We start from the raw sequence: 144179 nt of genomic DNA, 5'->3' as shown, positions 1-144179 counted from the left end.
AGGGTACTTTAACACCCCACTTTAACCAATGGACAGATCATCCAACATGAAAATAAGGAAACACAAACTTTAAATGATACATTAAACAAGATGGACTTAATTGATATTTATATGACATTCCATCCAAAAACAACAGAATACACTTTCTTCTCAAGTGCTCATGGAACATTTTCCAGGATAGATCATATCTTGGGTAACAAATCAAGCCTTGGTAAATTTAAAATTGGAATTGTATCAGGTATCATTTCTGACCACAATACTATAAGACTAGATACCAATTACAGGAAAAAAAATCTGTAAAAAATACAAACACATGGAGGCTAAACAATACATTACTAAATAACCAAGAGGTTACTGAAAAATCAAAGAGGGTATCAAAAAATACCTAGAAAAAAATGACAATCAAAACATGACAACTGAAAACCTACGGGATACAGCAAAAGCAGTTCTAAGAAGGAAGTTTATAACAATACAATCCTACCTCAAGAAACATCTCTAAAAAACAACCTAACCATACACCCAAAGCAATTAGAGAAAGAAGAACAAAGAAATCCCAAAGTTAGCAAAAGGAAAGAAACCATAAAGATCAGATGAGAAATAAATGAAAAAGAAATGAAACAAACAATAACAAAGATCAATAAAACTAAGAGCTGGTTCTTTGAGAATATAAACAAAATTGATAAACCATTAGCCAGACTCATCAAGAAAAATAGGGAGAAGACTCAAATCAATAGAATTAAAAATGAAAAAGGAGAAGTAACAGCTGACACTGCAGAAACACAAAGGATCATGAGAAATTACTACAAGCAACTATAAGCCAATAAAATGGACAACCTGGAAGGAATGGACAAATTCTTAGAAAAGCACAATGTTCTGAGACTGAAACAGGAAGAAATAGAAAATATAAACAGACCAATCACAAGCACTGAAATTGAGGCTGTGATGAAAAATCTTCCAACAAACAAAAGCCAAGAAACAGATGGCTTCACAGGCGGATTCTATCAAACATTTAGAGAAAAGATAACCCCTATCCTTCTCAAACTCTCCCAAAATGTGACAGAGGGAGGAACACTCACAAACTCATTCTAGGAGGCCAACATCACCCTGATAGCAAAACCAGACAAAGATTTCCCAAAGAAAGAAAACTACAGGTGAATATCACTGATGGACATAGATGCAAAAATTCTGAACAAAATACTAGCAAACAGAATCCAACAGAACATTAAAAGGATCATACACCATGATCAAGTGGGGTTTATCCCAGGAATGCAAGGATTCTTCAATATACACAAATCAATCAATGTGATACACCATATTAACAGGTTGAAGGAGAAAAATCATATAATCAACTCAGTAGATGTAGAAAAAGTTTGCAACAAAATTCAACAGCCATTTAATATGACACACAGTCAACATGTTTCTCAGTGGTGAAAAACTGAAACCATTTCCTCTAAGATCAGGAACAAGACTAGGTTGGCCAGTCTCACCACTAGTATTCAACATAGTTTGGAAGTTTTAGCCACAGCAATCAGAGTAGAAAAAGAATAAGAGGAATCCAAATCAGAAAAGAAGTAAAGCTGTCACTCTTTGCAGATGACATGATACTATACATAAAGAATCCTAAATATGTCAGCAGAAAATTACTGGAACTAATCAACGAATTTGGTAAAGTAACAGGATACAAAATTAATGCACAGAAATCTCTTGCATTCCTATAAACGAATGATGAAATATATGTAATAGAAATTAAGGAAACACTCCCATTTACCACTGCAACAAATGGAATAAAATACCTAGGAATAAACCTAAATAAGGAGACAAAAACATGTTTGCTTAAAACTGTAAGACACTGATGAAAGAAATTAAAGATGATACCAAGAGATGGAGAGATACACCATGTTCTTGGATTGGAAGAATCAACATTGTGAAAATGACTCTACCACCCAAAGCAATCTACAGATTCAATGCAATCCCTAACAAAGTACCAAGGGCATTTTTCACAGAACTAGAACAAAAAAGTTCACAGTTTGTATGAAAACACAAAAGACCCTGAATATCCAAAGCAATATTGAGAAAGAAAAACGGAGCTGGAGGAATCAGGCTCCCAGGTTTTAGACTATACTACAAAACTACAGTAATCAAGGCAGTATGATACTGGCACAAAAACAGAAATATAGATCAATGTAACAGGATAGAAAGCCCAGAGGTAAACCCACACACATATGATCACCTGATTTTTGATACAGGAGGCAAGAATATATAGTGGAGAAAAGACAGCCTCTTCAATAAGTGGTGCTGGGAAAACTGGACAGGTAAAAGAATGAACTTAGAACACTCCCTAACACCATACATAAAAATAAACTCAAAATGGATTAAAGACCTACATGTAAGGCCAGACACTATCAAACTCTTAGAGGAAAACATAGGCAGAACACCTTACGACATAAATCACAGCAAGATCCTTTTTGACCCAACTCCTAAAGAAATGGAAATAAAAACAAAAATAAACAAATGGGACCTAATGAAACTTAAAAGTTTTTGTACAACAAAGGAAACCATAAACAAGATGAAAAAGCAACCCTCAGAATGGGAGAAAATATTTGCAAATGAAGAAATTGACAAAGCATTAATCTCCAAAATATACAAGCATCTCATGCATCTCAATATTTTTTTAAAAAATCCAATGCAATCCCCAAATGGGCAGAAGACCTAAGTAGACATTTCTTCAAAGAAGATACACAGATTTCCAGCAAGCACTCGAAAGGATGTTCAACATCACTAATCATTAAAGAAATACAAATCAAAACTACAAATAGGTATCACCTTACACCAGTCAGAATGGCCGTCATCAAAAAAATCTATGAACAATAAATGGTGGAGAGGGTGTGGAGAAAAGGAAACCCTCTTTAATTGTTGGTTGGAATGAAAATTGATAAAGCCACTATAGAGAACAGTATGGAGGTTCCTTAAAAAATTAACAACACAACTACCATATGACCCAGCAATCCCACTACTGGGCATATACCCTGAGAAAACCATAATTCCTAAAGAGACATGTACCAAAATGTTCATTGCAGCTCAGGATATGGAAGCAACCTAAGTGTCCATCAACAGATGAATGGATAAAGAAGATGTGACACATATATATAATTGAATATTACTCAGCCATAAAAAGAAATGAAATTGAGTTATTTGCAGTGAGGTGGATGGACCTAGAGTGTGTCATACAGAGTGAAGTAGTCAGAAAGAGAAAAACAAATACCGTATGCTAACACACATATATATGGAATCTAAAAAAAAAAAAAAGCTTCTGAAGGACCTACGGGCAGGACAGGAGTAAAGGTGCACAGGTAGAGAATGGACTTGCTGACATGGGAGGGGGAAGGTTAAGCTGGGACGAAATGAGAGTGACATGGACATATATACGCTACCAAATGTAAAATAGATAGCTAGTGGGAAGCAGCCACATAGCACAGGAAAATCAGCTCCGTGCTTTGTGACCACCTAGAGATGTGCGAGAGGGAAAGTGGGAGGGAGATGCAAGAGAGAGGGGATATTGGGATATATGTATATGTATAGGTGATTCAGTTTGTTATAAACAGAAACTAACACACCATTGTAAAGAAATTATACTCTATAAGGATGTTAAAATAAATAAATAAATAAATAAAAAAGATAAATGCCCATGAACTTCCTGCATGCTTCTCTATAATCATCTGCCCTCCTTGTATTTATTTCTAGCACCTTTATTATCAACTGTCTGTTAAACTAAGAATAATAATTTTAAATTAAATTACACAAATATCACGAAGGGGATAGAACCAAAAAGATATAAATGTTCTAAAGAGAACTCACTTCTGGACTGCTGGGAGACTGCAGTAAAATAGATGTAGATGACAACAACACTTTCATGCATAGACAAAGCTGACTTCAAAACTTGTATTCTTCAAGAACAGTACTCATTCAATACTTTTACATACCAAACATCAGGTTTTCACTGTAGTTTTAGATATACTAGGGTTTAGCTTGCTACTCTGCAGGCAGAGAGAGTGTAGTTCTCCCGGCTACAACTGTCCCACACCTTGCCATTCAGCAGACATCTGGAGGCTCTGGTTGCTCAGGCCAACAGAGATCAATGCTTACATCTCCTGCCTCCAGTCCCACTTTATATATAGCATCTCCCCTCGCTTGCTTTACACACTGGACTTTGTCCACAGATGCCATTTAAAGCAAGAGTCCTGCTGCTAACAAAACAGAATGGAAATCACTGCCCAACCAAGTCTGACAGGGAACTGAGAAATATGAGGAGACTAGAGAGAGTTTTTTTTCTATCTAACTGTACTTTCTCTTCACAATCATCTTCTCTCTGTAGACAATCATTGCATCCACTTCCCATTTGTGAGCATGTATCAAAACTGAGGCTTTGAGAAGTTAGGTAATCTGCTCTAGGTCATGGAGCCTTAAGTGGCAAAACTGGATGCATCACTACTCCCAAAGCCCATGCTTTAAACCCTATGCATCTTTTACTCAGAGCCCTCTCTTGTCTGAGCCAAATTACATGTGTCAATCTACTTTTTTACTTATTTAATGATTAGAAATCTTAACATCTAATCAAACTTGACATGTCTACAAATGAATTAATCATCTTCCCCCAAAAGGTAAACATCCTTCCTCAACTCACTACTTCTATCAGTGGCATATCATTTTAACAATCACCCAACTCAAACTCAATAGACTCAAATGCTCAAAGCAAATACTATCAACTCTTACCTTGAAATAGATACATGTTCCTTTTTATATCACCACCACCACTTTTATTTAGACTTTATCACTTCATGCCTAGTCTGTGTGGGATCCTCTTCATCTGCGTCTCCACACCAGATGCTCTCAACCGTGGAAAGCATGCTTGAAATTCAGATTCCTGAGCCCACCTCCAGAGGTGCTGATTTAATAACTCTGAAAAAGTACCCCGGGAATACCCTTTGAGAAATACTCCTCTAGATTTTGCTCACAATGATCTAACTTATATGAGACTGCCAAAATTATTCATCATCACTCTAAACACAATTTGGGGAATGCATTTGTTGATGGGGGTGAAGATAAGGGCTGAGAAATTTTAAAATGACTCAAATTCATTTGGGAAAATAAAAGATAAATTGGAACAGCTAGTTATTTTCTAATCCAGGCATAGGGCCAGATACTGCAGATACCCCCAGAACAAACTAAGCAATGACAAAGCATAATAAAACATAATTGGTACTGTATAAAAAAGTCTCTGTGTGTGAATTATTTACATTAATGTTGATATAAAAATTATTCAATAAATGGAATTAGTAAAATGGCTGTTTATAAAATAACTAACTAGATAAATCCTCATATCATATTTCAAATTTTCTAAATTTTCTAACTTGAAATTAGAAGGAAAAAGAAGAAACCACATAAAACCTGGAAGAAGTATAGGCAACTTTTCCCTTGGATGATGAGAGCATTTTCTCCAAATAAAACTTATGAAAGAAATCACAAAGGAAAAATCAAATTTAACGACATAGTATTTTAAAAATTTAAGATGTCAAAACATCACAAGCAACCTTTAAGCCAAATGACAAAATGAAAGAATTTACCTTAAATATGGTATTGTTTAACTCTAAAGAGCTCCTGCTCCAGAGGCTGCAATGATGGGACTGTGTCTGTGCTTGTTAAGGAGTAAAAGTTTTCAAACATATTTTATCAGTAGAATTTATCTTTCAAATAAAAATGTAGGTATAACTCTAATTTAGCAAACATTTAAAGGAGGAGTTGCAGTGGTTAAAAAGGGACAGCAGGTTCTCACTGTCCCTACCTCTTATTTGCAGTAGTCCATGATATAGCTCAGGAGCCCAACAATTCTAAGAACACACTCATGAAAAACATGACTGTAGAGCATTCACAGGAGCACACAACTTCAAGCCACATGGGTAGTTTACTTATGAACCCATGTCCTGCCAACACCAGAGTTTAGCCCCCACACCTTGGTGCAACAGCAAGAGACACTTCTCTGGGCAGGATACAGACTTGATTATAACGTTGATGTATTCCATTTCAAACTGTTTGTAGAAAATGATCCCCATTTATAAGACACCTCCATGGAAATAAGACTGGGACGAAGAAGAGCAAAATATTAATGGAGAACAAACAATTTTAATGAAAACAAAATAATTGTTTTCCATGAGATACTATCTCAAACATTTTGGGTCATCATGGGATAAATTTCAAACTTCTTAGCTGGGCATTTGTGTTACCCACTTCTGGTGTCCCAACAAGTATATCTTCAAACACTTCTCTAACTGAGCACTGTCCCCAAAGAAGTCTGCCCCAGCCACATTAGTCTCCTCATTGTTTTCTAAAGACACATTGTGAGTTCCTGCTTCTCAACTTGGTTCATATTCTTCCCCTTATTTTCTCCCTGTTTAAATTCTATTCTTATTTCAACATCCTGTCCAAGCTTTCTAATCCTATGAAGCACTTTCTGAACTTTTCAGGACACAGCAAATTCTTCCTCTTTGAAATTGTTGCGCTGACCTACTGTACTGATTATCTGGCAAATTGGCCTTGAAATGCCTCCAGTGTTGTTATGTACCTTATACTGCCTCCTTAAGAGCAAAGAGTATATGCTACCTTCAATCTATTGTCCTTAACTTAGTTCTATGTTCATAATGTGGGTATAGAATGTGTTTGTTCAAAGACATACAACAAAAAGGTCAGATCCTGATGTAGGCTGATCTGGGTGGGGTTAGTCCTATCTCTGTAATTCAGGTTTCTCATTTGCAAAATGGTGATAATAATACATATTTCCTAGGATTAAATGAAATGTGAAATACTATGTGTAAGTTGATGGTGCAGTCCCTGGCACAAAGAAGGAATTCTATAAATCATAACTATTATTTATTATCAACATCATCATCAACACCATGTCATTATAAGGTCCTTCAGATCAGAGATGATGTATGGATCTATTATGTACCCTCACATCATTATTTTTTCCAACAAACATTTATTATGGTGCTTGTTGCATGTCAGGCACTGGAGACACTGTAGTAACATGGTAAATTAAAACTAATTTACCATGATAAATTAGTTTCCATGGTAAACATGGCAAATTAATTCTCACCCTCCTTGTGCTTACAGTCTAGTGAGAGTTGTATCTCATCATAAGAACCATATCTTAAACCATCAGGACAAGAAACTATCTATAATAACTTTTCAATAATGTATATTATATTGTTTCATCAATTCATCTGTCTACATAGAAGTAAAAACCTCTTCCCCTCTTAACCTAACCACTGATCATTGTTGAATTTTTTACTTTGCATCTGATATGTATGGTTCAATGTTGTTTTGGTTATGCCCTTGATGTTCATTACCTAAGGATGAAAATACTGTGCTGGAGTAGCAAAGGGGAAGATAGTTGAAGCACCTAAATACTCCCCTTATGCACATATACACACACATTCTCTCTCTCTCTCTCTCTCTCTCTCTCTGTCTCTCTCTGTCTCTCTCTGTGTGTCTCTCTCTCCCTTTCTCTCTCTCTCTCTCTCTCTCTCTCTCTCTCTCTCTCTCTCTCTCTCTCTCTTTCTCTCTCTCTGTCATTTCTGGCTTTATGGACTGTGCAAAATATTGTAATAGTGCCTGGGATATCAGGTCACCTGGCCCAACCATGAAACTAGATGGCTTCTTTTCCTCTTGTATCTCAAAACACTACTCACTACCACTTTCTCCAAAGCAGCTTCCTTGCCCCAGTTTACAGCTGTTGCTGAAGTATCTCCTCACCATCAACCAATTTAAAATGTAATAATTTAATTTAAAATAATATATTTTTAAAGACTGGCATATGCACACATCATCTCTTAGTTAAACAATTTCCTAGAACTCTGACCTGTAAATTTAGGGTCTCAGTTTTTCACAGCACCTGTTAAAAATGCTTCTTCTGTAAATGACTCAGCTGGTGGCTTAATATTTTCCCACATAAAAAGAAATGTTGCAAATGGACTAGTATGTGACCTTCTGCATGAAGAGTGAAATGAGTATCACTAGGAAAGAAGAGTGAAATGAGTATCACTAGGAAAGAAATAGAAGTTACAACACAGGACTAGGATAAAGAAGGGAAAAGCTTCACTTTGTTCTTACATTTGAAAAAGAAACTTTCAGCTATATTATTATTTATAAATTATATGATACGATAAAATGAGCTTCCATATGACATGTTTAGAGTGATAACAAATGTCTATGGATTTGGCTTGGTCCTGTTTTGTTGTGTTTTTGTCTAGCTAATTCTGCTATGCAAGCATATTTTGAACTTTGTACAGTAAAGAAAGGGAAGTAAGTGGCAGGAAACTTACTGGCAAAGCCAAAAAGATTTTTCTAGAAGAGAGAAAAGAAATACATTATATCTTCCATAAAGAGTGAAATAATGGGAAAAGAAAGAGACATTAAAAGAAGATTTTTAAAAGAAGGTTTGTGGGCTTCCCTGCTGGCGCAGTGTTTGAGAATCCGCCTGCCGATGCAGGGGACACAGGTTCGTGCCCTGGTCTGGGAAGATCTCACATGCCGCAGAGTGGCTGGGCCCGTGAGCCATGGCCACTGAGTCTGTTCTCCACAACGGGAGAGGCCACAACAGTGAGAGGCCTGCGTACCACACACACACACACACACACACACACACACACACACACACACACACACACACAAAGAAGCTTTGCTATCTGCTATATTATTGAACTCTCCCCTCTATCAGAGTTCCTCACTGACAATTTCAGAGTTGTATTTGTATGTGTGTGGGAGAAGAAGGATATAAGATGAGCGCTGAGTGAGAGAGGACCTTGAGGATTATATTGCTGAAAACAGGAATCATGTCATTCTTCCATTTAATTTTTCAATACAATTTCTCTTTAGTGTAAAGAATAGCTGAGTCCTTAATAGAAAATCATAGAGTACCTTATGGTGTTCAAAGTAATTCCTTAAACAGTCATTCAATATTTACATAGGTCAGATAAGCCACATTAATTAAAGGACATATTATCAAGCAAATGGCTCAGTGTTCATTGTATTCTATTACTGTATTATTTTTCCCTACATAATGCATGTCCATTGTCAAAATTTCAAACGTTAGAGAAGTGTATACAGTTAAAAGTCCCCCAAGAGGTGGGTAACCTATGTTAGAAATTTAATCTTTTTAGTCACTGCTACCTCCATATTTGCAACAGTGACTTAATAATTATCCCCTAACATGGCACAATTTTAACCTTTGTCATTTTACATCCTCATGTTCCTAATTTATTTTCTGGAGTCAAAGTTACCCAGTAAAATTTATATTTGGAAAATAACTATTAGTGGGATAGGGCTCCTAAATATTTTAAAAATTATTTTACATTTATATTATCATTTGGAACTTAATTCTTAAGTTTATTTTTCAGAAAAAGTTTAAAATCTCCACTTGATATTGTAACTGAGCAGGACTTTATAAGGGCATCCTAGGACAGACCCCTGCCTCCACGTCCTCTGCCTGCCTCTTGTTTGTAGAAAAGCTGTTGTCTCCCAGGCCTCCTCTGAGTCACAAAAGCCTGGCTCAAGAATGAATGACTGTATCAATTTACATTCCCACCAGCAGTGCAAGAGTGTTCCCTTTTCTCCATACCCTCTCCAACATTTATTGTTTCTAGATATTTTGATGATGGCCATTCTGACCGGTGTGAGATGATATCTTATTGTAGTTTTGATTTGCATTTCTCTAATGATTAATGATGTTTAGCATTCTTTCATGTGTTTGTTGGCAGTCTAAATATCTTCTTTGGAGAAATGTCTATTTAGGTCTTCTGCTCATTTTCGGATTGGGTTATTTGTTTTTTTGTTATTGAGCTACATGAGCTGCTTGTAAATTTTGGAGATTAATCCGAGGTCAGTTGCTTCATTTGCAAATATTTTCTCCCATTCTGAGGGTTGTCTTTTGGTCTTGTTTATGGTTTCCTTTGCTGTGCAAAAGCTTTTAAGTTTCATTAGGTTCCATTTTTTTATTTTTGTTTTTATTTCCATTTCTCTAGGAGGTGGGTCAAAAAGGATCTTGCTGTGATTTATGTCATAGAGTGTTCTGCCTATGTTTTCTTCTAAGAGTTTGATAGTTTCTGGCCTTACATTTAGATCTTTATCCATTTTGAGCTTATTTTTGTGTATGGTGTTAGGGAGTGTTCTAATCTCATACTTTTACATGTACCTGTCCAGTTTTCCCAGCACCACTTATTGAAGAGGCTGTCTTTTCTCCAATGTATATTCTTGCCTCCTTTATCAAAGATAAGGTGACCATATGTGTGTGGGTTTATCTCTGGGCTTTCTATCCTGTTCCATTGATCTATATTTCTGTTTTTGTGCCAGTACCATACTGTCTTGATTACTGTGGCCTTGTAGTATAGTCTGAAGTCAGGGAGCCTGATTCCTCCAGCTCCATTTTTTGTACTCAACATTGCTTTGGCTATTCAGGGTCATTTGTGTTTCCATATAAATTGTGAAATTTTTTGTTCTAGTTCTGTGAAAAATGCCAGTGGTAGTTTGATAGGGATTGCATTGAATCTGTAGATTACTTTGGGTAGTAGAGTCATTTTCACAATGTTGATTCTTCCAATCCAAGAACATGGTATATCTCTCCATCTATTTGTATCATCTTTAATTTCTCTCATCAGAGTATTATAATTTTCTGCATACAGGTCTTTTGTCTCCTTAGGTAGGTTTATTCCTAGATTTTTTATTCTTTTTGTTGCAAAGGTAAATGGGAGTGTTTTCTTACTTTCACTCTCAGATTTTTCATCATTAATGTATAGGAATGCCAGAGATTTCTGTTCATTAATTTTGTATCCTGCTACTTTACCAAATTCATTGATTAGCTCTAGTAGTTTTCTGGTAGCATCTTTGGGATTCTCTATGTATAGTATCATGTCATCTGCAAAGAGTGACAGCTTTACTTCTTCTTTTCCGATTTGGATTCCCCTTCTTTCTTTTTCTTCTCTGATGGCTGTGGCTAAAACTTCCAAAATTATGTTGAATAAGAGTGGTGAGAGTGGGCAACCTTGTTTTTTTCCTGATCTTAGTGGAAATGGTTTCAGTTTTTCACTATTGAGGAGCCAGTATGGAGAACAGTATGGAGGTTCCTTAAAAAACTACAAATAGAACTACCATATGACCCTGCAATCTCACTACTGAGCATGTACCCTGAGAAAACCATAATTCAAAAAGAGTCATGTACCAAAATGTTCATTGCAGCTCTATTTACAATAGCCAGGAGATGGAAACAACATAAGTGTCCATCATCGAATGAATGGATAAAGAAGATGTGGCACATATATACAATGGAATATTACTCAGCCATAAAAAGGAACAAAACTGAGTTATTTTAGTAAGGTGGATAGAACTAGAGTCTGTCATACAGAGTGAAGTAAGTCAGAAAGAGAAAAACAAATTCTGTATGCTAACATATATATATGGAATCTAAGAAAAAAAGAAAAAAGGTTATGAAGAACCTAGGGATAAGATGGGAATAAAGACATAGACCTACTGGAGAATAGACTTGAGAATATGGACAGGGGGAAGTGTAAGCTGTGACAAAGTGAGAGAGTGGCATGGACATGTATATACTACCAAATCTAAAATAGATAGCTAGGGAGAAGCAGCCGCATAGCACAGGGAGATCAGCTTGGTGCTTTGTGACCACCTAGAGGGGTGGGATAGGGAGGGTGGGAGGGAGGGAGATGCATGAGGGAAGAGATATGGGAACATACGTATATGTATAACTGATTCACTTTGTTATAAAGCAGAAATTAACACACCATTGTAAAGCAATTATACTCCAATAATGATGTTTAAAAAAAAAGTATGAATGATTGAAAGGTTGTGAACATGCAGTGACAAAAATAGCAGTTGGGCCTGGAGAACTGGTAAGAATTTAAACAGTAAATCAGCCATATGGCAGCCACAGAAACTTTAGTTTCTCCTAGATTCACATTTCATGAGGTGTTTTACAGATACTAAAACCCCGACTGAGGTATGAGATAGATGGGCCCCAGGTTAGACATTTACAACTGGCCTCTCATTTACATTTCATGAGGCAGAAAGAAGTGATCTTCAGGATGGGCACTTAACAACTAGCCTCCCGTTTGCATTTCCTGAGACAGGAGATAGGTGGGCTCTCAGTTAGGCATTTACAATCAGCCTCCTGTTTGCTCTCTGAAATGGAAGTAACAACAGAAACAGAGTAAATAGCCAAGCTTTGTCCCTTATGGATGCCTTAAGATAACAGTCATGGTGAGAACAGAGCGGCAAAACCTTGTTTGAAAAATGGATCAAGGGATCTCTGCTTCCCCCCTCCTTGGGGCAAGGGAGAATCTACACATGCGCAGAAAGATGCCTTGAGGGTCAAAAGTCAGGGGACAACTCCAGGCCATGGTTACTTTTGCTTCTCCCAGACACCTTCACATCGGGATCCATCTTGGCTGAGAGGTGCATGTGCACCTAAGAGGAGGCTTCTGAGACATATTAGCCAGGGGCAGACAAAATGAGATGATTGGCCAGAAGGAAGGCAAAGACCCTGAAAACTGCCCCCTTAAAAAGAATTTAAACTTCTCAAAGGCATGACTCTCCCTCTGAGTTCCCCCACACGTCTTTCCACGTGTATTTTGCTTTTCCAATAAACTTTTAACCTTTCTCTTTATCTTCTGCCTCCTCACCTGAAGTCATTCTCGACAAGGCAGGCAAGAACTAGGGATCTAGGCCCTAGCTGCTGGTCCCTGTGGTCTAGTGGTTAGGACCCCCAGTCGGGGAACTAAAGTCTTGCTTCCAGATATTGCTTGATGCTGCTTACTGCAAGCTGCCATTTACTGCTGTGAGCATCCAAAATCACCACCAAATGGAAGAAGTTAACTACTTGGTGACCATAAGCACATAGCAGATCTACTGGAGCCTGAAGATTGATAGTGTTAACCCCTGTGATACCACCCTGTTACCTTACCATCAACCAATCAGAGAGCACACACTCTGTGACTCCTCTCCTTCACCTTGCCTTTAAAAATGTTTCTCTGAAACCCACTGAGGAGTTTGGGTCTTTTGAGCGTGAGCTGCCCCATTCTCCCTGCAGGGCCCTTACAGTAAACCTTTCTCTGCTCCAAACTCTGATGCTTTGGTTTTTTCGGCCTCAATGAATTGGGCTCAAGAACAGTATTCCCCTGAAAACACAATATTTCTGAAACTCCTTCTTAGACTATTTCTTCATTGCCTGTTTTGTGTTTTGTAAGAATGTAAAACTACTTCACTATCAATCCTAGCAAAATGAAATTAGAATGATCTGTCCTTGTATACTCCAAAACACTAAATGCAATATTGAAGTTTTTTAAAAAAAGCATGGGGGCTTCCCTGGTGGCACAGTGGTTGAGAGTCCGCCTGCTGATGCAGGGGACACGGGTTCATGCCCCGGTCTGGGAAGATCCCACATGCCGCGGAGCGGCTAGGCCCATGAGCCATGACCACTGAGCCTGTATGTCCAGAGCCTGTGGTCTGCAACAGGATAGGCCACAACAGTGAGAGGCCCGCATACCACAATAAATAAATAAATAAATAAATTAATTAAATTAAATAAATTTTAAAAAGCATGGTTTTAGACTTTCTGTATTACTGTTTCTTAGATGGCATAAATAATTTAGACTTAACAGTATTCACATTTTAAAAAGTTTTAAGCTCATATTCACTGGGAAAATTAATATAAAATTCTGACTTACAATTAAAGAAAGAAAAGAAAAAAGGAGTATCTTAGAAGTCAGGAAGAGAAAAATTATGCTGCTATTCCTTTCATATTCAAAATGATTTTCTGTTGAGGAAGATGTCTCCTCCCTCTGGAATAGCTCCTCAAATGTTTCCTTTGGCATTGTGTCTATGGTCATTTATCTAAGCTGCCAATGAATGAAGCCTCCTCTGTTCCCCATTTCCTGCCTTCGGTCTCTCTATACATCCTGATCAATACAAAAGACTGTAGCCAAACAATAAAAAACATTCAACAATGACTGAATTCAGATGATTCCGTATTGCTTTTTGCACACATTCAAATAACTTATACCGACAAAAGGTCTTTAATGTTTTCCATTCCTATGTGGAACTTTCAATTCAATCAAAGGAATGTTTAGCTCTATTTTTCCTTCTCTCTATTTTCTTCACTATGACTTTTTCATGTTGTCCTTTATATACAGACTAATTTACTCTTATACATTTTAAGTCAGTCTTCCTATTCAAAACTCAAAATTGCACAAAAATATTCTCGTATATCTTCAGGAAGTCTGTCCTGAATAACTTAGCTAAGGTAAACATCAGGATAAACTAAATAATCCCTAAACTAAACCCAAAGAAGACATGCCTCACTCAGGGATGCACTACCAAAATATTTTATTCATTATTTGTTCACTCACTCATTTATAAAATATTTATCAACTTTACTGTACCCCCAAAACTAGGGGAATATTTTATGACTAAAACCACAGGGTTGGGTTTGGATCCTAATTCTGCCAGTCATTAAATATGTGACTGACTCTGGCTAGTTATTGAACCATCTATGCCTCCATTTCCTCATCTGTAAAATGAATATAATAATAGTAGTTCCCAAGGGTTGTTGAGAGGATTAAATAAAATAATCTGTGTAAAATGCTTTAGTGATGGGCCCATGACAGCTATTTTTAATGATCTAGAGATAACATTGCAATTCTCAGCATAAACTGGACATAATGTTACCAAATCCATGCTCGGTCTGCTTGCCGCATGACAGGCCAATAATCAGGAGATGAAGTGTGGAGGCAAGGAATAATAACTTTATTTGGAAAGCCAGGTGTTCAAGAAGATGGCAGACTAGCATCCCAGAATACCATCTTATCAGGATCTGGATGTCAGTTTCTTTTATAGAACAAAAGGGGAGGATGTGAGGAAGTAAAGTAAAAAGGCCATAAGTCTTGCAAAACATTGCCTGGTTTGGCCAAGAGGGCATGTGTTACTTTCTTCTCTCTTACAGCCATTCACAGGTGGGCAGGGTCAGAATGTTTCCCTGTGAGCTGAACAAAGGCACTTTAGTTTAACATTTAGGCAGAGGGGCAGGGTTCCCTGAGGGAGGCCATTATGTATGCCAATAGCTATAGACAACATCATTTTAGTGATTAGAGTAACAAAAAGCAACAGAGAGCAAAGGTTAAAGTAAAAGAAATAGATCCAACATGGAGTCAGATTTTATTCTTCCCTGCTACAATAATACTGTTTTAATTTTTATGCTCAGGATTAATTTTGGCTTTCAGAGTAAAGGAAACCAAATGGGCCCCATTTGCTTCTTTTATTGAATTTTAGGATCAATTAAGCCAATGGGAAATAAGCCCATACTTCTGATGTAAGAGAAGCATATAATTCTAAGAAGTAGGCCACACTGTGACAGAATAAACCCCATGCCTAAGGACTGAGGTCAGGATGAGATAAGGGAGATCTATAATACTTGAGAAGATGTGCCACAGTAGTCAAAATGCTCTCATGTTTGCAGAGCTTGCTTTCATCAGTAATGTGTTAAGATCCATCTCAACCCCTCAGGCAGATAGTGGAAATTAAAAGAACTTACCAGTATTTAAAAGCTGTCATTACTATGGGTACCATTGCCCCTCACAGTGTCCCAGCAGAAAATGCTCATCTGTTGAAATGCCCTACATTGGGACCAGAGGAAGAAGAAAAGTGAGATTGAAGAATTGAACTTTCCTCTTTTATTTTTTATCTACAAGACCCCTGCATAGACATAGTGTGATAAGTTAGAAAGGATTTTTGATAACCTTTTTTCCCCTAGGTCTTCTAGGGCTAATTCAGAGCATCCATTTGTATTAGTATGAATTGATTTTTAAAAGTCAATTTTCCATATAATTAAAATACCTATTGTAAAAAGAAAGCTAAACAATGGTTCAAACAAATACTCTAAAAGGAAGGAAATATGAATAATGTATGGACTTTAGTTAACAATAATATATCATCATTGGTTCATTAGTTGTGACTGCCATACTAATATAAGATGTTAACAAAAGGGGAAACTGGATGTAGGGTATAAGGGAATTCTCTGTACAATTTTCACAACTTTTCTGTAAATCTAATAGTATTCTAAAACTAAAAGTTTGTTTAAAAAGGACAAAAAATATGTTGGTGCAGCTCTATTCTCAAATTTCATTCTTTTTTGTTTAATTATTGGCTAAAGAGAATTCTGTTGCTGTCAAAATGGAGAATCAAAGTTTTATCTCCTTTTTTAAAAGTTAATTGTTATTATAGTCAATTGAATGTTGGGAATGGAAGCAAGCCAACCACCTACAACCCCAGTCAGTTCAAAGAAAAATAAACTTAAAGGAAAAAATTAAATAGAAGTTGTGGACTAAAAAAACTATTCACAACCTAGAAGTTGAGAGTTATATTTTATTTGATGGGAAATTTTAGGACTTCAATCCAAGGAGGCAGCATCTCAAGTAACCCTGAGAGAACTGCTCTGAGGTGGTGGGGAAGCCAGGTTATATAGAAGTTTTCCAACAAAGGGCAGGTAGTCTGAACGTCAAAATATTATTGTTAATTAAAGGAGAACCAGGTATCTCAAGTTAAGGAATTTAGAGCTTTTCTATGTATGGGATGATGCAGAGTCTGGGTTCACTGAAATCATTCCTTTGATATGCATCTCAGCTATCTGGGGCCAGTATCCTATATTTTCACATCCTGAGTTTCATCCGGGCTCACCTTAGGGAGTGGCTGCAGTCTGATGGCTGCTAGATGGCATGTATTCTTTCCTTCCCGAGTTCCCTCAGGGCTCACCAGCTCACATTGGAAGGCTGCAAGCACTGATGACTGTAACATCCTTTGTTTACTGATATAGCAGGAAATATTCCATTTCTCAAAGCAAAAGATTATATATACTAGTTCTACACTGGATTCCACCCCTACTCCCAGTAAGAAAGAAAAACAATATGAATGTCTTCATTAGGTAATGTTTCTAACAAATTTTGGCACATAAACATAATAGAATATTATTTCCTTTTGAAATAAAAGGAGGATTGTAGGAATATTGAGAATTCTTAATTATGTAGTGGTTGGTGGAAATAGCAAAGATCAGAGAGTTTACAGTCAATAATTGCAAAATGTAAAAAAAAAGACATACACATTGTAGGCATATTGGAAGAGTAAGATATGTTGTTTACATATTCATTGAAATATCAATATTGTCTTTAATAAAAAATGATGTTATTATGCAGCCATTAATATTTTTGTCTTAAAACTCTCAGTGTATTTGTTAACTTAAAAAAGAAACAAATAAGCATGTGGGCAGCTTTCTGTAGTTGTGGCGAGTGGGGCCTACTCTTCGTTGTGGTGTGCGGGCTTCTCTTGTTGCAGAACATGGGCTCTAGGTGAGCAAGCTTCTGTAGTTGTGGCTCATGGGCTCTAGAGAGCAGGTTCAGTAGTTGTGGCGCAAGGGTTTAGTTGCTCCTTGGTATGTGAGATCTTCCTGAACCAGGGCTCAAACCCTTGTCCCCTGCATTGGCAGGTGGATTTTTAACCACTGTACCACCGGGGAAGCCCCATAGGCATGTCATTCTTTTCCATACCTTCTGTGAATGAAAAGTGTTGCCTGCCATATCAGTAAACAGGGGATGTGGCAACCATCAAACCATTGCAGCCACCCCCAAAAGTGCACCCTGAGGTTATGTCAGGATGTGAAAGAACAGGATACTGGCTCTAGATGGTTAAGGTGAATATCAAAGGAATGATTTCAATGATCCCAGACTCTTGCATCTTTCCACACACAGAAAAATGCTAAATTCATTAACCTGAAATGTCGGGTTTTCTTTAATTAATGGTAATCTTTTGATGTTCTGACTCCCTGGTTTTTGTTGCAAAACTCCTATGTATCCTGGCTCCTCCATTACCTCTTCAGAGCAGTCTTTCAGAGCTATCTGAGAGGCTGCCTCCCGGGCCTGAAGTCCTCAGAAAGTCCATTGAATAAACGTAATTCTCAACTTTTAGGTCATGTATTTTTTTAGTCACCACTTCCCAATCCAAGTGTGTTGACCTAACAGCCTCTATTCCTGGAGTAGCAAGACCTCACCCTGTCTTCCTCTTTTCAAAGTTCCTGTCGGTCTAGTGCAGGCGACTTGGAAGTGAGGTTTAGGGAAACCAGGGAGAGAGTTGTTTGTGCCTCTATATGCACCTACTGTGTAATTTAGTTCCAGAGTTATTTTTGCTTTCTACTCCATTTACTTTGCTGTTAGTTTTGGAATTACTGTCCTTCACTAAACTAAGTGACCTCTAGTGGAGGCGGAGGCCATACTGTCCTTTATCATTTTGATCTATGCAGGTCAAAATTTAGTCACTGACATTCTTTTGTAGAAATATACCTTTTAAAAATTTTGGTCTATACCTGAACTTCATGTAAGTCCTTCCATTTCTGCACAGTTGTAAACTTATAATCTTACAATTAATCTACTTTCACTAAACACACACTCATACACCCCCCACACACACACACAGAAAATTTCATGTTCTAAATTCAAAAATGTAAGTGTCTTTGTCTTGAAATTGAAAATCAGGCTTTCAAGCTACCATTTATATTGTTATTTTAAAATCCATTTATAAATGAAGCCAAGCAAAACCCTGCCCCCACCCAAGTGCAAAGGACCCTTCATGTCTCCTGCTTCTTATTTATAGGAAAGCTGAAGTCTCCCAGGTCTCCCTGAGTCACAAAAGAACAGGCTCAGGCAGCTAATGATTAGGACAGTAGAGTCACAGACAATGTCTGATGCACATTCCTGAGTTGTTTTACAGATACTGTTACTACCACCAAAGGGAAAAAGCTAACTGCCTGATGACCAGACTGCAGCCATGACATAAATTGCTCCATCTTGAGCAATACTGAATCTATGGTTAGCACACTACTGCTCATAATAATCTATATATTTGTGGGTATCAAAATAATGGCAGCTTGTTCTGCCCGTATATGTAAACAATTACAACTGTCAGCAAAGAGATGCTACAAGTCATCAACTTCCACTCTAAGAATACAGTGCCCTATGTCAGCATGAAGTAGTTACAGAAGACCAACCTTAGCCCATAATCCCATAGAAATGGAATAATGTTCTGAAAAGTGGTGATTTATAAGCAGCTTTTGACAGGAAAGAGCTCTTGGCAGAAAGAGCTCTCTACAGGGGACCCCCTTTTGGCACTAACCTTAAATCAGGCACACCCATGCTCTACTCACCTCTAGTCCTAGCATGCCTTTCAAATCTTTTGTTGGTTCTTTCCATAGATCAAAGTAGCATAAATGAAGAATAAGTAATTAACAGATGATCAAATTGTTAGTGCAAGTTCCTGTGCCCAACACACAATGAAGCCAAACAAACCAAAACGTCAGAGTTTGAAGCAGAGAAAGGTTTATTGCAGGGCCCTGCAAGAAGACAGGTGTCTCAAGCCCTAAAAACTGTTAACCTCCCCAAAGGGTTTCAACAAAGTATTTTTAGAAGCCAGGTGAGGGAGAGGGGGTCACAGGGTTATGTGATCAGCTTGTGCACAAGTCTCTGATTGGCTGATGGTGAGGGAAGAGGGTGGTGTCACAGGAGTTAATATTATCAGTCCTTAGGCTCCAGGAGACCTGGGGCTATGTGTTCATCAAGTAGTTAACATCTTCCATTTGGTGGGGGTTTTTCACATCTGTAAAGCAACTCAGGAAATGAGCATCAAATACTGTTATCTAGGTAATTCAGAGAGGAGCTAAAGCAGAGGATATGGGGGAAAGACCTGTCTTGGGAAGACCTCACAGGGTCCTGCTCAGTTACAAGTTTTCTTCCCTAGCTTCCCCCTCAGTAATCTTGTGAACAAACTGTGTGAACAAGATAGCATCTAAAGAAAAATCACAAGAAGTCAACAAGCCTACAAAAAAGCCTACACACTATGGGTGAGATGGCGATGACTCTGACCACCATCTCAATGATTAACTGGGATTACTTCTCTTTTTCCCTTTAAAAACTTTCATGGCCAAGCAGAATCATCTGAATTGTAAGGTCCAGAGTTACATTATTCTAATAAGGTTACATGCACTATTCTAAAAAATATTTCCTTACTACTGAATATATCGTATTTCAACTGATGATGATAATACTAATTCATAATTTATATTGTGTCAGGGTCTGTGGTGTATGTTGCCTGACACATTATAGGTGCTTAACATAAGGTTATTAAGAAAGAAATGAATCAACTAATGTGATTCACATATTATTCCCAAGTTCAGAAATTATCTATGAATGAGTCCATAATAATTTTCAAACCATCCAACTTTTGTTAACAATATTGCATATTTCCATCCCATGATAAGATGGCACTTTTGAGTAATGGTCAAGCATGGGGTTTCCATGCTTAAGAGGGGTTCTGCCAGGGTTCTGCCCAGTTATGAATCTCAGTTCTGTCACTCAGTTTATGTGACTCTGTGCAAGGTATGTAAAACCCACACATTGAGTTGTGAAGAGCAAATGAGGGAATGTCTGTAAAAGCCTCAAAAGTCACTGCCAAATGGTAAGCTTTCAGTAAACGTTGGCATGGTGGTATGGACTGAATGTTTGTGTTCCCCCAAAATTCATATGTTGAAACCATAAACCAACAAATTCATAGATTGTAATACATAACCATGATGGTATTAGGAGCTGGGGCCTTTGGGAAGTAATTAAGTCACCTCATGAATGTGATTAGTACCCTTATAAAAGATACTTCACACAGCTCTCTAGATCCTCTTCTGCCACATGAGAACATACATAGCAAGTGGGCCCTCACCAGACACTGAATCAGCTGGCACCTTGATCTTGGACTCCCCAGCCTTCAGAACAGTGAGAAATAAATTTCTGTTGTTTATAAGCTACCCTATCTATTGTATTCTGTTATAGAAGCCTGAACTAACTAAGACACCTAGGGTGGTGGTGGTAGGATATCAACTTTCTGATTATTCAACTAACAAAGGGGAGAAAAAACACCCTTTTAGAGGTTAGACTCTGGATAATGTTGTTTGACTAAATGAAGATGTATCCTAAACAAAGGACTACTATTATTCTTTGACCTTGCTCTGTCTTGCTCTCACTTTACTCACTCTTTGGTTTCATGAATTCCTTGAGAGAAATCACATTATACCTGCTGTTCCCTGATTTCACTTCTATCCCAGTCCAGCCTGTGTTGCCTTCTTCATTGTTCCAACACATGGTCACCAGTCAACTTGAACTCTGGTCTTTCTGCTCCACTCTCCTGGAAAACCTTCACCCATGTTCTGTAAAACCACATGCTTTTTCTTCCCTTATTGCAAGAGTGCAGTGCTGTTTAATAAAAACCATATAATTGTGCAGCTATGTCTCGATGTTTTTGTTTTCTCTCACTGTTGCCAAAATCTGGCTCCCTATGCTCCAATGCTGAATAAAAATACAGAGACATAGATTTGGAAGATAAGAAATAGAGAGTCTTTTTATTTTCTTTGTCAGGCAAAGGGAAGACACAGTAGGCTAGTGCCTCAAGAACCATGACCCCCTTCCTGGGGAATTAAAGGGATTCTTATAGGGGATTTCACAGTCCAAAGTGAGTGATAAGGATCAAAATGGTGAAAGTCTTGCATTCTTCTTCTTGCATTATTTCGAAACAGTCACCAATGAAGTCAGGCCACCTGGTAATGGGGTCTGGCAGCTCAGTAATTGGGCCTGTTAGTCTCTGGGTTATCAGTCTGCAACCTCCTTTCTGAAATGCAAACAGCTACAAGGGGTGATTTGTTACAGGAGATTATAGGGAGAGTAAAGAGTAAATACCATGTGCAGGATGTAAACTACCTAAATTACACAGGATTAGGGGTGACATATTAGCTTTGTGAAGGACATATCTAACTACAGACATTACTTATTAGTAACAGTTAAAATAAAACTAAGATTGATTAACTCAGACCAGTTTATGTTTCTTCTCTAACCTCTTCACTGTTCCCTTTATTTTCCTGGTTATCAGGAGAGGAACAAACCTCATTTCTATTTTTGTTGCAACATCACTTCACCTGGGCCCTCATGGCCTCTTCACAATTCTTTAGTGTCTCAGTCAGCTCTGTCTCCAACTCTTTATAGCAGCTTTTCCAACCACCTACTCAAGCTACTACTGTTTTCAAAGTCCCTTTTATTTTTTAGCACCCTCATTCTCAACAGATAATTTTGCTTTCAGTCACACACACACACACACACACACACACACACACACACACAAAATGGGATCACCAAATTGAAGCTCTTAGTTGAAGAAGATGTACAGGGTTTGTCACTTGAGAGAATGCCTGCACACAAAAACAGTTTTTCCTTGGACTGAGGTTATCTAGGTTGGGATGGTGGTGGTGGGTGGTATCTGTTTCAGAATTATGAGACAATGATCTCCAGTTTGCTCCCTACTCTATCTCTGGTGTTACCTGATGACCCACCATAAGAAGGACTCTTGTATCTAAAGGAGTCAGTCTAGCTTGCACCAGATATAAAGATTAAAGGGCGTGGGGATTAGCTCTTCAAGGAAAAAGAAACAATCTACTACTCATTTTAGGATGCTCTTTTAGGTCATATACATCTGTTCCAATTCCCTGGTACCTCATATCTGTGCCAATAAGAAGGTACCCATCTCTTGCCAATTTTTAAAATTTTCTTTCTTCCAGCACATTGGTTCAGCTAAAATCAAAAGCTCTCCCATCTGTGAGCTGTCTATAGCTTTAAGACTCACCAGGACCAAGCAGCTGCAGAAGACTTTTTTGACAGTTCACAATATTGACTGGACTTAGCAGCAACTTACTTTAGAAGCTGGGCATCTATTTCCAATTAAAAGTGGAAGAGTATGGGGACCACTAGCAGTCTGCCATGGCCATGTAGTCAATACTATACTTGATGAGTCAACAATTAATTGGCATACAAGATAACACTCTTCTCTCCCACCCAATACTGATCTAATTGAGAAACACAAGAAAGGAATAAGAGAGTAAAATATCATCTTTATTACATATAGAGGCCAGGTTAGAGGATATGGCTTTATATCTGTTAGCCACAGGAGTTTTATAATTCTGAACCTCTGCATGAGTCAGATGTAACCAAGTTCAAGGCACTAAAACAAGGCAAGTACTCCTGTGTGGTGGGGAAGAGCTTGCCTTTGGAGGACCAGGAGAACATATGCTCTCTGGAAGTAGATTGTTCCCAAAGGGAAGGATGGTTAGAGTTCAACCAAGGATCCTAATGCTCAGTTATTCTAATCAAATTTATTAAATATATCATTACTTCCACCTCTCTTAAGGTGGTGTGGGTGAAGGAGTGGAGACAGCCTGGCATTCATTCCCTCTTAAGAGTAAGAATAAGGGAATCACACATGTGTCTGCAATCAAACCTAACCAGATATTTCTAAAATCCCCAATTCTCCACCATCCCTTACCCTTCAGTCTAATGCTAATCCCTTCACCAATCCTCAAAGCTCTGCTCATACTAATTTCTGCAGTGTTAATTTTGCACTCTTGCTTTAAGATTTTTTTTTCTCCACTGACTTCTCCTCCACAAATAAATATATTTATCTTTCCCATTTTAAAGAAAAACTTCCTTTGGCCCTGAACTCTCTTCTAGCAATAGTATAATCTCTGCTCTGACCTTCATAAACACACACCTCTTGAAAGAACAATCTGAATTCACTTATTAATTCTCTGTTCTTTCCTCAAGCCACTGAAATCTGACATCTGCTGTCACCATTAACTGAAACCGTTCTTAACTAATTTCCAAATTCAATGAATTTTAGTCAGTCCTTATGTCACGTGAACACTCACAGTGAATAATAGTCTTCACCACTCTATATTTTTGAAAGTCTTTCCTCCCGAGGTTTCCATGAGAATCATTTGTTTCTTTTTACTTCCTTAAAAAGTGTCTTCATCTCCTCTACTCTATAAATATTGGTATTCCCCTAGAATTCATCCTTGATCCTTTCTTTCCCAATTGTACATAATCTCCTTGGATACACATCTAAACCTAAATCACCAATATACTAAATCATCAGCACACAATGATTCCCAAATCTAACCTAGATTTTTATCCTAACCACCGTATCCAAATATCCAACTATCTACTTGATGTCTTCCCATGGATGCCTCTGAAATTCAGCATGTCCAAAACTAAATTCATCAACTTCCTCCTCAAACCTGGATATTAATATCTCCCATTCACCCTGGTCAGGAACCTGAAATTATCTCCTATTTTTCCCACATCTTCAAACCTCCCATTCAATTCTCTATAAAAATTATACTCAAATCAATCCCTTCTTCATCTCTGCCATCATTATCTTAGCAGTCCAGACTTCATACATGTTTACCTGCTTTGGACTCTAGTCTTTTTACTCTGGCAGGAATAAGGATCTTTCTTACCACTCAACTATTATTTAAATCCTAAATATTATACATATAAATATAAACAAAAAAACATAAGATAACTGCCCTTTCCAATGCCTTTTGTCTCTGATACCTCAGCTGCATTTTGTAACAAACCTAACCTTTTGAGAATTTGCTTTCTCTGCTCCTATGTTTCTGAGGTCTCCTGGAGAAAAATCATGCACTATGGATTGACTTTCTTACAAATTCATGACCTCATTTCAGTAATTGTTCTCTGTTCTCTCCTCACCTTTTACCCACAACATCCACTGGGAATCTTTAATACTTTCCTCAGAATCCTGACATAATCACCTTGCACCTCATCCTTGGCAGGTAATACAGCCTCCCTCAGAGGAAGGGAGATGATGTTGGCCCAAAATGAGATTTTTCTTTTGGAGTAATTAATACTAATGTATACTTAATGATATTAATTAGGCAGCAAGACCCTGTCTAAATCTTTACTAGATGGTGAAATATCATCAGGACAGAGAATACTTTGTCTTCACAATAAAATCTAAGCTCTTTCACATGACATAGAAGGTCATTCAAAATTTTGCACCTGCATCTGTCTCTGATTTTCCCTGGGTATTCCCCAACTGTAAACTACCAAACTGTATCCTCTGTGAGAAACTACTTGGAGTAGCCTTGGCACAGACTCTTTGCTCAGTGAAATTTAGATAATGAAATGAGACCTCTGAAGAACCCAGACTTTTACCTAACTTTAGATCAAAGTGATCATCATGATCAATCACATAAATAAAAGTACAAAAATGGTGTTCAGTGTTACATATGGTTTCCTTCAGCAATACTGCTCCATCTCCGATAGAACCACATACATACTCAACACTACAGATGCAAAGCTGGTGGAAACTTCAATGGAGTTACTATTTAACTATATTCTAACTATAACTATACTCTAAAGCAAAATATTAGATGCTAAATTCATTGCTTCCCAGTTTTCTTCTGCATTTACTCTGAGATGTCAGGTATGAAGCAGTCTGATCACATTTAGTTCTGGGAGAAGAAAAAAGTTTTACACTAACTTGAAATAAAATCTGACTAAAACAGTATTAATTTTATTATATGGGGAGATATAAAAATAATTTTAAGTATCATTGCCATAGAATGCATATTTTATTATAAGTGCAACTAACACCAGTTTAAAAAAATGGATCTGAGTGCCATTTTAGGATCTGACATATAAAAACCTGAAAAAGAGTTTTTGGACCATTTTCCTAGCATGTTTTTGCCAGAAAAAAATATAGCATTTCCAGTATTTTAGTATATATTAAACTATATTAGCATCCTTTAATTACTTGTCTGTGTCCTCTAATTTGTTACATATTCCTTGAAGGCAAAGAGTCATTCCTATAACTCCAGATACTGAAGAGTCTGAGCTCCATTAATGAATAATAGAAAAGCTCATGGAACTTCTAGGGTCAAGGTTAAGAGTACTTAATCATGTAATTAGTACTTCAAAAAGCATGGGAAATTGTGTCACATGCTGGATATTACAGCTCAGGTGACTAACAAGATATGACGAGTATTTTACTCAAATCTCAGTTATTCACCCTCTGCTCCTTTTCTTGTCTGTAAAATTCACTATTTTTGCTTGGTACCTTCCTATTTTCCTGTCTTTTGCTTATAATTTCTCCTCCATACAGCTGTTCCTATTATGGAAATAAATTCTGCTTAAATTTTTATTGAATAAAGTTGAGTTTTCCTGGACTAAATATTAACAACATGTCTACATTAACAACTTTTTCTCAGAAGAAAAATCTGTCTGTATTGCTTTGACTTCTGAGGGCTTTATTAATTTGACAGTGTTAATTAAAACATATTTAACATGAAATACAGTAAGTAAATTTTTTTAAGAAAGCACATAGTTTATAAATATGATTTTACCACCATCTTCTGCTCTCTCCATTTTCCAAGTTAAAGAAATAGAAAAATTTTTGTGAGGCAGCAATTGGCTTTATAATTGACTTTTCAAGTTCTATTATCATTTTTGATTAAACATAAGGTATAATCTTCTGGAAATTCAATGATTCAAGAAATTAATAGCCATTTTGGGTATCTATGTTTAGATTAAATACTGAAAAGTGTTGTTGATAAAGATATAAGTTACCTTAAATAAGTGGAACTGTGAGGATTATCTAAAATAGAAATACCATTTTGAGCCAAGAGTTATTTGTGGCCACATGTAAATACAAAACTGGGTTTTATCTATCGTTAAAAATTTAGTTATATGTAAATATATATATATAGATTTTTATTCAGTAAAATCTATAATATACTGCCAGAATTATATGGATCTGTGCACCAATTTATAATGTTAAGAATTAGAGATATAGGGCTTCCCTGGTGGCGCAGTGGTTGAGAGTCCGCCTGCTGATGTAGGGGACACGGGTTCGTGCCCCGGTCCGGGAAGATCCCACATGCCACGGAGCGGCTAGGCCCATGAGCCATGGCCGCTGAGCATGCGCGTCCGGAGCCTGTGCTCCGCAACGGGAGAGGCCACAACAGTGAGAGACCGGCGTACCGAAAGAATTAGAGGTATATGTTTTAGAGTTTAGTTTCAGAGCTCTTCTAAAATTTATTTCAGCTATAGTAGACAGAACACTCCTTATTCCTTTACCTTTCTAATGAAATATAAGAATTGCTGAAGCATAAGACTAAAACTGTCTTGAACATGGATGTCTGCAGTAACTCCAATAGGTAGCATATACATTAGTCTTCCAATGGACTAAAAACATGGAAGTGATCAAATGAGCAAACTGACTTTACACTTAATGATCCGTACCTACAAAAGAAATTACTAAATGTTCCATTCATTCAACAAATGCAATTGAACACCTAATGTATACTATCCCAAGTGATTGGCACTAGGGATCCAGCAGTGAACAAATTAGACACAGTCTCCTTTACTCCTGTAGTTTACAGCTTAAGTGAAATGCAGATCTTATGAAGAAACTGCAAGTGAGTGTATGAAAGGAGGATGCCCATGGGAATATAGCATATAAAACCTAACCTGAGGGGTTGGCAATTTTTAAAAAAAGTATGAGATTTAATTTTCTTAAAATCACCAATTATTCAAATAATAACACTTCTAGAGCTAATGTTGGCTAAACAGTCTATGCCTGGGGGGAGATGAAGAAGCTGTTCCCCAAAATACCTTCCCCAATGGTGTTCTGAAAATAGGTTATAGTCAGGGGCACAATTAAATGTCATTCAACCATAAAAAAAAATCTATTGAGTGCCTGCTAAGTGCTAGAGAATAAGAAGACAAACATGTCTCAGCCCTTGAGAAGATTCCAGTCTAGGAAAAAGATGGCTGTTAGAGAATAATGAAATGTGATAAATGTCTCAAGAGGAGGAGTTAAGGGAAATACAATGAAGAAGTAATGCCAGTCCACCACTGGCTGAATGTTTCCAAGAGATTTGTAGGTAAGTAAACAACTTTGACTTTGGCATCTTTAAGGTTCTGTGAGGATCTCAATTTTGCTTCTCTTTGTCTCATACTCAGTGTGTTCTTTCATGTGATTTTTGTATTAAAAGGCTCCCCAACACACACACCCTCCAGTGTTCAGTGCCCTAGGACTTCGTAACTCAGGTAAGATCAGTTTTAAGTTCTAAGCATAAAGTAGAAAAACTCTTTTACCTTTCCTGCTACTTTTCTTAAAATTGTCTTTTCTCCCTTCTTATTATTGAAGTAGAAAGTCTGAAAGCAAAAATTCAGGTATAGGCCTAGGAAAGAGGAGTCAAAGAGGTCTCTGTGCTTTCTTTTCATTTAGGCTTTTAGGTCAACAGCACAAAAGGAGTCCTTGTAGAACTCCATGACTCGGCTTGCTCATTAGGGCTCTGGGTTAAAGACATAGACTTATTGTAAAGAATGCGTGTGTATGCTTAGACTTTTCTGCTGGTCCCCAAGGAATAAGAAGATGGTTGATTTTTCAGGGAATTGAGGGTCCCTCCAAAACCTATTTGTATCAAAGATCTAACAGAAAACAGGAAGACAACAATATGTTGCTTTCTTCAGGAAATGTATTCAAATACTTGAAATAATTTTGTTGCTCCTTTGGTGTAGAACTGCATTCCACATTCATACTCTTTTTGTCCCTTTAAGGAGGAGAGCAATATCATAGGATATTGATTAAGCTGCTTTTTTCAAGAGTCAAAAGTTTTCCAAGGAACTACACATCACCACAGGGCTCTCTCCTCTTTTGCAGGACAGGGCAAAGTGGTGTGGGGGAGCACGCTGTGGCTGTCTTCTCCCCCTTCTCCCTCTCCCTAAGTTTGGAGCACAGTAAGTTAACTTCAGCAATACCTAGGAGAGCTACAGTATTCTCTTGTTTGGTATTCTTTCCATTTCCCCTAGTGCTCACTGGAGTATTAGGACTGCCTTTGTAGGATTAAAAGTGAGAGAGCAATCCTTGGAGCCTGCTTTAGCCTGAGGCTATTTAGGCCTAACAAGCTCAAGAAATAGAAGCCTTTCATGTGTTCAGCCCAATAGAGCTTTGTACCCTGGCTCTAAGCCAAATTCGCAACTAATAATTTTTTTTACTATTGTTGTTTGGTTATTTTTGCCCTTGAATTTGTTTATGAGAATATACCTCTCAGAGAGGGAAGGAGTTAATTGGATGAGCTAAGTTCAGAGGTACCCCTGATACTCTGACAAAACACCATTAAATAGTACCCCAATCTCACTCAAATTTCTAAACAATGTAAGCATGAAAATTGGATTTAAAAGTAAAAATGCTCGAGACTTCCCCAGCGATCCAGTGGTTAAGACTTCGCCTTCCAATACATAGGGTGAGGGTTCAATCCCTGGTCAGGGAGCTAAGATCTCAAGTGCCTCACAGCCAAAAAAATTGTTCTACTTCTTTTCCGTAGATGATTCTATCCACTGCCATGGCTTCACTAAGCATTAAAGTATCAATGTCTTCTTCTTCTTTTTTTTCTTTTTAAACATCTTTATTGGAGTATAACTCTTTTACAATAGTGTGTTAGTTTTTCCTTTACAACAAAGTGAATCAGTTATACATATACATATGTTCCCATATCTCTTCCCTCTTGCATCACCCTCTCTCCCACCCTCCCTATCCTACCCCTCTAGGTGGTCAGAAAGCACAGAGGTGATCACCCTGTGCTATGTGGCAGCTTCCCACTAGCTATCTAATTTACATTTGGTAGTGTATATATGTCCCTGCCACTCTCCCACTTCATCACAGCCCACCCTTCCCCCTCCCCATATCCTCAAGTCCATGCTCTAGTAAGTCTGTGTTTTATTCCTGTCCTACGACTAATCTCTTCATGACATTTTTTTCCCTTAGAGTCCATATATATGTGTTAGCATATGGTATTTGTTTTTCTCCTGACTTACTTCACTCTGTATGACAGACTCCAGGTCCATCCACCTCATTATAAATAACTCAGTTTCATTTCTTTTTATGGCTGAGTAATATTCCATTGTATATATGTGCCACATCTTCTTTATCCATTCATCTGTTGATGGACACTTAGGTTGCTTCCATGTCCTGGCTATTGTAAATAGAGCTGCAATGAACATTTTGGTACATGAGTCTTTTTGAATTATGGTTTTCTCAGGGTATATGCCCAGTAGTGGGATTGCTGGGTCGTATGGTAGTTCTATTTGTAGTTTTTTAAGGAACCTCCATACTGTTCTCCATAGTGGCTGTATCAACTTACATTCCCACCAGCAGTGCAAGAGGGTTCCCTTTTCTCCACACCCTCTCCAGCATTTATTGTTTCTAGAGTTTTTGATGATGGCCAATCTGACCGGTGTGAGATGATATCTCATTGTAGTTTTGATTTGCATTTCTCTAATGATTAATGAGGTTGAGCATTCTTTCATGTGTTTGTTAGCAATCTGTATATCTTCTTTGGAGAAATGTCTATTTAGTTCTTCTGCCCATTTTTGGATTGGGTTGTTCATTTTTTTGTTATTGAGCTGCATGAGTTGCTTATAAATTTTGGATATTAATCCTTTGTCAGTTGCTTCATTTGCAAATATTTTCTCCCATTCTGAGGGTTGTCTTTTGGTCTTGTTTATAGTATCTTTTGCTGTGCAAAAGCTTTTAAGTTTTATTAGGTCCCATTTGTTTATTTTTGTTTTGATTTCCATTTCTCTAGGAGATGGGTCAAAAAGGATCTTGCTGTGATTTATGTCATAGAGTGTTCTGCCTATGTTTTCCTCTAAGAGTTTGATAGTGTCTGGCCTTACATTTAGGTCTTTAACCCATTTTGAGTTTATTTTTGTGTGTGGTGTTAGGGAGTGTTCTAATTTCATACTTTTACATGTAGCTGTCCAGTTTTCCCAGCACCACTTATTGAAGAGGCTGTCTTTTCTCCACTGTATATCCTTCCCTCCTTTATCAAAGATAAGGTGACCATATGTGTGTGGGTTTATCTCTGGGCTTTCTATCCTGTTCCATTGATGTATATTTCTGTTTTTGTGCCAGTACCATACTGTCTTGATTACTGTAGTCTTGTAGTAGAGTCTGAAGTCAGGGAGCCTAATTCCTCCAGCTCCATTTTTCGTTCTCAAGATTGCTTTGGCTATTTGGGGTCTTTTGTGTTTCCATACAAATTGTGAAATGTTTTGTTCTAGCTCTGTAAAAAATGCCAGTGGTAATTTGATAGGGATAGCATTGAATCTGTAGATTGCTTTGGGTAGTAGAGTCATTTTCACAATGTTGATTCTTCCAATCCAAGAACATGGTATATCTCTCCACCTATTTGTATCATCTTTAATTTCTTTCATCAGTGTCTTATAGTTTTCTGCATACAAGTCTTTTGTCTCCTTAGGTAGGTTTATTCCTAGATATTTTACTCTTTTTGTTGCAATGGTAAATGGGAGTGTTTTCTTAATTTCACTCTCAGATTTTTCATCATTAGTGTATAAGAATGCCAGAGATTTCTGTGCATTCATTTTGTATCCTGCAACTTTACCAAATTCATTGATTAGCTCTAGTAGTTTTCTGGTTGCATCCTTAGGATTCTCTATGTATAGTATCATGTCATCTGCAAAGAGTGACAGCTTTACTTCTTCTTTTCCTATTTGGATTCCTTTTATTTCTTTTTCTTCTCTGATTGCTGTGGCTAGAACTTCCAAAACTATGTTGAATAAGAGTGGTGAGAGTGGGCAACCATGTCTTGTTCCTGATCTTAGTGGAAATGTTTTCAGTTTTTCACCATTGAGAACAATGCTAGCTGTGGGTTTGTCATATATGGCCTTTATTATGTTGAGGAAAGTTCCCTGTATGCCTACTTTCTGCAGGGTTTTTATCATAAATGAGTGTTGAATTTTGTCAAAAGATTTCTCTGCATCTATTGAGATGATCATATGGTTTTTCTCTTTCAGTTTGTTGATATGGTGTATCACGTTGATTGATTTGCGTATATTGAAGAATCCTTGCATTCCTGGAATAAACCCCACTTGATCATGGTATATGATCCTTTTAATGTGCTGTTGGATTCTGTTTGCTAATATTTTGTTGAGGATTTTTGCATCTATGTACATCAGTGATATTGGCCTGTAGTTTTCTTTCTTTGTGACGTCTTTGTCTGGCTTTGGTATCAGGGTGATGGTGGCCTCATAGAATGAGTTTGGGAGTGTTCCTACCTCTGCTATCTTTGGAAGAGTTTGAGAAGGATAGGTGTTAGCTCTTCTCTAAATGTTTGATAGAATTCGCCTGTGAAACCATCTGGTCCTGGGCTTTTGTTTGTTGGAAGATTTTTAATCACAGTTTCAATTTCAGTGCTTGTGATTGGTCTGTTCATATTTTCTATTTCTTCCTGGTTCAGTCTCGGCAGGTTGTGCATTTCTAATAATTTGTCCATTTCTTCCAGGTTATCCATTTTATTGGCATACAGTTGCTTGTAGTAATCTCTAATAATCTTTTGTATTTCTGCAGTGTCTGTTGTTACTTCTCCTTTTTCATTTCTAATTCTATTGATTTGAGTCTTCTCCCTTTTATTCTTGATGAGTCTGGCTAATAGTTTATCAATTTTATTTATCTTCTCAAACAACCAGCTTTTAGTTTTATTGATCTTTGCTATTGTTTCCTTCACTTCTTATTCATTTATTTCTGATCTGATCTTTATGATTTCTTTCCTTCTGCTAAATTTGGGGTTTTTTTGTTCTTCTTTCTCTAATTGCTTTAAGTGCAAAGTTAGGTTGTTTATTCGAGATGTTTCCTGTGTCTTAAGGTATGATTGTATTGCTATAAACTTCCCTCTTAGAACTGCTTTTGCTGTATCCCATAGGTTTTGGGTCATCGTGTCTCCATTGTCATTTGTTTCTAAGTATTTTTTGATTTCCTCTTTGATTTCTTCAGTGATCACTCCGTTATTAAGTAGTGTATTGTTTAGCCTCCATGTGTTTGTATTTTTTACAGATCTTTTCCTGTAATTGATATCTAGTCTCATAGCATTGTGGTCGGAAAAGATACTTGATACGATTTCAATTTTCTTAAATTTGCCAAGGCTAAATTTGTGACCCAAGATATGATCGATCCTGGAGAATGTTGCATGAGCACTTGAAAAAAATGTGTATTCTGTTGATTTTGGATGGAATGTCCTATAAATATCAATTAAGTCCATCTTGTGTAATGTATCATTTAAAGCTTGTGTTTCCTAATTTATATTCATTTTGGATGACCTGTCCATTGGTGAAAGTGGGGTGTTAAAGTCCCCTACTATAGTTGTGTTACTGTCGATTTCCCCTTTTAAGGCTGTTAGTATTTGCCTTATGTATTGAGGTGCTCCTATGTTGGGTGCATAAATATTTACAATTGTTATATTTTCTTCATGGATCGATCCCTTCATCATTATGTAGTGTCCTTCTTTGTCTCTTGTAATAGACTTTATTTTAAAGTCTATTTTGTCTGATATGAGAATTGCTACTCCAGCTTTCTTCTGATTTCCATTTGCATCGAATATCTTTTTCCATCCCCTTACTTTCAGTCTGTATGTGTCCCTAGGTTTGAAATGGGTCTCTTGTAGACAGCATATATATGGGTCTTGTTTTTGTATCCATTCAGCCAGTCTGTGTCTTTTGGTGGGAGCATTTAATCCATTTACATTTAAGGTAATTATCGATATGTATGTTCCTATTACCATTTACTTAATTGTTTCGGGTTGTTCTTGTAGGTCTTTTCCTTCTCTTGTGTTTCTTGCCTAGAGAAGTTCCTTTAGGATTTGTTGTAGAGCTGGTTTGGTGGTGCTGAACTCTCTCAGCTTTTGCTTGTCTGTAAAGGTTTTAATTTCTCCATCAAATCTGAATGAGATCCTTGCTGGGTAGAGTAATCTTGGTTGTAGGTTAGTTTCCTTCATCACTTTAAATATATCCTGCCACTCCCTTCTGGCTTTTAGAGTTTCTGCTGAAAGATCAGATGTTAACCTTATGGGGATTCCCTTGTGTGTTATTTGTTGTTTTTCCCTTCCTGCTTTTAATATGTTTTCTTTGTATTTAATTTTTGACAGTTTGATTATTATGTGTCTTGGCATGTTTCTCTTTGGTTTTATCCTGTATGGGAGTCTCTGTGCTTCCTGGACTTGATTGACTATTTCCTTTCCTATATTAGGGAAGTTTTCAACTATAATCTCTTCAAATATTTTCTCAGTCCCTTTCTTTTTCTCTTCTTCTTCTGGGACCCCTATAATTCGAATGTTGGTGCGTTTAATGTTGTCCCAGAGGTCTCTGAGACTGTCCTCAGTTCTTTTCATTCTTTTTTCTTTATTCTGCTCTGCAGTAGTTATTTCCACTATTTTATCTTCCAGGTCACTTATCTGTCCTTCTGCCTCCGTTATTCTGCTATTGATCCCATCTTGAGTATTTTTCATTTCATTTATTGTGTTGCTCATCGTTCCTTGATTCCTCTTTATTTCTTCTAGGTCCTTGTTAACTGTTTCTTGCAATTTGTCTATTCTATTTCCAACATTTTGAATCATCTTTACTATCATTATTCTGAATTCTTTTTCAGGTAGACTGCCTATTTCCTCTTCATTTGTTAGGTCTGGTGTCTTTTCATCTTGCTCCTTCATCTGTTGTGTGTTTTTCTGTCTTCTCATTTTGCTTATCTTACTGTGTTTGGGGTCTCCTTTTTGCACGCTGCAGGTTCATAGTTCCTGTTGTTTTTGGTGGCTGTCCCCAGTGGCTAAGGTTGGTTCAGTGGGTTGAGTAGGTTCCCTGGTTGGGGGTCTAGTGCCTCTGTTCTGGTGGATGAGGCTGGATCTTGTCTTTCTGGTGGGCAGGTCCACGTCTTGTGGTGTGTTTGGGCATGTTGGTAGCCTTATTATGATTTTAGGCAGCCTCTCTGCTAATGGATGGGGCTGTAGACCTGTCTTGCTCTTTGTTGGGAATAGGGTATCCAGCACTGTTCATTGCTGGTCCTTGAGTGAAGCTGGGTCTTGGTGTTGAGATGGAGATCTCTGGGAGATTTTCGCCATCTGATATTACGTGGAGCTGGGAGGTCTCTTGTGGACTAGTGTCTTGAGGTTGGTTCTCCCACCTCAGAGACACAGGCCTGGTGCCTGGCTGGGGTGCCAAGAGCCTTTAATCCACACGGCTCAAAATAAAAGGGAGAAAAAATAGAAAGGAAAGAAAACGGAGGAAGGAAGGAAGGAGGGAGGGAGGGAAGGAAGGAAGAAAGGAAGGAAGAAATGAAGGAAGGATGAAAGCAAGAAAGGAAGGAAGGAAGGTGGAGAGAATGAAAGGGAGGAAGGGAGGAAGGAAGGGAGGAAAGAAGGGGGGAAGGAAGGAAGAAGGGAGGGAAGGAGGGAAGAAAGGAAGGAAGAAAGGAAGGAAGAAAGGAAGAAAGAAAGGGAGAAGACAAAGTAGAATAAAGTATAGTTATTAAAATAAAAAATAATTATTAAGAAGAAAAATTTATATTAAAAAAAAAAAAAGAAAAACGGGTCGGTCTAACCCTAGGACAAATGGTGAAAGCAAAGCTATACAGACAAAATCTCACACAGCAGCACACACATACACACTCACAAAAAGAAAAAAAGGGCAAATTAATAGTATATCTTGCTCCCAAAGTCCACCTCCTCAACTTGGGATGATTAGTTGTCTATTCAGGTTTTCCACAGATGCAGGGCACTTCAAGTTGATTGTGGAGCTTTAATCCGCCGCTTCTGAGGCTGCTGGGAGAGACCTCCCCCTCTCCTCTCTGTTCTCACAGCTCCTGGGGTTCAGCTTTGGACTTGGTCCCGCCTCTGTGTGTAGGTCGTCTGAGGGCCTCTGCCCTTTGCTCAGACAGGACGGGGTTAAAGGAGCAGCTGATTGGGGGGCTCCGGCTCACTCAGGCTGGGGGGAGGGAGTGGCACGGGGGCCGGGCGAGTCCGCGGCGGCAGAGACCAGCGTGACGCTGCACCGGCCTGAGGCGCACCACGCGTTCTCCCGGGAAAGCTGTCCCTGGATCCCGGGACCCCGGCAGTGGCGGGCTGCACGGGCTCCTGGGAGGGCCGGTGTGGAGAGTGACCTGTGCTCACACACAGGCCTCTTGGTGGTGGCAGCAGCAACCTTAGCGTCCCACAACCATCTCTACTGTCTGTGACGACAGCCGCGGCTCACGCCTGTTTCTGGAGCTCCTTTACGAGGTGCTCTTAATCCCCTCTCCTCGCGCCCGAGGAAGCAAAGAGACAAGAAAAAGTCTCTTATCTCTTCGGCAGCTCCACTCCCGTTTCTGGGGCTCCTTTAAGAGGCGCGCTTAATCCCCTCTCCTCGAGCCCAGGAATCAAAGAGGGAAGAAAAGGTCACTTGCCTCTTTGGCAGCTTCAGACTTCTCCGGAACTCCCTCCCGGCCAACCACGGCACACTAACACCTTCAGGCTGTTTTCACTCTGCCAACTCCGGACCTTTCCCTGGGATCCGCCCGAGGCTCAGTTCCCAGCCCCGCCCGCCGCGGCGGGTGAGCAGACAAGCCTCTCGGGCTGGTGAGTGCTGATCTGCACTGATCCTCTGCAGGAATCTCTCCGCTTTGCCCTCCGCACCCTGTGGCCGAGCTGTCCTCCGCGGCTCCGGAGCTTCCCCCTCCGCCACCCACAGTCTCCACCCGCGAAGGGGCTTCTAGTGTGTGGGAATCTTTCCTCAATGTCTTCTAAAGTATGCATCTCCAGGCTGGATTTCTCCCTCATCTTCTGACTTGTATTTTTATTTGCTTGATGAACAACTCTTTGGGAAAAAAACTACCAGCTTGATTCATATTATCTTCAGGCATGCATGGGGCTGGTCTGGAAGGCTGAGGTTCTTTGGCAGCATCTGAAGATAAGTAAGCTAAAGAAGGCAGTTTATACCAGCAGTAAAGTAGAGGGCTTATATCAAGTCTGATATGCTAAAACTACTTTATTTTATTCTTTATAACACATTTTCTCTATTTGTGACAAGTATTATGAATTGTTTTTAATTCCAAGTTATTTTGTTCTTTAACAACCCCCAAAAGTCAGTTAGGTAAATCATGAGGTTAAAAACAGAAGACTTCAAATAAGCACAATTTACTAGCTGATTGATCCATGACAGACAATAGCCCTCCCACAGATGATATATCTATATAGACATTACCAAAACATGACATGAGGCTATATGGTATTACCCTAACATGTAAATATATTTTTTTTTAATTGCAAAACAGATTTGCAAAAACAAAGAGGGTAACTTATATTTTACAACTGAAATAATGCCATCCCCTCATTTTTAGGAAACTTGTGTTTCCAAATTAATTAGCAAAAAACTGAATGTGGAAACAGGAACTCCTGCTTAAAATAATTAATATAAGAAATGATAATGACCTTTCTATGAGGCTTTAACAATCATTGAAAAACCTTATTTTAGCCAGAAATGTATGAATGTATAACTCCTGTTGGCTTCAATAGAAAATACCTTTGTGTAAACAGCTGAAATATTTAGTCAGGGAGGTACATTTTCCAAGATTATTTCTAAGAATATATGTATTTGCACAATGAAATTTTTCTTTAGTATTTGTCCATGCTTGCCCTTATTCTCATTTAACTATATATCATGTAATGGCAAACATTATTTCACCAGGTGGAACATTTTTCAATTTGAGAATATGAGTGTTTTTATAAGTGAATGTTTTAAGTCTTAAAAACAAAAACTCTATTCTTTGTCTCATTTGAATTTTTCTTTTTTTGTGTTTTGAGGTTGAAACTTAACATTTGAAAAGCAATATTACTAGTTTCATATTTCTCTAGTTATATATGTTATTTGAAAACATCCATATGAAAACTTGGCTGAAAAAATGTGAAAAAGATTCACTCCAAGAAGCAAAATGGCATCTACCCCAACAAAAATCTTAGAGTGAATAAACAGCAATACCAAAACAAAACTGAGTTTGTTGTTTCCCATTACCTGAATAGTGTTAAAAATAAAAGTGTTCCTGGCTGCTTTAATTTCATAGAACTATGGGTTTCGTGTTAACTTTCCAAAGAGGTTAACAATTTATCAAACATTATATTACCAAATACCAATATTACTAAGATAAGTTATATACAAAATTTAGTAGCAAAAAAGACAATTAATAGAAATGCCATGCATCTACAAATGTATACAAATACATTCCAATCTCTACCTAATAAATTAGTAACCACCATATGGTTTTCTAAGATCATAGTAAATACCTAGTTACATATATAAAAATCTAATTTCAATACCATTTTTTTAACTCATGCTAGAATTGAGTATGTCAGTGATACCATTTGACTTTTTTCCACTGGGATTATAGCTTCTGAACATCCTTGTAAATATTTATTACTTAAAATGAATTTGGATTGAGTAAAATGTTTAGAAGGTTGGTTTCTTTTTTCCTGCTTGCCTTAGGATTGGTAAGAAGAATGAGAGCTCTTCGGGGCTACTTTTGCCATATAAGCACATCTAGGTAGAGATTCCTTAGAAGGGATTCCTTAGAAAAGATACTCTAGTCTCTCCATCTGATCCTGGGGAAGTCAACTGTGGGCTCAGTGTCTTCACTTGAGGATGAGCATTAGCAACCTCACTGCAATCTCCTTAAGCCTATTTACATTTGTAGAATAAAGTTGATACCTTAAATTGCAAATAAACAAATATAAATAAACATCAAAACCAATTAAATTTTTATTATAGAAAGTTAGAAAGGATAGAAAGCACTAAGAAGATTTTTAAAATTCACTCATAAATCCAACACCCAAAGGAGAGCATTTTGGTGTATTTTGTTCTAGTATTTTTATGCATACTTAATTTTCAGTATTTATTTCTTACACAGTAAGTCCTCATTTTGTGTGTCAATGTAAGAACTTTTATGCCCAGCATAAAAGAGAATAATGTACAAGTTCTGCATTGAATGAAAAAATAGAAGTGAGTCAAAATTTTAAAATAAACGGACTAAAATACGGGGGAGTGGTAAGGGGATAGAATTAGATTTTCACATTACCTATGTCATGTGGAAGACAGTAGGTATAACTAAGGAAGATGCCCCTCCCAATAACAAAACCTAGTAGTGATCTTAGTTTCCAAAATAAAATTTAGAGGTAACTTAGACATAGATTCCATATTGTTTAGTAGCTTACCTGTAATACCAGGAAAGAAATCATTCTTTAGGGCACTCTGTAGCCTGTTGCACTAACATGAAATGAATATTGGGGGACAATCTTGGATTGCTCATACCAAAGTCTAAATGCAGCCCAAGGAATAATGCTCAATGCATTCTTTCTATGTGATCACAGGACCAACTGTTTTACCTGAGGAATGGCTCCAGTAAATATGTAATTTTGAAATAAATATTTTATTTAAGGTGTGCCAAATATTAAAAAGTGAATTTTATAAACCAGGATGTGAAGAGGAATTATTAATAATAATTGACTTCACTTAAGAAAAATTTTCTTTGTTAAATAGATTTTTAAACCTTATTTTAAATTGGTGCTGCTATGAACATAGGGGTGTGTAAATCTTCTTGAATTTGTCTGGGTATATGCCCAGGAGTGGGATTGATGGATCATATGGTAATTTTTTTTTTTATTTTCTGAGGAAACTCCACACTGTCTTCCATAGTGGCTGCACCAATTTACATTCCCACCAAAAGTGTATGAGAGTTCCCTTTTCTCCACACCTTCTCCAGCATTTGTTATTTGTAGACTTTTTAATGATGGCCATTCTGACTGGTGTGAGGTGGTACCTCATTGTAGTTTTGACTTGCATTTCTCTAATAATTAATGATGCTGAGCATCTTTTCATGTTCCAAATCTGTATGTGTTCTTTGAAGAAATGTCTATTAAGGTCCTCTGCCCAGTGTTTGATTAGGTTGTTTGTTTTTTTTTTTGTTGCTGAGCAGTATGAGCTGTTTGCATATTTTGGAGATTAAGATCTTGTCTGTTGCATCATTTACAAATATTTTCTCCCATTCCATAGGTTGTCTTTTCACTTTTTTTTATGGTTTCCTTTGCTGTGCAAAAGCTTGTTAGTTTGATTAGGTCCCACATGTTTGTTTTTGTTTTTATTTCTATTTCCTTGGGAGACTGACCTAAGAAAACATTGGTATGATTTACGTCAGAGAATGTTTTGCCTATGTTCTCTTCTAGGAGTTTTATGGTGTCATGTCTTAAGTTTAAATCTTTAAGTCATTTTGAGCTTATTTTTGTGTATACTGTGAGGATATGTTCTACTTCATTGATTTACATGCAGCTGTCCAACTTTCCCAGCATCACTTGCTGAAGAGACTTATCTTTTTTCCATTTTATATTCTTGCCTCCTTTGTCGAGGATTAGTTAACCATAGGTGTGTGGGTTTATTTCTGGGCTCTATTCTGTTCCATTGATCTGTACATCTGTTTTTGTACTAATACCACACTGTTGTGGTTACTGTAGCTTTGTAGTATTGTCTGAAGTCTGGGAGAGATATGCCTCCTGCTTTGTTTTCTTCTTCAGGATTGCTTTGGCAATTCTGGGTCTTTTATGGTTCCATATAAATTTTTGGATTATTTGTTCTACTTTTGTGAAAAAATGTCTTGAGAATTTAGATAGGGATCACATTAAATCTGTAGATTGCTTTGGGTAGTATTGTCATTTTAACAATATTAATTCTTCCAGTCCAAGAGCATGGGATATCTTTCCATTTCTTTGAATCCTCTTTAATTTCCTTTATGAATATTTTATAGTTTTCAGCATATAAGTCTTTCCCCTCCTTGGTCAGGTGTATTCCTAGGTATTTTGGGTGGGGGTATTTTTTTAAAGGTATTATTATTTTACATTCCCTTTCTGATATTTCATTGTTAGTGTAAAGAAATGCATCCAATTTTTTAATGTTAATCTTGTATCCTGCTACTTTGCTGGTTTCATTTATTAGATCTAGTAGTTTTTGTGTGGAGTCCTTAGGGTTTTCTACAAATAGTATTGTGTCATCTGCATATAGTGACAGTTTCACCTCTTCCTTTACAATTTGGATACATTTTATTTCTTTTTCTTGTCTGATTGCTGTGGCTAGGACATCCAATACTATGTTGAATAGAAGTGGTGAGAGTGGGCATCCTTGCCTTGTTCCAGACTTTAGCAGGAAGGTTTTTAGCTTTTCACCATTGAGTATTATATTAGCTGTGGGTTTGTCATAAATGGCTTTTATTATGTTGAGATATGTTTTCTCTATTCCCACTTTGGTAAGAGTTTTTATCATGAAGCCATGTTGAATTCTGTCTAATGCTTTTTCTGCATCTATTGGGATGACCATGTGATTTTTTTTTTACTTTTGTTTATGTGGTATATTACATTGATTGATTTGCAAATGTTGAACCATCCTTGTGAACTGAGGATGAATCCCACTTGGTTGTGGTGTATGATCCTTTTTAGGTATTGTTGGATTTGGTTTGCTAATATTTTGTTGAGAACTTTTGCATCTATATTCATCAAAGATATTGGCCTATAATTTTCTTTTTAGGTGGTGTCGTTTTCTGGTTTTGGTGTCATGGTGATGGTGGCTTTATAGAATGTCTTTGGGAGCATTCCTGCCTTTTCAATCTTTTGGAAGAGTTTGAGAACAATTGGTATAAGTTCTTTGTATGTTTGGTAGAATTCACCTGAGAAGCCATCTGGTCCTGGACTTTTGTTTGTAGGGAGTTTTTTTTTTTTTTTTTTTTTAATTACAGATGCTATTTCACTTCTAGTGATCAGTCTGTTCAAATCATCTATTTCTTCTTGATTCAGTTTTAGTGGACTGTATCTTTCTAGAAAGTTGTCCATTTCTTCTAGGTTGTCAAATTTGTTGGCGTATAATTGCTCATAGTCGTCTCTTAGGGGTTTTTTGTATTTATTTTGTATCAGTTGAGATTTCTCCTTCTTCATTTCTTATTTTGTTTATTTGGGTTCTCTCTCTTTTATTCTCAGTGAACCTGGCCTGAGGTTTGTCAATTTGGTTTACCCTTTCAAAGAACAAGTTCTTGGTTTTATTGATTTTTTTCTATTGTTTTTTTAATCTCTATTTTATTTATTTCTTCCCTGATCTTTACTATTTCTTTCCCTCTGCTGACATTAAGTTTTGTTTGTTCTTCTTTTTCTAATTCTTTTAGGTGGCAGGTTAGTTTGTTGACTTGAGATTTTTCTTGTTTTTTGATGAAGGCCTGTATCATTTTGGATGTCTCTCTAAAAACTTCTTTTGCTGTATCCCATAGATATTGTATGGTTGTGTTTTCATTATCATTTTTCTCAAGGTATTTTTTAAATTTCCTTTTTGATTTCCTCATTTACCCATTGGTTTTTTAGTAGCATGTTGTTTAGTCTCTATGTAGTCATTTTTTTCTCATTTCATTTCCTGTGGTTGATTTCTAGTTTCATGCCATTGTGGTCAGAGGAGATGCTTGAAATAATTTCGATACTCTTAAATTTGTTGAGGTTAATTTTGTGCCCAAGTATGTGGTAAATCCTAGAGAATGTTCCATGTGTGCTTGACAAGAATGTGTATGCTGTTGGTTTTTTTTTTTTTGGATGTAATGTCATGAAAATATCAATTAAGTCTAACTGTTCTATTGTATTATTTAGGATCTCTGTTGGCTTATTGATTCACTGTCTGGAAGATCTGTCATTGATGTGATTAGGGTGTTAAAGACTCCTACTATTATTGTATTCTCATTGATTTCTCCCTTTATGTTAGTATTTGATTTTATGTATTTGGGTACTCTGATATTAGGCACATATAAGTTGATAAGTGTAATATCCTTTTCTTTTATTGATCCTTTTATCATTATATGGTGTTCTTCTTTATCTTTCTTTATAGTCTTTAAAATCTATTTTGTCTGATATGAGTATTGCAACTCCCACTTTCTTGTCATTTCTGTTTGCCTGAAATATCTTTTTTCATCCCCTCACTTTCAATCTATGTGTGTCGTTTGCCCTAAGGTGGGTCTCTTGCAGGCAGCATGTTGTAGGCTCTTTTTCTTAATCCAGTCTGCCACTCTATGTTTTTTGATTGGCGCATTCAGTCCCTTGACATTTAATGTAATTATTGATATGTATGTATTTATTGCCATTTTAAACCTTGTTTTCCAGTTCAGTCTTTGTTTCTTCTTTGTTCCTTTCTTTTTCTTATTGTATTTCTTCTTGTGGTTTGATGATTTCCTTTTATTTTATGCTTGTGTTCTCTTCTTTTTCGGTTTTGTGAAGCTATTGTATGTTTTTGATTTGTGGTTGCCCTGTTTTTCATGTATGTTAACCAGTTCATATATCTGCTCACTTTAGACTGATAGTCAAATAGGTTCAAACACATTCTAAAACAAAATAATAATAATAAAAAGAATTTGTATTTCCTTACTCTCCTTCCCCACATTTTATGACTTTTAAAAAATTCTCTCTCTTTGATGTTTGGTGGTTTTTTAATATATTAAGTAATTAATTTGGCTGCATCATGTCTTGGTTGTTGTGTGCAGGATCCTTTGTTGCAGCTCTTGGGCTATTCATTGTGGAGCGCGGGCTTTTCTCTAGTTGCAGCATATGGGCTCTCCAGTTGTCGTGTGCAGGATCAGTAGTTGTGGAATTCGGGCTCTCTAGTTGTGGCACATAGGCTCTAGAGCATGCAGGGTTAGTTGCCCTATGGCATGTGGGATCTTGGTTCCACAACCAGGGATCAGACCCATGTCCCCTGCATTGCAAGGTGGATTATTAACCACTGGACAACCAGAGAAGACCCAGAGTGTCTGATTCTCATGTCCCTTTTTACATATTAACGTTTATCCTTTTGCTGTTCCTTGTATTTATCATTGCTTTCAAAAATAGTTTTGGAGGGCTTGCTAGAGTTTAGGGAGGGCACCATAAGATTCCGGCATGGTGGTGGGCCTCACCTCCCACCAGCAGGGCAAGGATGGAGTGGTTAGAAGGGAGCAGATGGGCACCAGACCAACTGTGGTACATGTGGAGGCTGAGACGGCCAAGGGCATGACTGGAGGCAGTCATCACTCTTCAGCTTTTATGATTCGGACATTTTGGTTATGCTTCTCTAGATTCTTCAGTAGTCCTGGAGGCACACAGTATGGGTTACAGGGTCTTGGTGCTCTGGCCAGGTGTCAGGCCAGTGCCTCTGAGGTGGGAGTGCTGAGTTCAGGACAAGGCCCACCAGAGACTTCCTGGCTCCATGTAATATCAAACAGCAAAAGCTCTCCCAGAGATCTCCAGCTCAATGCAAAGACCCACCTCCACTCAACGACCAGGATCCTACAGTGATGGAAAACTTATGACAAACAACTAGCAAGACAGAAACATAACGCCACCCATTAGCATAGAGGCTGCCTAAAATCATAATAAGGTCACAGACACCCCAAAACACACCACTGGACTTGGTCCTGCCCAGCAGAAAGAAAAGATCCAGCCTCATCCACCAGAACGCAGGCACTAGTCCCCTCCACCAAGAAGCCTACACAACACACTGAACCAACCTTAGCCAATGTGGGTAAACACCAAAAACAACAGGAACTACGAACCTGTAGCCTGTGAAAAGGAGACCACAAATACACTAAGTTTAGCAAGACGAGAAGACAGAGAATCACAAAGCAGATGAAGGAGCAAGGTAAAAACCCACCATACCAAACAAGTGAAGAGGAAATAGCAGTATACCTGAAAAAGAATTCAGAGTAGTGATAGTAAAGATGATCCAAAATCTTGGAAATAGAAGGAGAAAATACAAGGAACGTTTAACAAGGACCTAGAAGAACTAAAGGACAAACAAACAAACAATGATGTACAACACAAGAAATGAAATTTAAAATTCTCTAGAAGGAATCAGTAGCAGAGTAACTGAGGCATAAGAAAGGACGAGTGACCTGGAAGATAAAAGAGTGGAAATAACAACTGCAGAGCAGAATAAAGAAAAAAGAATGAAAAGAATTGAGGACAGTCTCAGAGACTTCTGGGACAATATTAAACACACCAACATTCGAGTTATAGGGGTCACAGAAGAAGAAGAGAAAAGGAAAGAGACTGAGAAAATATTTGAAGAGATTATAGTTCAAAACTTTCCTAATATGGGAAAGGAAACAGTCAATCAAGTACAGGAAACACAGAGAGTCCCATACAGGATAAATCCAAGGAGAAACATGTCAAAACACATATTAACCAAACTATCAAAAATTAAATACAAAGAAACAATATTAAAATCAGCAAGGGAAAAGCAACAAATAATATACAAAGGAATCCCCATAAGGCTAACAGCTGATCTTTCAGCAGAAACTCTGTAACCCAGAAGGGAGTGGCAGAACATATTTAAAGACATGAAAGGGAAAAACCTACAACCAAGATTACTCTACTCAGCAAGGAACTCATTCAGATTTGATGGAGATATTAAAACCTTTACAGACAAGCAAAAGCTAAGAGAACTCAGCACTACCAAACCAGCTTTACAACAAATGCTAAAGGAACTTCTCTAGGCAGGCAACAAAATAAAAAGGAAAAGATGTACAAAAACAAACCCAAAATCATTAAGAAAATGGTAATAGGAACATACATGTCAATAATGACCTTAAATGTCAATGGATTAAATGCTCCAATGAAAAGACATAGACTGGCTGAATGGATGCAAAAACAAGACCCATATATATGCTGTTTACAAGAGACCAGCTTCAGACCTAGGGACACATACACACTGAAAGTGAGGGGATGGAAAAAGATATTCAATGCAAATGCAAATCAAAAGAAAGCTGGAGTAGCAATTCTCATATCAGACAAAATAGACTTTAAAATAAAGACTACTACAAGAGACAAAGAAGGACACTACATAATGATCAAGGGATCAATCCAAGAAGAAGATATAACAATTGTAAATATTTATGCACATAGGAGCACCTCAGTACATGAGACAAATGCTAACAGCCATAAAAGGGAAAATCGACAGTAACAGAATCATAGTAGGGTACTTTAACACTTTATTTTCACCAATGTACACATCATCCAAAATGAAAATTAATAAGGAAACACAGGCTTAAAATGATACATTAAATAAGATGGACTTAGTTGATATTTATAGGACATTCCATCCAAAACAACACAATACACTTTCTTCTCAAGTGCACATTCTCCAGGATAGATAGTATCTGGGGTCACAAATCAAGCCTTGGTAAATTTAAGAAAACTGAAGTCATAACAAGTATCTTTTCTGATCACAATTCAATGAAACTAGATAACAAATACGGAAAAAATCTGCAAAATATACAAATATATGGAGGCTAAACAATACACTACTTAATAACCAGAGATCACTGGAGAAATCAAAGAGGAAATCAAAAAATACCCAGAAACAGATGACAATGAAAACAGGATGACCCAAAACCTATGGGATGCAGCAAAAGCAGTTCTAACAGGGAAGTTTATAGCAATACAATCCTACCTCAAGAAACAAGAAAGATCTCAAATAAACAACCTAATCTTACACCTAAAGCAATTAGAGAAAGAAGAACAAAAAAATTCAAAGTTAGCACAAGGAAAGAAGTCATAAAGATCAGATCAGAAATAAATGAAAAAAAAAAAAGGAAACAATACCAAAGATCAATAAAACAGAAAGCTGGTTCTTTGAGATGATAAGCAAAATTGATAAACCATTAGCCAGTCTCATCAAGAAAAATAGGGAGAAGACTCAAATCAATAGAATTAAAAATGAAAAAGAAGTAACAAATGCCACTGCAGAAATACAAAGGATCATGAGAGATTACTACAAGCAACTGTATGCCAATAAAATGGACAACCTGGAAGAAATGGACAAATTCTTAGAAAAGCACAACCTTCCAAGATTGAAGCAGGAGGACATCGAAAATATAACCCGACCAATCACAAGCACTGAAGTTGAGACTGTGATGAAAAATCTTCCAACAAACAAAAGCCCAGGACCAGATGGCTTCACAGGAGAATTCTATCAAACAGTTAGAGAAAAACTAACACCTATCCTTCTCAAACTCTTCCAAAACATAGCAGAGGGAGGAACACTCCCAAACTCATTCTACGAGGCCACCATTACCCTGATACCAAAATCAAACAAAGGTGTCACAAAGAAAGAAAACTACAGGTCAATATCACTGATGAACCTAGACGCAAAAATCCTCAACATAATACTAGGAAAGAAAATCCAACAGCACATTTAAAGGATCATACACCATGATCAAGTGTGTTTTATCCCAGGAATGCAAGGTTTCATCAATATATGCCAATCAATCAATGTGATACACCATATTAAAAAAACTGAAAAATAAAAAGCACATGATCATCGCAATAGACGCAGAAAACGCTTTAGACAAAATTCAACACCCATTTATGATAAAAACCCTCCAGAAGGTAGGCATAGAAGGAACTTACCTCAGCATAATAAAGGTGATATATGACAAAACCACAGCCAACATCATTCTCAGTGGTGAAAAACTGAAACCATTTCCACTAAGATCAGGAACAAGATAAGGTTTCCCACTCTCACCACTATTATTAAACATTGTTTTGGAAGTTTTAGCCACAGCAATCAGATAAGAAAAAGAAATAAAAGGAATCTAAATTGGAAAAGAAGAAGTAAAGATGTCACTGTTTCCAGATGACATGATACTATACATAGAGTATCCTAAAGATGCTACCAGAAAACTACTAGAGCTATTCAATGAATTTGGTAAAGTATCAGGATACAAAATTAATGCACAAAAGTCTCTTGTATTCCTATACACTAATGATGAAAAATCTGAAAGTGAAATTAAGTAAACATTCCCATTTACCACTGCAACAAAAAGAATAAAATACCTAGGAATAAACCTACCTAAGGAGACAAAAGACTTGTATGCAGAAAACTATAAGACACTGATAAAAGAAATTAAAAATGATACAAACAGATGGAGAGATATACCATGTTCTTGGATTGGAAGAATCAACATTGTGAAAATGACTATTCTACCCAAAACAATCTACAGATTTAATGCAATCTTTATAAAACTACCACTGGCATTTTTCACAGAACTAGAACAAAAAATTTCACAATTTGTATGGAAACATAAAAGACTCTGAATAGTTAAAACAATCTTGAGAAAGAAATACAGAGCAGGAGGAATCAGGCTCCCTGACTTCAGACTATACTACAAAGCTACAGTAATCAAGACAGTATGGCACTGGCACAAAAACAGAAATATAGATCAATGGAACAGTAGAAAGCCCCAAGATAAACCCACGCACATTTGTCACCTTATTTTTGATAGAGAGGCAAGAATACAGTATGGCAAAAAGACAGCCTTTTCTTTTGGTTTTGGGAAAACTGGACAACTACATGTAAAATAATGAAAGTAGAACAGTCCCTAACACCATACACAAAAATGAACTCCAAATGGATTAAAAACCTAAGTGTAAGTCCAGACAGTATAAAACTCTTAGAGGAAAACATAGGCAGTACACTCTATGTCATAAATCACAGCAAGATCCTTTGTGACCCAACTCCTAGAGAAGTGGAAATAAAAACAAAAATTAAAAAAAGGGACATAATGAAACTTAAAAGCTTTTGCACAACAAAGGAAACCATAAACAAAATGAAAAGACAACTCTCAGAATGGGAGAAAATATTTGCAAATGAAGCAACTGTCAAAGGATTAATCTCCAAAATATACAAGCAGCTCATGCAGCTCAATATCAAAAAAACAAAAAACCCAATCCAAAAATGGGCAGAAGACCTAAATAGACACATCACCGAAGAAGATATACAGATTGCCAACAAACACATGAAAGGATGCTCAACATTATTAATCATCAGAGAAATGCAAGTCAAAACTACAATGAGATATCATCTCACACCAGTTAGAAAGGCCATCATCAAAAAATCTACAAACAATAAATGCTGAAGAGGGTGTGGAGAAAAGGGAACCCTTTTGCACAGTTGGTGGGAATGTAAATTGATACAGACACTATGGAGAATAGTATGGAGGTTCCTTAAAAACCAAAAATAGAACTACCATATGACCCAGCAATCCAACTACTGTGCATATACCCAGAGAAAACCATAATTTAAAAGGAGTCATGTATCACAATGTTCATTGCAGCTGTATTTACAATAGCCAAGACATGGAAGCAACCTAAGTGTCCATCGACAGATGACTGAATAAAGAAGATGTGACACATATATACAATGGAATATTACTCAGCCATAAAAAGAAATGAAGTTAAGTTATTTGTAGTGAGGTAGATGGACCTAGAGTCTGTCATACAGAGTGAAGTAAGTCAGAAAGAGAAAAACAAATACCACATGCTAATGCATATATATGGAATCAAAAAAATATGTTCTGAAGAACCTAGTGGCTGGACAGGAATAAAGACGCAGCCATTGAGAATGGACTTGAGGACATGGGGAGGGGGAAGGGTAAGCTGTGACTAAGTGATAGTGTGGCATGGAATTATATATACTATACACGACCAAATATAAAATAGATAGCTAATGGGAAGCAGCCACATAGCACAGGGAGATCAGCTCCGTGCTTTTTGACCACCTAGAGGGGTGGGATGGGGGAGTGGGAGGGAGACACAAGAGGGAGGGGATATGGGGATATATGTATATGCATAGCTGATTCACTTTGTTATAAAACAAAATCTAACATGTCATTTTAAGGCAATTATACTCCAATAAAGGTGTTAAAAAAAAGAAGAAGTAAGGTGATCATGTAAGAAAAAAATAGTCGTTTATTTTTCTTTTTGATCTGTATACTGGCTAATTTAAGTGATTTACTTTGTTTGTGATTTCCTCCTTCCTATATCTTCTTGCTTCTTTTCTGTTTATTCTAGGTTGCAGATTTTTCTCTTTCGAGACTTTGAATATATTTTGCCACTCCGTTCTGGCCTGCAGTTTTTCTGTAGAGAAATCAGCTGATAGCATTATGGGGGTTCCTTGTAATTAACTCTGTTTTTCTCTTGCTGCTTTAGAATCCTCTCTTTAACTTTTGCCATTTTTATTATAAAATGTCTTGGTGTAGATTTGTTTGGGTTCATCTTGTTTAGGAGATTCTGTGCTTCCTACATCTGGATATCTGTTTCCTTCTTTAGGTTTGGGAAGTTTTCAGCCATAATTTCTTCAAATACATTTTCAATCCCCTTTTCTCTTTCTTCTCCTTCTGAAATCCCTATTATGGGCAGATTGGCCTGCTATATTTTATCCCATATGTTTCCTATATTGTTGTCTTTATTTTTTTCATTTGGCTTTCTGTCTGCTGTTCTGATTGTGTGGTTTTCATTATTCTATCTTCCAGGTAACTTATTTTTTTCTTCTGCATTATTCATTTTGCTCTTCATTGCCTTGAGCTCAGCTTTCATCTCAACAAATGACTTTTCTAGTTTTTCTTGGCTCCTCCTTATAGTTTCTAGTTACTTTTTACAGTAACCTGCATTTCTGTAAATAGCCTTTCTTAATTCCTTCAGTATTTTCATTACCTCTTTTTCGAACTTGCTGTCACTTAGACTGAAGAGTTCTGTTTCCTTGTTGTTTCCTTCAGGGGAATTCTCTTGGTCTTTTAACTGAGAGTGGTTCCTCTCCCTCTTCATTTTTCTTATATTTCTCATTGTGAGTTTAGGAGAAACAAATATCTACTGTAGTCTTAGAGGGCTATTTATATGTGGGAGCATCCCTGCATAGCTTGTGTGGCTTTTAATTTTTTTTTTTTTTTTTTTTTTTTTGGTGTGAGGGCTGTTTTTTTTTGGATGCTTGCTGTCCCTTTCCTCAGTGTGTGCTGGCTGTTATCCTCTTGATAGGGGGTGTGCAGGTGCACAGCACTTGCCCATGCTCCCAGGTAGGTGGGAGCAGCAGTTGGCTCCCATTTCAGGTCTCTCAGCAGAGGCGGCTGGCTGCACATATTCCTGTGTAGGTGGGAGCAGTGGTTGGCCCCGGGTTGTGGGACCCATGGCAGCAGTGGCGAGTCATGCATGCCCCCAGGGAGGTGGGGGCAATTGTTGGCCCTGGGTCACTGGTTCCTTGGTGGAGGCAGCTGGCTGCATGTACTCCTGGGGAGGCAGGGGCAGAGGTTGGCACCAGGTCATGGGACCCTTGGTGCTGGTGGGCAGTGCACACTCCCAGGAAGCTGAGGGCAGTGACCTGCACCCACTCACAGGACTCTTGGCAGCAGCAGTGGTCTGCACCCACCTCTGGAGTCCAAGATGGCCGTTGTGGCTTGCATCTGCCCCCGTAGCTCGTGTAGGTGGTGCCCTGACACCTGAGAGTGTGCAGAGAAAGAAGCTGCTATGGCAGGCCCACCCCTCACCTTGCACACAGCCCCAACAATGGTGCCTTGCCTTTGGTGGGCTCAGGCTTCTTCCCAGACTCCTTCGGTTGTGTCACACCATACCCTAGCCCCCTCAGGCTGTCTTTGTGCTGCCAACCCCAGTCCTCTTCCCAGGGTCTGACCTCTGAAGCCCGAACCTCAGCACTCAGCCCCTGCCAGTCAGAGTGGATGAGCATCTCAGACTGGGTAGTGCTGACTGGCACTGATCATCTGGGCAGGTCTCTCTCTCTGCTTTGCCCTCCACAAACTGCTACACTCTCCTCTGAGGCTCCAAAGCACCCCCTCTGTCCTGGCTGACCTCCCCACCAGTGATGGGACTGCCCCACGTGTAGAAACCTTTCCTCTTTCACAGCTCCCTCCCAGGGGTACAGGTCCCATCCAGATTCCTTTCTCTCCTCTCTTTTTTTTTTCTTTGTCCTACCCAGTTACGTGGAGATTTTCTTGACCTTTTGGAAGTCCGAGGTCTTCTGCTAGTGTTCAGTAGATGTTCTGTGAGAGTCGTTCCACATGTAGATATATTTTTGATGTATCTGTGGGGAGAAGTGAGCTCCATGTCCTACTCCTCCACCATCTTGATCCACTTGCAAGTTCTTTTCTTCTACATGTTATAATATTGTTCCATTTCAATCAGTCATTAAGTGGTAATATTTCCTAAGAATAAAGCTTTTAAATTCTTTTCTTTCTAGCATAATTATCAAGTCATTAATTATTAACATTTAAGTAAATCAGTTGCTATTTTATTTTAAGGAATTCTTTTATAAAGTGAATTGCTTTAGGAATACAAGGAACTTTTAAATTTTTATTTATTTATTTATTTATTTTTGCTGTGTTGGGTCTTCGTTTCTGTGCCAGGGCTTTCTCTAGTTGCGGCGAGTGGGGGCCACTCTTCATCGCCGCGCGCGGGCCTCTCACTGTCGCAGCTTCTCTTGTTGCGGAGCACAGGCTCCAGACGCGCAGGCTCAGCAGTTGTGGCTCACGGGACTAGTTACTCCGCGGCATGTGGGATCCTCCCAGACCAGAGCTCGAACCCATGTCCCCTGCATTGGCAGGCAGATTCTCAACCACTGAGCCACCAGGGAAGCCCCACAAGGAACTTTTTAAATAACAGTTTTTATCAGATTTCCCAGATAGAATTATCATTATGTACAAATTGTATATCTGATTTTCGTAGATGGTCAAACTTGTTTGTTCAGCAACTCAGTGGGCGGTTTTCTCTTAACCAAGTAGCCTATAATTTTGACATGAAGTTTCTTTCCTTTTAGTTTCCTTTTAAAATGAATCAGTGTTGTTGATGTACATATATCCTCTCCAAGGAGACTATGAACCTCTTGAAGGTTGGAATTGTGTCTCATTTTTATACACCCTGTACCTTTCAGAGGCTGACACATTTCTGGCAATCAGAAAATGTCTTATGAGCCAATTTTATATTAGTGCTCTATGCTCCTTTCAGTATTTCATAACCAAACAAGAAATGATTCCTTTTATTTCTCCTATCCAAATTCTTCATCTTTGTTATCAAATTTTATTAGGTATCTGTATTAGTTTCCTAGTACTATCATAAAGAATTACTACAAACTGGGTGGCTTAAAAACAATAGAGGGCTTCCCTGGTGGCACAGTGGTTGGGGGTCTGCCTGCTGATGCAGGGGACATGGGTTCATGCCCCAGTCCAGGAAGATCCCACATGCCACGGAGCAGCTGGGTCCATGAGCCATGGCCGCTGAGTCTGTGTGTCCAGGGCCTGTGCTCCGCAACGGGAGAGGCCACAACAGTGAGAGGCCCGCGTACCACAAACAAACAAACAAAACAAACAAACAAACAAACAATAGAAATTTATTCTCTCAGTTTTGGAGACCAGAAACCTGAACTTGAGATGTAGGCTGGGCCATGCTCTCTCTGAAAGCTCTAGGGGAGAATCCTTCCTTGCCTCTTCCAGCTTTTGGTGGCTCTAGGAGTTCCTTGGCTTGCAGATGCACCACTTAAATCTCTGCCTCTGTCTTCACACGGCCTCCCTCTCCTTTCTCTCTGTATTTTCCTCTTCTGTCTCTTGTAAGTGCATGTGTCATTTTATTTAGGGTTCATCCAGTCAATCCAGAATGATCTCATTTTGAGATTCTTAATTACATCTTCAAAGACCTTTTTTTCCAAATAAGCTGACATTTACAAGATCTAGGTAGATTTATATTTGGGGGGCCTCCATTCAACCGACTATAGTACCTAATTGTACAGATTTCTTCCTAGTAAATATTTTAACAAATATCATATAGAATAGGCATAAATATTTGTACTAGTTGGTATATATGTTGACATTAAAAAAGACCCATGAGTGGTGGGGGTGTGGGATGAATTGGGAGATTGGGATTGACATATATACATTAATATGTATAAAATAGATAACTAATAAGAACCTGCTGTATAGCACAGGGAATTCTACTTTACTTTGCTGTACAGTAGAAACTAACAACATTGTAAAACAACTATACCTCAATTTTTAAAAATGATTAAAAAAATAAAATAAATAAAAATTAAAAGAGACCAAAAAAAATCACAGTGGCCTAAATAGGTAGAAATTTATTTCTCTCTCATCTTATAGTCTGGTGAGGCTAGGTTAGTAGAAAGGCTCTGCTCTGTTAAGTCATTAAGGGTCCCTGGCACCACTGGTCTCTGCCACATCAGCATCTCAGCCCAAGAAGGGGAAAGAAAGTGTAGACCAAGTTATTTCCATTTAAGCAAGTGAGGTTGGAGTTGCATACATCACTTTTACTTTGCCATTCCATTGGTGAGAACTTATTCACATGGCTACCCCTAGTTGCAAGTGAGACTGGGCAATAGTTTCTCTAGCTGGGTGGCCATGTATCCAGCTGTTAATTTACTACTATGAAAAATGGAAAAATGGTGTGGAGGATAACTAACAGCATGTGACAACTTTTAAAAACTTTAATTCCCCTAATTATATAGATAGATAGATAGATTAAATAGATCATTGGTGGAATCAACACAACTTATGCATCTAAATACAGATTTTGTCATCTTCATTCATAGCCTGGAAAATAAATATTAACTTTCCTGATTTTCTAAAATTCCTAATTGTGTGACATTAATGATCTTAAAGGAAGAAATTATTTTTCTACAGTTCAGAAGTCATTGTTAGACACTGTTATGGTTAACCATTGTTATTTTCTTATAACTCTTTAAAATTTCCATTATAAAATATCTGTTTTCCACGAGGAAGTGTTTATCTTGACTTCTTGCCCTCTACCCCTTTACTCCTCCACATGGTGGTGGAATGAGTTACCTGGGAGGAGGGTAAGAACTTAGGTTAATGTGTCTGCCCTGCAGATTCAAACTTTCCCTCTACCGGGTTGTCCAAAGGACTAGACTGGCAGCAGGTTGTTATACTTGGCTCTCACTCTAAGATACATTCTTCATCAACACTATCAGTAATAGAGTTAAAGTTTTGAACTTCATTTTCCTGACTCATGTCTCTCTCAATTAGTTCAGAATTTACATGGTGAGAAGGAGAAATTTATTAACCCCCTCTAATTCCAATAGTAACTAAATGCATTATGAAGCTTTTGTTTCCCACAGGAATTATTGTTAGACCTGAACGGTCTCCGAGGGATCCCAGCTCGCCCAAGAACCGCCAAGAGTCGAGAGTCGCTGCAACACGCAAGAGGTTTATTAGGAGCCGGTGCACCGGGGTTCCTTGGTCCTCACGCAGGAGGCCGAAGAGGAACCCCCCCCCCCAAGCGGAATCACATACATTTTATAGCTTTCATTTTTCATTATGCAAAGTGTGGATATATCAAGGGTTTTTTTTCTCATTGGTTTGTTTGTTCCGGACCGGAGTGGGGACTTGGCTCTAGTTCCTTGATTGGTTGGCTCTCGGATGCCTACTTTACATTTACCGGAGTGGGGTCTTGGCTCTAGTTCCTTGATTGGTTAGCTGTCGGATGCCTACTTTACATTTTCGTGTTTTTGTGGTGGGGGGGTTGAGTCACATGAGTTATGGTTGGCTAGGGCGACCTTTAAACTCTGGCTTAATCATTCTTATCACCCGCCATACTTGTTTGCTCGGAACGGTTTCTGCCCAGGGGGGACATTCCAGTATCTTATTGCCAGCCGAAAAAAAGCTCAAAGCTCAAAAGTATCGATAGGGAAGTAGGGGTGTAAGTATAGTTAAGGCCCTACATTATGAGCGTAAGAGAGTGAATCAGAAAAGTCCCTGGAAGGCTGCAGCCAAAGACTATGTTTAAAAACAGAGTAGTATTTTCTGTCTAAGGGAGGGATCTGTTTCCAGTTTAGACCCAATCTGAAAGTTACTCTTCTAGCCAAAAGGAGAAAAGTATACCATGTACCTTACCCCCACTCTACTCCATTCTCTCCTTCCAACCTACCCCCTCCCTATCACTACCAAGGGGCAGAACACAGAGGCTGCAGCCCAATGCAAGAAGTACAGAGGGTTAATGGGCTGCAAAAACAAAGAGAAGTTAATGGCTTGTAAGTATTTAGCAATGAGGATTGAAGAAAGCCACTTCCTTAGAAACGCTATTGGCAGAGATTATACTGATGGAAAAAATTTTTAATTGTAAAAAGATAAAAAATGGTTTATACAAGGAGCTGACCATTTCAACAGCCCTGCAAGAGAAAAGAACAGCACGAACACAAGAGGGTCAGAACAACATTCAGAGAAAAAGAAAGCAGATCAGTGACAGTTCCTTAGTTACTTGGCTAAGGGATCAGTTGTTAGAAGGAGAAACTAGAAGTTAAAATCAAAACTTCACTGCACATTACATTGGGTTTAATAGAATTAGGATCAAGTTAGTCATATATATTTCTCTTTCCATTTTGTGGTTTCAGCCTGTCTCAATTTATCTTTCATGTTGCATCTATAAATTCCTATGTATTGAGGGAACCTCCTACAGTTTACAGTATACTAAGGTCTTTCCAGACCGCAACTGATACTTGCAGCCAAGGTTCTGATACTCAGAGTAGGCACACTGGATAAACAGCACCCTTAGATGGATGCTTCCTTAGGAAGGCTTGATCTTACCTGAGGGGGCTTCATGTCATACATTTTTAAGGTGTGACTGCTGAATGACCATGGCCAAGCCATCTCATTTTCTTTAGATGTAAAGGTCTAACCTGTGACACTGGCAAGAAAATGATCTGAAACTCTGAATGAATTGTTGGACCCCATTTTTAAGATTTTGGTAGGATAAGATTCTTTGAATACCTAAGTATTATAATGTTTCATTTACGTTATGGAACATAATTTTAACATTCTGAGATTCCTTCCCTTTCCTTCATTCCTCATATTCAATCATTCCAAGCAATCTTGATCACACCTCAAGACATTCTATTTTATCTTTCCAAAAATATGTTGAGGCCCATTTACTCTGTCTCTTAGACATGTGAAATAATCTACTAATCCCTCTCTGATTCTCCTCATAACTTGCAATAAACTTTCTAAATTCAAATCTGACTCCTTTCTCAGCTATAAAAATTCCAGATATTCTCAGTTGACTATAGAATAAAATCCAAACTCTAGAAAAGTGGTTCTTAAAGTGTGTCCCAAGACCAGCCTCATTAACATCACTAGGGAATTTGTAAAAAATGCAAATTCTTGACCTCCCTCACCCCAAACCTTCAGAATCAAAATCTCTGGGGAACCCAGTAAACTGTGCTTTTAAAAGTACTCCAGGGAAACTGATGCATGCACAAGTTTGAAAGCTATTACTAGAGAATGGTGATATCTGCCTCGCTTCCTCCAGACTCACAAGTGTGCTCTGTGCATCTGTCCTCAAATCTCACCACTTCCCAAGCATATCGTACTTTTTCACACTTCTGTGCTTTGGTACTGCCTGTGTCCAAAATGCTATTCCACTCCTCCACTGTGTGGTCAACTCTTACAAGGCACATAAAATCCTTTTGGAATGAGCAGGATATAAATTAGTGTATACTCATCCTTTAACACAAAGCTCAAATAATGACCTTTGATGCAAAACTTTCACTCACAGACTTAGTGATTCCTTCCTCTGTGCTGTCATTGTGTGTAACATGCTGTGTGACAGTTTTTTATGGCTGTAGCACTGGAAGATGAATCCTTGAGGCCCAATCTCACCCTCAAGGTGCCCTTTAAAATACTGGGATTATAGATTTTCCCAAGTAAATTATCGAGTAAGATCTTACTGCGTGGTTTAGCAGGCAAGCCTGTCTATGTCTCCTGTGTTTTTTTTGTTTTTGTTTTTTTTGGTTTTTTTTTTTTTTTTTTTTTTTTTTTAAACTCCTTTCTTTTAACTGAAGATGAATCCTCTTCTTTCTGGGGAGATTCTCCTCTTCATCCTCTTTAACTGAGAGCACAGATTTGAGAGGGGATGACACAAAGAGATGAGGTAAAAACGTATCAGCCAGATGGATTACTTTATGCCTGAAGATCAGCAGAGTATGCCTTTTCTCCCTAACTCATACATAATAAATGAAACAAATACTCTCTATAAATATAATTAATAAATAAAAATAGACTATAATTTTTTTTTTTTTTAAATCCAAATTCAGGGCTTCCCTGGTGGTGCAGTGGTTGAGAATCTGCCTGCTAAGATTCGAGCCCTGGTCTGGGAGGATCCCACATGCCGCGGAACAACTAGGCCCGTGAGCCACAACTACTGAGCCTGCACATCTGGAGTTTGTGCTCCGCGACGGGAGAGGCCGCGACAGTGAGAGGCCCACACACCACGATGAAGAGTGGCCCCCACTTGCCACAACTAGAGAAAGCCCTCGCACAGAAATGAAGACCCAACACAGCAAAAATAAATAAATTAATTAATAAACTCCTACCCCCAACATGTTCTTAAAAAAAAAATCCAAATTCAATTTTTAAAAATGTTCTCTAATCATATATTGCCTTTCAATTTTGACTTATGAGAAGAGTTGAAAGCTGTAAGTACTTAATAAATGTTGGAGAAGATATACTTCTGTGCATGTGTGGCTAAAGGATTCATTTTGTGGAATTAATCAATATCAGTCTCTAATCATATTTTCTATACTGAGAAACAAGGCTCATTAGCAGTAGGATATTATAAATTTACCTTCCTAACAAAAATTTAAAGGTGATATTTTATACTCATTTTTCTCCCTGATATCCTATATGGTATTAATTAGTGTAGAGGCTAGACTGAGCAGTATTTTGCGTGTACATCAACTTACACAGTAACAGAATTATATCAACTGCAAAGTTTGGCATTTTCATCCAGTATCATGAATAAACAACAGTTTTCTAATTGAACCCTGAGTTACTATTTTCCACAGAATTGAAACTACTTGAAATGGGAGACACAAATCTTTCTGACTCTTCTGAACTAGAAGTTTTATCTGTAGAGTCAGCCTATTGCTTTTCATTTTCTTACTGTGAGTAGTAATTACTAAACAATTACTTAGCTGATATGAGTGAATTCTTCCCTCTTTCCACTAATCCTTACCTGCCATCTCAGACAAGATCCACTTCTTTTGGGTCAAATATATAGTGAAGAGCAATGAAAGAGGTCTCCTCAGGAAGATGTGTACTTGGTAAAGGATGGACAGGTATGTAAGTGTAAGGATGGCAGATCGAGTCTGGATGAGATTGTTGCATTTCCCACCATAACTGTAATGCTGGACAGAAGGCATTGTAGAAGATTGATTATATTCACAATTTAGATCAGGGAATTAAGGAAGCCTTTATTTGGAAGTATTCCAGTTAAATACAACCCAGGAACAGAAGTAATAGCACTCTTTGGAAATGATTACCCCATCAGTAATTATCTTCCGTGTCTCTGCCATCCCAAACCTCTTGGCCTCACTCTGATGCACCTATCACACATGCTTTGTAGTAGAGTTATTTTTCTCTTCTCCATAATTAGACTCCCCAAAAGTAGGAAATGCCTTTAATTCATCTTTACATTCTCAATGGAGTCTATCAAAGTATGTATCTTCAATATGCTCTTGTTGAACAAATAAGTTAAATACACATCATTCAGAAAGAACTAGTTGCTAACACTGAAATAGCAAATTCAAACAGGGTCCAGATATACTCATTTAAATTATATATCTTAAGCAGGTCTGAAAAGGGAAGGCATTTGTCTTTTATACAGTACTCCAAAAGGGTGTTCAAAGTATCAATCTTGCTAGCTAGAGAGTCTACTGAAGAACAGCACTGTTCTCCTGTTACTACCATTTGATGCAGTACTTACACTTACACTTCCTTTGGCTGCAGTAGTCATTGAAAGATGCCTGACGTGTGTTTATTTGACACAGAGTTTGTCATGAAGAATTCAAAGGCTTCTGGAGCTCTATTATAAAATAAGCCAGATTCTAATTTTGATCCCAGAGCCCCAAAATCTCTCCCAAAACATACCAATCAAAGACACAAATAGATGCAAGAGAAAAGTAAAGACATCACAGGCCACCCAAGTCAGAAGAAAAAGAGATGCCTAATTGTGCATGAGAAACAATTTGCATGAATAACAACAAATCACAGCAAGCCAATTTTAACTGTTAGCTTCAATATTCACATATCAAACTGTATTTATCACTACTTAAATTTAAGTGAAGGTAACATTGTACAGTACATGGAAATCCATAATTGTAACACAGATAATTCAGAGCTTGCAGAGTAATTTACCATTGAATTAGTTTTTAATAGCATCTTCCCATTTTGCATTTAAATATGATTACTTAACAATGTTTGACTGAATTTCCTCTTCTGCTCCATTCCCTGTTCTCACAGATACTAACAAAGTAAGGTATCTAAATGACAAGCACAGTGGAAAGTCTACAAGGAGGCTGGAAAAATATACCCATTGTATGACTGACACCTGAAGAGCTGAGAAGACAAATCAGTCCTTATTTGTGATCAGGGAAATTCATGGAAATCATGCCCTAGGCTACCAAAGGAGAAAGAAAAAAACTACCAGCATCTCCCCAAATACATTCAAATAAACCCTCAAATGACAGACTCCATTACAATTAGAAATAAGTACTGGCAACTCTGCATTCATTTCTATATCTCTTCTTTGAACTTCAAGCATTGTCTCCTCTGCATCTAATCCTTTACCCAGATCTTAATCCCATTCCTTCTAATCTCCTTCAGAACCTGGCTTCATCACTTACTTTCTCCCTTCTGTTCCTTAACTGTTTTCTCACTCCAGCCTTCTTTATCTCAGTTGATAAACACACTGGAACATCTCACTTATAATATCCCCATCTTCCTCATCCTGCATTACCTCTAGCTGTCATCCTTTCTTTCCTTCCTTTCTGTTCAGGATGATCAAAAGAGCTGTTTAAACTCACTCTTTTTTTTCTAATTTTCTATTGTAAAATATTTACCATTTTAATCACTTTAAAAATTTTATTAAAGTATAGTTGATTTACAATGTTGTGTTAGTTTCAGGTGTACAGCAAAGTGATTCAGTTTATATATATATATATATATATATATATATATATATACATATACACACACATTTTTCTTAGATTCTTTTCCATTATAGGTTATTACAAGATATTGAATATAGTTCCCAGTGCTGTACAGTATGTCCTTGTTGTTTATCTATTTTACATATGTCAATAGTAGTGTGTATATGGTAATCCCAAACTTCTAATTTATTCCTCCCCCCTTTTCTACTTCAGTAACCATAAGTTTGTTTTCTATGTCCTTGAGTCTATTTCTGTTTTGTAAATAAGTTCATTTGTATTTTTTTTTAACATTTCACATATAAGTGATATCATATAGTTGTCTTTCTCTGACTTACTTCACTAGGTATTATAATCTCTAGGTCCATCCTTGTTGCTGCAGATGGCATTATTTCATTCTTTTTTATGGCTAATATTCCTTTCTTATACACACACACACACACACACACACACACACACACACACATACACACACATACCACATCTTCTTTATCCATTTATCTGTTGATGGACATTTAGGTTGCTTCCATGGCTTGGCTATTGTAAAGAGTGCTTCTATGAATGTTGGGGTGCATGTATCTTTTGAATTAGAGTTTTCATCTTTTCTGGATATATGTCCAGGAGTGAATTTCCTTTTTATTGAAAGTACTTTACCTAAGGCCTTAGTGGCTACTTTTGAAATAGATACCTAAGGGACACTTATTGGTCCTTCTCTCACCTTGAATCTTTTGCTACATTGGGCACTGCTGACTCTTCCTTCTTTCTTAACATTCTCTTTTCCTTAGATTTCTAGTATAACAGTTTCTCCTGATCTCCTCAAATTACCTGAACTTACTTTGAATCAGGTTTCAAATTCAATCACTTTCCCTGTGTAGCCTTCAGTAAGTTATATGAACTCAGGTATTGTGTTGGACTCATCAGTCTCTGACCTGTCCACCTATGTCAGTCAGGGTCCCAGCAGGCAACAGCAGCCATAGTAAAGAGTCTAATCAAGGGAGTTTTACAAGGGATGGTGAAGCATCAGGAAACCATTACCAGAGCTGGGAAAGAGCTGGAAACTTAAAGGCCACTCAACAGGAACTTTGGACATGGAAGAATTCAGTTACTACCAAAAACACAGTGAAGCTGGGTTGGGAAGAGATAAATACCCTGACCACCTCTCACTCTACTATCTTCCAATCTTCTTCTGGTGACTCTCATTGGTCAAACCTAATTGGAAATCCAGAGCACAATGAAGATTGGATGATGCAAACTCTAGAAGTCAACCTCCTGAGATGCACAGCAAGGCAGGGCAGAGTAGAGAATGAACCTGGATAGAGAAGCGAACAATAGCCAGTAGATGAGCACACTACCTACCATCTCCTTCATTCATTTAAAAAGTATTTTGTGTGTCAGGGACTATTCTCAGGAATACCGGGGATCATAAGACAGAAAAGATGCTCATTTTCATGGTGTTTTCATTCTCCTTGGGGAAGACAGATAGTAAAGCAATAATCACACAAGACAATTTCAAATGGTAGGTGCAATGAAGGAAAGGAGTATATGACTCTGCCATAGATGAGGTGATGGCAGAAGAGCTTAAAGTGGATAATAAGAAGAAAGGAATAATAAGAAAGCTTTCTAAGAGGTAGGGGAAGAGTATTCAGACAAGAGAGATCATCAAAGGCAGAGTGCAAACGTCCTGAGGTTGAAACCAGTTTGGCTTATCCAAGGGAGAGACAGGAAGCCAGTGTGGCTGGGGGAAGGGTGGCAGGAGATGAGGTAGGAATGGTAGGTAAAGGCCAGATCATAAAGGGCTTGTAGGCTAGGCAAGGAGTTGGGTGTTTTTGCTAAAGCAACAGAAAGGTTTTAGGCAGAGGGTGGGAGGTTGGAGCGTTTGTAGGTTAAGACACATCTAATTAACATTTGTAAAATATAACTCTCACAATTCTTTGAAAAATAAATTGTAGTGGGACAAAAATGGAAATGTCCCATTATAGTCTGACCAGAGCTCCCATGTTCAGGAGTGGTACTTTGCAAAGCGGTGGCACTGTTTGGATCAGGATGGGCACCTGATATAAGAGTGGCCCAACCACAGGCTTGTTGGCAGTCCACGATGTGGCTTAGAGCTATGGGCTCTTGCAACTGAATTGTGCTCCTCTGAAATGTGTATTATAGGATAAGAAGAGGGTTAATTAGCTGTCAGTAGTGTGAGAACTGATCAAAGAGGTAGAGAAAAATGGAGATACAATGGGAAAGAAAAGAACAGCTTCTCTTTAGAGGTGGCTTGATTCCTAATAGCTACTAATATATCCATATAAATACTCCTGCTTCCAACCTTTTAAATTAAGGTGGCTTCTTGGTCTCTCTTTCTTGCATACAAATAGTCTAATGAGCACACTGGTGTATCCAAGTTTTTGCTCTTCTTCTCATTCATCAAGAAGTGACAAAGATTTGCTCTGAAAACAAACAAACAAACACACCCTCAAATCTCAGTTGCTTTAAACAACCAAAGTTGACTTCTCATTCACTTTAAATATCCATCATGAAGTGGATGGGACACTATTCTGAATCATCCTTCCAAGACCAAGATTAATAGAGCATATTCTCTGGAACATTGTTGATTGCCATGGCAAAGAGAAAAAGAGTTCTGGAAGGTCTTGCTTCAGCAATTAAATGCTGTGCTCATAGTTCATGGGCAGAATGTGTCCCTTAGCTCAGCCCAACCACAAAGAGGCTGGGAAATGCAACCTTACCATGTACCTGAAAGACAACAGGAAATATTTGACACACCCACCACCATTCACTCATCCATAACCATGGCTTTAACTGCTGTCTATATACCAATGTCAAAATTTCTAGGAGAGATGCCCCATTTTCCCTCTTTATCCATATTTTCAATGACCTACTGACATGCCACAACTGGATTGTATCATAGACATTTCAAGTCTCATGTACCAAGACTGAACCCTTCATCTTTCTCACAAACTTTCTGTATTTTTTCTCTTGGTCAGTGGCTCCAATATCTATCCACTACCACAAATAGAAAACCCAGGTGTTATCTTTGACTCTATCTCTCTCTCTTCTAACACCCAATCAGCCGCCAAGCCCACAGCTTCTAATTTATCCCAATTCTACTAACTCCATGACCATTATCCTACTTTAGTCCCTCATAGATTCTTGCCCAAACAATTCTGCTAGCCTCCTGTCTGGTTCTCCTGCCTTCATACCCTCCCTTGTAAACTGTGATTTATTCATTCAACAAACATTTAAAGAGTGCTTACTGATTCTTAGATTAAATGAGTAATGGGCCCACCTTGAAGAAATTCAGTGTAAAGAGGGAAACATTGATGTAAACAAAAAATTTCAACACAGTGGACAAATGATAATAACTATGTAAAAAGAGGGGTGGGAACGGAAAGGAGACACCATACTGGGTGTGATGGTGATGGGAAGGTAGTGTTGGAAGCTTCTAGGGAGAAAGTAAAACTTTAGCTAAATAAGGGAGTTGCTCCACCATGTGAACCACAGGAGTTAAAAAAGGAGGTGAAGGAAGCAGCTTGTGCCTGACATCTTTGAGAGACTTTGACTCAGCCAAACCAACAAGGATTGAGAGGAATGGCATGAAAGAGAAAGCAGGCACCTAATCAGTAAAGACTCAAAGTGTCCTGGTGGCTACTTGGCTGGTAAGTGGGTGGAAGATCATCCACTGAGGTTAGAAAAGAAAGAGCAAGTCTATGGGGAACAAAACTTTTTAATTATGGATACCTTCCCATATTGATTCCAGGCACAGTGCCAAGCATCTTTATTATTTTATTTAATCCTCACAACAGTTTTATGAGGTAAAATTGTACTATTGTCTTCATTTTGAAATTTAAAAACAAATACTGAGATTCAGGGATTAATGACCAGTTACATAGTTACCAAATCTGTTCTGCACCAGAGCCCAAGTTGGTATCTTTTTACCATGCTATGCTGAGTTTGAGGTGTCTACAGGAATTCCATCTGGATGTGTCCACAGGCTGGAGTGCAGGGGAGGGATAGGAAAAGAGACACAGACTTGGGGCTTATCAGCATATGGGGACACAGTGGGATCAAAGCTATGGGCTCAGATGAGAGGGTTCAGCAAGCTCTAAATAGGGAGAAGGGAAAAAGAGGACCCGGGGAACACTAACCTTAGAGGGCGAAAAGGAGAAAGGAAACCAGCAAAAAAAGAGTTTGAGAAGGAGCAATCTGATACTGCGAATCCTAAAAGTGTCCTTCGGTGAATCTTTTTGAGAAGTCCTTAGTCCAGGTGTCTGGCGCTCAGTAAAGGACTTCTGGGGTCAGAAGCGGCATTCTGTCAAGGTTGGGTCTTTGCACCTAATTCCTTCAGTTCCTTAAGGACCAAACGACGACCTGAAAACTACACGGAGACTTCACTACCCGGGTAGGTAAAAATTAGCAAATCCTCCTTAAAGCTGATCAAGAACTTTTTCCTCTAGTGTCACCAAAGGAGCAGTGGATGTGAACGATCAGAGGTTACTGCAGAAACAACCAACAGGTATTGGGCAAGGATCCAAGCAGCTGGCGGATTGCGACTGGGTCCGAGGAAAGGAGAGCTTGCCCTGATAGGCAGGCACGCGCACGCCTAATAGGAAGGCCGGGAGCGCCTGGCGCTCCCCGCGCTCCCCGCGCTCCCCGCGCGTCACCCGACTCTACACCTCATTGCAGTCCCCTCCTTCTCCGGTGCCCGCATACTCTCTGCTCTTTCTGCCCTCCCAAACGCTCCCCTCAGCATCCCAGCCCTCCCTACGCGGTTACTACCCCTCTCTTCTTCACCTGCTCAGCCGGCTGGGCTGTGCGTCACGGGGGCGGGGCCAAAATGTAGCTCGCGCTAGGCCCCGCCCCGCGCGCCCAAGGCCCCGCCCCCTCTGGCCGAAACGGGGAAGGCACTGCTTGTGTGGGGTCCGGAGTTTTCTCACTCAGCGGCATCATCCCACCGTCTCCGAGTCCTGGCCTTTTTCTGAGGTCCTCTACTGCCACCTGAGCGAACGCGGGGAGTCAAGGCCAGGCGTGCGGGGCGCCATGAACGGCCGCCGCCTGATGGGCGCGGCGGCGGCGGCGGCGGAGGGACTGGTCGGCTGAGGGCCTGTTTGGGGCCGAGGCATGTGGAGCCCCAGCGGGAGCTTGCTTCAGACTCTGCCCCGACTTCTGCAGCACGACACCCTTCCGGGCCACGCAGAACTGCCGCCCTGCTGGGCCCTGCCGCGGGCGGCGGGCGGGGACGACTCAGCGGACCGCCTTCCCCGCGGGGGCGGGGCAAGCGCGGCGGAGGTGGCGGCGGCGGCGGCGGCCTCCGGAGCCTTGCTCGGAGCCTATCTGGGGCACCACGGTCAGCCTGAGGCCTCTGAGCTCCCGGCGCCGGGCGCGGCCTTGGCGGGCAGCCCCGGGAGCGGCAGCGGCGGCGGCGTGGTGGTCGGCGTGGCCGAGGTGAGAAACTGGCGCTGCTGCTGCCTCGGCAGCACCTGTTGGTGCCGGAGCCTGGTGCTGGTCTGCGTGCTGGCCGCGGTGTGCTTCACTTCCCTGGCCCTGGTCCGCCGCTACCTGCAGCACCTCCTGCTCTGGGTGGAGAGCCTTGACTCGCTTCTGGGGGTCCTGCTCTTCGTGGTGGGCTTCATCGTGGTCTCGTTCCCCTGCGGCTGGGGCTATATTGTGCTCAACGTGGCCGCCGGCTACCTGTACGGCTTCGTGCTGGGCATGGGACTGATGGTGGTCGGCGTCCTCATCGGCACCTTTATCGCCCATGTGGTCTGCAAGCGGCTGCTCACCGCCTGGGTGACCGCCAGGATCCAAAGCAGCGAGAAACTGAGCGCCGTTATTCGCGTCGTGGAGGGAGGAAGTGGCCTGAAAGTGGTGGCACTGGCCAGACTAACCCCCATACCTTTTGGGCTTCAGAATGCAGTGTTCTCGGTAAGTGGTGTCCCGCTGGTCCATCTCTCTCCAAGTCTGTTTTTGAGCGATCTTGTGACAGCCCTGGGAGGACGCTCCAACAGATAAATGCCAGCAGAGAAGTGACATTAACAACAGGAATTAAAATTACTTTCCGTCGTACCCTGAGAAATCTCAAACAAATAAAGCAAATCTAAGTCCGGCCCTCAATAGGAGATTTGGTAGAGAAAGAACTACTCCTTTTTTGGCATATGAGTTTGATTAAAAATGAAGAGCCCTAGAGAGGGTGGGAGGGAGGCTCAAGAGGGAGGGAATATGGGTATATACGTATACATATAGCTGATTGTTGTACAGCAGAAACTAACACAACATTGTAAAGCAATTATACTCCAATAAAGATATAAAAAGAAATGAAGAGCCCTTTTAACTATGAGGGGAGATGAGTAGAAATATCCATTTTAAACATTTGTCATCTGATTTCTGTAGCAGCTTTGGCAACAGTCAGGGAGTAAAGGCTTCACATGCCTAGCTTTCTCTCTAACCTGCGTAAATGCATCCAGTGTTTTGACTCAAGTTTTTAACAACGTGGGGCTAAAGGAAGTGTTTGGGTAAACAGTGTAGAGGGTAGTTACAGACCCCATATTTTGGAGTTTCCTAAAATTTTTAATAGGCTTTTTTTTTTCATCAAGTAATTTGCTTTAATACAGTGTAATGGGGGGGAGCCTCTTTTTATCTTTTTTTGGAGGAACTTCATTTTGAAATTACTAGGTAGTAGGATTAAACAAAATAGGACAGATAACCTTTTTCCCAGTGAGAATATATTTGTCTTTTTACACACCTATGCTCTTTTTGCCTTGTATTCATATGTTCTGCTTATTCAGTTTAGGTTTTTCTAGTTAATGTACATCACATTGTAACTGACTGAGGAATAGAAACACTGCGAAGTGAGAAAACCATCCCATTGGAAGAATGGAATCCAGTATTTACAAACTTAGTGTCTTTGGAACAAATTATTAACACTATCTCCCCTTGCTTTCCACTTTTCTAAGGTGAAGGGGTTGAACTAGTTACTGAGTTCCTCAAATTCAATGATTCTAAAGTTCAAAGAGTTCATATTGAGATTCCCAGGAACTCAACCCTTCAGCTAGACCTAAAGGAAACTGTGTGAAGAAAGAGATTTAACACTCAAATCCATAGGAATCAATGTATTTTATGTTATTCTGACACATTGGTTTGTCTCAAAAATAGTTAGTCTCTAGAAACTTTCTCATTTTGTTTTATGTTAAGAATAATTCTAACCAACCTACCTCTCTGTGATGGTTAAGATTTTTTCTTTTTTCTTCTTTTCTTTTTAAATGCCTTTTGCAAATCTCATGTTGATTCTAACCAACAGCAGTAATGACTGTAGATTGAAGCTTGTGGAGGCATGGAAATAGATAAGGAGTTTTCTGTACAGATAAAGTTTGGTGTTTACAGGCAGTTTGGTATGTTCTCTTCCTTAAATTTTTACCTTTTCACAACCTCCTATAAACATGAACTTTGTCCCAACCTTGGATAATAATAGATCAAGTATCCTAAGACTTTGAAAGAGAGTGGGAACTAAGGAACCTGAATAGTTTCATACCTTTAGTTTGCTTCCTCTCTAGTATAGTTTATTTCTGTGTGCATTTTCTTGTCCACCTACCATGTGCCTACTATCCTAGGCTCTTTCCCACATATTATTTCTAATCTAAACTAACCCTGCAGAAGGTGACTATACATATTTTATAGACTATTGTCTAATAGTCTGGAACACAGGGCTGGTGCTCTGGAATTCTACTGTCCCCATAGAATCTGTTGACCTTGGCCAAGTTACTTATCCTCTCTGTGGTTCATTTTCTTATTTGCAAAATGGGGAAAGTAATGGTACCTACTTCATAGGATTATTGAGACAATTAATAAAATAAATACATGCTACTGACTCTGGATTAACAAACACTCACATGTTGGCTTTTGTCATCATTACTGTTGTTATTACCCAGGGTCACCTAGGTAGAGTCAAACTTTGCACTATGGTTTGAAGATAGGGTCTCAACCCATGACTCTGTTTCTTCATTGTATTTTTAGTACCTAGTATAGTCCCGGGTATATAATGTAGACTCTATATATTTATTAATTAAAAATAAGTTAGGTTTTTTTAAAAAAGTAATCTCTTAAACATATTAAGCATGTGATTAAGAAGTTATACTTCGTACTTGGAAATAATTTAACGTAATTATGTAATTGAAACCAAACTTGACAAGGGGCAATTCTCAGTTGGCCTTGTGGGGTCAAGAGAAAAGAAGGAAAAAAAGAAAACTGGCCTCTTGAAATAGGTATTATTGGTACAGTTTTACTGAGGAAGAAATGGAGGCTCAAGCATCCAGGAACTTGTTCAGGATCACCCACCTACCAAGTGGTGGAGCTGAGTTATAAACCCCAGATCAGCTGAAAAAGTACATGGTACTGTGTGAAATTCTCACTCTTGGCCATAAGCAGGGGGGTTGTGGAGCCATTGGATATAGTCTATTATATCTTGTTCATTTCTATTATTAACTGCTTAGTAGCTCTTTCAACCAAAACTGTTTACTGAATTCACCCAGGGTATGTGAGTGAAAAGAAAGCTTAGTTTAAGCTGATTTTTGTTTTAGCCTGACTTTCTCTTCTGCCTTCTAGAACTTCATTCTGCCTCTACCCTCTCTGCCCTCCTACCCCTCAGGCTACCTACAGCAGCCCCCTTTCCAGGCATATTTCTTTTGTTTTCTTCTTCCCTACCTATCTTTTAAATTATCCCTTTTCCCCCCACTATTTCAGTTAAAACTCATCTTCAGTGTCCACGATTGATTGATCTTTAGTCAATGCCCATGATTAAAGAAATTTATCTGGGCCTACTTCAAAGAGGAAGTGAAGTATAGTGGTCATGAGGGGCACAGGCTTTGGAAATAGACAGTCCTTGATTAGTCTGTGCTGAGTTATGAGGCTTAAATAAGCTAATGCAGTGAAGGCATTGAGTATTTGCCTGACACATACTCAATTCTCAAAAATTATTAGCAATTATTATTCTTAGTGGTGGAGGTGTAGTGGTTTTTATATTTTAGAGGCAGGAGCTGATTGTAAAAGGTGAATGTATGGAAGAAGGAAAGGTGCTCTCCCTTGCTTCCTATATATTCTTAACTTTATTTCTTTCCTTCTCCCATGTGTGCTAAAAAGGGATAAGCAAACTGACACTCCACTTTTGAAGAGATTGAAATGGAAAATAAGTACATGACACTTCATTTTATCAAATCTTAGATTATAAGAAATATAATTTCCCAAGGACATATTTACATTTTTTCCACTTTTAAAAATGCACTCATTATTTCTGTTGGGAAATAGTTCACCCCTACCCCCCGACCAGTGTTTTTGATGTAATCTTATATCTGTAGGTATTATCGTACATTAAGACAGATTTCAAGACGTGTAGTCTGTGTGTGTTTCTAGGTACTGTTCTTATCTGGGCACGTATCTAGGATGACTATTTCTTACTGCTTCATTCAGGATAGGCTAAATTATGCTACAGTAACAACCCCCAAACCTCAGCGGATTAAAAAGCAAAGGTTTGTAAAAATTGCAGCTTGAATTATTGTTTATGATGAAAGAGGGATAAATTTAATTTATATTTTGAATTCAGCTTTTATGATTTGGGGGACTATAATATATGCTTCCAGCATTTATAATACAATTAAAAAAATTTTTTTGATTAAATAGACTTTTTTTTTTTTTTTCGGAACGTGGGCCTCTCACTGTTGTGAGCCTCTCCCGTTGCGGAGCACAGGCTCCGGACGCGCAGGCTCAGTGACCATGGCTCACGGGCTCAGCTGCTCCGCGGCATGTGGGATCCTCTGGGACCGGGGCACGAACCCGTGTCCCCCGCATCGGCAGGCGGACTCTCAACCACTGCGCCACCAGGGAAGCCCAATCATATTGCATATGATGCCATATTTTTCGCATGACTTCTCATAAATATATGTTCTTTAAGTATAAAAAAAAGGAAAAAAGCAAAGGTTTGTTTACTTACTTGACACAGATCCAGGTTCAACTTGGTTTGGGGAAGGGGTGGGGAGTCTCTGCTTTATGTTGTTTTTACTTTGGGATCCAGGATGACGGAGCCACCATCTTTCCCCTGGTTTATGTGACATGGTGAATTGCGCACTGGTTTTTAAAGCTTTCACCTGGAAGTAATCTCACTTTTTACTGGCCTGAACAAGTTACATGGCCACAGCTAACTTCAAAAGGGGCAGTGTGTGTGCCAGGAAGGAGAGAGAACTGGAGTGTTTGGTAGCAGTCTTCATGACTCTGGCACTTGACTTATGGATTCTGCCCCCTAGGCCCTTCAGTTCAGTCCACTGCCACTACGCTGGTTCAGGCATCTCAGCCTCCCATCTGGTCTCCTTGCTTCTTAAACAATGATTTCTAATTTTTTCTCTCTCCAGAAAGATTTTTCTAGAATGCATATCCGATCTTGGTACTCCCTGCAGGGAAACACTAAAGTGGGTTTTCTTTTCCCCTCAGGATAAATTCCAAACCCTCATCTTAACTCTATAGCATCTGTCTTACCATTCCACAATTAGTAAGTGCCCTTTGATGTGTTAACTTATTTCATCGTCATTCTAAGAGGTAGACATGATTATTTCTTTTTTCTTTTTTAACATCTTTATTGAAGTATAATTGCTTTAAAATGGTGTGTTAGTTTCTGCTTTACAACAAAGTGAATCAGTTATACATATACATATGTTCCCATATCTCTTCCCTCTTGCGTCCCCCTCCCTCCCACCCTCCCTATCCCACTCCTCTAGGTGGTCACAAACCACCTAGCTGATCTCCCTGTGCCATGCGGCTGCTTCCCACTAGCTATCCACCCTACCTTTGGTAGTGTATATATGTCCATGCCACTCTCACTTCGTCACAGATTACCCTTCCCCCTCCCCATATCCTCAAGTCCATGCTCTAGTAGGTCTATGTTTTATTCCCGTCCTACCCCTACTCTCTTCATGGCATTTTTTTTCTTAGATTGCATATATATGTGTTAGCATACGGTATTTGTTTTTCTCTTTCTGACTTACTTCACTCTGTACGACAGACCCCAGGTCCATCCACCTCACTACAAATAACTCAGTTTCATTTCTTTTTATGGCTGAGTAATATTCCATTGTATATATGTGCCACATATTCTTTATCATTTCATCTGTTGATGGACACTTAGGTTGGTTCCATGTCCTGGCTATTGTAAATAGAGCTGCAATGAACATTTTGGTACATGGCTCTTTTTGAATTATGCTTTTCTCAGGGTATATGCCCAGTAGTGGGATTGCTGGGTCGTATGGTAGTTCTATTTGTAGTTTTTTAAGGAACCTCCGTACTGTTCTCCATAGTGACTGTATCAATTTACATTCCCACCAGCAGTGCAAAAGGGTTCCCTTTTCTCCACACCCTCTCCAGTATTTATTGTTTCTAGATTTTTTGATGATGGCCATTCTGACCAGTGTGAGATGATATGTCATTGTAGTTTTGATTTGCATTTCTCTAATGATTAATGATGTTGAGCATTCTTTCATGTGTTTGTTAGCAATCTGTATATCTTCTTTGGAGAAATGTCTATTTAGGTCTTCTGCCCATTTTTGAATTGGGTTGTTTGTTTTCTTGTTACTGAGCTGCATGAGTTGCTTATAAATTTTGGAGATGAATCCGTTGTCAGTTGCTTCATTTGCACCTATTTTCTCCCATTCTGAGGGTTGTGTTTTCATCTTGTTTATGGTATCCTTTGCTGTGCAAAAGCTTTTAAGTTTCATTAGGTCCCATTTGTTTATTTTTGTGTTTATTTCCATTTCTCTAGGAGGTGGGTCAAAAAGGATCTTGCTGTGATTTATGTCATAGAGTATTCTGCCTATGTTTTCCTCTAAGAGTTTGATAGTGTCTGGCCTTACATTTAGGTCTTTAACCCATTTTGAGTTTATTTTTGTGTATGGTGTTAGGGAGTGTTCTAAGTTCATACTTTTACATGTGCCTGTCCAGTTTTCCCAGCACCACTTGTTGAAGAGGCTGTCTTTTCTCCACTGTATATCCTTGCCTCCTTTATCAAAGATAAGGTGACCATATGTGTGTGGGTTTATCTCCTGGCTTTCTATCCTGTTCCATTGATCTATATTTCTGTTTTTGTGCCAGTACCATACTGTCTTGATTACTATAGCTTTATAATATAGTCTGAAGTCAGGGCGCCTGCTTTCTCCAACTCCATTTTTCATTCTCAAGATTGCTTTGGCTATTCGGGGCCTTTTGTGTTTCCATACAAATCGTGAATTTTTTTGTTCTAGTTCTGTAAAAAATGCCAGTGGTAGTTTGATAGACATTGCATTGACTCTGTAGATTGCTTTGGGTAGTAGAGTCATTTGCACAATGTTGATTCTTCCAATCCAAGAACATGGTATATCTCTCCATCTATTTGTATCATCTTTAATTTCTTTCATCAGTGTCTTATAATTTTCTGCATACTGGTCTTTTGTCTCCTTAAGTAGGTGTATTCCTAGATATTTTTTTCTTTTTGTTGCAATGGTAAATGGGAGTGTTTTCTTAATTTCACTCTCAGATTCTTCAACATTAGTGTATAAGAATGCCAGAGATTTCTGTGTATTAATTTTGTATCCTGCTACTTTACCAAATTCATTGATTAGCTCTCGTAGTTTTCTGGTAGCATCCTTAGTATTCTCTATGTATAATATCATGTCATCTGCAAACAGTGACAGCTTCTTTCTTCTTTTCCTATTTGACTTACTTTTATTTCTTTTTCTTCTCTGATTGCTGTGGCTAGAACTTCCAAAACAAGGTTGAATAAGAGTGGTGAGAGTGGGCAACCTTGTCTTATTCCTGATCTTAGTGGAAATGGTTTCAGTTTTTCACCATTGAGAACAATGTTGGCTGTGGGTTTGTCATATATGGCCTTTATTATGTTGAGGAAAGTTCCCTCTATGCCTACTTTCTGCAGAGTTTTTATCATAAATGGGTGTTGAATTTTGTCAAAAACTTTCTCTGCATCTATTGAGATGGTCATATGGTTTTTCTCCTTCAGTTTTTTGATATGGTGTATCACGTTGATTGATTTGCATATATTGAGGAATCCTTGCATGCCTGGAAGAACCCCACTTGATCATGGTGTATGATCCTTTTAATGTGCTGTTGGATTCTATTTGCTAGTATTTTATTGAGGAGTTTTGCATCTATGTTCATCAGTGATATTGGCCTGTAGTTTTCTTTTTTTGTGACGTCTTTGTGTGGTTTTGGTATCAGGGTGATGGTGGCCTCATAGAATGAGTTTGGGAGTGTTCCTCGCTCTGCTATCATTTGGAAGAGTTTGAGAAGGATAGGTGTTAGCTCTTCTCTAAATGTTTGATATAATTCACCTGTGAAGCCATCTGGTCCTGGGCTTTTGTTTGTTGGCAGATTTTTAATCACAGTTTCAATTTCAGTGCTTGTGATTGGTCTGTTCATATTTTCTATTTCTTCCTGGTTCAGTCTTGGCAGGTTGTGCATTTCTAAGAATTTGTCCATTTCTTCCAGGTTGTCCATTTTATTGGCATACAGTTGCTTGTAGTAATCTCTAATAACCTTTTGTATTTCTGCAGTGTCAGTTGTTACATCTCCTTTTTCATTTCTAATTCTATTGATTTGAGTCTTCTTCCTTTTTTTCTTGGTGAGTCTGGCTAATGGTTTATCAGTTTTGTTTATCTATTTTGTGTGTGTGTGTGTGTGTGTGTGTGTGTGTGTGTGTTTGTGTGTGTTACGCGGGCCTCTCACTGTTGTGGCCTCTCCCGCTGCAGAGCACAGGCTACAGACGCACAGGCTCAGCGGCCATGGCTTACGAGCCCAGCTGCTTCGCGGCATGTGGGATCTTCCTGGACTGGGGCACGAACTTGTGTCCCCTGCATTGGCAGGCGGATTCTCAACCACTGCGCCACCAGGGAAGCCCAGTTTTGTTTATCTTCTCATAGAACCAGCTTTTAGTTTTATTGATCTTTGCTATCATTTCCTTCATGTCTTTTTCATTTATTTCTGATCTGATCTTTATGATTTTTTGCCTTCTGCTAAATTTGGGGATTTTTTGTTCTTCTTTCTCTAATTGCTTCAGGTGCAAGGTTAGGTTGTTAATTCGAGATGTTTCCTGTTTCTTAAGGTAGGATTGTATTGCTATAAACTTCCTCTTAGAACTGCTTTTGCTGCATCCCATAGGTTTTGGGTTGTTGTGTCTCCATTGTCATTTGTTTCTAAGCATTTTTGGATTTCCTCTTTGATTTCTTCAGTGATCACTTCGTTATTAAGTAGTGTATTGTTTACCCTCCATGTGTTTGTAGTTTTTACAGATCCATTCCTGTAATTGATATCTAGTCTCATAACGTTGTAGTCGGAAAAGATACTTGATATGATTTCACTTTTCTTAAGTTTACCAAGGCTAGATTTGTGACCCAAGATATGATCTGTCCTGGAGAGTATTCCATGAGCACTTAAGAAAAATATGTATTCTGTTGTTTTTGGATGGAATGTCCTATAAATATCAATTAAATCCATCTTGTTTAATATATCATTTAAAATTTGTGTTTCCTTATTTACTTTCATTTTGGATGATCTGTCCATTGGTGAAAGTGGGGTGTTGAAGTCCCCTACTATGATTGTGTTACTGTCGATTTCCCCTTTTATGGCTGTTAGTATTTGCCTTATGTATTGAGGTGCCTCCTATGTTGGGTGCATAAATATTTACAATTGTTATATCTTCTTCATGGATCGATCCCTTGATCATTGTGTAGTGTTCTTCTTTGTCTCTTGTAATAGTTTTTATTTTAAAGTCTATTTTGTCTGATATGAGAATTGCTACTCCAGCTTTCTTCTGATTTCCATTTGCATGGAATATCTTTCCATCCCCTCACTTTCAGTCTGTATGTGTCCCTAGGTCTGAAGTGGGTCTCTTGTAGACAGCATATATATGGGTCTTGTTTTTGTATCCATTCAGCCAGTCTGTGTCTTTTGGTGGGATCATTTAAATTTAAGGTAATTATCAATATGTATGTTCCTATTACCATTTACTTAATTGTTTCGGGTTTTTTCTTGTAGTTATTTTCCTTCTCCTTCTTGCCTAGAGAAGTTCCTTTAGCATTTGTTGTAAAGCTGGTTTGGTGGTGCTGAACTCTCTCAGCTTTTGCTTGTCTGTTAAGGTTTTAATTTCTCCATCAAATCTGAATGAGATCCTTGCTGGGTAGAGTAATCTTGGTTGTAGGTTTTTCTCCTTCATCACTTTAAATATGTCCTGCCACTCCCTTCTGGCTTGCAGAGTTTCTGCTGAAAGATCAGCTCTTAACCTTATGGGGATTCCCTTGTGTGTTATTTGTTGTTTTTCCCTTGCTGCTCTTAATATGTTTTCTTTGTATTTAATTTTTGATAGTTTGATTAATATGTTCCTTGGCATGTTTCTTCTTGGATTTATTCTGTATGGGACTCTCTGTGCTTCCTGGACTTGATTAACGATTTCCTTTCCCATATTCGGGAAGTTTTCAACTATAATCTCTTCAAATATTTTCTCAGTCCCTTTCTTTTTCTCTTCTTCTTCTGGGACCCCTATAATTTAAATGTTTTTACATTTAATGCTGTCCCAGAGGTCTCTGAGACTGTCCTCAGTTCTTTTCATTCTTTTTTCTTTATTCTGCTCTGCAGTAGTTATTTCCACTATTTTATTTTCCAGGTCACTTATCCGTTCTTCTGCCTCAGTTATTCTGCTATTGATCCCATCTAGAATATTTTTAATTTCATTTATTGTGTTGTTCATTTTTGCTTGCTTCGTCTTTATTTCTTCTAGGTCCTTGTTAAATGTTTCTTGCATTTTGTCTGTTCTATTTCCAAGATTTTGGATCATCTTTACTACCATTGTTCTGAATTCTTTTTCAGGTAGACTGCCTATTTCCTCTCCATTTGTTAGGTCTGGTGTGTTTTTATGTTGCTCCTTCATCTGCTGTGTGTTTTTCTGTCTTTTCATTTTGCTTATCTTACTGTGTTTGTGGTCTCCTTTTTGCAGGCTGCAGGTTCATAGTTCCTGTTGTTTTAGGTGTCTGTTCCCAGTTGCTACGGTTGGTTCAGTGGGTTGAGTAGGTTTCCTGGTTGAGGGGACTAGTGCCTGTGTTCTGGTGGGCAGGTCCACATCTGATGGTGTGTTTTGGGTTTTCTGTAGCCTTATGATTTTAGGCAGCCTCTCTGCTAATGAATGGGGCTGTGGTTCTGTCTTGCTAGTTATTGGGCATAGGGTATCCAGCACTGTAGCTTGCTGGTTGTTGAGTGAAGCTGGGTCTTGGTGTTGAGATGGAGATCTCTGGGAGATTTTTGCCGTTTGATACTGCGTGGAGCTGGGAGGTCTCTTGTGGATCAGTGTCCTGAAGTTGGTTCTCCCACCTCAGAGACAGAGCCCTGATGCCTGGCTGGAGCACCAAGAGCCTTTAATCTACATGGCTCAGAATAAAAGGGAGAAAAAATAGAAAGGAAAGAGAGGAAGGAAGGAAGGAAGGAAGGAAGAAAGAAAGAAGCTAAAATAAAGTAGGGTAAAATAAAGTTATTAAAATTTTAAAAATAATTATTAAGAAGAAAAATTTTAAAAAGTAAAAAAAAAAAAAAAAAAACCCAAAACTGGGATGGTCCAAAACCTAGGACAAATGGTGAAAGCAAAGCTATACCGACAGTCTCACACAGAAGCACACACGTACACACTCACAGAAAGAGAAAAAGCGGAAAAAAAAATAATATATTTTGCTCCTAAGGTCTACCTCCTCAACGTGGGATGATTCACTGTCTGTTCAAGTTTTCCACAGATGCACGGCACTTCAAGTTGATTGTGGAGCTTTAATCTGCTGCTTCCGAGGCTGCTGGGAGAGACCTCCCCCTCTCCTCTTTGTTCGCACAGCTCCTGTGGTTCAGCTTTGGACTTGGCCCTGCCTCTGCACGTAGGTCACCCGAGGGCGTCTGCTCTTCTCTCAGACAGGACAGGGTTAAAGGAGCAGCTGATTCGGGGGCTCTCGCTCACTCAGGCCCGGGGGAGGGTGGGGTAGGGATGCGGGGCGAACCTGCAGCGGCAGAGGCCAGCATGATGTTGCACCAGCCTGAAGCGCGCCGTGCATTGTCCCGGGGAACTTTTCCCTGAATCCGGGACCCTGGCAGTGGCGGGCTGCATAGGCTTCGGGAGGGGAGGTGTAGAGAGTGACCTGTGCTCGCACACAGGCGTCTTGGTGGCTGCAGCAGCGGCCTTAGCATCTCATGCCCGTCTCTGGTGTCCGTGCTGAACCGTTAAAAGCAGTTTCTAATTTAGGGATAGTGAACTAATGAAAACATCTGTATATATGAAGATGGTTTCTGCATTGTAGACAGATTTATTGTCCTATCTCTGTCAGTAGAAGCCTCTACACTGATGCCCTCTCCACCTGTTAGAGTGGGGTCTCTCAGAGCCCTTGTATTGTTTTTTTTTTTTTTTTCTTTTTATGGTAGCAAGACTTTTCTCAGTACATTCAGGGTTGCTGCCTGAACAGAGGGTCTTAACCTTGATATCAGGTTGACCTCAGAAGTTACTGGAGGGCTTCCCTGGTGGTGCATGCCCGGTCCAGGAAGATCCCACATGCGGCGGAGCGGCTGGGCCTGTGAGCCATGGCTGCTGAGCCTGCGTGTCCGGAGCCTGTGCTCCGCAACGGAGAGGCCACAACAGTGAGAGGCCCACGTACTGCAAAAAAAAGAAGAAAAAAAAAAAAAGGAAGAAGTTACTGGAAATGCTTTTAGTGTTCATTCAGTATTCACTCAAGTAACTGATAGGTACTACTCTGTGCCCACTGCTGTTCTAGATGCTAGAGATACAATAGCAATGAATTAAGCCATCCCAGATCCTTCAGGGTGCTTGCGGTCTAGTGGAGAAAGCATTCTGGATATATTAAGGCTAATACTTTGCTGATAATGAATTAATTTCCATTTAATACATTATTTCTCTGAGGGGAAGGGGGAAAGCATGTTTAGTTTCTGAACAGCCAATTACAAGTGGACTTTGCATCCTAGCCTGTTTATAACTGGCAACTATTATAAATCTCCACATTTATAAACAAAACAATTTTAATGTTGATACAGTCTACATCCAATCAACATATATTTAGTATCTGATATATAGTAGGCATCATACTAAAGACGAGAGACACAATGAGGAACAAGACAGATGGGTCCCTTCCTTTACAAACTTCCTCCTTCTCAGGAAGGGGTAAAGGGCAAACAGATGGTGAAACCTTCCATTACTCTCTAGTGTGAAGGGACTTGGCGAATAATAGTGTTCTGGCAGAGAACTTGAAAGCAGTTCTTAATGCAGACTTGGAAGCTTGGGATAGGTGTCATAGAGAAACTGATGACTGAGTAGTGAAAGACAGTTTGGGACTTTGCCCAAATAAAAGGAGTGGGAGGAAGGGTATAAGTGTTCTTGCCAAAAGGAACAATGTGCAAAGGCCCAAAAAGAAAAGAGCAAGGAATGTTCTAAGAACAGGAGAATTTTGATGTGTCTGGAACATAGTGTGATGTGAAGCATGAGACATTCAGAGGCCAGGTCATGAAGCAGTTTGCATGTTGAAGAACCTGACCTTCATTCTGATGGCAGTGGGAAGGAGTTTAAACAGGATTGGATTTGCATTTTTTAAAGATTTCTGCAAAATTTAGCATAGGTTGTGAGTGGAGGGTAGGTCTAGAGTATCAAGACTAGAGAGGGGGAGACTGAATAGGAATAGGGACAGACAATGGGTAGATTTCTAACATATGTAAAAGGTAGAATCCTTAAGAAAGGGTAGATGATTGGATGTGAGAATGGGGGGAGAATGAGTGGTGTGACTGACTTCTGAAGTGTCTAGCTAGGGCAACTGAGATTGGGAACACTGAAAGAGGTTTTTTGGGGAGGGAAGGGAATGGGCAGTTAATGTTTTTCCTTTAACCAGTTTTAAAAATTTCATATTTCTGGAAGTGAAAACTAGTTGCCATTTGTTGACTATTTCTCCCTCTCTGTTTCTGAAATATTGATAGTAAGTATCAATATATAGGATATATATTATAAAATATATAATTTATCAATAATATTTAGATGAAAAGATCAAATGTAGTCATTTTAACTTCTTTTGACCATTCCTTAAAAATTATTATAGGGATTCATGATTTTTTTCTGTGTAATATTACTAAATATATATTTTAATTGGAATTTACTTTAATAGTAACTTTGTCAATAAGCAGCATTGCTTTTATATAAACTAAGAAACACACCTAGGGCTTCCCTGGTGGTGCAGTGGTTGGGAGTCCGCCTGCCGGTGCAGGGGGCGCGGGTTCGTGCCCCGGTCCGGAAGGATCCCGCGTGCCGTGGAGCGGCTGGGCCTGTGGGTCATGGCCGCTGGGCCTGTGCGCCCGGAGCCTGTGCTCCGCGGCAGGGAGACGGCAGCAGTAAGAGGCCCGCGTACCACCAAAAAACAAAAACAAAAACAAAAAAAAAAGAAACACACCTACACAGGAAGGTGTAACTTGCCAAAGCTAATAGAGATTCACAAAGCTATGGATAAAATTTGTGTTCTTCCATACACAGATCACCTTTATATTCTTCATTCGATCTGTGTCAAGATACTCTTTGTAAAAATGATAAAGTTTCTAAGTGTGTTAAATTAAAGCCCGTAAAGCCGTTGTGTAAACAGCCGTAAATAGAGAAAGCAGAGGAGCTGGAGGCAGGGTTGCCAGGGGAGCTGTGCTTTGTGCTGTGCCTGAGAGGACAGCAGGCCTCAGGTTCAGTGAGCATCTGAGTGATCCATCTAAAGACAGAGGTTCTCTTATTGTCAGCTTCAAAAATATGTGTTCAGAGAAGAATCAGCTCTTGCTCTGCAGAATTAAGGGTTTCTTTCTCTTTTTTTTCCTTCAGATGGGCACGTCTTTGTTTTCAGGATCTATCTGGTATATGGTAAAGTAATATTCTACAGTAACCTGTACTGACCCAGACAAGTGAGTTACATCTCCAAGTAAATCACACTACGTCTGAGAATAAGAATGTGTATACTTTCATGGTGCGTCTAGAGTTTTAAAAGCATGGGAAGATGGCAATCGGGTTGCATTCACCATCCCTGGAACTCTCACTGGAGTATTTCTGATCACAGAAACTAACCAGCAGGATAACACTGACATCCTAGGCTGAGATTTCTAGGAGTCTTTGGAGTAGGAAAACAGTCCTGAGCCAAGATGCCAGGGTATTGTAGTCAGAAATTCCAGTGGGAATATTCTAGGCTCACATTTAATGTCTTTTTGTAAAGTAGGACAAGGAGACATGTTTTTTTAAAAGTCGGTGGGTAAAGGCTTACCGGGGAAAGAAGGTTGGATGGGTCTCTTTGTGGGAACAGGTATTCTAAATTAGCTTTGTTTGTCAAAGACTGGAACTAGATGCAGATTCTGAATAGGATCATGGCTTATAGGAAATGCCATATTAGAATAATTTAGAACCTGTTTATCTTTAATACACTTAGTAATAGTTGAAAAACTGTATGTGTGTGTATTATTGTTTTGTTCTATTGGCTAAATTATTTGACATGCCAGCAAAACAGTTTACAATGATTACCTGAAATTAGTTTCTTTGCTTTATTTAGCTATGCAGCTTTTCAGAAAAGAACTGTATGTAAATAATAACACTTGGTTTTTCTGTAGGATGAGGTTCGGTCATGAAAGGTTTGATAAACTTTGATTTATGCTTTGGACAAAGGTCTTGTTAAAGAGTTAAGTGGCAGGGTTGTTTCAGCTTTATGATATCTGTTCTTAAAATAGCTGTTTGGATATTATTGATGTCATCCATAAATGTCAATTATGTGTTCTCTTTGGAGAAACTTCATTACATTTAAAGATTATGAAATGAAGCTTTGCATTCTGATATTTTGGAACTTAAATATTTATTTAAAAAATAACTTCCATAACATATAATGTTATTATTAACTGCAGTGTAATAATTTTTATGATTCATTTTTGTCAATTTACTTATTTTATACATTTGACATGTTTAATTCTAAAGAAAGTTTTCCATTCCTGTAAGTGTTCCAGACTGATAGAGGAACCTTCCTAATACTTAGTCCCATTCATGTCATTCTTTGATTAGACTCCACAGAGCTTTCTACTGAGTACAAACTCATTCCCCTTTCACCCAAGGTCTGTAACAAGTATCACCCCAAATACTTGCCCTGTCTTTATTTTACAGGATTCCCTTGCCCTATAAATAATCCAAACTGTACTGCTAACTTTACTAATACATCCTGTATGTTCCCTACCACATTGTCCTTATTCATTCTCTTCTTGGAACACCTTAACTTCCTCATCCCACCTATCTTTGCCTGCCAAACCCATATTAGCTTGTGGAGTCCATTTCAAATTCCTCTTATTCCACAATGTTGCCCTTTGGTCCCCCACGCCTACAGAGGTTTTAATCCCTGTTTACTCTTTAATACTTTTTGTGTAGTTCTTCTCAAGGCTCCCTTTCTGCCTGTTTCTGGATTAATGCCTTTTTTGTGTGTGTGTGTGGTATGCAGGCCTCTAACTGTTGTGGCCTCTCCCGTTGCGGAGCACAGGCTCCGGACGCACAAGCTCAGCGGCCATGGCTGACAGGCCCAGCCGCTCCGCGGCATGTGGGATCTTCCCGGACCGGGGCACGAACCCGTGTCCCCTGCATCGGCAGGCGGATTCTCAACCACTGCGCCACCAGGGAAGCCTCTGCCTGTTTCTGAAGTAGTGTGTGTACTTGTCAGTGTGTAAATTCTTCAAGGTAAAAGTTGTGTCGTACTGCCTCTCTTGCAGGCACCTACCAGAGCATCTTGCATGGAGCAATCTTTGAGTCAGTAATTGTTTAGGTGAATCTTTAACAACCAGTCACTGCAGTATTCTTTCTAAACCAGCAGTGGTGTATCTCCAATTAATCATCTATGAGTAGAGATAAATGTATCTTTATTGAAAGCATGATTTACATAATTATTAGGTTAGATTGTAGTTATAGAATAACCTGTAGCTGATTAAAATACCAGATCTTAAAATTAATAAAAATGAAATTTAATAAAATAGCCACTAGCTTTCTTATATAACAGTAATACCCAGATAAGGATGTGGAAAAGTTATTCTCAAAATTAATGACAGTAGCAACAACAACTATAACATAAAATGCTTAGAAATAAACTAATAAGGAATAACTGATATATGTGAATAAAACCACCAAACTTTAGTAAGAAATGTGGAGGATTTTTAAGTAATTATAAAACCATTTCTTGATAAGAGGACTGAATATTCTGGAGATTACATCTCTGTCCAGATTAATTTATAAATTTACCTTAATCCGAGTATAATATCTACTAATTTTTTTGAGTGACAGTGATCCTAAAATGTATCTGTAAAAATGAATAGGTAAGAAGTTTATGCAAATTTTAAAAAGAAGAGTAATAATAGGGGTTTGAAGGATGGGAAATTCCTTATGAGATATTAAATTGATAGTCTTTACAATTATTTGGTTTCAACACAAGGTTTAAGATATCAGTGGACAGTATTAGAGCCCCAAATAGACCCCTTTATATACAGTAACTTCATTTATAATAAAGTAAACATCATAAGTTGCTGGAGAAGTTATCAATTATTCAATAAATAATGCTAGGAAAATTGGCTACTGGGGAAAGGGGGGAATAAGGAATCCTCACCTTTAATTCAAATAAATTGCAGAAGGAATAAGTGGTAAATATTAAAAAGGAAAATATAGGCAGAAATTAACAATGGGATCTGAAAAGACGCTCTAAAGCTAGAAGCAATGGAAAATCAGAGGAAACAATTAATAATATATATAAATAATATATGTATAAATTTAGAAACATTTGAATGTCAAAACATAAAATTAAAGAGACACTTTAAAGGAAAATATTTACTACATATAATGGACAAAAAGTTGCCCTTACTATAAAAAGAATAAATATCATGAATAAATAAGAAAACACTTAACATTTCAATAAAAATGAGCAAATGTGAACAAATAAAGCCATAAAGAAGTGCAAATAGAAAAATGTATATTTGAAACTAATGTAAATATAAATTAAAATAGTACAGATTAAACAATGATCAAACATTATTTTTACCCCTATCAAACTAAGAAAGATTGAAATTTAAAACTTAAAGTTGGTAACAGTATGATGAAATGGACACACATATACATTACTTACTGATAGGTATGTAAAACAGTGTGAACCTTTTGGGAAAACAGTTTTTACTGTTTGATCCATTAATTCCATTCCGAATGATCTTTCCTAAAATAATGGAATTGCATATTAGTCATTTCTTGCTGTGTAACAACCACTCCAAAACTGAATGGCTTAATAAACATTTATTATCTCACAATTTCTGTGGGTCGGGAATTCCTGTACAGCATAGCTAGGTGCCTCTAATTCAGGTTCTTTCTCAGTACTACAATCAAGATGTTGACCATAGGTGCAGCCATCTTACGGCTTCACTGGGGAAGAATCTGCTTCCAGGCTTACTCTGGTGGCTGTTGGCAGGTCTCAGGTATTTGCTAGCTGTTGGCTGAAGACATCAGTTCCTTGGTACAGCAAGGACCTCTTCATAGAGCTGCTTACAACGTGGTAACTTACCTTCTTGAGGGAGAGATGGAAGTCCTGTTTTTCTTGTAACCTAATCTTGGAACTAACATCTCATCACTTATGCTGTGCAATCTTTTTGCTAGAAGAAAGCACTAGGTCCAGCCCACACTCTAGGGGAGAGGTTCACACAAGGGCATGAATACTACGAGATGGATTTATTGGGAATATTTTAGACACTGTTCTCCCACAGAGGTTAATATACAAAGGTTTTCATATAGGTTTAAAAAATTTATAATAGCAAAAAAAATACATCATCACATATACACAAAGAAACAATTAAGGAAACAATTTTAAATGTTCTACAGAAAAAGAATGGTTAAATTGTGCTACATCCACACAGTGTTAGTGGGTTGGCCAAAAAGTTCCTTTGGTTTTTAAGTAACAATAAAATATACATTTTTCATTTTCACTGAGAACTTTGTTGAACAACGTATTCACTGTTTTGTTCCACTACCTTCTGCCATTTTCAGGCAACTTCATTATTCCATCTTTCCAAAACTTTTTTTGAGCAAAGAACTGTTCAGGTGCCTTTTATATTCTTCCAGGAAATTGAACTTTTTTCCATTAAGAGAATTTTTTTAAGACCTAAATAAATGGAAATCCAAAGGTACAGTGTCTGGTGAATATGGTCGATGAATCAGAACTTCCCAGCCAAGCTGTAACAGTTTTTGCCTGGTCATCAAAGAAACATGCAGTCTTGCGTTATCCTGATGGAAGATTATGTGCTTTCTGTTGACCAATTCCTGACGCTTTTCATCGAGTGCTGCTTTCAGTTGGTCTACTTGGGAGCAGTACTCGTTGGAATTAATCGTTTGGTTTTCCAGAAGGAGCTCATAATAGAGGACTCCCTTCCAATCCCACTATATGCACAGCATGACCTTCTTTGGATGAAGACCAGCCTTTGGTGTGGTTGGTGTGGTTTCGCTTGCCTCACGATCGCTTCCATTCCATATTATTGTACAGTATCCACTTTTCATTGCTCATCACAATTTTTTTTTAAAAGCAGAATGTTTTTGTTACGTTTAAGTAGAGAATCGCATGCGAAAATACCATCAAGAAGGGTTTTTTTCCGCTTAACTTAAAGCAACCCAAACATCAATATGATTAACATAACCAAACTGATGCAAATGATTTTCAATGCTTGATTTGGATATTTTGAGTATGCTGGCTATCTCCCATATGGTTTAACGTTGATTGTTCTCAATTAATGTCTCGATTTGATTGCTATCAACTTACCTGGTCTACCTGACTGTGGAGCATCGTCCAGCAAGAAATCTCCAGCACGAAACTTTACAAACCACTGTTTAGTCACAGCACCTTCTCCATGCACTGCATAAATCTTTTTTTTGCGTTTCAGTTGCATTTTTACCTTTTCTGAAATAATAAAGCATAATATGCCAAAAAGGTTGCTTTTTTTCTTCCATCTTTAATATTAAAAGGACTACACAAAAATTCAATTTTGATAAGTTATTTTTTAAATGCACACTGATATGACAGCTGTCACAATACAATCTAACAAAATTGTTTCGAATGAAGTTAAAGACACCTAAGGTGCTACTAGAGCCATCTTATGGAAAAAAACCGAATGAACCTTTTTGCCAACCCAATAGTGTAATTGTATAATAATAATAATAATTTCTGCCTTTTTGAGTGTCAGTCATGTGCTAGGCATTTGTTAAGATATTTACAAATGTTTCCGATCCTAACAACAACCATGTAAGGTAGTGGTTATTATCCTCATTTTACAAATGAAAAAACTGATATTCAAAGACTCAGCCCTGAAATGGCATTCTAGAGTTACCTGGCTTCAAAGCCCAGTGACCACATTGCCATTTAAGTATGCTTATGAAGAATATTTAATGACATGAGGAAGACTTAAAAAACTGTTTTTTCAGAGTGATCTGTGTGTGTGCACATTTTATTTACGTGTAAGGAAAAAACAATAGTCACAAATGTTAACTTTCAATGGCAGAATAATAGAAAATTAAAATTTTTCTTTAAACTTTTATTTCATTCTAAATCTTTTACATTCTGTATGTATTCCCTTTATAATCATTTTTAAAAACCAGAATGCTTTGAAAAGTAGTTCAGCTTCCTCTACTCCAAGGGAAAACTGCTAGGAAGACTTGTACACACAGTTTTATGTGAAGTTGAAATTTTATGTCGTAATGAATCATTCCATTTAATCTGCTCTTCTAGATTACTGATCTCTCCTTACCCAACTATCTGATGGCATCTTCGGTTGGACTGCTTCCTACCCAGCTCCTGAATTCTTATTTGGGTACCACCCTGAGGACCATGGAAGATGTCATTGCAGAACAAAGTGTTAGTGGATATTTTGTTTTTTGTTTACAGGTGAGTTTAAGGCTAAGGCTTGTCTTTTTTTTGTTTGTTTCCTTTTTGTATGACATTACTGATTTAAATCTAAGAAATTTCACTGAAAATAATTTAAGAAGATTTTTTCCTTTTTACACCTTTTCTTGTTCTTTCAATACTACTTCATATTTTGGCAACATTTACATTTTTAATTGTGTGTATATATGGAACTATATAGAACTGAATTGACACTTATTGAAAATTCTATTAAACACAAAAAAAGGAATGACAAAAATAGGGTTCTTTCTGCAGTGATTATTTTCAAAGTCATGACTAAATAAATATTCTATTTTGAGTTTGTATGAAGTGTTAATACTACATTTCTAAAGATAATGAGATTTGGTGGGGTTGGGTTTTTATCTTAGTTACTTTACCTTCAAATTTTGAAGGTATTGAACTCTTCTATTGGTATTTTTTAGATTATTATACTGGCAGTGTAAATTTCTTTCTAGTACAATTTGATGTGAACAAAAATTTTTTTAGAAAGTATTGCTTTATAAAAAGTATAGAAGTATTCCATTACAAGTTCAAATAATATTTGTATAATAGATTATTACTATCATGCAGATTATAGCATAGTTTGGGGTACGTACAATTCAATATAAGAGGTTAACAAAAGAGGAAAATCCTGCTATGTAGGCAGACTTAATTCAGTGCCTTAAATTACATGCAGGAAAAGTTAAAAATTCATTTGCTTGTGATACATTTAATTCCTGAGATTTACCAAAATATAAAATCACCATAATTTTTGATGATTTAGTAAGATGATGATGATGATGGTCACTAACATTTATTGAATGCTTTATATGCCATATATTTAAGCTCATTTAATGCCTACCAAAACCTTAGTAGGCATATAATTTTATTATCTATTATCTCGAGCCAATTGTACATTCAGTGATGTCACACTGGTAGCTTGAAATTGGTCATGACGGGTGTATCTACAGTTATGGAAAATGGCAAGTGCTCTAAGTCAAGCTTCCCACCTCTGATCCCTAAGAGCTAGTTTACTAGTACACCATTGGATAATTGTCTAATGTCAGAGCTGCAAGAGGATTTGAACAAAGGCAGTTGGTTCTAGAGACCATGCTCATAACCAACGGTCTACTGAGCACATAATACTAGTGAGATAGCTGACTTAACTTACTGGTCCCTTGACTTGTAAGTTTTAATGTATACTGTTATTAAATATATGGTGTCACATTGCAAATTTACTGTTAGTGGTATTATTCTCAATTTATTGAGGTACTATATTGTATTAAAAATACTACAATAAATAAAGCCAGAGTTAATTTTCATTTAGTAAACAAAGTAAGCAGGAATATTTACATTAAACTATAAATAAAGCTTGTCAGTGAAAAGGCTTGCTTTAACAAAAATTTTGTAATATTTTTGATATTCAGGAAGTCAGTTTTTATTTTTCTTTACTATTTTTTCTTCAGAGCTACATTTTTTTAAGATAACCTGCTATAGGTTTAGAGTTTTTGTTACAGTTGGCTTATTTTTATTAATGTAGCATGCCAATTACATACTAAACTTTCTATGTGTTACGCAGTATCTATGTTAATAATTTATGTTTATAATCATCCCAAGGTACTCTAAAATTCTGATGTACACTACATTCTCAGACTGATGTTTTTAGTATATTTAAGCATATTTTATATTTTTCAAGTTTCCTGAAAACAATTTGAAACATCTTTTTTTCTTAACATTGTAATTAGAATTCCTCATTATTAGTAGTTTTCAGAAGATGTTCACTATTTGATACTTTATATTTCTATGCATCTTAGTAAATTACTCAACTATAATCAATAGAATTGTAATAGAACGAACTAGTTCATGCATTTGTCAGTGGTGCTTCTTAAAATATAGGATGTTCTTTTTTCTAAGCGATTTCTTACCCCTTTGCTTGAATTGGCAAATTATTTAAGCTTAGGATACAAAACGGGAAAACGGTAGATGTGTCTTAGCCCAGACATTTACAAAAAACAACCAGCACAACAACAAAAAAGTGAAGGCATGTTTATGCCTTGATTGGATATATTGATGATGTTATTTGTAATTTGTTTCAGGGAGGATTTAATTTATCTTACAAAAGATATACAGGAGAATAAAAAGAAAGGAGAAAGAAGTCATCTTGAAGGAGAAAATTAGCATAGGAAAAAAGGATGAAGCGTAGGTTAAAGTTAGCAGAGTAAATAACATGAGGTTCCTCATATTCGCTAGAAATGAGCCACAAATTTGCCTCCCACTGTAGCCACCTAAATAGAGTCCACAGTGTCTGTAAAATCAAAGAAATACCAAACATGTTCAGAGGAAGGCACAACTATTTACTGTACTGAAATCCAACTTAGATTCCGTGGTTTGTCAGTTCAGTTAATCTTTTCCATATATTTTTGTGTGTACTCATCAGCCAAAACCCAAATCCTGGATAAATGCAAGTTTTGATCTGCTTTGCACCTGCTCTTTTGGGGAAGTTATACAACCAAGCAAATTGGTGATATTTAATTCATGGTTGCAAACCTTCAGCTGGTTTCTCAACACTCCCCTGTATTCTGTTTCCTTTGTCTTCCCATTCCCCCTTTTTCCTCAATGACTATTTCAAACTTATCCTCAGCCTCCTCACAGTTTTTTCCTCCTCTCCTGGCTTCCTTCTTCATTTTCAACAGATTACCTCTCTTGCTTAACAGAAAAATCAAAAGGCTTCAAATGGGAAACCCCTCAATTTCCAACTAAGAAATGTACTAACCCTCTTATGTTCTGCTCGTACTCTCGGCCTGTTTTTCAGTTAACGGTGGAAGAAATCACTTTCTGTATGCTTTCCTCTTTAAAGCTTGTCTTTCTACTTGTGTTTGATTCTTTCATTTTAATAAGGAAACTTTTTAAAAAGTTTTTTGTTTTTTTGTTTTGTTTACTTCACTGGGCTGTTGGGAAGAGTCAGTACACATTGCCAGGCCCTGGGCTCCAGAAAGTCATCTAGGGGAAAATCCCATGTAAAGATGTAGCCCATTCACCCATGTTGGGAACCCGAAAGACTTTTTCAGTGGTTCTAGACTTATTTTCTGTGGCCTCACCAAATTCTTCCCTCAAGCTTTCATCACTAACCTTCTCTAAATCAGATACACTTTCCAGTTCTCATCTTAACAACCTAAGATTCTGTTGACTATGCGTTTTAAAAACATCTTCTTCTCTTAGCTTCTTTGATACCACTCTCTTGATCTTTTGCGCTGTTTGCCTGGCTCATTTATCAGCACCTCCTTCTCTTTTCACCCCTAACTTGGTCTTCCTCAAGATTCTAGCCAGAGCTTTTTAGTCTCACTCTGAAAACTTTTCTTCTTGGTAAATCCAGTTACTGTGGTGGCTGCTATGTTTATTGCAGGGACTCCCTAATACACATCTTCAGCTCAGTCTTCTTTCCATACCTTTAGACCCATTCACTGAATTGCTTGGGCTATCTAATAGGCACCTCAAATTCAGCATGTCCTAAGCAGAACTTAGCATCTCATCCACACCCTCCCACAATTAGTTAACATTTTTTTCATCTCTACATTGTATCACCATCCACATAGTATCAAACATAGGGTGTTCAATAAGTATATCTTGTGTTTTTAAGCGAGCTCACATGTTAGAGAACAAAGACAAGATTTAAAGGCCTATGTTTATTTATTTATTTTATTTTATTGTGTTTTTTTTGCTTTGCTTTTATTTATTTATTTTTTAACATCTTTATTGGAGTATAACTGTTTTACAGTGGTGTGTTAGTTTTTGCTTTACAACAAAGTGAATCAGTTAAACATATACATATGTTCCCATATCTCTTCCCTCTGTGTTTCCCTCCCTTCCAACCTCCCTATCCCACCCCTCTAGGTGGTCACAAAGCACAGAGCTGATCTCCCTGTGCTATGCGGCTGCTTCCCACTAGCTATCTATTTGACATTTGGTAGTGTATATATGTCCATGCCACTCTCTCACTTCGTCACAGATTAACCTTCCCCCTCCCATATCCTCAGGTCCATGCTCTAGTAGGTCTGTGTTTTATTCCCATCCTACCACTAATCTCTTCATGACATTTTTTTTTCCTTAGTCTCCATATATATGTGTTAGCATACGGTATTTGTTTTTCTCCTTCTGACTTACTTCACTCTGTATGACAGACTCCAGGTCTATCCACCTCATTACAAATAACTCAGTTTCATTTCTTTTTATGGCTGAGTAATATTCCATTGTATATATGTGCGACATCTTCTTTATCCATTCATCTGTTGATGGACACTTAGGTTGCTTCCATATCCTGGCTATTGTAAATAGAGCTGCAATGAACATTTTTGTACATGACTCTTTTTGAATTATGGTTTTCTCAGGGTATATGCCCAGTAGTGGGAGTGTGGGGTCATATGGTAGCTCTATTTGTAGTTTTTTAAGGAACCTCCATAGTGGCTGTATCAATTTACATTCCCACCAGCAGTGCAAGAGTGTTCCCTTTTCTCCACACCCTCTCCAGCATTTATTGTTTCTAGAGTTTTTGATATGGCCATTCTGACCAGTGTGAGATGATATCTCATTGTAGTTTTGATTTGCATTTCTTTAATGATTAATGATGTTGAGCATTCGTTCATGTGTTTGTTGACAATCTGTATATCTTCTTTGGAGAAATGTCTATTTAGGTCTTCTGCCCATTTTTGGATTGGGTTGTTTGTTTTTCTGTTATTGAGCTGCATGAGTTGCTTATAAATTTTGGAGATGAATCCTTTGTCAGTTGCTTCATTTGCAGCTATTTTCTCCCATTCTGAGGGTTGTGTTTTCATCTTGTTTATGGTATCCTTTGCTGTGCAAAAGCTTTTAAGTTTCATTAGGTCCGATTTGTTTATTTTTGTTTTTATTTCCATTACTCTAGGAGGTGTGTCAAAAAGGATCTTGCTGTGATTTATGTCGTATAGTGTTCTGCCTATGTTTTCCTCTAAGAGTTTGATAGTGTCTGGCCTTACATTTAGGTCTTTAACCCATTTTGAGTTTATTTTTGTGTATGGTGTTAGGGAGTGTTCTAAGTTCATACTTTTACATGTGCCTGTCCAGTTTTCCCAGCACCACTTATTGAAGAGGCTGTCTTTTCTCCACTGTATATCCTTCCCCCCTTTATCAAAGATAAGGTGACCATATGTGTGGGGGTTTATCTCTGGGCTTTCTATCCTGTTCCATTGATCTATATTTCTGTTTTTGTGCAAGCACCATACTGTCTTGATTACTGTAGCTTTGTAGTATAGTCTGAAATCAGGGAGCCTAATTCCTCCAGCTCCGTTTTTCGTTCTCAAGATTGTTTGGCTATTCGGGGTCTTTGATGTTTCCATACAAATTGTGAAATTTTTTGTACTAGTTCTGTAAAAAATGCCAGGGGTAGTTTGATACGGATTGCATTGAATCTGTAGATTGCTTTGGGTAGTAGTCATTTTCACAATGTTGATGCTTCTAATCCAAGAACATGGTATATTTCTCCACCTATTTGTATCATCTTTAATTTCTTTCATCAGTGTCTTACAGTTTTCTGCATACAGGTCTTTTGTCTCCTTAAGTAGGTATATTCCTAGATATTTTTTTCTTTTTGTTGCAGTGGTAAATGGGAGTGTTTTCTTAATTTCACTCTCAGATTTTTCATCATTAGTGTATAAGAATGCCAGAGATTTCTGTGCATTAATTTTGTATCCTGCTACTTTACCAAATTCATTGATTAGCTCTAGTAGTTTTCTGGTGGCATCCTTAGGATATTCTGTGTATAGTATCATGTCATCTGCAAACAGTGACAGCTTTACTTCTTCATTTCCAATTTGGATTCCTTTTATTTCTTCTTCTTCTCTGATTGCCGTGGCTAGAACTTCCAAAACTATGTTGAATAAGAGTGGTGAGAGTGGGGAACCTTGTCTTGTTCCTGATCTTAATGGAAATGGTTTCAGTTTTTCACCATTGAGAACGATGCTGGCTGTGGGTTTGTCATATATGGCCTTTATTATGTTGAGGAAATTTCCCTCTATGCCTACTTTCTGCAGGGTTTTTATCATAAATGGGTGTTGAATTTTGTCAGAAGCTTTCTCTGCATCTATTGAGATGATCATATGGCTTTTCTTCTTCAGTTTGTTGATTTGGTGTATCACATTCATTGATTTGAGTATATTGAAGAGTCCTTGCATTAGTGGAATAAACCCCGCTGGATCATGGTGTATGATCTTTTAATGTGCTGTTGGATTCTCTTTGCTAGTATTTTGTTGAGGATTTTTGCATCTATGTTCATCAGTGATATTGGCCTGTAGTTTTCTTTTTTTGTGGTGTCTTTGTGTGGTTTTGGTATCAGGGTTATGGTGGCCTCATAGAATGAGTTTGGGATTGTTCCTCCCTCTGCTATCTTTTGGAAGAGTTTGAGAAGGATATGTGTTATCTCTTCTCTAAATGTTTGATAGAATTCACCTGCAAAGCCATCTGGTCCTGGGCTTTTGTTTGTTGGAAGATTTTTAATCACAGTTTCAATTTCAGTGCTTGTGATTGGTCTGTTCATATTTTCTATTTCTTCCTGGTTCAGTCTCAGCAGCTTGTGCATTTCTAAGAATTTGTCCATTTCTTCCAGTTTGTCCATTTTATTGGCATACAGTTGCTTGTCGTAATCTCTAATAATCTTTTGTATTTCAGCAGTGTCAGTTGTTATGTCTTCTTTTTCATTTCTAATTCTATTGATTTGAGTCATCTCCCGTTTTTTCTTGATGAGTCTGGCTAATGGTTTATCCAATTTTATTTATCTTCTCAAACAACCAGCTTTTAGTTTTATTGATCTTTGCTATCATTTCCTTCATGTCTTTTTCATTTATTTCTGAGCTGATCTTTATGATTTCTTTCCTTCTGCTAAATTTGAGGTTTTTTTTGTTCTTCTTTCTCTAATTGCTTTAGGTGCAAATTTAGGTTGTTTATTTGAGATGTTTCCTGTTTCTTAAGGTACGACTGTATTGCTATAAAATTCCCTCTTAGAGTGCTTTTGCTGCATCCAATAGGTTTTGGGTCGTCGTGTCTCCATTATCATTTGTTTCTCAGTATTTTTTTATTTCCTCTTTGATTTCTTCAGTGATCACTTTGTTATTAAGTAGTGTATTGTTTAGCCTCCATGTGTTTGTATTTTTTCAGATCTTTTCCTGTAATTGATATCTAGTCTCATAGCGTTGTGGTCAGAAAAGATACTTGATACGATTTCAATTTTCTTAAATCTACCAAGGCTAGATTTGTGACCCAATATATGATCTATCCTGGAGAATATTCCATGAGCACTTGAGAAAAATATGTATTCTGTTGTTTTTGGATGGAATGTCCTGTAAATATCAATTAATCTTGTGTAATGTATCATTTAAAGCTTGTGTTTCCTTATTTATTTTCATTTTGGATGATCTGTCCATTGGTGAAAGTGGGGTGTTAAAGTCCCTTACTATGATTGTGTTACTGTTGATTTCCCCTTTTATGGCTGTTAGTATTTGCCTTATGTATTGAGGTGCTCCTATATTAGGGGCAGACATATTTACAATTGTTATATCTTCTTCATAGATTGATCCCTTGATCATTATGTAGTGTCCTTCTTTGTCTCTTGTAATAGTTTTTATTTTAAAGTCTATTTTGTCTGATATGAGAATTGCTACTCCAGCTTTCTTCTGATTTCCATTTGCATGGAATATCTTTTTCCATCCCCTCACTTTCAGACTGTATGTGTCCCTAGGTCTGAAGTGGGTCTCTTGTAGACAGCATATATATGGGTCTTGTTTTTGTATCCATTCAGCTAGTCTGTGTCTTTTGGTGGGAGCATTTAATCCATTTACATTTAAGGTAATTTTCATTATGTATGTTCCTGTTACCATTTACTTAATTGTTTCGGGTTGGTTCTTGTAGGTCTTTTCCTTCTCTTGTATTTCTTGTCTAGAGAAGTTCCTTTAGCATTTGTTGTAAAGCTGTTTTGGTGATGCTGAACTCTCTCAGCTTTTGCTTGTCTGTAAAGGTTTTAAGTTCTCCATCAAATCTGAATGAGTTCCTTGCTGGGTAGAGTAATCTTGGTTGTAGGTTATTTTCCTTCATCACTTTAAATATGTCCTGCCACTCCCTTCTGGCTTGTAGAGTTTCTGCTGAAAGATCAGATGTTAACCTTATGGGGATTCCCTTGTGTGTTATTTGTTGTTTTTCCCTTGCTGCTCTTAATATGTTTCCTTTGTATTTAATTTTTGACAGTTTGATTGTTATGTGTCTTGGTGTGTTTCTCCTTGGATTTATCCTGTATGGGACTCTCTGTGCTTCCTGGACTTGATTGACTATTTCCTTTCCTATATGAGGGAAGTTTTCAACTATAATCTCTTCAAATATTTTCTCAGTCCCTTACTTTTTCTCTTCTTCTTCTGGGACCCCTATAATTCAAATGTTGGTGTATTTAATGTTGTCCCACAGGTCTCTGAGACTCTCCTCATTTCTTTTCATTCTTTTTTCTTTCTTCTGCTCTGCAGTATTTATTTCCACTATTTTATCTTCCCGGTCACTTATCCATTCTTCCGCCTCAGTTATTCTGCTATTGATCCCATCTAGAGTATTTTTAATTTCATTTATTGTGTTGTTCATTGTTGCTTGCTTCCTCTTTATTTATTCTAGGTCCTTGTTAAATGTTTCTTGCATTTTGTCTGTTCTATTTCCAAGATTTTGGATCATCTTTACTATCATTATTCTGAATTCTTTTTCAGGTAGACTGCCTATTTCCTCTCCATTTGTTAGGTCTGGTGTGTTTTTATGTTGCTCCTTCATCTGCTGTGTGTTTTTCTGTCTTCTCATTTTGCTTATCTTACTGTTTGTGGTCTCCTTTTTTCAGGCTGCAGGTTCATATTTCCCGTTGTTTTTGCTGACTGTCCCCAGTGGCTAATGTTGGTTCAGTGGGTTGAGTAGGTTTCCTGGTTGGAGGGACTAGTGCCTATGTTCTGGTGGATGAGGCTGGATCTTGTCTTTCTGGTGGGCAGGTCCACGTCTGGTGGTGTGTTTGGGGATGTTGGTAGCCTTATTATGATTTTAGGCAGCCTCTCTGCTAATGGATGGGGCTGTAGTCCTGCCTTACTATTTGTTGGGCATAGGGTGTCCAGCACTGTACTTTGCTGGTCCTTGAATGAAGCTGGGTCTTGGTGTTGAGATGGAGATCTCTGGGAGATTTTTGCCATTTGATACTGCATGGAGCTGGGAGGTCTCTTGTGAACTAGTGTCCTGAGGTTGGTTCTCCCACCTCAGAGACACAGCCCTGACACCTGGCCGGAGCGCCAAGAGCCTTTAATCCACATGGCTCAAAATTAAAGGGAGAAAAAATAGAAAGGAAAGAAAGAAAGAAAGGAAGGAAGGAAAGAAGGGAGGAAGTAAGGAAGGGAGGGAGGGAGGAAGAAAGGAAGGAAGGCAGGAAGAAATGAAGGAAGGAAGAAAGCAAGAAAGGAAGGAAGGAAGAGAGGAAGGAAGGGAGGATGTAAGGGAGGAAGGAAGGGAGGAAGAAAGGAAGGAAAGGAAAGGAGGAAAGAGGGAAGAAAGAATGGAAGAAAGAAAGGAAGAAGACAAAATAAAGTAGGATAAAATATAGTTATTAAAATAAAAAATAATTATTAAGAAGAAAAATTTTATTTAAAAAAAGGGTCATTCAGAACCCTAGGACAAATGGTGAAAGCAAAGCTATACAGACAAAATCTCACACAGCAGCACACCCATACACACTCACAAAAAGAAAAAAAGGGGAAAATAGTAATTTATCTTGCTCCCAGAGTCCACCTCCTCAACTTGGGATATTTCGCTGTCTATTCAGGTTTTCCACAGATGCAGGGCACTTCAAGTTGTGGAGCTTTAATCCGCTGCTTCTGAGGCTGCTGGGAGAGACCTCTCCCTCTCCTCTTTGTTTGCACAGCTCCTGGGGTTCAGCTTTGGACTTGGCCCCGACTCTGCATGTAGGTCATCCGAGGGCGTCTGCTCTTTGCTCAGACAGGACGGGGTTAAAGGAGCAGCTGATTCGGGGGCTCTGGCACAGGCCGGGGGGAGGGAGGGGCACGGATGGTGGGGCAAGACTGCAGCGGCAGGGGCCAGCATGACACTGCACCAGCTGGAGGTGCGCCGCACGTTCTCCCTGGGAAGCTGTCCCTGGATCCCGGGACCCCGGCAGTGGTGGGCTGCACAGGCTTCCTGGAGGGGAGGTGAGGAGAGTGACCTGTGCTCGCACACAGGCCTCTTGGTGGCGGCAGCAGCAACCCTAGCGTCCCACCCCCATCTCTGGTGTCCGCGCTGACAGCTGCGGCTCGCTCCCGTTTCTGGAGCTCCTTTACGCGGTGTGCTTAATCCCCTCTCCTCGCACCCCAGGCAGCAAAGAGGCAAGAAAATGTCTCCTGTCTCTTCGGCAGCTCTGCGCCCGTCTCTGGAGCTCCTTTAAGTGGTGTGCTTCAACCCCTCTCCTCGCGCACCAGGAAGCAAAGAGGGAAGAAAAGATCTCTTGCCTCTTGGGCAGCTCCAGACTTCTTCCGGACTCCCTCCCAGCTAGCCGTGGTGCACTAACCCCTTCAGGCTGTTTTCACTCTGCCAACTCCAGACCTCTCCCTGGGATCATCCGATTGAAGCCCGAGGCTCAGCTCCCAGCCAAGGCTTATGTTTAAAATAACTAATTTGAAGGGAACCCTTTTACAGTGTTGGTGGGAATGTAAATTGGTAGAACCACTATGAAGTACAGTATGGAAGTTTCTTTCAAAACTTAAAATAGAACTACCATATGCTCTAGCAATCCCACTCCTGGGCGTATTCCCGGAGAAAACCGTAATCCAAAAGGATACATGCACCCCAATGTTCATTGCAGCACTATTTACAATAGCCAAGACATGGAAGCCACCCAAATGTCCATCAACAGAGGAATGGATAAAAAAGATGTGGTACATATATACAGTGAAATAACTACTAAGCCATAGAAAAGAATGAAATAATGCCATTTGCAGCAACATGGATGGACCTAGAGATTATCATACTAAGTGAGGTAAGTCAGACAGAGAAAGACAAATATCATATGATATCACTCATATGTGGAATCTGATTTTTAAAAAAGATACAAATGAACTTATTTACAAAACAGAAACAGACTTACAGACATCAAAAACAAATTTATGGTTACAAAAGGGCAAATGGCAAGGGAGGGATAAATCAGGAGCTTGGGGTGAATATACATACACTACTATATATAAGATAGATAACCAACAAGGACCTACTGTATAGCACAGGAAACTCTACTCAATATTCTGTGGTAGCCCATATAAGAAAAGACTCTAAAAAAGAATGAATGTATGTGTATGTGTAACTGAATCACTTTGCTATACATCTAAAACTAACACAACATTGTAAATCAACTATACTCCAATAAAATTAAAATATTAAAAAAGAATGTTTTAAATAAGGATGAATAAAATAAATATCTTTGTTTCCTATAACATAAAAATAAAATAACTAATTTGCTTAGAATTGTATTAAGCAATGGGCATTTGCTTAATGTACAGATTCCCTTGTGCAAGTTCCAGGTTCCCCCACTCAACCTACCTTACTCCCAGTATCCTGCCCTTCCCCCTACCTCCCTCAACACTTGTATCTAGAATATTTCTCCCATAAAATTATAGGTAGGCTTAATTGAAACAGTGTTATATTTAAGGATCACTATGCTTAGAGCAGCCTTTGAAAGCTTGCTGGGACATTAAACAATATCTACTGAGAATATTTGCTCCAAACTCTAAATAACTGCTTTAAAATGAACTTTGGAATAAATACCATTTAAAAGATGTAGACTGCTTAGACATTCATTGTGCTGAATTGTATGTGATTGTTTAAGCACAGAGGGACAACTTTTAGACAGTGGGAGAAGCCATGTGGTTTAAAGGGACTTACCTGAAATCACAGCGCTAGTGAGTGGCTAAACCAAGACTAGAACCTGATTTTCATTTTAATGCTTTTTCTAGTTATCCCTTTGACTGGCATTTTTCCCCTCACCACGTTCCTTTGTTTTTGTTTTGAAAAGTATAGACAGTTTTGTGTTCACAATCTCTACTTAATTTCTTTTGAAGCTTATTGGCATTTCATTTTTTTTTAATTGTTTAAATTAATTTATTTATTTTTGGCCGCGTTGGGTCTTCATTGCTGTGTGTGGGCTTTCTCTAGTTGTGGCAAGCAGGAGCTACTCTTCGTTGCGGTGCATGGGCTTTTCATATGGTGGCTTCTCTTGTAGAGCATGGGCTCTAGGCGCACAGGATTCAGTAGTTGTGGCACATGGGCTCAGTAGCTGTGGCTCGTGGGCTCTAGAGCACAGGATCAGTAGTTTTGGCACACAGGCTTAGTTGTGCCGTGGCAAGTGGGATCTTCCCAGACCAGGGCTTGAACCCTTGTCCCCTGCATTGGCAGGTGGATTCTTAACCACTGCGCCACCAGGGAAGTCCAGTATTTCATTTTTTAAAAGTGTTTCTTGGGGCTTCCCTGGTGGCACAGTGGTTGAGAGTCCGCCTACCGATGTAGGGGACGCGGGTTTGTGCCCTGGTCCGGGAAGATCCCACATGCCGCGGAGCAGCTGGATCCGTGAGCCATGGCCGCTGAGCCTGCGCGTCCGGAGCCCGTGCTCCGAAACGGGAGAAGCCACAGCAGTGAGAGGTCCGCGTACTGAAAAAAAAAAAAAAAAAAAAAGTGTTTCTTAATATTTTTCATTTTTGGCTGTACCAGGTAGGTCATTTGCAAATGGTAGTGCTTCTCTCTAAGTGGGCTTAAAAATACCTATGGACATTTATAGTTCTGCACAGAAATAATACTACATTATTACATTAATAAAGTTTAGCCAGTTTTACCTCTATTGTAGAATTTTTTTTTTATTCCTTGAAGGAAACTTTTTGGTACAAAGAGAGAAGCTTGACTTGTATCAAACAAACGTCATTTAATATGGACTAAAAGGGATGTATAGTTGCCTTATGTTAACTGGATGCCATATAATGGTTACCCTGTAGATTTTGGCCCTCCACACCCAGCAGCCAAAGGAAGAATAAATGACAACTGTGTGTAAAGTATTTTAAAATTTTTCCTAACTGTATTTGACAAGCATCCTGTTTGTAACATTTCTAAGACAAATATTTATTGGATATATTTCTCCCCCTTTTCCATGTAAAATATTAACTGTAATATTTTATTTTTATTCACAGATTATTATAAGTATAGGCCTCATGTTTTATGTAGTTCATCGAGCTCAAGTGGAATTGAATGCAGCTATTGTAGCTTGCGAAATGGAACTGAAAACCTCTCTGGTTAAAGGCAATCAACCAAATATCAGTGACTCTTCATTCTACAGCAAGAGGACCCTAACATTTTCTGGAGGTGGAATCAATATTGTATGATTCTAATGAAATGTATGATTGTTAGAGCCTAGTGTGCAGTCCAAGGTCTAGCAGTCCCCTCGCTAGTGGGCAGATGCAAGTTCTAATTGTGTTACAGCACAACAAAACAAAACAAAACAAACTGACTAGTTTTTAAATTGCACATTTTTTATAAAGCAAGAATAATTTTCTGGATAGGTAAGTGTAAATGTAGATGCAATTTTGGCTGCAACTCTTTATCATTTATTATACCCATAATGGCCTATAGGTCTGCACTTTAGTTTTTCTTCATTGCTTTCTTTATGGGTACTTATGAACAGAGAAATAATACAAATATTTTTTTGCTTATTGTCTTTATTTATAAAGTCTATGAATAGTTGTAAGCATCTTTCTTACTTATAAAGATGAGTAAAAGTATGCAATTTTAAATGTATAATATTATTGGACATTCTTTGCTTTGGTAGTCTTTCCAGAAAGGATAAACGGTGTTTTGTTTTTTTTCTAATTGTTTTAGGTGGGACCACTTTGCTTTCCTTTTCCTTGCTAATTAGAAAATAGACATGAACTTTTGTTTGAATGTATTTTTGTAAGGATCATATTGTTGCAGGGCCATTTATACCGATACACACAAGCTTAAATCCTACATTGTGGGACTGAAGTGCTCTTAAGATACCTTTTTTAGTTTCACTGTGTAATATGCAAAGCAAAAGGGAAATTAGTTTAAATGGGTGGTGGCTCAAATTAGGACTTGAGTTCTAATTTCATTACATTGGTTTTACCCTCCTTAGGTCTTCCATCAAAAGGCTGTTCTATTGCAGTCTTACTAAAACATTTTATTAAAATAAACTTCTCTTTCTTTTTATATTCATAATTAGACTTTGAAATAAAGATGTTATTCCTTTAAAGTGGTGGGTTTACCATCATTGAAGATGTCACTCAGGTGGCCTTGTTTGATCAAAACGCCTTTCTAAAAAACAAAGCTTTAAAGTCGTGTTTATAATTCCATTGAAGTACATATATATTTTTCCCATAGTCTTCATCTTTAAAACTATAAGTAATGTTAACTTAATGCCCAGATTTGTATTATTTGCCGTACTGTAGAGTAGGCTTATTTTGTTTGGTTTTTGGTACTTATTTTTCTCTGATAAGACTCAGGAATTCTGAAATGTGAAATTAAGTCTCGCAATTCTTTCTCCTGTAGAATGAATTGAGTGTATTTATTAATAGCACTTATGTGTATAGAATATAATTATTTGGCAATATGATTCATATGACATATTATTCATTTATCACCTTATATTTTTAAGATAGCTTAATTGTGAACTTAATGATTCATTTTTTTTACAATGGAGATTATAGATATGAATGCAAATTTTCTGATAAGTATCTCTTTTTTAGCTATGAAGATGTCACTTTATCAGAGACCTCCCATTTGCCTTTTCATTAGGGTAAAATCTTTGCTCTGATTTACTAAAGTGCAAAAGAATTATTTGTAAGCAGGTTATTTTAGATTTATGCTAAAGATGCATTTGACCACTTTAATGTGTAAATTTTTTGCCCTGTTGCAGGTATAATAGTTTTCCTGTCCTTCATAATGCCTAAGTTTGCTCACCTTTGAATAACAGTGACGTTCATATGTACATACCAAGAAGAACTCAGTGCAAATGATCTTATAGACACCTGGGTCTATAGCACTCAATTGGCCTACAAATCCTTCCTTCTTTTATTGGTAGAAAAAAATATATAGTATTGGAATATTACTATTGTTTTTTGAATCCTAATTACTTGTTTGGTTATCTTTAAAAACTATCTAGTTTAATTATCCCAATAAACAATATGTTTTATTTATTCTTTTCTGTCTAACTTGACAGTATTCCTCTTGTGCTTCTTGTTTGTGTTTAGTTTTTGGTAAAGAAATCAATAATTTAAGATCACTACTTTCATACACTTGTATTACACTTCATGTATTTTGAAGTGTATTTAATTAGCATTTTGTAACTTGAATAATTTTGCCAAATGAATACCTTTTGGTAGTTCATCATGAGTTCTTCCAACTGTTGCACTTTGCTTAGTACTTAAAATAAATATGTAAAGGTAAAAGAGAAGTAATTTTTCTGTATTCTGCCAACATAATTTTATATAATAAAATCATCCATTTTTACTTAAAATAGTATGGATTTACTATTTCTAAAATACTAATCTAAAGCTGCAGTTTTCCTTTTGTTCATCATCTCTAACCTCCACATAAACTACTATCCCTTATAGTCATGCTATTTGATAGCTGGTTTTTTATATGAGCTGTCTATAAATTGTAGAAAACATTACCATGCCTTATTCACTCCATCTTTTAACCCTGTATCCCAGATTTCTGGCAGCAACAAATTTCTACAGGATCCTTTTATGTTGCCCAAATATTGCATCCAGTGGTAGAATATACATTTATAAGAGAAAATGTTTTGGACTTCTCAAATCATTTAAGTACAGTATAAAGTTGCTTTATGCATATTTTTAAAAGCACACAATATAGCTTGTCTCAAATCTGATGAAACATATGTTCTATTTTTAATTCGTTGGGCCTTTTTCTTAGTTTTCCACATTTTCTGGTTTATTACTAATGATTTTGTTTACTCTTTGCCAAGTTCTGTCATGTAAATTATTTTTAAACAGCAGCACCTCTTTTCAAAAACACTTACATAGGGCTTCCCTGGTGGTGCAGTGGTTGAGAATCCGCCTGCCGATGCAGGGGACAGGGGTTCGTGCCCCGGGAAGATCCCACATGCCACGGAGCGGCTAGGCCCGTGAGCCATGGCCGCTGAGCCTGCGCGTCCGGAGCCTGTGCTCCACAACAGGGGAGGCCACAACAGTGAGAGACCCGCGAACCGAAAAAAAAAAAAAAAAAAAAAAAAAAAAAAATTAATTAAAAAAATTAAAACACATAATAATTTACTAAATATTTTCATGTCCATTTTCATTTGATCATCTGATTTGTGAAATAACTTGAAATCTGTATTTGGTTTGTGAAAATAATATAATAGAACCAAATCTCTGTCTTTAGAATGTGTATTTTGAGTTTATGTTCAGAAGTGACTTTGTGGGTTTGTTCAGAACTAACCATACTCTCCTTTTATGCACTTTGTAACCGACTGCAAACCTTTTAAGAAGACTTTCCCCTGATAAGATCAAGCCTATGACTATAAAACATTTCCCTCCCTGAGAAGCTATTAAGTTCAGTATCTACTCTTATTTACCGTTTCTCTAACTGAGCTAGGTGGTGGAGCTACACGCATATATCAGTATGTGTTTGTTAATGTGCAGCGCTGATTGGAACTATTCTTAGGAAAGGTGCTATGGCTTACATACATCAGTATTTGTGGGACTTTCTTTAGAATGCTGAAAGTTGGTAGGTATGTGCCAGGTTGATGCAGATAAATCCTGAGATCCATGCTGTTCAAAACCAGTCAGCATTTGCAGAGAATAAGAGAGGCTTAATGAGAACCTCAGGAGCAATGATACTGACCTAGGTTGGTGACTTCAGTGATGGAATTTTGTTTCAGACACAGGCCACTCAGTGTACCAGAATTGTGGTCTGAATAACACTATCTGGTTTTTAAATTGGACATTGCTAATTTCAGTTATAATAAACTATTTAGGATATAATTTTTTTAAAAGGTCATGTCTTTAACCTGAAAAGCTTAAAAGAAGGGAGTGGAATCACTTGTTCCACAGGATATTCCAGCTGCCATAAAATTTTTGTCTTAATAATTAGAAAGACACTTGTCCTTGTTTATTTGTAGCAGATCCCATCGTGTTGCATGTATACTTTTCCTAGACATTTTAGGTCAAAATTGCTTGCTAGAACATAAAATAGGCCAAAGACAGGACCCCACATGTTGCAGACTGCCTTCAGCTGGGGTGGTGCAGTGGAGCACTCACTGGATAAATGTGTTAGCAGTGTGTTCATTACCCACGATTGTACAGTACTTTCTGCCATGCTCACCCTCCTCGGCTGAGGGTGCCTGTCAGCACTCAAGAGTGTGGGGAAAACATATTTTAATAGTATACAGTATTATGAGTTAAATATTGAACATTTTTAGAGAAAGCATTATATGTGTGATAGTGTTAAAAAAGGATATATGTAGGTGGTAAATTTATATTTAATCATTCTGTCATGTTTCAACACAGTTGATTATCTGAATTAAGTAATTACTAACTGATACTACTGTCTTAACAGTGACTGATATTCTGTGGGATAACCTGTTGGTTGAAAGCCTTAAAAATCATAAAATATGCACGAAGCTGAATAGAAAAGAGTGAGTAGAATATATATTGAACCAAAAAAAAAGAGTAATTTGAAAATTATAAAATTCTTGAAGTAGGTATACAATTAGAGTGGTATGTTTTAATGTAAGTATATTTATCCGAGGATGCATAAAACTCATAACCATCATAAGAGTGAATTCTTTGATTCTGTCTTTGTTAATTATAAAGCCATTTTCAGTAGAAATGTTTTGATGCATGGCCTGTTTCATGCTCATTTCTTACAATCCTGCACTCAAGTTGACCACAGCTGGGAGGACAGGGAACTGAGTAGTTTTCCACTAAGGTTTTTCAGTTCATTATTCTGATTTTAAGTTAACTAACTCGTTTTATGTCATCATATTTCTACTTTAAATATATAATAGGACAGATTTGCTTGGAATCAGCATTCTAGGTAGGTTTCATAGCAGTGCATTAAATTATTAAATGGACTTGGAACAGATTCTGGTAATATTAAACCTGAGAGTGTCTTTGCTTCCCTCCACTTGGCTGCTAAGATCAACTCTATTATGAGTGTGGGGGTCTTGGTATAGAAAACCAGAGCAGGAGTTTCTCCTGCATGGGCTGGCAAATGCTGGTAAGAAAGATTGGAAAGCTGCAGATCTTGGGGAGATTTCAGCTTTGAAATCTGTGGGTTTCCGAATGGAAGTTTGATATCGGTCCCACAAAAATGTCAGCTCTCCCTGACCTCTAAAAGGCTGAGAAGGAGTTGAATGACCTTAATGTTCCTTGCTGCTCTAAGAGGAGAGAATTCAGGAAGACCATATACAGAGAAGCTTCCTGCAAACTTCCTCGAAAGAATTCGCAGCGAGCCTACTTCACATTCCACCTCTGGCATTTCTGATGCCCCATATTAATTGCAGCATTGTTCTTAGTGCCAAACAACTGGAGACAAGGTGAACACAGTTCATAGGGGAATGGCTAAATAAACAATGTTCCATCCATGGGAGATTGACTAGCCACTTCCTTAGAAAGGAAGAACCAGATTTATGCCAGTAAATTAGAGGGATTCCCAGGAAGTATTGTTTTGTGAAATAAATGAGATGCAGAAAACTAAGTAAAAATACTACATTTTTGAGAAAAAGTCCTATCTCACTTTCCTGTGCATGAGTTTCTGTATGTGACTTTCTATACATGAATTTGTGTGCATGTGAATAGGTGCATCTCTCCATATTGGATTAAGTGAGTAGAGAGAAAAATGTGAAAAGAAACCGACTAGCTTAAGATGGGTTATTTTGATGGTGGTGGAGAGCTGGTTTGGGGGACTAATAGAGAAGAAATGAAGAGGAGAGAGAATGAAGGTAATAAAGCCAAAAGGAAAGTGGGGAAAATTGCACTAAGTTTTTTTTAAATAGGTAAAATGAACCTATATTCCTTTCTTTGGCATGGTAGAAATCATCCTCCTATTAAACCATCCCAATTGATAGCTATTCTGTTCAAGTACTCGAGGTCATATAGTACAATATTGAAGTTGGCTCTCTTAAGGCCAACTGCCAGTGGTCAAATCCCAATACCACTGCTTCTTGGCTACATGACCTTGAAACATTAAGAAGTTTCTTAACTTCTCTCTGTGCTTCAGTTTCCTCACCTGGATGATAGCCTACCTCATGGGGTAATTGTGAGAATTAAAGAGATTAAAATGGGTTATGTGCTGAGAGTAATACCTGGTAGGTAGTTAGTATATAATAAGGTTTAGGTATTATTATCCAAAACCAACCTTTTAGGAGTTGAGAAGCACTTTGATTATTTGAGTGTATACTTGGCAGACTACATTGAGTTGATCATTTATGGACCAGAATAGGGGAGAGTATTAAAATGTTTACCTGGCTCCTGTGTTTACAGAGCACACAGTGAAGTTGGAGAGACAACATATACACAAAATAGCTACTATATAATATGTACAGGGTAAAATATGAGTGAAAAATTATAGCACAAATTGAGTAATTAGTGAAAGGAGTACTTAGATCATTTTATTTAGGTAGAGGTTGGGAAAGTTTTCTAAAGAAGATTTATTTAGCTTTTTGGTTTTTTGCAGATAGGGGCTATAAAGTACATGGTTCTCAAAGGGATCTGTGACAAAATAAGACTAAGACACATTGTTATGTGTCTTAGTCTTTTTAGGTAAAAGGTGAAAGTTGTGCAGATAGGAATTTTATTCTTTTCCTTATTGTGTACATAGTTTGAATTGGTGCATCAGTATATTTATGTCTCTCCTCTTCCTTTACACCTCATAGACTCTATTCATGTCTGTGAGGCTAGCCACTTTCTAAATACTAATAAGAAAATAAATTTCACCAAAGAAACCTGTAATTTATCCTACTTTATGCTATTTGAGGGTTGGTTTTGTTTGTTTGGTTGGTTTTTGGCAAATGAAGGAGTTTTCAGTCTAGTTAAGTTTTCCCCAGTGGACTGCTTTCTCTACCAGCAGCTCTTTTAATTTTTTAAGCCAACATATAACTTAGACTTATTTGAATTGATATCTTATGAACCTAAGTTATTTCCTTCATAAACAGTTGACTTTAAGTTTATTGCCTTATTGTGGTTTGTGATGCCAGTATTACCCTTTTATCAAGATTTGAATTTTCTGAATTTTCATTGTCAGTTATTTTTTCAGAAAATACTGAAAAAAAATTAGCTAGATATCAGACATTCTGCTAGGCTTTGGAGTTAGAGACATAGGAATAATACTAGAGGAACTATCATTTAGTGGGAAAGGTAGAAGAGTAAAGGAACAATTGCAATAAAATGTGATCAGATCCATGATACATGTTTATACCATAGAGGCAGAAGGTTAAATTAGAATCAGGAGTTGAAGCAAGGACAAAGGGAACTAGAGGGCGTGGTGGTGGTGGGGGGGGGGGGGGGATGAACCAGGGTAGGAAAGTATTCCACAGTTGAGTTTGAAAGGATAAGTGCAGATTGTCCAAGCGAAGAGAAAGAAGAGCATTCTAAAGACAAAAGCACAAGAGCATGGCAAATAATTAAATACAGCTAGAATATAGAGAGCAAGTGGGAATATTGAATTAAGGCTGGAGAATTACATATATGATGTGTATGTATGTGTGTGTTATATAGCCACATATATAACATATGAATAGATTTATGTAGAATATTAAAAAGTAAGAAGTTAAGATTTTATGTTCATGGGTGAAGAGATATCAAAGTGGCAATTGAGTCTGCATTTTATATGACACTAAGAATATTGGAGGAATTGAAGAGTCAAGACTATTACTCACTCTGAAGACTGACCAGGGGAGAAAGAATGAAGGCCACAAATAAGACATAACAATAAAAAATTTTTAAAAATTAAAAATGAGAAAATGTTATATTTGAGAGGTATAGAAAATAAATTTGGTAAGTATAGAATGAGGGTGCCAAAAAGAGGGGAGAAGTTGTGATGGCTCCTCAGGTTCTGTGAATGGTGACATATTTATGAGCAGTTTGGAGGTGTGGGAGATGATGTTGAGTTTGAAATGTCTATGAGGCATGGAGATCAAGAGACACTGCTTAAGTGGATACGTGGGTCCAGAGATATAGGCTGGGAATGGAGGTTTGGAAATTATCAACACACATAGATGGTATTTGAGGCTTTTGGTATGGATTTGATACCAAGTGAATATGATGGTGACTAGGAGACTTATAAAGAGCAGCCAGAGAGAATAGCAACCAGGAGGGAGTGTCATAGGCAATGGAAGGAAAAAGTTTTGAGAAATAGGAGGCTGTTAAATACTACAGAGAGGCCAAATAAGTTAAAAACTTGAAAGTGTTCATTGGGTTTGACAATTAGGCAGTCATTGGTAGCTTGGTGGCAGTAATTACAAGCAAGTAGAGGGTGTGCAAGCCATGTGGAAGTGTGTTAAAGTGTAAATGAAGACTGCAAATGTAGACCACTCTCAATAAGCTTGGCAGTGGGAGCATGGAAAATTGCAATTAACATTGAAATTAATTAGAAAAGGGCCTGCTTTTCAAAAAGCATTTGCATTTCTTTACCTACTCAAAAATTTGCATTGCTTGTGTAGTTTCTTTTTTTTTTTTTGCTTTTATTTATTTATTTATTTATTTATTTATTTATTTATTTATTTAACATCTTTATTGGAGTATAATTGCTTTACAAGGGTGTGTTAGTTTCTGCTTTATAACAAAGTGAATCAGTTATACATATACACATGTTTCCATATCTCTTCCCTCTTGCGTCTCCCTCCCTCCCACCCTCCCTATCTCACCCCTCTAGGTGGTCACAAAGCAAGGAGCTGATCTCCCTGTGTTATGCGGCTGCTTCCCACTACCTATCTATTCTACCTTTGGTAGTGTATATATTTCCATGCCACTCTCTCACTTTGTCACAGCCTACACTTTCCCCTCCCCACATCCTCAAGTCTATTCTCTAGTAGGTCTGCATTTCCATTCCCACCTTACCCCTAGGTTCTTCATGACTTTTTTTTTTTTCTTAGTCTCCATATATATGTGTTAGCATACGGTATTTGTTTTTCTCTTTCTGACTTACTTCACTCTGTATGACAGACTCTAGGTCCATCCACCTCACTACAAATAACTCAGTTTCATTTCTTTTTATGGCTGAGTAATATTCCATTGTGTTAATGTGCCACATCTTCTTTATCCATTCATCTGATTATGGACACTTAGGTTGCTCCCATCTCCTGGCTATTATAAATAGAGCTGCAATGAACATTTTTGTACATGACTCTTTTTGAATTATGGTTTTCTCAGCATATATGCCCAGTAGTGGGATTGCTGGATTGTATGGTAGTTCTATTTGTAGTTTTTTAAGGAACCTCCATACTGTTCTCCATAGTGACTGTATCAATTTACATTCCCACCAGCAGTGCAAAAGGGTTCCCTTTTCTCCACACCCTCTCCAGCATTTATTGTTTCTAGATTTTTTGATGATGGCCATTCTGACCAGTGTGAGATGATATGTCATTGTAGTTTTGATTTGCATTTCTCTAATGATTAATGATGTTGAGCATTCTTTCATGTGTTTCTTGGCAATCTGTATATCTTCTTTGGAGAAATGTCTGTTTAGGTCTTCTGCCCATTTTTGGATTCGGTTTTTGGTTTTTTGATATTGAGCTGCATGAGCTGCTTGTAAATCTTGGAGATTAATCCTTTGTCAGTTGCTTCATTTGCAAATATTTTCTCCCATTCTGAGGTTTGTCTTTTGGTCTTGTTTATGGTTTCCTTTGCTGTGCAAAAGCTTTTAAGTTTCATTAGGTCCCATTTGTTTATTTTTGTTTTTATTTCCATTTCTCTAGGAGGTGAGTCAAAAAGGATCTTGCTGTGATTTATGTCATAGGGTGTTCTGCCTATGTTTTCCTCTAAGAGTTTGATAGTTTCTGTCCTTACGTTTAGATTTTTAATCCATTTTGAGCTTATTTTTGTGTATGGTGTTAGGGAGTGTTCTAGTCTCATACTTTTACATGTACCTGTCCAGTTTTCCCAGAACCACTTATTGAAGAGACTGTCTTTTCTCCACTGTATATTCTTGCCTCCTTTATCAAAGATAAGGTGACCATATGTGCATGGGTTTATCGCTGGGCTTTCTATCCTGTTCCATTGATCTATATTTCTGTTTTTTGCCAGTACCATACTGTCTTGATTACTGTAGCTTTGTAGTATAGTCTGAAGTCAGCGAGCCTGATTCCTCCAGCTCCATTTTTCATTCTCAGGATTGCTTTGGCTATTCGGGGCCTTTTGTGTTTCCATACAAATCGTGAATTTTTTTGTTCTAGTTCTGTAAAAAATGCCAGTGGTAGTTTGATAGGGATTGCATTGAATCTGTAGATTGCTTTGGGTAGTAGAGTCATTTTCACAGTTGATTCTTCCAATCCAAGAACATGGTATATCTCTCCATCATGTCATTTAAAGTTTTTAAAAGGCTATGAATTAAAGAGGAGAAAGAAGTAGCTGGGGAGTGGGGAAAGATAAAGGAGGATGTAGGACTGTGGTTCTCTCACATTGAGTCACCTCGACACCTTTCAAAAAATAACCATGCTTTGTCCTTACTCACCTCTTTTCATAATCTCTGCAGGTAGGGCCTAGGCATTGACTATTTTTTAAGAGCACCAGGTACCTTGATACTCACTGAAGGTTGAAACCACTGAGGAAAGATTTTTCTCTTAAGATGGGAGTGACTGAAAACTGTTTAAATACTGAGGAAAATGAACAATCTATAATTTATATAGCTTATTGATTATATGTTATAATTTATTGATATGAGATACCATTAGCTTATATCAGAAGATACTGATATTAGAGAATTAAATTGATCATTGACCTGGGAGTTAAGAGACATATGCACTTTATTTCTGACTGTCACCAATTTGCTATATAATTTTGTGCCAGTCGAAAAATATCCACACATGTATACAGTGCAGAGGCTATGATTCTGTACCTAAGGACCATTTCCATCTCAATTTCATTTTATTTTTCATCTACTTCTTGAGCAAAATCATGTCTGTCTAGAGTAAGTATCTAATTTGTATCTGCAGTTAAATATAGTTCCTATTCCAATTAATCTTAGGATGTTTCCTTAACTTTCCTTTTCTTCCATCTCTGAAATAAAAATTTCAAAATGTTTACAGGATGAAGCACGTCCTAAGAGAACTGCACAGCTTAGAGAAACTCATACTGCGTTTACTGTGTTCTCTTCTACTCTCAACATTCATACTCCAGGGAAATTTTTTTTTAAATTAGTTTGTTCAATTTTGGAAAAATGTGTTTTAAAGCTGAAAGGAATGAAGATTCATCTAGTTCTGCCTTCTCATGTTGAAAGAGGAGGACACAGGATTAGAGAAAGTTAGCAACGGAACATCTTATTCCCCCATTCTGTACATTCTATACTAGTCCACCCTTTGGCAGATGGGAAGCCTACATAATCAGTGACACAAAAGCATCCAGCCTGTGTTGCCCTGGTGATATGGGAAGCTTCAGAAGCACCACAAAGCCCAGAGACCATCACTCTGATTAAGTGAAAGTTTTATTACATGTCCACTTAAACTTGATATAATTTGATTAAGGCTGAATTTTAAACTCACTTTGAAAATATCAAGCCCTAGAAAATTGCATCTATAATAATAAATGATTATCAAAATAGTTGGAGGCAAATGGAAAAAATATGTATTCCAATCTCTTAGTTTTAAATATTTGTCATTGAGATCAAGAAAAATGAATTTTAGGGCACTTAGGTTAGACAGTGTCACTCAGAAAAAAGTTTGTTATATGTAAAAATAGATATAATTCCCATGAAGCAAAAGAAGCAAAATCTTTTTTCAAAATACAAAGAAGTTTACAAAAAGTAATTGAAAGTTAAAGGAAATGTATTCCTAGATAGCAGTTGCAAGTGTTATTATATCTCCTGGATGTAGAAGTAGGGCATCAGTTCAGTTATAAGATCATTTCGGCTCCAGCATTAGACTCAAGCTTACAAATTGATAGTGAAAGTTGTAAGTATGAATATGGTTATAAAATGCTTTCAAGGTTAAATATGTGCAGTAAACACTCAGGAGTATATATTATCAACTGAGCTTATTATCAGACTTAGCTTATGGACTTTTTGTACTTATTGATTTGATAGACAAAATTAGAACTAAAATAGGATTTATTCAAACTGAAAGAAAAAATTTTAGTTGTAATACTACAGAAAAGTTGAAATTTTATAGAAACTACTTTGACAAATCATTTAACCTAAAGTTCTGAATTATTTAAATGAGTTAACTGCAGAGAGGAAAGTGAAGAGTAGTCAGCTTCTGATTCAGTTTTTGTACTGTATCCCCCCCCAAAAAATTAAATGCAAAGCACTTATCTCATAACAGACATTTAAGAAATGTGAATTCCTTCCCTCACTGCTCCCCATTTTTTCAGTGATAGACTTAATTACCATTTCTGCAGGGGACACTGTATAGAGGCTCCATGGGCAAAAGGGAGGCCCTAATAGTCTCACTGAGATATGAGACCAAATAATTTAAAATTATGTCTCTGTTGGGTATCAGAGTTACTCTTGTCTCATCAGTTAAGAATTAGCCTACTTAGATTCAGCTTTTACTGCCATTTAGTAGCACATAAGTACACTAAATTTCTTGCTTTGTTACAACTGACAGATGAGCTGAAAACTCTTCATGTTGATTTAACTTGAAGTCAAAGTCAAAATTGAGAAAGCATTTTTAAATTTTATAATCAAATTAGAAACACCTCTCTCATTTTGACTTACTCTTTCATCATTCAAAATAAAAAAAAATAAACAGAATGTTGTACTATTTTTCTTACAGGGATTATAATATATTTAAACTTTTAGCTGTTCTGTTAGCTGGGAATGAGTGAGCAGGACTACTATTCTTGTAACATGAAAGAGGCAGTTCATCCCATTGTTAAATCACACATTGAGTTCTCTCAAATTATCCTGTCAAGTCAGTCTTCTTACAATAATTATTCCAAAGCATTGTTCTTGATTTTTATTTAAATAAACTGATGCACGGATCATCTGCAATAATAAAAGTGTGAAAATGTCCAGGAAAGTTAAAAAAAAAAAAAAAAAGTTAACGAGGACTTTCTGTGCAAAAATTTCATATGTAAAGTCATTGAAATCAGAAGAAATAGTTAGATTAATGGAACAGAAGAGGAATGTAGAATCAGACCCATGTACACATAAGAATATATTATGTAAAGAAGGTGATATCAATAAATAGCATTGTGAAAACAAGCTATCTTTTGAAAAAATTAAGGTGAAGTAAAGATTTAAAGTGGAAAAAAATGAATTACAAGGTGCTACCCTCAGAATTAATGAACAAGGATAAATTTTAAATTTCTAAAAATAATTCAAGCCTAATTCCACCTCCTTAAAATGTTTAATTTTTTCAACTATTATCCTATACATATTGTTTAATGCAGAAATGTATGTTCATTATGTTTTACATTCCATTTTATTTAATGTTGTATGATTTGTCTTAGGTCTATTTAGTATTTTTAGTTATTTTAATGAAATCTTATCTTTTTAACAGGTATATATAATTCACAACTAACAATTTAGTGTAAAGATTTTTGGATTTTTTCTCTATAAATATGTATCTAAATATGTTTGTATGCATTTATCTCACTGACAAAAATGGAGACATACTATATATACTATCACAATCCTTAGTTTTTTTCTCTATACAATATATTTTAGAAACAACATAACCTTTAGAATCAAACTGTCTCATTTTGAAGTTCAAAACAAAAAGACCTTCTTTGGTTTTATTTGGAAACCAAATTGTAAAGAAATCATTCTTTTCTAAATTAATTTCTAGGCTGCATTTAAAATTTTTTCTACTTTGTTATCTATTTTAAAGAATATACTATTTCAAATTATTTTTATTTTTATCTGAGATTCTACTTATTTTGATTGATTAATTTTTGCCACTTTTATGTTTTGTTATTTTACTTTATAATTTAAAAATTTATACTTCTCCATTTTCCTTTTTCCATTATGGTGTTACTTGTATGATGTGCACTCTATTTACATTAATATTTTAATAACGTTTGAAAGTAAATATCCTACTTTTAACACTTTATAAATGAGTTAAAGCAGGTTTCCCTGGTGGCGCAGTGGTTGAGAGTCCGCCTGCCGATGCAGGAGACATGGGTTCGTGCCCCGGTCCAGGAAGATCCCACATGCCGCGGAGCAGCTGGGCCCGTGAGCCATGGCCGCTGAGCCTGCGCGTCCAGAGCCTGTGCTCCGCAACGGGAGAGGCCATAACAGTGAGAGGCCCGCGTACCACACACACAAAAAAGAGTTAAAGCAATTCACAATCATGATACTGCAATTATCAATTTATAACTATCTAATCAAGCATTCTACATTTTTGTTTCTTTTTAAGGAGAGAAAAATAATTTTATGCTCTTTAGTGTTGTTTTCTGTTCCCTCATTCTTCATCATTAGTTAAATGGGAAAGTCTTTTTGTTTTAACTAATGTTTCAGTATTCATAATGAGTAGTAATATCACATCCCTTACCTTTCTAGAGTATTCATAATTACTCTTGTTCTGTCAGTAATTACATCAATTTCTAGTTATAGTAAAGTTTTTTACTCATCTCTAAACTACATAATACTTATTCTAGAGAACTGCAGGAGACAATCTTTCTAGACAAGGCGATTGCGAGGTGGGCTTGGCTTGGCGTGCACTCCGCACTTCGGGAACGTTACTGTGCGTGGAACGTCTGCTTTTGGCAGACTATTGCCCAGAAGAAAAGATGTTTGGTTTTCACAAGCCAAAGATGTACTAAAGTATAGAGGCCTGCTGTATTTGCAGAGCTAAATCCTCTATTCACTGACAGTAAACGCTATGAAAAGGACTTCCAGAGCTGTTTTGGGTTACATGAGACTCGTTCAGGAGACATCTGTAATGCCTGTGTCCTGCTCGTGAAAAGATGGAAGAAATTGCCAGCAGGATCCAAAAAAACCTGGAATCATGTGGTAGATACAAGGGCAGGACCCAGTCTAAAGACTACCCTGAAACCAAAGAAAATCAAAACTCTATCTGGAAACAGGATAAAAAGCAACCAGATCAGTAAACTGCAGAAGGAATTTAAACGTCACAATTCTGATGCTCACAGTACCACCTCAAGTGCCTCTCCAGCTCAATCTCCTTGTTATAGTAACCAGTCAGATGATGGCTCAGATACAGAGATGGCTTCTGGCTCTAACAGAACACCAGTGTTTTCCTTTTTAGATCTCACATACTGGAAAAGACAGGAAATATTCTGTGACATTATCTATAAAGGCCGTTTTGGGGAAGTCCTCATCGACACACATCTGTTCAAGCCTTGCTGTAGCAATAAGAAAGCAGCTGCTGAGAAGCCGGAAGAGCAGGGGCCAGAGTCTCTGCTCATCTCCACTCAGGAGTGGTGACTGAGGTTTATGTAGCGGGGGAACAAAAAATGATTTAAATTTTGGAAAACACCAACAAAATGACCCTCCTATTTTTAACTTGGATACCTGTTATTCTGCCAAAAGATGATTTCTAGAATAGTTTTGAGTGGGTTATTTTCCCTCCAGTTCCACAAAGTCTGAAGCCAGTATCTAGCTTACTAAAAGAAAAAAAAGAAGTGTACATAATATTTAAGATGCTGAGTATTTCATAGGAAAGCTGAATGCTGCTGTAAAGTGCTCTTTAAGGCTTTTAAAGAAAATCCCCTTCTAATGAATGAAATTGGGGGAATTTCAGGGGACAGAGATGGGATTTGTTGTATGACAAACGTATGTAGTTTTAGTCTCTATATTGAGAAGCAGTGGTTGGGGCATTTTTTAAGACGGCTGGTTACACTTGTTTTCCTTCATTATAATAAATTTGTCATAACTCAGTAAACACAGACTTGCCCCTAGAGGTAGTTGTTAATAACTTTGAAATATTAAGGTGTTGCCAAGGTTCTGATGATTCAAACCTGTACTACTGAATATTAAGGACGGACTAAGCTCTCTAGTGCGAATATCTTGAAGGAATAATTTCTAAATATACAGAGGTAACTTGACTGTATATGTTGCATCCTGTGTCACCTCCCTCCATATTGATATTTTATTAAGTTTTTAATTTATATGAAACTTCTAAAGCAGAATCAAAGTTCCTCTTGGGGAAATGTCAAATCTTTAGGATCAGCAATCTTGTATGAATAGTACCAAAGCATTACCCCTTGGTAGAGAATGCACTCTATTAAAAATGTTAAATTATCTGAAAAATAAAATGTGCAAGTCTTCAGGATGGCACATGAAAAAAAACAGACGTTAATGCTTCTTGGGGCACATTTCTTAGAGGGCTTGCAAGTGTGTAAATAATTTGTTTATGTTACATGACTGGTGACTTCATTGAAAATCTGCACAATTCAGTTTTAGCTCTGGATTACTTCAGTTGACCTTTGTGAAGGTTTTATCTGTGTAGAGTGGTTGTTTGACTTGTTTTAACCTATTAGGGTTTTGGGTTTTTGTTTTTCATTCTATATTAAAGTAAAATTCTACTAAAGGAAAAGAGTTGTGTGTTAATGCTGAGTGGGTTGGTTTTGGTTTGGTTTCTTTTAGTCAGGCTTTCTGAACATTGAGGTGTTACATGATACATCCTAAACGTGAAGCTCTTCGATTGTAAAAACTTCATTAAAAGCCTTTTACTTGAACCCACACCAAAGTACTATCTATTGCCTCTTTTCTAGAAGTTCAGGAAGAATATATCACCAGTTCAGACTTTTCATAATGTGGGAGGATCATTTGCCTACCGTGTAATAACATGACTCAGTGCTTATTTTTAAAAGATTGGATAGTATAAATTTTTAAAGATTGGATAGTATAAATAACAAGAAGGAGTGAGCCAATTTATATGGGTACCCTATAGTTTTATAGTTCTTAATCTAAACTTAAAATTTTATATTTCTTCCTTTGGAAAAAATTACTAGCCACCATATGCACAGACTACATAGTGAGTTGGATCAGCTCTCCCACAGACTTTGAGGTGTATTACAAGAATCCCATCTTCCTCCTGAGTTATTTTGAAATGTTTTATTTTTCTCTCTCTTTTTTTTTTTGTACATTTTGGCTGCAGTATTGGTGGTAGAATATACTATAATATGGATGATCTCTACTTCTGTATTTATTTATTACTAGACCTCAACCACAGTCTTCTTTTTCCCCTTCCACCTCACTTTGCCTGTAGGATGTACTGTATGTAGTCATGCACTTTGTATTAATATATTAGAAATCTACACATCTGTTTTGTGCTTTTTATACTGTTGGATACTTATAATCAAAACTTTTACTAGGGTATTGAATAAATTTAGTCTTACTAGAAAAAAAATACTTATTCTAAATACTGAACTGCCTCTGTTGGGACCTCTTTATCCCTCTCCATAGATTCTCTTGAGTTTTCTAGAGATCTTTACAGGAAACTTATACTTGGGTAATAAATATTGCAGGTCTAAAAATGTTTTTAGGTACTTTTATACACAGATGATAGCTAGATTAAACAGACTAATCTTTGACCTACATACTTTTAGTTTTTAATTCAACTTTTTATTTTGAGATAATTGTAAATTCAATTCACATGCAGTTATAAGAAATAAGAGAGAGATCTTGTGTACTCTTTACCAATTTCCCCCAATGGTAACATCTTGCAAAACTAAAGCTCATATCACAACCAGGATTTTGACACTGATATAGTCAAGAAACTGAACATTTCCATCATAAGAAAGGAAATTTCTTTCCTTTTATAGCCACAGCATGTTGTTCTTTTATAACCACACTCATTTTCCTCCTCCCACCTCCTCCTTTATCCCTGGTAACCAATAATCTGTTTTTCATTTCTATAATTTTGTCATTTCAAGAATGTTATGAAAATGGAATCATACAGGATGGAAACTTCGGGGACTGGCTTTTTTCACCAGTATAATTCTCTGGAGATACATCCAGGATGTTGGATGTATCAATCATTTCTTCTGTGTTATTTTTTCTAAAAGTTTTATAGCTTTATAGTTAAACTCAGTGATTCATCCTTGACATTGAAAATTTTCCCAGGACATGTTTGATCTTGGTTTCTGTTTGTTGGTTTTCTTCTTTACTTCCTCCCAACTCAAATCATATTTCTTAATATATTGAAAGGCATCTTCAGTTTACAGTTGTACTCCTTATTAGTGACTCTGCGTTTTGTGTGTGTGTGTGAATGCTTTACATAGCACTTCTATTATTCAGAAATTTGTGTCTGTATCTTTTCTTTTCACTGGTGCATATCCTGCTCTTAAAACAGCACCTGCCACATGGTAGGTGCTATATAATTAACCGTTAAAGGATTAAATACATGAATATATTTAATGTTTCTCAGCTTATCTGACATTTTCTTTCTCTGTTATTTTCCCCTTGTATTTTGTATTTCTTCCTTAAGTTTATATACTATTTCACTAAATTCAATTTTGGGTGTTTTTTTTTTAAAGGTACAGATTCTATTTTTTAAACATTTATTGGAGTATAATTGCTTTACAATGGTGTGTTCATTTCTGCTTTATAACAAAGTGAATCAGCTATACACATACATATATCCCCATATCTCCTCCCTCTTGTGTCTCCCTCTCACCCTCCCTAACACACCCCTCTAAGTGGTCACAAAGCACTGAGCTGATCTCCCTGTGCTATGCAGCTGCTTCCCACTAGCTATCTATTTTACATCGGTAGTATATATAAGTCCATGCCACTCTTTCACTTCTTGATTGGACTATTTATTCCAATGATGATAATAACTTGTTTCAAAGACCTGGTGTTTATAAAATATTTTGAGATGGATTGCAACAGTGTCCCAGAGGAAAGCCTGGAGTTGCTCAAGGAAGGAAGTCAAAGTCTAGTGGTGACCTAATGAGGTCATGAGATTGGTTTTATATATGAGGAATAAATAAACACACTGTGTATAATGGAAGTCATGTTTCTCACTGTGATAGGAAGGATCTACAAATATGGAAAGCAGGAATATTAGAATGAACTTTTTGGCATTGGATTAGAATTTCAGTCTTGATTTTCTAAGCAATAGTTATATAAATATGTATTTATATATAAGTATGTATGTGTACACATACGTTGTATATGCATATAGATTTTTTTTTTCTATCTCTGTTCACTGAGATGGTCTGGGAGCAATGGCACTCCAATAATAATGAGAACACCTAGTACCCAGATCTTGGTTTTAAAATGCCATTCTCTGCTAAAAGGAACCAGTGTTCCTTGGACAATTGCTTAATCCTAGCTGGAACAAATGGCTAATCCTAGCTTTTTTTCTTTTTCTTTCTTTTTTTTTTTTTTTTTTTCACCAGGCAAGGGCAGCTGTACTCTTCCTTCTCAGACACTTTCTCACCCAGCCTGACCATGACCTGGCCTCGTTCCCACCCCCCTTTGTCCCTCCTTTGGTCTCGCTCTTGTTGTGAACAGAGCAGGACAATGTGGTCCTGGAGCTGGTTTTTTGTGGTGAAGAGAAGGAAGTGCTCGAAGAATGATAGGACATCTCAAAACAAGCAAATAAACAAAACAAAAAAAACAGGAGCCAGCCTGAAAGGACTCCTGCTGGCCAAATCTGGAACAATTTGAGCACCAGCGTAAATAAAGATAAAAACAAGTCATAGCCCAATAATGAAGTAGGAGTATATGAGTCAATACTGAAAAAAAAATTAGTAAAGAAATGGGAAAAGAGAAAGCTCTACTTTATAACAGAATGCCAACTAATAAATCTAGAAGATATTGTGGAAATAAAAAATCACCATTCAGCAACTACCATACTTGTGGTGGAGAAATCTGGCTGGTACCACCTTTAACCAAGTGCATATCACCAGAAATGTTATCATCAAAATTGTATACCGCCTATATGATGGCCATGGAAGTGCCCTGCTGAGAGAACATACCTTGGAGAGAACAGCTGCTGACACTTCCAGCCACTAACCCTATGAATGCTGAGATCCACTTCTCCTAGTCTACTCCCAGCCAATCACTGAGCATGGTGGGGATACTTAAGCCTGTCCATTCCTGCCTGATATGGGATTCCTCTAACAGGAAACATTTTCTTGGGGACACCCCATCAGTCTGTCTTGAGGTTTTCTCAGAACTGCACTAGAGTGTGAGTTCTTACTTCCTTCTCACCTTTCTCAGGTGTTTGTCCCAAATATTGGACCTCTCTCTGCCAATTCCTGCTTCTTCCCCTTTATTCTTCACAGGCATTTCTCTCAATAAGTCTCTTTTGTGTTTAATTCAACTTGGCATCTTTTTCTTGGAAGACAATCCGATATGAGGCAATGAGGGGAAAAAAAGCATCACTTCTGTGATATTTATACCAAAAATGCATAATCTGAATCTCTTTATGAGGAAACACGAGACAAACCCTCACTGAGGCATCTTGTACAAAATAATTGACCTGTAATCCTCAAAAGTATTAAGAGTATGAAAATAAAAGACTGAAAAACTGTTTCAGGTTAAAAAAGTCTAAAGAGACCATACAACTAAAATGTAACATGTGATCCTGGATTGAATCTCTTAGTCACAAAGTCATTATCAAGATAATCAGAAAACTTGAACTGGTTCTTTGTATTAGATGGTAAGAATGTCTTGATGGCAGGAGAGGAAATACTCACTGAAGAATTTAGAGACTATGAATGCATCATCATATCTGAAGCTGAGTTCAGGAAGACCTTTGTCTTTGCCCTATACCTGAAATTTCCTTTAAATTTGGAATTCTCATTTTTCAAAAAGTAAATCTGGTGGTATGTGGAGTATGGATTAGAAGAGGCCAAGAAGTAAAGTCTCCAGACTTTCACAGGTGCCCAGATGAGAAAGAGCGGGCCAGCAGATTTGGCAAGCAACAATAGATTCAAGGTAGATTTAAGTGATAGAATTAATGATTCATTAATAAATTGGATATGGGGGGGTAAAAAAAAGGGTATTTTTTTTCTTGGTGGTGTTTTTTTTTGGCCACATCAGGCTGCTTGTGAGGTCTTAGTTCCCCAACCAGGGACTGAAGCCAGTCCCACGGCAGTGAAAGCATTGAGTCCTAACCACTGGACCACCAGGGAATTCCAAAAGAGGTTATTAAAAATAAATTTTTGTTTCTGGCTTTAGCAACTGAGTGGAGGCTAGCCATTCAGTGTAGCAAGGAAGATGGAGGGGTTAACAGGTTTGGGAAGAAATTCATGAGTTCTGCTTTAGACATGTTATAATTAAGAATTATAGTATTAGTAGAAACTTGGTTATATGGGTCTAGAACTTAGAGTAGAAGTTTGGGGCAGAAATGTAAATTTAGGAGTTAATAGCATATAAAAGCCATTGAAATTAATGAGATCATCTGCAGAGAAAGAAGAGTAGACATTGAAGAAAGAAAGTCCATAAATTAAACCTGGATGATCTCCAACATTTACATATTAGTTAAAGGAGGAAAGCAGCTAAGCAGACCAATTCTGATGGAACCTATTTAAATAATTGCTCATTCTGTCCCATACTTCTAAAATGCAAAGTAGATAGGATCTGCATATTTATCCAAGAGGAAGTCATGCCAGAGTGCTTGGTTCGTCAGCTCCTCTCTCTCTATGGTAATTTTCCCTCAGGCTATGTGGACTGACCATTCCTTCCTTCCAGCATTATCCTCCATGGCAATAGTAGCTGAAAACAGATGAGCTCTAAATCTGGTTTTAAATTTGCACATACAATAATAGACTCATTCCTTATAAGAACTTGGGAATTACTGTTTCTCCTGGGGCTCATTTAGAAGCTTCCTAGTGTTAACAAACAGGTAACTATTTGCCTTATTACATATATAAGAGAGAGAAAACTATTCTCACTTTCAATTCACTATCAGTATAATCATCAAATGGGACTGTAAATGAGAGTTTTATTAAGAAATACAATTAGCTTGAGACTACTTAAGTATTCTTTAACAAAATTTTAACTGTCTCTGAAAGATACAAAACATATGTGGACTGATTTTGTATATTTTATGTTTGCTATTACACAAATTCAATAAAAATAGCTGGCATTTTTATTTTTAAAGATAGGTCATGGGCTTTTGGGGTACCCCAGTAACTGGTGAATGGGAAAGAAAAACAAAACTAAGTAGCCATTAAAACAGTTCTTCCTAGGAGCAGCATAAAATGGATGACCCTGATGACATTTTGGCAGGGGGATTTCTAGGAAGATGTCACAGATATTCATAGTGACTCCAAGGAAGATATCTAGTCCAGTGCCCATAGGATATGTACTTTGTACACCCTTACAAAATTGTATTAAGAGAGATATTTAGAAAGCTGATGTTGAAAGACTTGAAGAATCTTACTTGATCTGTCAATTTAATAGAAAGAGTTCTATCTCAGCTCTGCCATTCACCCGTGAAAGACTTCACTAAATGGAGTTTGGCCTGACATTTCCCTCAGTTCGTGTTTTCCGTCCTTCTCATGTTTATGAACAAGCATAGCTAGAGTACTTGGCTCTAACCCTCTGAAATTTTAATAGTAAAATCAATAGTAGTAGCATATTGAGTTACTTGAATGGTATTTGCCATTGCACAGAGTAAAAGAAGGGGCCAGCTGGAGAAAGTCTCTCTTCCTTATCACTAGCCTGTACACAACTGCTTTTCTTCCCTTTCCTAGAATAGACCAGGGACCCTGATTAGGGCTCAACTGAAGCAGAAATACAGAAACCAGATGTTTCATGGAGTCTTAGTCATAGGTACTAATGTATATTTAATTACTTTACTTCAACACCCTCATTCTCTCAGAGGCACTTGTCTTATTCCCTGTTTTGTTCATCACTGTATTGCCAACACCTAGAATAGTGCTTGGTATCAAGTAGATACATTACAAACATTTGTTGACTTACTGAATACTAAAATTAATATGACCTTGTGTAGATGGAATATGACTTGATTACTTCACTGTATTTAATAAATATTCAAAAATGTTGACTCTAGGGAATTCCCTGGTGGTCCAGTTGTTAGGACTCTGCACTTTTACTGCTGAGGGCCCGGGTTCAATCCCTGGTCAGGGAACTAAGATCCCGCAAGCCATGTGATGTGGCCCAAAAAACATGTTGACTGTAAATAATTTTTCACTTTTCATATGTGATATAAATGCTAGAGAAGATAATTTAATACTCATAATTATACTATACCAGAGGCTCTTTCCTTTTCTGCACTATTGAAAACAAGAACATTTAATTTTTTTGTGAATTTAATAGAAACTTTCTGAATACTTTCATAAATTCACTGAGGAATACTGTAGAGCTCAGTGTAATAAGTACAGTCATTAAGGTTTAGAAATTAGTTTCTTTCTTTACTTTCAATAATTCAATGTTTATTTTCTTAAATCTTTTATCAATACCTTAGAAATTTTCATATTTCATAAAAATGCAGTAATTTATTGATTAATTGATTAATTAACCCTTTGATATTTGTATAGGAAGTATTTTTCCCAATTTATTTTTATTTTATTTTTCTTGGTTTTATAGATATCTATAATAGACTGATATAGATATAAGTTGTTATATGTAAGCCTCATGGTAACCACAAAGTAAAAACCTACAGAAAGTACACAAAAGGTAAAGACAGAGGAATATAATCATACTACTACAGAAAGTAATCAAATCACAAAGGAAGACAGCAAGAGAGGAAGAAAGGAACAGAGAGGAACTACAAAAAGAGCAAGAAAACAAAAAAAAAGTGGCAATAAGCACATACCTATCAATAATTACTTTAAATATAAATGGACTAAATTCTCCAATCAAAAGACATAGGGTGGCTGAATAGATTAAAAAAACAAGACCTCTCTACATGCTGCCTACAAGAGACACACTTAAGCTGTAAGGATATACACAAACTGAAAGTGAAGGGATGGAAAAAGATATTCATTGCAAATGGAAACCAAAAGAAAGCTGGAGTATTTATACTTATATCAGACAAAATAGACTTTAGAACAAAGACTAAGAGACAAAAATAATAATAGACAAAAAGGGGCATGATAAAGGGGTTAATCCAACCAGAGGATATAACATTTAAAATATTTATGCACCCAACATAAGAGCATCTCAATATATAAATATTAACACACCCAAAGGGAGAAATAGACAGCAATACAATAATAGTAGGAGACTTTAATATCTCACTATGCCAACTGATAGATCATTGAGACAAAAAAAGAAAAAAAATCAATGAGGAAACATCTGTCTTAAATGACATGTTAGACCAGTTGGGCTTAACAGATATTTACAAAAGGTACCATCCAAAAGCAATGGATACACCTTCTCAAGTGTACACAGAACATTTTCTAAGATACACCATGTGTTAGTCCACAAAACAAGTCTTAATAAATGTAAGGGGATTGAAATTGTATCAAGTATTGTTTCTAACAAATGGTAGAAATGAGAAATTAATTACACAAAGAAAACTGGAGAATAAACATGCTATGGAATAACAAATAGGTCAAAGAAGAAGTCAAAAGAGAAATCAAAAAATATTTTGAGGCAAGTGAAAGTGGAAGTGTAACACACAAAAATTTATGGGATGCAGTAAAAGCAGATTGAAGAGGGATGTTCATAGAGATAAACACCTACCTCAAGAAACAAGAAAAATCTCAAATAAACAACTTAATTTTACAGCTTAAGGAAGTAGAGAAAGAAGAACAAACAAAGCCCAAAGTTAGAAAGAAGGAAATAACAGATATTAGTGCAGAAATAAATGAAAGAGACTAAAAAGACAATAGTAAAGACCAGTAAAACTAGGAGATGGTTCTTGGAAAAAAGTTAACAAAATTGACAAACATTTAGCTAGAGTCAATGAAAAAAAAAAGATTCAAATAAATAAAAATCAAAAATGAAAAAGGAGATATTATAACTCATACCACAAAAGTACAGAGGATCATGAGACCAATATGAACAATTATATGCCAAAAAACTGGACAACCTAGAAAAAAAATGGATAAATCCCTAGAAACATACAACCTACCAAAACCAAATTATGATGAAATAGAAAATCTCAACAGACCAATAACTAACAAGGAGATTGAATCAGTAATCAAAAACTTCCCAACAAACAAAAGTCAAGAACCATATGGCTTCCTGGTGAAATTTCACCAAATATTCAAAGAAGAATTAATACCCATTCTCTTCAAACTCTTCCAAAAAACAGAATAGTGGGGAACTCTTCCAAACACATTTTACAAGGCCAGTATAATCTGATACCAAAACCAGATGAGTTTGCCATGCACACACACACACAAAGAGAAGATTACAGGCCATTCCTAATGAATATAGATGCAAAAATTCTCAACAAAATATCAGCAAATCAAATTTAACAACACATTAAATGGATCATACACCAAGATCAAATGGGATTATTCCCCAGATGCAAGAATGGTTCAACATCTGCAAATCAGTCAGTGTGATACACCACTTTACACCATTAGTAAAGTGAAGGATAAAAATGATATGATCATCTCAATAGATGCAGAAAAAGAATTTGACAAAATTCAACACCCATGCATGATAAAAACTCTCAACAAAGCATGTATAGAGGAAACATACCTCAATATAAAAAAAGCTGAAAGCTTTTCCTCTAAGATTAGGAACAAGACAAGATGTCCACTCTCACTACTTTTATTTAACATAGGATTGAAAGTCCTAGCCAGAGGAATTAGGCAAGAAAAAGAAATAAAAGGAATTCAAATTGGAAAGGAAGAAGAAACTTGAAGGTGACATGATATTATATACAGAAAACCCTAAAGACTCCATCAAAACACTATTAGAACTAATAAAGAAATCCAGTAAAGTTGCAGGATACAAAATCAATATACAAAAATATGCTGTGTATGCTTATTAGTGTATGAGCTATCATAAAGAGAAATTAATAATCCCATTTACATTTGCATCAAAAAGAACAAAATACCTAGGAGTAAAGTTAATAAAGGAGGTGAAAGCCCTGTATATTAATAACTAAAAGACATTAATGAAAGAAATTGAAGAAGACACAAATAAATACAAAGATATTCTATGTTCATAGGCTAGAGAAATTAGTTTTGTTAAAATATCCATACTATCCAAAACAATATACAGATTTAGTGTAATTCTTATCAAAATTCCAATGGTATTTTTCATAGAAAGAGAACAAACAATCCTAAAACTTATATATGAAGCTATAGTAAGTAAAACAATATAATTTTTGGAATAAAAACAGACACATAGATCAATGGAACAGATTATAGAGCCCTTACAACAAAGGAACCAAGAATGCACATTGGGAAAGGAGCAGTCTCTTCAATAGATAGTGTTGGGAAAATTGGACAGCCACATGCAAAAGAATGAAACTGGACAACTATCTTACACCATATACAAAAATTAACTCAAAATGGATTAAAGGCTTGAACATAAGACCTGAAACAATAAAACTCCTAGAAGAAAACATATTCAGTAAGCTCCTTGACATGGGTCTTGGCAATGATTTTTTTGTATCTGACACCAAAAGTAAAGCAAAAAAGCAAAATTAAACAATTGGGAATACACCAAACTAAAAAGTTTCTGCACAGCAAAGGAAAATATCAACAAAATGAAAAGTAAACCTACAGAATGGGAGAAATAATTGTAAATCATATATCTGATAAGGGGCTAATATCCAAAATATGCAAATAACTCACACAACTCAACAACAAAAAACAATCCAATTTTTAAAATGGGAAGAGCACCTGAATAGACATTTTTCCAAAAAAGGCATACAGATGGCCAAAAGGTACAGGAAAATATACTCATCATTAATCATTAAGGAACTGCAAATCAAAACCACAACGAGATGCCACCTCGCACATTTCAGAATGGCTATTATCAAAAAAAAAAAGAGAAAGAAATAACAAGTGTTGGCAAGGATGTGAAGAAAAGAGAACTCTAGAGTACTGTGGTGGGAATGTAAACTGGTGAAACCACTATGAGAAATGGTATGGAGGTCCCTCAAGTAATTAAAAACAGAACTAGCATATGATCTTGCAATTCCACTTCTGGGTATTTATCCAAAGGGGAAAAAAAAACTACCTTAAAAAGATATATACATGTCCATGTTCACTGCAGCATTATTTACAATAGCCAAGATATGGAAGCAGCCTATGTGTCCATCGATGGTGACTAGGTAAAGAAATTGTGGTATATATCTACAATGGAATATTATTCAGCCATAAAAATAATGCAGTGTTGCCATTTGTAACAACATGGATGGATCTTCACAGCATTATGCTAAACGAAATAAGTCAGGCAGGGAAAGACAAATACCATATGATCTCTCTTACATGTGGAATCTTAAAAAAAAAATGCTCATAGATACAGAGAACAGACTGGTGGTTGCAAGAGGCCATGGGTGGGGTGAATTGTTTTTGTTTTGTTAGTTTAAATAAATCTAATTTAAATTTTTAAAAGAATTACAAACAGTATTAATTAGCAATAATATTTTTAAAAGAAAATGAAAATAGGCAAATCAGAACAGATTTGTTTACAACTAAAGACATATCTCAGGGAAAAAAACCAAAATGGTGAAGTTTGCCAGTGAAGCCATCTGGTCCTGGGGTTTTCTGTGTAGGGAGTTTTGGGGCTTTATTTTACATAAGAAAATAATAGATGCCACAGAAATTTTACCCAGTATCTCCCAGTGGTAGCATCTTGCATAAGTATAGTACAGTATCAAAACTAGGGATATCACAACTATTGCTACAGTCAAGATATATTACAGTTCTATCACCACAAGGATCCCTCATTTATCTTTTTCATAGCAACACCCACTTCTCTCCTTTCCCCACCCCCTACTTAATCCTGCCAACAATTAATCTGGTCTTCATTACTATAATTTTGTCATTTCTTTTTTTTTTTTTTTGCCGTGCCACTTGCCATGTGAGATCTTTTTTCCCTGACCATGGATTGAACACACACCCCCTGCAGTGTTTCAAAAATGTCATATAACTCATGGCATTCTTCATGGTGCCCAACTTCAGGAAAGACTGAGACGCCATCCTTGTGGGGAAACACAAGTAAGGTCGGATCCAAGGCTCAAACCAAAGCCTCAGGCAGGGGGTCTGCAGCCCGCTTTCTGAACCCCCCAAAACTCTTACGCCCTAGACTCTCAGGAGGCCTGCCATGCAGAATGCCATGAGTTAGAAGCTGGGGGAAGGAGGGCTTAGAGATGCTTGAGTGACGTCCTTAACCTACATGAAATGTTGGTAGTTGATGTGAAAAATATGGCTTTGATATCTACACGGAAAAAAAACTGCATTATTTCAATCCTGAATCTGGTTCAGTTCCCTTACTGACTTATTATTATAATAAAAATGCTTATTTAGCAGTGATTGTAAAATGAAAGTAATTAACATGTAATTTTTTTTGTGGGGAGACTAAGGGGAAACAGGTGTTCAGCCTAGAAAAGCATTTCTCATTGGATTTCCTGAGAAGTCAGTGTGTCTTGGGTTTAACTTTGAAACAAATTTAAAAATTAAAAAATTTTTTAAGTTATATAAATGAAGCCATACAACATGTAATCTTTTGACAATGGCTATATTTCATTCAGAATAATTCTCTGGAGATTCAAGCAGACTGTAAATAATTTGAAAATAATTCAATCTAATAATGAAGAAAATATAAATGAAGATGATGATGATACTATTTTGTTAAACCGCCAAAGCTTATAAAACATACACACAAACATCCAACATATGTAACACTGCAGGGAAATATACATTTTCATGAAGAACAACTAAAATAGCTAACATTGATTGAATGCCTATTACTCAGGCAAGGTTCTAAGTATTTTTCTGTTTTAATTTACTAATTCTTACGCAACACTATGAAGTAAGTGCTACTATTATCTCCATTGTATATATGAGCAAACCAAGCACTGAGAGGTTAATTTGCCCAAGGTCATAGAACTAGTAAAGGTCAGAGCCATGACTCAAACATGTATTTCCTAATTATTTTCAAATAACAGATAAGCATTATTGTAACATCAAAAATTCATCTGCTCACAATTAAAAATCATAATCTCTCCTAAGTAGTGTTAGGAGACTGTGAACCAAGTGTTCTGGCATCATAATTATTTCAATGCTTCACTTTATCTCCTATGTCCTACAGTGCTAAGCACCAGAGCAACAAATAAAAATTGGTATTATTATCTCTAATACAAATAATAAACAAGTTATTTCTATATTTGTAATTTTTAAAATATCTTTTTCTTTTTGATTGTGTCCAAAAGCTCTGAAATCATGATGATCAATACCTAATTTAATAAAATGTTATAACTGTAAAGTGTATTAACATTTTACTCAGTGTTATTTCCCAAGTTCTAAAATACCTGAGGCATCTACAATAAAATGAAATTTATTTCTTAAAAGGGGGAATTTATTTTAGACATACAGACACAGATATTTAGAAATGAAGGAGAAAGAAATCAATTACCCTGAAAATATCATCACCTAAAATAGTGTTTTAAAACTGTAAGCATTCTTTATGGAACCAGAAATCCACATTAACTCAATGGGTTGCAAACAATCAAAACTATTATGTTTATCTAAATGATTTCTAAGTGTATATACGTGAAACATAGTAATAATTTATATAGATTATGTTAATCATTTAAATATTGTCTGTCTACTTTTTTTTTTTTTTTTTTTTTTTTTTTTTTTGCGGTATGCGGGCCTCTCACTGTTGTGGCCGCTCCCGTTGCGGAGCACAGGCTCCGGACGCGCAGGCCTAGCAGCCATGGCTCACGGGCTTAGTTGCTCCGCGGCATGTGGGATCTTCCCGGACCAGGGCACGAACCCGTGTCTCCTGCATCGGCAGGCGGATTCTCAACCACTGCGCCACCAGGGAAGCCCTGTCTGTCTACTTTTGTAATAAAAAGCTATTACCATTTTTTCCTCTGATACTTGTTCCACTCTAAAAGTGCTGTTACCGTTTTTCAATTTTAAACTATACTTTATAAATATATGTACATATATATTAATCAGAGAAAGAAAATTCCATAATTATCTTAACATTACTCAGTTAAAAATAAACTATTTTTCTAAACTTAAAACTACCATTTTATGATTACTGTGGCTTGTTGCCTTTAAGTTGTGATTAAAATTACAGCAAAGCACTTATGCTTTCAGGAAAAAGTGTTGTATATATGATCAGCTTATTGTCATCATTATACATGTAACTGCGAAGGTATATAGACAATCTACCCAATATTAACACACCAAAACCAAAACAAAACAAAGTAGTCACTGAAATGTCTGTGAGCCAGAGCACATTTGCATGTGAAATCCCTTACTTCAGATACACAGACTTATTCTTGTCACTAGAAATAATAACAATAAATGTATCTTTCTTTTGACCCCTGCGCCATTATAAATTAAGGTTGAAAATGTGTTAATCTTGGATTTTCTTCTTTTTTATGCTTCTTGAGAGTATAAAATACTATCCTATACAAAATTATTGTGTAATTTTGTAAAGAGATTCCTTTGTAGCAAATTCTCCATAGGTGATAATATAGAGAACTCAAAATAACTCTCAACAGATTTCAGATATGAATTATATGTTCTAGCAGGAATTTTTTTGCCCTTCTGCATGGAACATATGAATTGGCTAAATGAGATGCTAATTACATGAATGAGATAGAATCTCTGAGAATTAAATTCTATTTAATATTTAAGTATTAACTCATATTAACAACTATTCGGTTTGATTCACATATTTTGGCTCTTTTCAAGGTAAGTAAAATTACTTCTTGACTTCATGAAATTCACATTCAATTTTATAAAGTCCTCAGGTAATAATACTTATGCAAAACCTATATTATCTTAGGTTCTTAATGGTCCATATAAGTAATTTAAATGATATTTTCTTTTTTTTTTTTTTTTTTTCGGTATGCGGGCCTCTCACTGTTGTGGCCTCTCCCGTTGCGGAGCACAGGCTCCGGACACGCAGGCCTAGCGGCCATGGCTCACGGGCTTAGTTGCTCCGCGGCATGTGGGATCTTCCCGGACCAGGGCACGGACCCGTATCTCCTGCATCGGCAGGCGGATTCTCAACCACTGCGCCACCAGGGAAGCCCTAAATGATATTTTCTTTAATGTAGAAAATAGTTTCATTTCTGAAATGGGACTCTGTGTTTAAAATACTGTAAATTAGATCATGTTTTACCATTTAATTCTATTGTATATCTAGAATTATTCTTTGGGAAAATGTAAGCCACAATCTAATTTAGATGTGACATGGCTCTTAAGGGCAGAGCATGAAGATTTTGATGGTTATAATGTAGCACTAGCTCTAGTGACCCATTCATCTCCTGGGAAGTTTGTGTACCTCTTTACTCATATGATCTGGCTTACTCATATTCGGATAGTACCAAAGTTTGAGTACAGGTAACAGCTAACTTTTTTGAGCTCCTATATGTATCAGACATAATTCCAAGCACTTTCAGGGATGATCTAACTCTGTGGGTTAGAATTGATTAGACTCCTTTACAGTCAAGGAAACTGTAAGTCAGAGAGCTCTCATGGCTAAGAAAGGCTTGAGAACACAGTTTGATTTCAGAGATGAGTTTAGGACCACTATGCTATGCTGTCTTCCCATTTTCAAGACTAGAGCTTCTCAATCATGAATGGGTGACAGATATGTTCAGACATGGGCTCTCTCAGCCCTTGGGATTGATGGACAGGACCTGGAGTCCAGAACTCTGGTCTGTTCCCATGTCTGTGAACAGCTTCATTTACTTACACCAGTGCGCTACACAAAGATGATTTTCTACTTGTGCCATAGTGTGAAAAATTTGGACAAGCACGCTGCCCTAGAACAAGGAAAACATTTAGAGATAAATATATTAACTGTATTCCTAATTTGTAACTGACATTAAATTTTCAGAGTCAGCAATCTTCTGACAAGGGATAATTTATATACCTTATATAATTCTACTTTATGTTGCTTTGCTAATAATTTCCTCCACTGATATTTTGTTATGCTTCATATTAATTCTTAACTGGCAACATTTATCCTGACTAGAGTTACCATAAATTATATTTTTTTCCATTCCAGAAATTATCACTTTACTATACAAAAAAACTAAACATTTACAAAAGAAAATCAAAAGAAGTTGCATTTTTTAGACCTCATTGGGAAAGTTACACAAGAGTCTGATAACAAACAGTATCATAAAATGTCTCCGTACCATGTCAGTACCATCCAGAGCAATCCAATCAACCATTATACCACAGGTTGAAGATTTCAGTAGCTGAAAGTCAACCCAGTGCGCTCTTGGTTTATCATTTGCCTATAACAATGTAAAACTCTAACATCTTTACAAAACATGGAATTGTTGTCTATGAACTTTATAGGAATAAAATTTTGTTAAAGGAAATAAAATAGTACAAAGATGACATGGTTCAGCTGCCAATCAATATTAACATGCATTAAGTTATAACAGTCAGTCTAAGCAACATTTTAATAATTTTAGAAATGTGACTATAGTGTGCTGATATTCCAAGCAATCTTGCTCTGGCATAATTTTATTTTACATATATACAAGTCATGTTATTGCATATACACATCAAGAAACTACTCCAGTTACCACATCTCAAAGGTAGTGCCTATTTTTTAGGCTGAAATTTTCCTTTGGCTTCTTGCTCACAACAAGGGACATAGGCAGCCATTTCTTTCCAAGAGTTTACTACATTCAAGGAAGTCTGGACTCCAACTTGTTGTTTTCCTCATGGAATGATAACCGGTATTTAGGATTTGAACTGATAAATAGTGTCTCTGAACACTTCAAACATTAGCTACACTTTTGATTTCTGTGCTACTACAAGACTGTATGACCCTTTCATGTTAGCTTTTCTAGGAAAGTAAATAATTATTCCAATGGCAGGTATTATTAAGGAGGATACACAATAGAGCACGAGAGGTTCAGGAGAAAAATAGTCCTTGTTACTTTCTCTTCCTTTAACATCAAGTGTTAGCCTTGTTAATTGCAAGCTAACTTCATTTTTAGATTCACATTCATATACTCCCACATCCTCTAACTGGGCCCTGTGGATGGTATATGCACTATCCGTAGACTTTAGCTCTGCTTTTTTTCTTCAGGATTATCAAAGTTTGGGGAACATTTCCACACGTACAGGAGATAATGACAGTGTCTCCATCCTTGACATTCTCAGAAGGAAAAGCTGTTAAGTTGTATATCTTTTGGAGTAATTTGGATAATTAATCTGACTTCTTTTCTGCTTATTCCAACCTGGTTAATGCCCTCACAGACATAAATACCAGAATCTTCCATTTTTGTAGATGTTAAGGCGAGAGTGATATTCTCAGAAAGAGGCTGGAGATCCCCTATACGTAGCAGCCTGCTCCACAGGATTTACGAAGCTGGAAGGCCATGGCTAGAGCATGTCATATTCACAGATCTACCTTCCTCCAGGATGGAGGAGGGGCTGACCAAGAGGGTTGTATCCCCAAGAGCAACATTAACATATAGTACCTGTGTACTCTGCCTTTGTTTGGGTTCAAATTCCATTTCATCAATAGGTAACTTAGCCACCAGACAAACAAGAACTTTTCCAGTATTTTCAGTGGTGGGGATGAAGATCATTTCCAGTCTCTTGGTCTCTAGGGATTTCTTACTTACATCTTCCCAAAAGATTTTATTTTTCATAATACTCTCCCCTTTAAGTAATTCAATCTCCAGCAGGTCAAAAGGATACACATCAGGAACCTTGCATCTTACAGTGACCAGGTTTCCACTCACTAACAGACCACTCATCTCAATTTCTGGATCGCTAGGGAAGGAGTAGAGCTCCACCTGGATTTCCTTTTCCAGTTTCTTATGCCCACATGTCACGGTGCACAGGTAAGAATGTTCGTTTTCAAATCTCACAGCGCTCAGGGTCAACGTGGGCTTGGACCCCTCGCTCCTCACCTTCCCATTTAGAGGGCTGTCTATCTAAGTTCTCCAAGGGAAAGATGGGGACTTGCAACCCGTGATATCACAGGTCAACACAACTGAGTCGCCAATCTGAGCAGCAATCTGGGATCCAGGAGAGATCTCTACAGTAAACATTTTCTCTTGAACAATTAATTTCACCTCTTTTCTGTCTTTCCCAACCAGGTTAACTCTTTCACACACATAAATTCCAGAATCTTCCATCCTTATAGCAATTAAAGTGAGAGTTGCGTTCTCAGAAAGGAACTGTAGATTCCCAATGTCTAATTTCTTGCTCCAGAAAAATCTGTGGAGCTGGTAGACCTTCACTGGTACATGTCATCATCACGGAGTCATCTTCTTGCAGGCTTGTGGAGGGATTCACAGATATAACTGTGTCCTTGGGTGAGACATAGACCTGCAGTTTTTTTGTAGTCTCCAGTACTTGGGGTTGAGAGTCAATTTCATTAATGTGTACTGTAGCTTGACTAACAAGAGCTTTCCCAATATCCTCATCAATAGGAGTGAAAGTTACTTCCAAACTCTTCGTTTCCTGGGACTTCATTTCTGAAGGCTCCAGAAAGTTCTGTGTCTTCACGGAACGGTTGCCCTTCAGTAATCCTATCTCCAGCTTTTCAAATGTGTACACAGCAGGGACCAAACACATGACTGTGACTGGCTTCCCAACTTCCAGGGAGCCACTCAAATGAATCTCTGGGTCCTTAGGGAAAGAGTAGATCTCCACTGGGATTTTTTCTTCCAGTTTCTGAGACTCACAAATCGCTGTGCACAGGTAATAGTGTTCCTTCCCCAGACTAATAGGATCCATGGTCATCGTGGATTCGGTCCCCTCATTTCTCACCTTCCCGTTCAGCAAACTGTCTATCTGAGTTCTCCAGGAGAACGATGGGGACTCGCAGCCTGTTGTGCTGCAAGTCAGTGAGATGGAGTCACCAATCTGAGCAATAATTTTGGATTCAGGGAAAATGTTGATTTTAAAAGCTTGAGCTGCTAGTGTTGGAGAGTCTCCCGCAGAGGTGGGGGCTGGCTGTGGCTTACCATGAGGACAAGGACACTGGCAGCAGAAGCTCTAGGAACTACTCCTTGGTGTGAGCCTTCCCAGAGTCCACCATTAACCCCACCAAAGAACCAGGGAGGCTCCAGTGCTGGATTGCATCAGGACAAACAACCACCATTAATTCTTGAAATCATTAAAATTGAATTTTAATTATTTTTGATAAATTATTTTTTACTGTTCATATGGACAGCCTACTTTTCAATCAGAATTGGCAAATATTTTGGCTTGAATGCTGGAGTATCACAAAGCACATGAGGGTCAATAAAATATTGATAAATAAGGGAATGCTTTCTTCCTTTTCTTTTTTTTTTTTTAAGATGAGGGGGCAGGCTCCCCAAATCCAAGGAGAAGAGTTGTTCAGGGACTTCGAGGTCCAGCCTTTCTTTCTTGCCCTTGAGGATTTCTACCATGCTTCCGCAGTCCCCGACTCGGCTCCATGCCACTTCCCACACCTCAGCCACCGTTCACCTCGGCCCACAACTGATGTGGGCCCAGCTGCTGGGAATGCTTTCTAAAGAAGTGATGCTTGAAAGTTAAAAAAAAAAATATGGAGAGTCTGTTTCTGTTTTGTAAATAAGTTCATTTTTATCATTTCTTTTTAGATTCTGCATATAAGTGGTATCATATGATATTTCTCTTTCTCTGTCTGATTTACTTCACTCTGTATGACAGACTCTAGATCCATCACCTCACTACAAATAACTCACTTTCATTTCTTTTTATGGCTGAGTAATATTCCATTGTATTTAAGTACCACATCTTCTTTATCCATTCCTCTGTCAATGGACATTTAGGTTGCTTCCATGTCTTGGCTATTGTAAATAGTGCTGCAATGAACACTGTGATTCATGTACCCTTTCCGACCATGTTTTTCTCTGGATATATGTCCAGACTTAGAGAACGACTTATGGTTAGCAGGGGGGAAGGATGGGAGAAAGGGATAGTTAAGGAATGTGGGATTGACATGTACACATTTCTATATTTAAAATGGATAACCAACAAGGGTCTACTGTATAACAGAGGGAAATCTTCTCAATATTATGTAACAACCTAAATGGGAAAAGAATTTGAAAAAGAACTGATACATGTATATGTATAACTGAATCACTTTGCTGTACACCTGAAACTATCACAACATTGTTAACGAACTATACTCCAATATAAAATAAAAAGTTAAAAAATAATGGAGAGAATAGGAGTGCTGTCTTAATGAGGAAAGCTTGAGCTGTTTAGAAGCCCTTGCACAGCACTGAAGTGAATTTTGAGGCTTTACATCACTTCAGTGCCAGGATAAAATTAAGACAGAATAGTTTGGAATCCCTGGACACCTTAGAAACAGCACAGGGAAACCCAACTGGCAATCCCAACTGTCTTAAGTCAAAGTGTAGTGATGCATAAATACTTGCACTCAAGTGTTTTCACTGTGTTTAAAATGATTTGTTCACAATGCATTAACCATGGAAGCTCATCTGGAAGTGTGGTTTGTGGTTTTCCAGATTTTACCTCCATAAAAGTTTTCAGGTAAAGATAAATGTTGCAGGTGAGTCAAAAAGGAAAAAAAAAAAAATTTCCTCTTGGTTGCAATAGCCAGAGAATGATTGTCCAATTACACATGTTCGTTTTGGTTTAGAACTTTGGTGGGGGCCATTCTTGGAATTTGGACAGTTTGTCATCTGGTCTAAGTATGTGATTACACGTGAGATACCAGGGAGGGGGAAGGAAAGGTGACTCCAAAGTTGTAAGCCTCACTGATTCAGTAATAATGGGCCATTGTCAAGGAAAGTATTACCAAGAAGAGGAGCTCTTTGGGTGTGTTTGGGGTGAAGAGGATGAGGAATTCTTTGGGGAACATGTAGATCTGAAGGAATGAGGAGGAAATCCAGGTGAAGGTTTCATGAAAGTAATTGAAAATGCTTGCCTGGAGTTGTGTGGAGAGATTAGGACTGATGGTTTGTGTTGGAAGTCATCTATTCATAGCCTTAGGAGTGAAAGAGATCTTCTCTCCAAGGAAGAAAGGAAAAAGATAAACTAAAGGGCACATTGCATTGATAACCACCTTCACAGGGGGAGAAAGGCAGAAACAAAGGAGACAGGCCACACTGGCCTCTGTGGTGTCCTTGAACCCACCAAGCATAGCCCCCTGAGAGCTTGCACCTTCCATCCTCAGCCTGGAATGCTCTTCCCACAGAGGCAAAGGTGCTTCCTTTGTGTGCCTATAATACTCTAAATGTTTCTGATGCTACATTCACCACAGATTATGACTTCTGTTTGAGTTGTCTCACCTGCTTCATAATAAATGTTCAGTGAATGAATGAATGAATGGGAGAAATGGAATGAGAAGAGAGTGCATTCAGGGTCACATTTCAGAAATCAAGATCTTGGAGTTCTCATAAGTTGGTCAGACAATATGTTATTTCAAGGAAAATATAATCCAGTGCTCATTGTGTGCCAGCCATTCCTGGAACAAAAGCTAGATGTTTGGGGACTTCCTGGTGGTGCAGTGGTTAAGAATCCACCTGTCAATGCAGGGCACACAGGTTTGATACCTGGTCCAGGAATATCCCTCAAGCCGCAGAACAACTAACCCCATATGCCACAACTACTGAGCCTGTGTGCTGCAACTACTGAAGCCCACGTGCTTAGAGCCCGTGCTCCACAAGAAAAGCCACTTCATTGAGAAGCCCACACACCGCAACAAAGAGTAGCCCTCGCTTGCTGCAACTAGAGAAAGCCTGCGAGCAGCAATGAAGACCCAATGCAGCCATAAATAAATAAATAAAAGCCAGATATTTTAAAGTAGCGTCAAGACAACTCTCTCCATTTCTTGGCTCTGGTTTTCTAAGTACCGGCCTCTTCTTCAGGCAGGTTTTTCTTAAGTGGCAGCAAAGTCAACACTCACTCCTTCAAAACAATTCTGTCTGCTGGAGTCATTTGCCTACCTTTGTGAAACTAGGGGAGGTTGGGTCCCTGATGGATTACCCAGGCCAAAGGAGGGACAGTTTTGAGAGCAGAGTATGATATGAGGGCAAAATCAAAAAGTAACAAGTCCATTCTTGAAATCATAAAAGAGGCCATCTAGTGGCACTGTGATCTGAAACAACAGTAGGGAACAGAGGGGGAAAGAATAAATTCACTCTCCCCCTCCTCCATCTTACTGTCAAAATTACACTATACTGTCAGAGACAAGGATGGATGCTGTTCCCTGAGATTGCCTCTGTTGTGTGTTTAAAGCTCTGTAGATGAAGGAGAGTTGAAAAAGCATCACCTGAGAATAAAGTCACTTGTTATTGTTAGAACACTGAGCTTTGATGTTTTTATTTATTTAAATCTTGCCTTTGGTATGATATGAAAATATAAATCTAATATAAAAGTTTTATATAAACTTTAAAAAGTTCTCTGAAGTCCCATATATATAATGTTGTAGGTATAGCATGGGCTTTGTAAATAGACGCAGGTTCAAAGCCTGCTATACCATTTACTATTTGTGTGAAGCCTAGACATATGAATTAAGCTTTTGTGTCTCATTCTCTTTGGTACTTACCTTAAGGGTTAACTAAGAGAGTGCATGAAAAGTATTTAGCACATTGTCCAGTGCAATAGTTAATACTGGTATGTATTACTGGCATTATTGTTGTGGCTTAAGAATTTTTTTATTATGGTAAATAAAATATGCATAAAACATACCATATGCAGCTAAGTGGCATAAAGTCCATTCACATCATTGTAAAACCATTACTAATATCCATCTCCAGAATTTTTTCTTCTTCCCAAACTGGAACTCTGTATCCATTAAGCAATAATTCCCCATCTCTCCTATCCCCCCAGATTCTGATAACTACCAAACTTTCTGTCTCTCTGAGTTTGTCTATTCTAGGTTCCTCATGTAAGTGGAATCAGATAAGATTACTCCTATTATGCCTGGCTTAATTAAGATTTTTTTTTAATAACAAAAGCTAAATCCAGACTTTGTAGTCATTGATTCCTAGGGTTCCTGTACTACATAGGTCCCACTAGATGAGCCTAAATTCCACCATCTTGGTGATAGTATCTACTAATTATAGGCACAATCTTAGTAGGTGAGAAATAATCTCTACAGTGCAGGCTTTAGATACCCAATCTACTTCCACAGCATCACAGAAGCAGAGTTTTTTTTTTTTTTTTTTTTTTTTTTTGCGGTACGCGGGCCTCTCACTGCTGCGGCCTCTCCCGTTGCGGAGCACAGGCTCCGGACGCGCAGGCTCAGCAGCCACGGATCACGGGCCCAGCAGCTCCGCGGCACGTGGGATCCTCCCGGACCGGGGCGCGAACCCGTGTCCCCTGCATCGGCAGGCGGACTCTCAACCACTGCGCCACCAGGGAAGCCCCAGAAGCAGAGTTTTTTAGTGTCTATAGAATCTGAAAATAGTTCTGAAAGGTAGCTCAAATGCTTGGGTGCTTTAACTGTGGATAAGGATAAAAGTTTTCACAGCTTTTTAGCAATCAGCCTCAGAACCCCTGTCCCAAAGTGACTGTAAATTATGCAATCAGTAAGCAAAATAGATAACGAGGTGTAAAACTTTATTATTAAACAATGACATAGGCCTAAATAAGATTGTTCAGAAAAAACTCTATTTAAAAATTTTCTCTCACAACCTGTTTCTTTTTATCATATTATGAGCTTAATGTGTTATTTCCCTGCCTGGCAAATCTGCATTCTTTCAGTTTTGCATTTCCTGGACAAAAAGCAGGAACTGTTCAGCCTGTAACTGTTAGACCTGAACGGTCTCCGAGGGATCCCAGCTCGCCCAAGAACCGCCAAGAGTCGAGAGTCGTTGCAACACGCAAGAGGTTTATTAGGAGCCGGTGCACCGGGGTTCCTTGGTCCTCACACAGCAGGCCGAAGAGGAACCCCCCCCCCCAAGCGGAATCACATACATTTTATAGCTTTCATTTTTCATTATGCAAAGTGTGGATATATCAAGGGTTTTTTTCTCATTGGTTTGTTTGTTCCGGACCGGAGTAGGGACTTGGCTCTAGTTCCTTGATTGGTTAGCTGTCGGATGCCTACTTTACATTTTCGTGTTTTTGTGGTGGGGGGTTGAGTCACATGAGTTATGGTTGGCTGGGGCGACCTTTAAACTCTTTGGCTTAATCATTCTTATCCCCCGCCATACTTGTTTACTCGCGGTCTTATCTCCCGCCATACTTGTTTGCTCGCGGTTAGGGCATGTCTCAGACATGTCCTGTTTTCCAGGCCTTTGTTGTTTGCTCGGAACGGTTTCTGCCCGGGGGGACATTCCAGTATCTTATTGCCAGCCGAAAAAGCTCAAAGCTCAAAAGTATCGATAGGGAAGTAGGGGTGTAAGTATAGTTAAGGCCCTACATAACCATCAAGTACCAAGCAAGTTGCTTCTGTAGCAACAAATCACCCACATGAAGTCTCTTAGGGTTTTTATCTCTTTACTTCAATGCAGATTTGGCGATTATCAGTCAAGTGGAAGATCCTAAAACTGCTGCTTAAAAATTTGGGAGCAGACTGTTTCTCCATAGCTTAGCTCCTTTGAGCCTGGTCTCTCTAATGTCCCTGACCCATATTACGATAATCATCACTACAAACAACATATGCCACCAGTGACTGTAATTTCTATTTTCTTTGTATAATCTTGGGCAAGGAATTTATAATCTCGGAACCTTAGGGTTTCATCTATAAAATAGGCAGATAAAGACAGTTTTTTAAAATGGCTAGCATGGCATGTGGCATGTGATAAGGCACACAGGCAAATATTAGATTTAGGAAAGAAGCATGTGTGTATGTTGTACTTTTCCAGCTCTTTCTCCTTGAGACTCTTTCTCATTTCTCTCCTAACAACCGTCTCACAGCTTCTTGCTCTAGTATTTAGGAACTGAAATTATCACCTCATTTGCCCTTCCACTAGCAAGACCTGTCTTAGCATAAGCTAAGACTGCCCTAATCGTGGCCCTTCCCACTTAATTATGTTTATCTCTTCCACATCCTGGGCCCTCAGGACTCTCTGCCTGCTGCTTTGCAGAAAGCAAGTTTGAGAGCCGGCTATTTCTAGCTTTTAATCTAAATGAAATGGCATTGATTCAGACAGACATTTGAAAGCACACTGTGATAATAAGAAAAACTAAGAACAAAAGCTTAAAAAGTGTTTGTATTTTACGTTAACCTTGGGCTTTTTGTCAGAAAAGGTGATGCTATGTTCTTTGTATACTTCTATTTCTTTGAACAATTATGCTGGTATTTATTGAGTGCTTACTACAGCCCAGGCACTCTGTTAAACACCTCACATATATTATTTCATTATTTCATTTAATCCATCCAGCAATCCTAGTAGGTAGGTGTCACTAATACCCATGTTATAGATAAGGGAACAAAGGCTTAGAAAGGTTAAGTATCTTGCCTAATTTCACACAGAGCTGGATCAAAACCAGGCTGACCCAAGAACTCATGGTCTGTCCACCACACCAGGGTTTTCAGTGGTGTGTTCAAATGCAGGTCCTCAGTCCAGAAAAGACAGTACTGAGTTATTTTAAACTAGAAAGCCTCTGGAGGGCTTTAAATGATGGTCCTTTTTACTGCATTTTTTTTTTTTCCTCTTACCTTCTTTATTTTTCTCTTATTGAGGTCCTTTTTAATACTAAAATCTGTTCTCTGTTCCTTGCAGTAAGAAACATAAGGCTTCGAGAGCGTCATACAACTTTACAAGTTTGAAATTCCTGTGGCAACGTAACACACTGAATCCATTCAAGAGTAAATGGTGACCTCAGTGATTCTTGTGGTTGGAATTTTTCTTTTGTAATCAAAATAGTAAGAACACTTGATTAATTTTCTGTGAAAGTGTGCCTGAAATTAAGAATGTTCCCCACACAATATTTTATTTCTTCAAGTAATATACAGTCCCATGTGCAGAATTTGTTGTGTATATGAAAAAAGATCAGAACTCAGAAGATTTTATGTGGGTTATAACAGTTAACTCCAGAGTGGGTCTTCCAAGTCCCTTGGGAAGGTTCTATTTCTTCTATAAGAATTTTGATTTCTAATTTTTTTCTGCTCATTATTTTTAAATTTCTATATATACTTTATAATGTATATATTTTATACAAAATATATAATTATATAAAATTTATTTGAAATTATGTACTATTATGTATATAACATATGCTATATTCACATGTACTTCTATTCTATATATTCATGTATTTTTGTTCACATATATAAAGTATATGCTGAAAATATTTTGATGAGTCCTCAAACTTTTAAGCTTCCAGCAATTCTAAAATATAATAAGCATTTTTTTTTTGTAATCTAAACAATCAGAAATTTTTTTAAAGATACAGTATTTTCATGAGGAGCTAAATCATATATACCCTGTGATAAAGTTAAAAGCCATTTGTAGGATATACCATGTTTATCTAAAGTATAATGATGATTAAATGCTATAACAATGTTCTTGGGGCTTTGCAAAATTCTTAATTATCCTCTAGCTTAAATTGTCTTGTGTCTATTCTAAAAGTAAAATTATATAGAGCCAGTCACTGGTAAGTGATTTTTTTTCAAGTTAATGTCTGATTCTTTCAGTGGCTCCATTGTCCCTGATGTGACATACAAGATTTTCTAGTATCCTGATGGTGTCCAATGCTATCTCATTGCTCAATACTACTCTCCTCAAGTCTATGCTAAGTTCACTTCTCTTTAACAATTCTCTTGCCTTTGGGCACTTGCAGAATCCATTCCCTCTCTAAGAGAGAAACACCTTTCCCTTCTCTTTACCTGGCTACCCTCTTCCCATCCTTTCAGGCTCAGTTAAACTATGTTTCTTTTAAATTCATATTAGTTGCCCGCTCTATGTATTCCAGGGCATCCTATCCTCTCCTCTCCTTTAACATTTATCACATTGCATGTTTAGTTGTCTGTCTTCCAACCTAAATTTGTAATACTCACCTCACATTTCTGGCAGATTGGACTATTTGGATCCAAGTCTAGGTGGAGAAATAATGGCACATGACTGAAGCCTTACAACTTGAATGATACAGAAGTTTCTCCGGCCCTCAAGTGGCACTGCATACCCTCTCTGGTCAGTTGGTTTTATACCTTGTGGACTGTTTATTATATGCTTTGATATCTTCACTTAAATCATTCCCTCACTGTTTTTTCTTTTCTCCTTGTCCTCTCTTCTTTTGTTTATTAGACTGACAGGTTAGCCCTGCTAATATTTCTGGTTTTTCTCCCTATACCTACTGTCTATAGGAAATTAACCTTACTCATCTAGGCAGTGTCAAAACTTAGGCACTGATCCAGAATGGCCAGTCGAGAACTGCTGCTGAGCAGAGGCAAGAGAATGCACTAGCAGAATGAGGAAGGACCAAGCTGACTTTAGATGAGACCAGATTTAGTAGATATTTGACCCTTGATCAACAATCAGTCTTTTAATGCAAATTTTCCCTACTTTGGGGAAAAAGAGGTAGGTTTTTCTCAGCTCCTAATTTTCTTTTTTTAATCACAAAATGCATTTTCTCTATCTTTACATCCACTTGACTCTAGGGCAAGGATAGTTTCTAATTATGCTGTCAGCAAAATTATATTTGATTATGAAGGCAAAAACATTGCTAAATTATTTGAAATTCTATTTCATTTACATTCTAATTCAAATTTGACCTTCCTTGATTTTGATTGCAATAGATTGTGTATTATAGTCTTTCATCAGCCATTTTTCTGGATCATGAACTCAGATTTATATTGTCTGTATTAGTTGATTTGAAAAGTACTTGAAGTTTTCATTGTATTATTTCTTTGTGGATCTGAATTGTAGATTTGCTCTTCCCACCTCTCATAGTGCTATCATAAACAGAATAAAGTCTTAAAACCAGCACCATTCTCAAGATTTATTTTTACAATAATTTTGCCTCTAGTGATACTGTTGGCTTTAAAGTCTTCTCAAGACTGTGCCTTACACCCCTTCTCATGAAGGGATGATGTAGTCAATTTGATTGGAGTAATTTTTTGGAAATTACTGGCAGGATGGGGAGGTGATGCACTGTTTTCTATGAAAACTGTCTTTTTCTTGGGCTTCCCTGGTGGCGCAGTGGTTGAGAGTCCGCCTGCCGATGCAGGGGATGCGGGTTCGTGCCCCGGTCCGGGAAGATCCCACATGCCGCGGAGCGGCTGGGCCCGTGAGCCGTGGCCGCTGAGCCTGCACGTCCGGAGCCTGTGCTCCGCAGCGGGA

At 37.7% G+C, this 144179-nt stretch overlaps 1 protein-coding gene, 1 non-coding gene and 2 pseudogenes across 4 annotated transcripts; 3 read left to right on the top strand and 1 right to left on the bottom strand.

The window, feature by feature from the left end:
- Nucleotides 1–65577: 65577 nt before the first annotated feature.
- Nucleotides 65578–114739, top strand: TMEM64 (transmembrane protein 64). Of its 3 annotated transcripts, none has more exons than XM_067017066.1 (4): nucleotides 65578–66623; nucleotides 86531–86686; nucleotides 99931–100102; nucleotides 114532–114739. In XM_067017066.1, exons 1-4 carry the CDS (start codon nucleotides 65820–65822, stop codon nucleotides 114555–114557), a joined length of 1158 nt encoding a protein of 385 aa, XP_066873167.1. In that variant the 5' UTR covers nucleotides 65578–65819; the 3' UTR covers nucleotides 114558–114739. The 3 variants fall into 3 exon arrangements, with proteins under 3 accessions (XP_066873167.1, XP_066873166.1, XP_058899454.1); XM_067017065.1 differs by lacking the exon at nucleotides 114532–114739 and adding an exon at nucleotides 101500–101981; XM_059043471.2 differs by lacking the exon at nucleotides 114532–114739 and having other exon boundaries at nucleotides 99931–100349.
- LOC131744126 (SIN3-HDAC complex-associated factor pseudogene) lies at nucleotides 114664–115321 on the top strand (annotated as a pseudogene).
- A 7557-nt stretch (nucleotides 115322–122878) lies between these two features.
- Nucleotides 122879–122951, top strand: TRNAK-UUU (transfer RNA lysine (anticodon UUU)). Its single transcript has one exon. It is a non-coding gene; the product is annotated as a tRNA-Lys (tRNA).
- Nucleotides 122952–132735: 9784 nt separating this feature from the next.
- LOC131743785 (vascular cell adhesion protein 1 pseudogene) lies at nucleotides 132736–140171 on the bottom strand (annotated as a pseudogene).
- Nucleotides 140172–144179: the final 4008 nt, after the last annotated feature.

Source organism: Kogia breviceps, chromosome 17 (genome assembly GCF_026419965.1).
Source record: "Kogia breviceps isolate mKogBre1 chromosome 17, mKogBre1 haplotype 1, whole genome shotgun sequence".
Classification (NCBI taxonomy): domain Eukaryota; kingdom Metazoa; phylum Chordata; class Mammalia; order Artiodactyla; family Physeteridae; genus Kogia; species Kogia breviceps.
This window is presented reverse-complemented; position numbering and strand designations above follow the sequence as displayed.

Excerpts from the sequence above, each read along its gene's own strand:
- TMEM64 (XM_067017065.1), top strand. The coding sequence starts at position 65,820 with ATGTGGAGCCCCAGCGGGAGCTTGCTTCAGACTCTGCCCCGACTTCTG. Across the intron at positions 66,624-86,530 it reads TTCAGAATGCAGTGTTCTCG|ATTACTGATCTCTCCTTACC; the intron begins GTAAGTGGTGTC and ends CTGCTCTTCTAG. Across the intron at positions 100,103-101,499 it reads GACCCTAACATTTTCTGGAG|CTATGAAGATGTCACTTTAT; the intron begins GTGGAATCAATA and ends TCTCTTTTTTAG.